This window comes from Sylvia atricapilla, chromosome 21 (genome assembly GCF_009819655.1).
Source record: "Sylvia atricapilla isolate bSylAtr1 chromosome 21, bSylAtr1.pri, whole genome shotgun sequence".
Lineage (NCBI taxonomy): Eukaryota > Metazoa > Chordata > Aves > Passeriformes > Sylviidae > Sylvia > Sylvia atricapilla.
Window position 1 is genome coordinate 8208774 of NC_089160.1, and position 143472 is coordinate 8352245.

The 143472-nt window shown below is 43.6% G+C and overlaps 2 protein-coding genes and 1 long non-coding RNA gene across 4 annotated transcripts; 1 reads left to right on the forward strand and 2 right to left on the reverse strand.

Annotated features, from left to right (window-relative positions):
* Positions 1–773: 773 nt before the first annotated feature.
* On the reverse strand, positions 774–61239 carry GAB3 (GRB2 associated binding protein 3). Of its 2 annotated transcripts, none has more exons than XM_066334121.1 (10): positions 61086–61239; positions 18974–19277; positions 12425–12638; positions 11076–11530; positions 8541–8593; positions 7226–7466; positions 6029–6110; positions 4359–4461; positions 3022–3135; positions 774–2024 (listed from the first exon to the last, which is right to left on the reverse strand). In XM_066334121.1, the coding sequence occupies exons 1-10, from the start codon at positions 61155–61157 to the stop codon at positions 1908–1910; spliced, it is 1755 nt and encodes a 584-aa protein (XP_066190218.1). In that variant the 5' UTR covers positions 61158–61239; the 3' UTR covers positions 774–1907. The 2 variants fall into 2 exon arrangements, with proteins under 2 accessions (XP_066190218.1, XP_066190216.1); XM_066334119.1 differs by having other exon boundaries at positions 8541–8596.
* LOC136370610 (uncharacterized) lies at positions 32443–42940 on the reverse strand. The gene is made up of 2 exons (XR_010745210.1): positions 41810–42940; positions 32443–32803 (listed from the first exon to the last, which is right to left on the reverse strand). It is a non-coding gene; the product is annotated as an uncharacterized lncRNA (long non-coding RNA).
* A 13082-nt stretch (positions 61240–74321) lies between the features above and the next one.
* LOC136370606 (probable global transcription activator SNF2L1) lies at positions 74322–102582 on the forward strand. Its single transcript, XM_066334116.1, has 24 exons — positions 74322–74429; positions 76886–76972; positions 78813–78979; positions 79695–79795; positions 79913–80013; positions 80293–80472; positions 80973–81128; positions 81373–81504; positions 82216–82284; positions 83033–83142; positions 83794–84020; positions 84562–84683; positions 85066–85218; positions 86568–86700; positions 87667–87815; positions 88438–88557; positions 88831–88941; positions 89099–89212; positions 89429–89551; positions 91059–91191; positions 91941–92059; positions 92248–92460; positions 97631–97741; positions 98413–102582. Exons 1-24 carry the CDS (start codon positions 74349–74351, stop codon positions 98482–98484), a joined length of 3084 nt encoding a protein of 1027 aa, XP_066190213.1. The 5' UTR covers positions 74322–74348; the 3' UTR covers positions 98485–102582.
* Positions 102583–143472: the final 40890 nt, after the last annotated feature.

Genomic DNA, 143472 nt, shown 5'->3' on the forward strand with positions numbered 1-143472 from the left:
GGCACCGCTGCTCACAGTTCTGCTGAATCAGTCAGAGGGTGAAACAGCTGGGGTTTAACAAACTAAATTTCACACCAGACAAAGTATGTATGGAAAAGGCAGAATTGTTTTTGAAATTATTATGGCCATGGACTTTCATTTGAGAGCTTTGAGGGAGGGAGAGGAGCAGAGTTGGAGGGAGCAGCAGGGCAGCAATTCCATGGCTAACCCTGGTCCGGGACACTTCATGCCCAGTTTGCCCCAGTGAGTGAAGGTCACTTCACTCCTTCTTGCAGGGTAACCTGGTGAGATCCTGGTCACCACAGATCCCCACGGGCTGGGCTAAAGGAGCAGTGAGACTTGCAAGCCCTTCAGCTCTCTTGAGGTAGGAGGAAAACTGTGTTTGTGAGAGCTCTGATGCCTCTGCCCCTCCCAGAGTGCCCGAGCGATGGGAGCACACGGGCTGTAGGGAGGAGGCTGAGCAGGAGCCTTGAAATGCCTAGAAATGGTTTCTGCAGTGACATTTCTATGGTCAGAAGTTTTAGGATGGGTTCCAGCAATGCAAGGTGGTAACAACAGGCACAGGAAGGGAGGCTAGTGGGTTGGCATTGTCAGAGGAGGAATCTTTCTGTCTGTCTGTCTGTCTGTCTTTGTCGACAGGATCAGACCTCTTATGGCTACTGGGACTCACCTACAGGAGCAAAGCCTGTGAGCCCCAAAGCAGAGGGGGTCACTCAGCATCACTGCCTGCTCCCACCAGTCTGGCTCTGTAAAATAAAGACGGCAGCCAAGCGTTTCAAGTGAAATCCTTTATAAACTGTACACACGTGTTATCCTGAGATAGCGCCGGTAACAAGTCCCAAGGTAGATGAGCTTCCTGAGCCCCGAGGTCCCCACGCTGTGGGAGCACATTGTTGTCCTGCTTTGGCAGGCTCAGAGCACGCTGCACTTCCTAATGCTTTTTTTCTTTTGGGGTGGGTCTGGGGAAACAATCGGATTGACGACTGCTACCAGCAATTCCAATGGCATTTCTCCTGCCCTGCAGATGAAAGCAGTCTTGATCCTTTGGCAGCTCTCTCGAGGCTTGCACAAACAGGCTCACAGCTTCCCTTTCTAGTTTTTTGACCAGCCAAGGGCTGTGTGGCTGCAGCCTCCTACCAGAAGAGCAGCTGTGCTGTGCCAAAGACACTTCCCAAGACAGGGGACAAAACATCAGTAGGAATGAGACAGAAAAATGACAAGTATGAGCCACAGTGGAGGGAAGAAGCTGAACACCACGACCTTCATCCAGAGGGTCAAAAACCATGCATTCCAGTTGCATGGGTACGTAGTCCTGTTTGGAGTTCTGACAGCATCAGCTCACAGCCAGAACGTTTAAACCTGGGGGGAAAATATTTCTCAAAATTCTCTTTGCTTAAGCACTATATATTCAAAAAGTTCTTTTTATTGTTTCAGTATTTTAGCCCTTAGTTGATTAGTCACCAAAACCTGTCAGGTGCCTGCTGCCATAAAAGCACTCTGAGCACCTGCAGCATTTGTAGGAATATCAAAAAATAGCTTTAGCAACTAGGAATTATGCAACAGAAGGAGAAGGCAGGACGAACTAGATTAATACAACTTGTAGTGGATTTGTTAACGTTAAGTGTATGACTCGTTGCAGAATCATGCCAGAAAATGGTACCATGTAGCATAACTGGTAAGGGCAGTAAAAAGGCTAATGCATTACTTTAGTCATCAGTGAACCACTCACTCACACAACATCCTTCTTCCAGCTGAAATCAGAGGTTTCCAGTAAAAAGGCCTCCACAGACTGTAAGCATCTTACAGCTCTCTCTGCCTTTGAGCTCTGTGATAGCTGCTTCATTAACATTGTGGTTCCAGTGCAAAAAAAAAAAAAACCCAAAAAACCTCCAGATCCCAGATCTTCTTTACACTTTTGATTGTCTTTCATCTGTCCATTCCTGCTTAGTGTTCTGTAAAGCTTGAGTCTTCTGTTCGTCCACCTGGACATAGTCCACTCTCTGTTCCTCAGACAGAAAAGGTTTCTATGGGATAGAGAGGAAAGAAACCAATGTTTTAATTTTCGGGTTGAAAAGGGGTGCTAGTGAAACTTCAGCTTGATTTTCTGTTCTCCCTTTCTCTTGTTCCTTGATTGCTTCACTTCACCTTGAAGCTCACAGTGACATCAGCTGACAAAAGCATTGCTTTACAGCCTGCTTTAGCTGTAATTATCCATCTGTCAGCCTGTCACTGAGCCCAGCACAGCAAGCCAGGGAAACGTGCTGTACTGGCCATTTCCATGCAGATAATCATTCTCTGCTCATCTCAGTGATCCTGATCTAAAATCTAAACTGATTTTAGATACAAGGAGGGCTTAAATACGAAAGCTTAAGAGCCTCGAGTCTTTGCATCTGGGAGTATTGGCTGAAGGGGAAAATGATACAGAGGACATAAAACGATCCAAAGTGACAACAGTTCATTGCTTTGCAGTGGGACCTACCGACCACCCAGGCAGGTTAGAAGTTCTTTGGAACAAGGAATGTCTTTTTTCAGCATTGCAAAGGAAATTGAGATGGTTTTGGTGATGCAAGAATAAAGATGCACGTTTTGCCAGATTATAAGAGATTGGTACAGTTTTACTGCCACGAATTTATCGTGGGCTGCAAACTCGTTACTGCAAAGAGATCTGGGGGAAAACTGGCAGGAAAGGCTTTGTGGAGACTGGATGAACATGAAAGGAGCATGCAGAGATCCTGCAAGCATCAACCCACCTGCCCAGCAGCCCTCACGGCTGCACTTCCCAGTGCAGTCTCACCCCCTGTGCTCGTGTTAGCAGCATCCCTGTACATCTCCCCAAGGACACCCTGTCAGCGCCCTCACCATGCTTTTATCACATCACTCTTGGGCCTGACACAAGCACAGTCAGCTGGAAGCACCACTGCCTTCCTCATGACACTTGGGGCACCCAGCAGAGTGGGCTCTGGATTTCCTCCCAGCAGACAAAAGGACAGGAGGCTGTGGGGGTTTTCAGATGGCTCGTACCTTCTGCACAGGGGATGGGGAAGCAGAGTTAAAATCCAGTGCTAAGTAATCAAGGTTAGATTTCCTTGTCCATGGGAAAGCACCACTGTATGGAGATGTGGCCTGTCTGTGTTCCTGTCAGGAAAGAAGAAAAACTTTTAATGCCCTACAAACATGATCCTAGAAGGAAACAGGATCACAAGGGTGAGTTGGGAGATTTGCCTGACAGAGTGGGAATGAGAACAGTCAGGGCCCACAAAATATTCTGTGCCAAGGGGGCATTTGGTTACTAACCAAATAACACTGATAATCGTGGGATGGCATAAAGAAACCGTGACTCTCTTTTTCTTCTGATAATTCTGGCAAAACAAATTAAACAGGCTGATTTACTTTCAATTTTATCAAGAAGGACTTCTTCAGCTTCTCAATCCAAGCCCTTGGAATGCTCAGGTTTTCAGGGGTGCCCACTTAAACATCCTCATTCAATGAATTTTAAGAAATTGTGAAGATTCAGTTCAAATCTAGAAACTGAAAATTATTCTCATAAAATCACAGATAACCACAAACATATGACAGGAATACTTGCAACTGGAACTGCCCTCCTGAGCAGATTTCAGTCTGGTAGAAATGTGGGTTAAAATTTGAAACTATGATTCAAAGACAGTGGTCAGTTTTGCAAAATGTTTTTATAGCTATTGGTGTTGGGCTTTGGCTGTGGAGCAGACCTGTAGACACTGGCTCAGATGAATGGATTTGAGATCCGTTTCCACCTAAAATTCAAAGTAAAACAAGATCCTGATCTTTTGCAAGACATGGCTAAAGAGTAAATGGAAAAAAGGAAGCCACAAAGCCAGATGTTCTTCTTTCATGGGATGGGAAGTGGGGTTAGTGCCACCAGCCAAAGCAGAAGCAATGAGACTTTAATGGGAGTTCTGTTTCTGCACAATATTTGGTGTGTTTCTTTAGGAAGTGCACGAACGGCTTGCTGTTATTTCCTAGGAGATTTTGCAAAGCCCACTTTTTAAAAGGTGAAAAGATTTAATTTTCCTTTGTCTTAGTGAGTTCTCATGTAAATATGGCTGATCCCTGTGATCTCTTGGAACTGCTCAGCAACATTCGTGGGCGAACAGCTGAGTTCTGCAGAGCAGGAAAAGGGCTTCCCTTATCTCTCTGTAAATTGGGCCCAGTGTCTTTGCTTTAAAACCATCTCACCATTTGAAAAAAGAAAAAACAAACCAGAAGGCAAAGGACAAACCTCCTCAACGTTTTTTTTTTCCTTAGAAAACAAACTTCTGCATTCTCCATCAATGTGACAGAGCAGGATAAAGCAAAGGATGGCTGTGTGAAAATGACATTACCATATGAATGTAACTTTCTTCCTCTTCCCCGGAAACTGAGTTGGCAAATATTCTTGCTGAATTAATACCGTCTCTTTCTGGTGAGATAAAGCTCATTCGATTGCTATGAAGGAAAACACAGGAGAGGTTAAAGAAGCATCTTACAGATGCACTGAAATGAAGCCAAGGCCTCAAACAGTCCATATGGTGAATAAACTCACACTAAGGCTGTGGCCTTCATGGAGAGGATGTCCAAAGCCACTCCTTAGCTCTAGAAACAGTGTGCTATATTGCTGACCGATTTTGTTGATTTTTTTTTCCCTCTGGGATTTAGGAAAGTTTTCTGTCTGATACGACAGAAAGTGTAAAGTGAAGCAATTCTCCATCAAGGGGCACAGAGCCATCATTCATTTGGGTAATAATGGGGGCAGGTATCCACATTTTGGAGACTGATGTGAATTAATCAGCTGCTGGAGGCACATGCAGAGGAGCTTGGTCTGGCTTTGCACAGTGTCAAGCCCTGCCACCCGTGCTGTGGAGATGGCTGTGACTCAGCCCCTGCACAAGGAAACCTCTCCCATCAACAAACCCTCAGAGGTGCCTGGTGGACAAATTACCACAGGCAAGCACAATGGGCTTGGTTCATAGGAAACTAGATGGCCTCTCTGTGCAGCATGAGCAGAACAATTCCTTTTGCTGTATTAGTGTCAGGCATAGCTTTTTTATTATTATTTTGGTTAGTGTAAAACGTGCAAACTCCCCCAAAGCTCGTTGTCCCTCAGGACTGTGCCCTGTGTCAGCACTGGTTACCCCAAGTGCTGTGAAGGGGTGCAGGGGAGGCAGGGGAGTGCCTTTCCCTAACAGGCAGCACCAAGGGCTTTACCAGCCTTGGAGTGATGTGAGAGAGGGCTCTGCAGCTGAGAAACTGCTCATCCTGTGTCTCTTTAGCCCTTCACCTACCAGCCTGGAAGGAATGCCCAGTCTGGCTCTCATGCCAGCAAAGCCCCACATTTTCTGGAGTGCCCAGGGTGTGCTGAGGAGAATTTCTGGCTTTTGCATGCACACTTCAGCACAGTTGACTCTTTTTTTTTTCTGTGCCAAGACCCCCCCAGCCAGCAGGCTGTAGTCCTCTGCTTCAGGTTCCCTGAAGATGAGTCTTCTGCTGCCCTGGGAGCCCAGCACTATCATCTGCTCATACACCTGGGCTTTGGGATCAAAAGCATTTGTTTGACCAACAAAACTGATTTCTAGCGACAAAAGGCCAGGCCAAAAGCTCAAGCCTGGATTGCTGTGTGGCAGTGCAGAATTCTCACCCAGTCTACACTTCAGGCAGATCTTTGTCTGATCTGGGTCTCCTTTGCTATATTAATTTTCAGGAGTGAAAATGGTTCTATCACAGTTTAGGCAAGGGAAGGTTTTAGCCCTCATAGCAGCCACACCAGAGTGCAGAGCAGCTCCAGGCTGTTTAAAAGGAACCTTCAAATCACAATGCTGAACTCTCTGGAGCTGCCCATCGTGAGATTCTCTGCTTTTTGGAGGCAGCAAAAGCCTGGGGGATACTGAAAGGAACCTTGGGGGACTTTTTGTTTGTGGACTTTGCCAGCAATCTTTTGGGATGGAATAAGTTACTTTTAACTTTGTTTCACACTGATGCTCAGAGAATTGGAGTGGCAGGTTTCTGGTTGACTTACTAAGGCACAGTCCACATCCTGGTCACAGCAGCATGCTCCCGGATTGTGGAGAGGTTCCTCAGGTCCAGAGGAGGTGGTCGTGCTGGAAGTAAACACAAAAGGAACTGTTCTCAATGAAAAGTGCAGGCTACTTAGAAAAATGCAGTTTTGTATTAACAGAAAGGAATGAACAGAGTGTTTCACAGAGCATAACCAAGACAGACATCAGCAACAAATCAGTAACAAATAACCTCTTAGGTCGGTGCTGGGAAGCAAAGTCCTCCAGTCACCCTAAAATAACAGAATAAATATAGTGGGCATAAAGAGACCAAATGCTGCACCAGATACATACACTTGCCTCAAATATGCTCTGGATATGCTGCCTTGGAGAGGTTGGTTCAGCTACAGGTTACAGCAGGTTTTGGATTCTGTTCTAAACAAAAATGTCCTATATGTGGGGATCAGGATCATTCCTGTCACCCCGACATGTGCTCACCATTCTCAAAACCCTTTAAGAAGGGATATGAGTTTGCTTTTCTTCATGGCAATGGTCCAAATGCCTGTCCCCATTTTACAGCAGCACTGCCTGAACCAATTTCTGAGTAACCCTGTGGCTCTGCAGCCCTTAGAGCTTTATCATAGGCTAAGTTCAGGCAATTTCTCCTCTTCAAAGCTAAGTTTTGTCTCCAGTATATTCTCTGGAAGTGCAACCCAGATTTTGAACATGCCATGAGAACCAGGAGTGGAAAACTGCCATCAACAAAATCATCTGCAGAAAATTCCTGATTGAACTAAGGTAGCTGTGCCTACCCAAGAGAGGTTCAACCACCAGCTAACACACTGAGTCTGAGTACTTGAGTGTTTGCATGTCCCATTCCTGGCAGGTCAGAGAGCTGCTGAGACAGGAGTACATGTACTTCAGGATTTAATCTGCTCTCTCCCAGGCTACTTTGGCTGTTTGCAGTCACAGGGACAAGCCAGGCACTGTGCTTGTGCAGCCACCTGGGCTTTGACTGCAAAAGCAGCCGTGGAAGCTCTTCCTCCACTCACAAACCACGCTGCAAGCACATCCTAGGCTCTAAGGCACTCACACAGCATTTCTACCACTCCTCTAGAGGGGGAATTGTTTTAAGACATGCCAAGGACCCTCCCAAAGGAGGTCACCCACGTCCCCACCACCAGAACCCCCCAGGCTTTGCACTTCAGCTCTGGGCTTACACTTCCTCCGAGGCTTGAGGTCCCGGTTCACTGGAGGGGGCTCCACGTCGGAGGGAAGCTCGGGCAGAGGGCTGGTGAGTTTCTCAGTGCTGACCACGGGGAAGGTGAAGGTGGCTGAGGCAGGGCTCATGGGGATGTACCCATCAGGGGAGCAGTCGGAGGGAGAGGTGCTGGGGCGCATGGGCACGTAGCTGTCCTCTGCGCCGTCCGCGGCCGCGCACAGCGGGGAGAACCGGCACGGCTGCAGGGCACAGGGACACAGAAACAGCTCCATCAGTGCACAGCCAGGAGCTGCTGGCAGCTGGGGACACACCTGAGCTGAGCCCAGGCCAGGGGTGTTCTGCTGGGCCTTTCAGAGAGGCACAAGATGCAGCGACAGGAGACAAATGTTCGGTTCAGTGAGCGCTCCGGCTCTGCAATCGCTGCTGGAAACCAGAACCACACTGAAACTCGTCACCAAACCTGGTGACTTCATTGGTTAAATCCTCCATCTTCAGAGAGGCTGCACTTGCCTCTCACAGCAGTAATTCCATAAAATGAGGGAGGATCCTGAATGCAAAAGGAAGTCTGAAAGGAGAACACCTGATGAACTGGACTTTGGCAAATGTGGAAACGGAGAGAGCAGACACAGACCTACAACTCACTGCTCATCACTGAGGATTAGCATTGGAAAATCACTTCATGCAGGTTGGTGCCAGCTGAGTGGTGAGAGGGATCGATTACAACCCTTGCAAGCTTTCAAAAAGAAGAACAATATAAGTTGCCCACCACCAGCAAAGGATCTCCCACAGAAGACAAGATCCAGCAGCAGGCAGGAGACTGGCAATGTGATGGGAGATGGTGCTGCTTGGAATTGTGTCTGTCAAAGGCCAAGGCAGGACTGACAGAGCCTTCAATCACAGGCACTTTGAGAGCAGACACTTTCCAATGTCCTAAAGTAGATATATCCCTCAGGACCATGAAGTGAAAGGCTTCTTTAGAGCCCTTTTTTCAAGGAATAAACCATTTGCTCTGGTGCTCTTGGGCAACAGTTTAATTTTTGAGGCTGCTGGTAACCTTTTTAATTGCAAACCCAGCTTCATCTGCTTTAAAAACAGGGTGCTCAGTACTGAGGCCTCTCCCTCCTTCTTCTCTCAAAAGCTGCCTGAGGCCACAAAGCAGCCAGCAAAGAAGTTGCCTAAAGCCAGGCCCTTTTTCCATTTTTTATATTCTTCTGCTGAACAGAGGAGTGAAATGACTGAATATCAGGATGTGAAATGATTCACTCTGAAGTTTATGTGCCAGTGTTTTAAATTTGTGCAAACAGAGTACTTACCAAATTCAAGCTAAGCCTCTTATCTCGACTTCTTAGGGAACTGCCTTCCATGTCTGCTGCAAGGAAAAAAGAAGTGATTAAAAATGGGATAAGGCAGTGCAACCTTACAGAGATAATTCTGGAGTAAAACATATGGCTCTAAAATAATTGGAGTTTTACAAAGATTCTGTAACTCCTAAATTAGGAAATACAATGACACTTAAGACCAGATCCAACTCAGCAGCGCTTCAAGAGTGATTTGATTACATCTATTTTAAGTGTGATGAAACCAAGGAACCTGCTCATGTATAATCCAGCTGTAACTTATGCTTCCTGTAACACAAGCAGTTGGGGAAAAAGGCTGGTGTGGGAGCAAGCAAGCAAAGAATTTTCATGCAGCTCCTGCTCTAATCTTTCTCTGTTTTCCCACCTGTCAAATTGGGGAAATCATATGAAAAGGGGCAATTACAGATAATATTATTTCTTGGATATTTATTTAGGAGCCTTTTAAGGTGCCAGGGAAGCAATTGTTATTGTACAGAAAGTGGTGCGTGGGGGAAATTTAATGGTAGGAGAAAAATTCTTTGCTTTGTCATCCCAAAGTGCTGATGTGGTGCAAGTGGCTCAGGGTGCTGGGGAATGAACAGCCAGAGAAAATCACCAGTCTCTCTCTCTCTCCTTGTGCACTTGGGCCTTTGCCTTGGCAGGAATCAATTTTATTTTCCAAGCAAAAGGCAAAAACCCCTAAAATTCAGCATTCAGCACATAGAAGATCAGCTGTGGGAGATGCTTACAACCACCATCCTTTTCTGAAAAGGGATTTTCTGTGCAGAAAATGGCTTTTCTATGGGAATGCCTTATATCCCTGCAACCATGTTAATCCATTCCCTGCTCTTATGGTGGAGATGTCAGTACTGCAGCTGGGGGGAGGCATTTTTGGTGATACCAGCAAAAAAAAAAACAAAAAACCCCAGGCTGAACAAGAACAATTCTGTTAGTGTAGATACATATTCAGATAGACACAGCCACTGTCCTGGGACAGCTACATTTATTTATCATGGCACAAAGGCACAAGGCTGTGGCAGATGCCAGGACTCAGGTGCCCTACAGCTCATCCTCCTCCATGGCACTGCCATCAGCTCATGCTGCTTTCACCGTGGGCTAATTACACCTCTGCACCTTCTGCAGGTTAGCAAGGGCAAAAAATTAACTTAATGACTTGAGTGCCCTCATTGGGGAAGCTGGTGAGGAACTGCTGCTTTCTCCCCGTTTATTTTTCTCATCTTTCTTGCTAAACACGTTTTAATTCAGAGTTTAACTCTTCGAGTGGTTTCAGCTACACTGAGGGTAAGAAAAAGTGGCAGCACTTATTAATTCATTGCTGCCCCCATCAGGCAGAGACAACCCTGCAGCACAGCAGCACAACAGGACATTTGGCCACTTGATCCTCTTAGAGACATTTTGGTGTAAACTGGGGTGGAGGATCGTGAACCAGCTGGTTGGAGCAGCACAGGTGCAGAAGCAGGAGCAGCACCTCTCAGGGAGCAACCAAATGTAGCTGATAATTAAGAACAGCAATTCCACTGATGGGTGTTTCTCCAGAAACCTTCCAAGAATTGTGTGTACACTGATAAACAGGCTGAGCAGAGATCTCCTGGCTTTCCCTTCTCAGCTGTAAGAGCAAGATCTAACAGCCCTACACATTGTCTGCTCATTCAAACTGCAGGAGTCTAAAGGATGCTTGCCCTTAAAAACCTTACACTTCTTTTCCTCATCAAAGATGAAGGTTTTCACATCACTGCAATATACTTGATGATTTCCAGCCAGGTATTCCAGCTGCCTCTCACAGTGCTCTGTGGTTCCATGTGACAAAGCTTTCTCAAACTGCATATGCTGGTTTTTGACACCATCATGTTCTGGGTTTTAACTGCTGCTCCTGTTTGTGGTGATGATGTTTCAGGAGCAAGTGGAAAAGCCAGCTCGGCTCAGAGCAGGGTTTGCTTTGCAGCCTTGCCTTGCTCTGCAGCAGCAGGTTTGCAGACTGCCCTGACAGAAGCGCAAGGACACAGTGGGATTTGTGCAAGGACACGCAGAGTCCTGGTTCAGCCAGGATTAGGTCCTGTCCCCAGTGTCTCCCTGACTTCCTGCTCTGTACTCTAAGCTGTGAAAAGACAGGCAGCTGGACAGAACACACGAGCTCCAGAGGCGTTTCCCACATGCCAGCCCACACTTGGACCTGTATAAACAGTTTGGCACTGCCCAGTTCAGCGGCTGACTTCTCATTTTGGTTTCTCTACTGCTTTCTCTTCTGAGGACAGAGGGGGAAAATTAGCAAGGCACAAGGCAGCCTGAAGGGATGAGATCCAGACTGCTGCCCATCTGTACACACACTGAGAGGCTTCCACAGAGCAGGATCCAAACTGAAGGGACAGGCCCTGTCCTGATTCATTGGAAAGCAGCATTTTGTGTTACACCAAGGGGAGGGGAGGACAGAGAGGCACGACAGAACCTCTCTGTGCTCGTGGGCAGCTCCATCCCTCCCATCGCCGCGCTCACCTTTCCAGTTCCTCACGTTGTCCAAGCTGGACAAGGAGATCCTCCTGGGCACCAGGGTGACCTGAGTCCTGCAGAGGGCCGCGTGCCCGTTCTGGAGGGCCCCAGTGCCCAGCTCGTCCCCTCTCCTGTCCGAGAAGTGCGTGGGCTTGGGCGGGCGCGGCGGCGGCGTGTTGGACAGCACGTCCAGCTGTGTGACGCCGTAGGGCAGCGCCTGCTGGCCCTGCTCCATCTGGAACGTGGGCGTCAGCGGCGTCCCCAGCAGTGGGGAGGACGAGGAGAAGTCACTGGGGGCCCCGCTGATGTCTGTGCTCCTGGACACAGCGCTGGGGTTGGCCCCTGGGGCTCCAGCCGGCTGCACGACGTACAGGGAGGGCTGCGACTGCAGGGAGTCCACAAAAACATCATCTGATGACGTTTGCTCCAGAGACCTGTCTGAGTTCGACCAGCTGTCACACCTGCGGGGAGACACGGGTCAGGAGCTTGCCTTTTCTCCTGGCTGTAAGAGCACAGCAAACAAAACTCCCGAGCCCGTGGTTTGGGACAAGGCCTGTCCCTTCCCTCTGAGCTGGGACACTTTGTGGAGCACCTCGGGCAACAGCAGGTGTCTGGAGATCCTCAGCCACCCACCTGGGAAAGGGACAGCACCAACACACGATGCTCAACCACAAATCTGCGCTAGGAAAAGCACCCCACAGACTGGATCAGGCTGGTGGCCGGTCCCCTGTTGTGTCTGGGAGCCAGCTCTGAGTGGCAGGGCTCCCTGGGGCTGTGTGCCCCAGTTCCAGGCACAGGCACAGGGGGCTCCAGCCTGACACAGCTGGCATGTCGTCACAGGTAAAAGAATGAGAAAAAGAAAGGCCTTGGAAAATCAGGCCTGTTCTGCTAAATTCCCAAATCTGGCCTGTCACTTCTTCTAAGTAATTTGCAAGTTCCCATGCAAAAACAATCTTGGTATGAGAACTTAACACAACAACTTATTCCTGGGTTGGAAAACAAATACACCTGCAATAACAAGGGATTTGTCCCAGGAGAATCAGTAAAGAAAACATGTCAACAACCCAGGAACAGATCTGATGGACAAGCAGAACACCTTTTACTAACCAACAGAGTAATTGGTGAGAAAGCCATTAACCAATTAAAGTCGTGGGTGAGGACTTTAAAATGAGTTGTGATGATAAGCTATAAAGAAATATATAACATAAACGATCTTATTTGAAAAATCAGTAGTTTTTATATAAAAACTACAAATGAATAAATGAAGACATCATAAAAGATTGTAATAAATAAATGGCTCTTCCTGCACGAAGATAAGGGAGTCTTGGCTGAATTATTACAGTCCCCAGCCTCACCTGTTGTGGCTGAGCTTGCCCGACTCACAGTTGGACAGGAAGAGGTAGTCAGGGAGGAGGAGGGACTCGGACTCGCTGGGGGTCTCCTCGGAGGCGGCAGCAGCAGCTGGGGGCTCCACGGAGAAGGAGGGGTCTGCGATGCGGGACGCGTGCGTGGAGGCGGCTGGCGAGGGCTGTGGGGACGAGGTGGTGTGAGACAGGCTCTCCACAGAACCTGCAATGGCAAGGGATGGCCTGGCTCAGGGATGGCTCTGCCCAGCCCTGGCCTCTCGCTGCCCTGCCTGTCGCCGCCCTGCTTTAGGCTGCAGCAGCGGTGAGTCAAGGTGAGCTCTGGTGCTGGGCACAGGACAGCCTGAATTTGCTCCTCCTGTATTTATCCTGGCTGCAAGAAGTGCAGATCCTTACTCTGAGGTCTCCCTCTCTGTAGGGCTCAGGCATCCCTCCTGCAGCCAGCAACGAAGAAAAGACTGCTGAAGAAAGAGCTGAGGCACAGCAGCCTGTTTAATCAAGTATTTCTTTAGTGTCTAATGCAAATAATTAATTATTCATCTCCAACACTTCAAATTAATGGTGACAAGGAAAGGGGTTGATTTCTTGCCACTTTCTGGATCTCAGTAGACGAAATTGAGCTTTCCAGCTGGTGGAGTAGCCAGACAAGCTCTGAACTTGTCTGCCAGCTTTTTACACCCCTCTCAGCTGGACACCAAGGCACAGGAGCATGCTGTGCCTGTCACTGCCCAGCTGGAGGCCTCTTGGCTCTGCTGAGAAAAGTGACACTCCGTTTCTGGAGGCCCCAAGGCACGGGGAGCCTGAACCCAGTGACATGACACTGCAGTGTCCCCAGCAGAGAGGGGTGGCACGGGACAGGAGGGGTCTGGGCTGCAGGCAGTGGGGCTGGCCCAGAGCTGGCTGCCTGCTCACACCACCAAGGCCACCCTTCAGTGAGACACTCAGAGTCAAGCTGAACAAAGCTGGGGCATTTCAATTCAAAAAACCAAGTGCAAGCCAGACCTCCCACACTGGGCAGCTGTGGGGTGGGAAGGGAGTGTTTTACAGAGCAGCCCCCCAAAAGCATCTGCTCCTGGCAGCAAGCTCAGACAGTGGCACCAAGAGCACAGGTCCTCAGTGAGGAAATACCATTTTTCCTAATGAAGTTTCAGGTGGCTGCGTGGCAGCTCCTTCACCAGAGCTGTGTGAGGATGGGGCAGTGCTCACAGAGGGACCCTGACACTTGGCAGTCCCTGACAAGACACTGCTGAGTCAAAGCTGCAGAACCCTTCTCCAAAATGAAAAACCAACACAAGAAACCAGCGACTGCTGATAAAACCACACCGAGGATGAACACGCCTTCAAAGTGCAGCAGGAGGGCAAAATTCTCTAATGCTGATATCCAGACCTTGGTGCAAATGCTGGGAAACCAGCCACTGACCAGCTGCATGCATCCTGTGCCCTAATCCCTGCACTGTGATGAGGTCCTGAGACCCTCCAGCAGATCCAATCTTGCCCCAACCTCAACAGAGCCACAAGCCCTGGCACTGTACCAGGCTGCTGTAGTCACTTCTCAACCCTGGGAGGTGCTGGGTGCAAGCAGACCAGGAGGGATGGAGAGGGCTGCCAAGATCTGAGTGGTTAGACTGCAACATCACCAAACACAGCCTAAACCCTCCCAGGAACATGGTGCAGTTCCTGGGGCCATCCTGCACAGGGCCAGGAGTTTGGCTGGGGGATCCTTGCAGGTCCCTTCAAAGTGAGGAGGGTTTGTGATTCTGGTGATGTAGGGTGCCACACCAGCCTCAGCAGGCTTCACTCCTCGCCTTTCTGATGATGGAGAATGAAACAGCTCGTCTTCCCTCCCTGCACTGTCCTAATCTCATCCCATCCATCCCGGGAGGGAGCTGCCTCTTCCCTTCCCCTCTCCCAGCACTGATTCCCTCCTGCTTCCTCCAACTAGCCTCAGAGGGCTGGGCAGTGGTGGGCCTCAGGTCAGCAAAGCAGGTTCAGAACATGCCGAAATTCAAGTGTCAGCAAAGGATTTGCTGTAATTTTGAGCAGGTGCTTATAGCAGCAGGGTTTCATCAGTGATCATCTGGAAGAAATAGCTTTTATGGAGCTGCACATTTGCAAAGCAGAGCTGAGGGCTGCAGCCTTCCCATCTGAGAAATAACTTTTGTTCATCGTGCTGGCTCAGACAGCAACTCTGCTTTTAAATCTTGGACTCTGAGAGCTGTCTTGCAAGCTGACAGTGATCAAATACACACTGGGCTAACTCCCTGGAGATCTCAGAAAAGCATGTTCACTTCACCATCTGACTACATTTAAAAAAAAAACCCAACAAACCAACGACTAAAACTGCCACAGTGCATAAGAAAGAAATTAATGACATTCTGGGTAATTAACACCGAGAACGAAGAGGCCTGAACTCCATCTGGTACTGGCAGGGTTTAGCCACGGATTATCCCATCAGGAAAGGCTGTGAGCTGCAGACCACATGGCAATGGTTGTGAGCAGGAGGTAAGGGTGGGGACAGCACAGACCTGCCCTTTTCTGACCCTCGGGGGCTCAGGGAGCTGCAGGCAGCTCCTCACAGGCTGTTCCTGTCCCTGCCAGCTCTGCTGGTGACCAAACCCTGTGCATTAAAACCACCACGACAGCAGCTGGGCAGAAGAAATAAATTATGCATGGCAACTTTGAACAGAGAGAAGGCAGAGAACAGGTTTGGTGCCTGCCATCCTCTTTGCCAGGGAGCCAGCAGGAGGCTTCAGCCAAAATAACTGCTTTGGTGGCTACTGACACAAAACCCTTCTGCCCTGCAGTTATGGAGAAACCCACAGCAGAGGCTGTACTTCCACGGGGACTTCTCCCATCAATGAAAAGCCATTGCCTGGAGAAACAGGGATTTTCCCCTCTGCTACAGACCCCAGCCCCCTCCCCTAGAATTGTTATTATGGTGCACCAGCAGTGCAGGGACAGGGTGGAAAAGGGGTTCTTCTCACATCATCTCACATGTGAGATGTTCTTCTCACATCAACCAGCCCCAAGGCTGCACTGACATACCAAGGGGGCAGAAATAATAACTGGAAAGTTTCCTAATGGAACTGGAGGAACAACCTTCCCACCAGTTCCTCCAGTGAAAAGCTGTTAGTTTGGATTGTGTCAATCAGTGGTGGCTGCACCTTGCACATGGGATAAACTGTGCCCCTGATGTCCCACAGCCACTTCACTTCATCCCCCTGATGCCTTCATTTTCAGTTTTCCTGTGTTCCAGGTTCTGTGGTGCCCAGGGTGCAGCTCTGAGCTCACAGTCAGTGTCACTCAGCTCTGCACACAGCAGGGACACAAAACAAACCCTTCTCCTGCTGCACACCAAGGACAACTTTCAGCCCCAAAGCACAAACAAGGGTGGGCTGGAGGGAGGGACAAGGATGGGACCTCACAGCCTGGAGCTGGAATGGGACAATTCAACCCCAATGTGCAAATGGACCAAAACTTATCAAAGTGTGAGACCTTGTGACCTGTGGTCCATTTGTGACCATTTTGTGACCATTTTGGGTCCATTTTGTGACCATTTTGGGTCCACCTTGGGTGTAGCCCTGGCCAGGCTCTTGTCCTGCCCAAGGTGTGCCCTAAAGGCCTTTCAATAAATATATTTCAATAAATATTTTATTCCTGTTCTTTGCAGTCTCTGTTCCAGCTCAGCCCTCCCAAGGCATCACTCCTGCCCCATCCTCTCAATGCTTTTCATGGATCCCACGGGGCTGGGGAATGATGGCTTTATTGGGACATTTCACCAAAGATGGAAGCAGGATTTTGCCTAGATGGGGTAGGAAAACCAGGACCAAGGCCTCTTCCTCTCTCCTCCAGCTGACTCCCCAAAGGTGCCAGCTCCCCTGTCATTTCCAGCACGGCCAGTGACACTTTCTTGTGGCAGCAGCCTGTGAGTGCTGCTGGCCGGTCCTTCCTGACAGCCCTCCCAGGTGCTTCCTGACATCTGCCTGGAGCTGCCAGCCCATCTCTGCCTCTCAGCTTCCCTCCTCTTGTGGACAGCAGAGCTGTGCTCACAGGAGCTTTCACTGCTCTGCATCTGGCTGCCAGCACCTCTGGCGTGGGGACCTGCCCGTCCATCCAGCTTCTTTGCTGCTGGAAGGGACAAACTGGGAACAACAGGACAGGGCTTAAAGCTGAGTCACTGCACAAACCTGTGGCTACACTGTGGGCACTAAGCAGAGAAAGCAGCAGATTGTGTTCTGGCCTCAGTCACAGCGAGTTTTCAGCCATGCACAGATTAGGAGAGATATGACTCACTCAGCAGGGACTAGTATGGTTTTAAAACAGCAGCGTTCAAGTTAAAGAAGCGTGTGGCATTTAACAGGGCTTTTCTCTTCTAATGGTAATTTTTAAGGGTAATTTGTTTAAACCTACAGGCTCTCGGAGAATTTAGGAGATCCTGAAAAGCTGAAGCAATTAGCAACTGCTTGAAATGTGATGGTCAGCTTGTGGAGATTTAAATCAGAGGATCTGGATGTGCTTGGCAGCCTGACCTGGATACACCCCAGACCTGAGCTCACTGGCAGGATAAATAGAAGCTCTTAGGAGCTATTTGGCATTAGAGGCACAGTGAGATGTCTGGAGGTTTAGCTCACACCATCCTTGATGAGGGCTGCGAGTTCAGGTGCCAGACTTTGTACTGAACCAAGGCAAATGCTCAGCACTGCTGAACTTCTGGGGGGGAGGTTTGTTAATATCTGCCTTGGAAAGCAGTGTCAGCTTTCCCCGCTGACATTTTCCAAGAGCTGTCATTTCTCAGCCATCAGTGCCCACACTGGCAATCTTTGCTGGGAGAGAAACACCCATGTGTGATAAATACTCTGAGTATTGTCCGTGTGCAAGGCTTACAGGCAATAGAGCACTGCACCAGCATTTCCCAGTATAAATCATCTGCCTGGGACAGCCGCTGCCTTAGCTCCTCTGCCACAGACCACATCTCCCGTGAAAATCCTCACACGGTGCCAGGAGAAGGCTGCCTACACAACTGACAGACAAAAATTATTTTTCTCTTTTCTCTTTTGCATAGAAGAGTTTACCTTCGTTTCAGAGTAATTGGTAAAACTGTATCTAAAATAATCCTGCAGCAGAAATAACGATCCAAGAGCAATAACTCAGCACCAACAAGAACAGAAGAGTAGGAAGGTGGTTACTGAATATCCCTAATTCCATCCAAGCTCCAATCCCTTCTTTGAAATTTGTATTCATGGGCAGCTTGTAGTGACACATAATCTGTCAGCGAGTTTTCATGGTGGTTTCTGGAGTGAATGGGAAAAGAACAGACATCACATTTGTAACAGGACCACTGCAGTCCTTGCCACTCCCATTTCCCTCTGAAGACACTACTCAAAAGGCAGCTAAGCAATGCCAGGAACCATGAGAGATTAAAATAAAACCTTTCTGATATCACAGCCTTTTGTTTCCTATCAAGTTACTGGGTGATGGTGTGGCCACTCAGCCCTTGCAGACACCAGCAGCACTCTGAGTGCAGCAGCACAAGGACCATGGAAGGACAGAGTGCCAGGGCACCCTGCCATAACCCCAAACACATTACTGCCCCAGGGCTCGTGTCCCTCTGTGCCCCCCCATGCCCCCCTTGTCTCCTGCTGCACATTGAAAGGCTTCCTTCTGACTCACTTCCTTTGAAACTCTCAAATTGCTGCTGTATCTGCCCCTTGGAATTGTCAGGGGAAAGACAGATTGCTGTTATCTGAGCCCGATTATCTCATTTAAAAAAGGTAAGTTAATGATGGTACAGGTCCCCACTTTAATTACTGCCTACATCCATCTCGGAGTGGTTAATTCTTGGCAGCTTTTCAAGAAATTCACTCTGCTGAGAATATACAGGTGTAGGGCCTGGCAGAAGAGCTGCCTTTATGCTTCACTGGCAGGACCATCTCTCAAGTCTATACACACATTTCTAACACTCCTGTCCTCTGCCTTTTCTTTATTTTCTCTTATTAACAGACTAAGGCAGCTTAGCATTTCTGTCACTGATTTATGTACACGCATATACACCCAAGTCTGTGCACATTCCACATCCAGCAAAGCCTGAGAAAATGGGAGTTTTGCAGGATGCTTTCCTGGAACAGGTGTCTTCCATTCAGCCAAACTAAATAAATACAGGACATGGAATGAAATAAATGGCCCCAGAAGATAACACACAGTCAGCTTTTCACATAAACAGCACCTTTTCTTATTAAGGACCTGCTGTTTGCTCTAGGCAGGAATTGCTTCATCAAAGGGAGACCAGGCAGTTAGTGAGTATTTCCACCAAAGTGAGAAACCAGCAGCAGCTCCATCAAAGTGAGACCAAGCAATCAGTATTTCCACCAAAGGCAGACCTCTGAGCACTTTGAGGTCAGGGTTTAGCAGTATCTCAGCACTGTATGGAGCTACAGGAACCACAACTCTCTCCCACCAGCCCAGCCCGGCCTGGCAGCGAGGTCCACACCTCCTGCCACCCCCGGGCCATCCCCCCAACCTCCCAGATGAGCCTGATCCTACCTGTGCCATCTTCCAGATGTCCAAAGTTACAGATCTGGCTGATGTTGTGCACCCAGGCTTGCATCTCCTCCTCGGTCTTGGCCACCAGGTAGAAGGTGCGGTAGGTGGTCCTCACGATGAAGACGAAGTTGTTCTGGAATTCCTTCCTGATGAAGTTGGGCCCCGAGTGCCTGAGCACCTCGCACTCGTTGAGGTCGATGGTGCGGATGGGTTTTTTGGCGTGGCTGTTCCTGTAGTACTCCAGCACGTCGGGGTTCCCGCTCATGCGGCCGCGCCGCAGCACGAACCAGCGCTTCCGCCACGCCTGCAGGGGTTAATTAACACACGGGGTTAATGCCGGCCCCACCGCAGCAAACAGCCCCACGGCATCATCAGCGAGCTTGGAAAACACCCCTCAGCTCATTGAATCCCGTCAGCACCCAGCACTGCCAGGCCCAGGGCACATAACTGTGATAAACAGATGTCCCACAGCCACTTCACTTCATCCCCCTGATGGCTTCATTTTCAGTTTTCCTGTATTTCAGGTTCTGTGGTGCCCAGGGGGGCAGCTCTGAGCTCACAGTCAGTGTCACTCAGCTCTGCACACAGCAGGGACACAAAACAAATCCTTGTCCTGCTGCACACCAAGGACAACTTTCAGCCCCAAAGCACAAACAAGGGTGGGCTGGAGGGAGGGACAAGGATGGGACCTCACAGCCTGGAGCTGGAATGGGACAATTCAACCCCAATGTGCAAATGGACCAAAACTTATCAAAGTGTGAGACCTCGTGACCTGTGGTCCATTTGTGACCATTTTGTGTCCATTTTGCGACCATTTTGGGTCCACCTTGGGTGTAGCCCTGGCCAGGCTCTTGTCCTGCCCAAGGTGTGCCCTAAAGGCCTTTCAATAAATATCTACTTTATTCTCTGGCTCTGCCCAGTCTCTGTTCCAGCTCAGTCCTCCCAAGGCATCAACTACACCATGACCCTAAACACACATCTGCAGGTTCCTCCAAGAGCTCCAGGGGTGGTGACTCCAAAAGCAGTCACCTCCAGGACGTGTTGGTCCCCAGGCTCTGGTACTTAAGGAAGAGTTTAAGAGCTCCAATTGATGTGGAATTCCAGAGATGATGTCTGGAATTCCTGCAATCCCTGGAATGGATGTGCTGGTCCCCAGGCTCTGGCACTCAAAGAAGAGTTTGAGAGCTCACTGATGGGCGTGGCTGCAAAGCCCTTGGAGTCATCATCCCTGGAATTCTTGAAGGAACATGCAGACGAGGTGTTTAGTGATTTACCAATTCCCTGGGCAGCCAATGCTTAACCAGCCTTTCAGTCAAGAGTGACTTTTCCCTAATTTTTCCTAATGTCCAAGCTAAACCTCCCCTGAAACAACCTGAGGCTGTTTCCTCTTGTCCTGTTGCTCATTGCCAGGGAGAAGAGCCTGAGCCCCACCTGGCCACCACCTTCCTTCAGGCAGTTCTAGAGGAATAAAGGTCCTCCCTCAGCCTCTCTCCTGCAGGCTGAACAACCTGAGTTCCTTTAGCTGCTCCTCATGGGACTTGTGCTCCGTGCTTATTTTCTCTCAGGTTTTACAGTTGTTTTGATAAACTGGCCAAATTGTGATTTTTATTTGATGCATTGGAGGTTGGAAAACAGGCAGAGGGTTGGTTGTCCCTGGGAGGTCAAGATGAACGTTCTCCCTTCCCCTCACCCTGCCAACATGATGCAATCAGAATGGTCCAACGCATCACCACCTCATCCACAGAAGAGAGAACACGTTTTTCTTTGTAAAACCAAAATACCGAGAACTGCAATTACCTGGAAACAAGTGTCTGGGCAAAGGCCAGGGCTCCAGATACCCCGTGCAGCTTTCCTCCTACGGTTTTCAGGGCTATTATAAAGCTGTTAATGAGCTGCCAATTACTTCTGAAAGCCCAGAACTCCCTTAAGGGAGTCACAGCGCTAAAAATTAAACAGAAAACTTCAGCATCTTACAAAAGGGCAATTATTTACACAGGCACTGTCAACCTAAAGCAAACCTGGCAAGCACCGATGTTTTCTGACCCTTGTGGCTGAAGGTATGGGTCCCATACAGGCTTAAATGAATTCCTGGCAGCATCAGATGCAGCATTGCTCTATGAAGCTACATGCCTGTTTCTAGGCACAAAAGAATATACTTTCTCCTTTTTTCCCCCCAGCAGCTGTTTTTGTTCATCAGTGTAAGCACCTCTGTGTTGATTGTAGCTGTCACCAACACCTACTCTGAGGGCCAGAAGAAATCAATCCCCATCTCTGTCCCACAGAGAAAAGCCAAAATCAGACATTAGGACCTTTGCCCTTGCCAAACTCGATAAAAACTGTTGGATATGTCATGCCCAAAGCAGCCAGGCCAAGGAGCAGCCAAAGGTAAGTGATGGAAACCTGGGAAAGGTGCAGGGGCTCACCCACTGCCCAGGCACCTCCAACAGCTGCACAGACACTGGCTGCTTTATTGCCTTCATTTGAACTAAAAGTCAGTTCATCTGAATGACCACTACCACAACCTGAATCTTACCCAAGAACTCTCTGCCAAAGGACTTGGTCACATCGATGTAAATCTGGGTGGTAGCTTGTGTTTGAGTTAAAAATCCCACTCCTTTTGCACCCAGGCTATTACATCCAAACTGTTCCATTTATTTTGGGGCCTCAAGAAATAGGAGTGATAGGAGTGATCAGAAGTTTGACATGTCCCCCAAGGCTTTGTGGGCAGTAGAGAGAAGGCTGTGTCAGAGAAACACAACCACCATCAGACAGGAGCCAGCATCAATCTAGAACAATTCCCATCTGCCCCTGGTAAGTGAAACAGTTTGATGCCAAAAGAAAGAAAGCAAGAATTTGCAGCAGCACTGGTTGGCCGCCAGCACATTCCTTTGTGTAACACAAACTATCAGTGTTTTGGTCTTGCTCCGGAATTTTTTGACTTCGGGAATTCCAGAGTGGCGTTTGAAAGAAAGAGGAAGAGCTCTGTTTCCATTTCAGTCGGGTTTCTAAGAAAGAGATTGCTCCTTCCACAATCTGACGTCTCTGCTTCTGCTGAGTGAGGGGTGTGAGGTTTAGAGGGCTGCTCCCACATGTGAGAGTTTGATCTCTGTCAGACAAAACAGCCACGAGCAAACCCAGTCTGAGCTGGAGACCAGCTGGCTGGTGAACAAGGCAGAGTGAAAGCTGAAAGGGTTTTGCCAAGGACCTTCATCACTTACCTTCTGCCTCATGTTCCCATTTGTTTCTACAACAGATCCAGCTTTTGAGATCTAAATAATTTATCAGAGGACATACAAAGCTCAGTGAGGTAAATTGGCCTGAAATGTAATTTGCCCTGTGGGTTTTGATTTTTATTTTTTTTTCTGGTTTTAACAACAAAGCACAGAACAACCAACAAACCAGCTAATGTGAAATTCTTGACCAGCTATATTAATGCTTACGACTCCCCCATGAGGATAATCTTCATTTTACAGATGAAGCCAAGGGGAAGGCTGGCAGCGTGCTGGGTGCTGCCTGGTGGCCTTGCAGCCCTGCACAGGACCTGTGCTGCTCCCCAGGCTTCAGCACTCAAAGAACACTTTGAGAGCTCTGCAAAACACCTGACTATTTGGGATTGCTCTCATCCCACAAAATCCCTTTTGGGGAGAGGGGAAAGCAGCAAATCCCACCGGGCTCCTCTCACAGCTGCTGGAGGGTTTGGAGTGCCCAGTGCTCCTCCTGCCACTACTCACTGTGTGCCCACAGCTTCAGTCAGCCCCTTGGGGCAGGAGAACAAACCCAGCTGCAGGATCACAGTCCCAGGGGAGTGCCAGCACTTGGGACAAGTTTTCACAGCTTGTCATTTTTTAAAGAACACTTTTTAAACATATTCCTGTGGAAAAAAAAGTTAAGCGGAACTTCATAGCATTTCCTATAAAAAGCCCCAAAAGGGGAAGTTAAAATTCATATGTAGTCAGGTTTGAGAGCAGCTGATTGTGAGCCCACTAAGGCCATGTATGTTCACAGAGGCTCCTGCACAGAGCAGGAGGTGTCAGGGCTGCAGAGCACAGTCCCTGCAGCAGCAATCTCTGCAGGAGTCAGGAGCAGCTCCCAGCAAACACCCTCGTGTCCCAAGAGGACATTTTTGGGAGCTCTCTGTGCCTCTCTCTCCAGAGCAAAGGCCAGCAGCAGCAGCACCCACTCCTCAGACTGGGAGACCCTCCCAGAGGAGCTCACACCCTGGCAGCCTGCAGCCTGGGCTCTAACACCTCATTTACCCACTGGCAGAAATCAGATAAAAAAGACCTCTTCAAGCACCCAGCCTGTCCCTGGAGTTATGGTTTGCTGCTTCAGCTGTGGCTGTGGTCTGCAGCACCCACCAGCTCTGCATAATTCATCTCCCCTGATGGCTGCCTGCTCATCCCTTCCACTTTGTGCCTCTGGAGCACTCTGGAGCAGATGAGCTCACTGCCCATCACTCTCTGCTTTAATGCTTCCCTTGGATTTGGTCTCCCTTATTTTCCACTCAGCTCTCACAAGCGTCTTCAGCAGCAAGAGGCTGAAACTCGTGGTTTTATGACTGGGAAAAAAAAATCAATCAATAAATGCTCAGTTTCAGAGAGGGATACTCCTGCCTTAGGCCCTTCCTCTGCCCCCACAGACATGTAATTCTATTTAACCTACAGAACAGAGGAAGATCTTTTTGGCAGGAATTTCTCTCCCTTTGCCTGGGTGCCTGGCAGTTGAGGGGCATTCTCCATTGTGCTGGAAAGGAACTGTCTCTGCCTCTCCCTGCCTCTTCATGCCCACTGCACCTCTGCTTCCTCAGCCCCAGGGCTCATCTCTGCTGGGGAAAAACCTCTGAGCTAAGCAGTGTTTCCATAGAGGGCAACTTTCCACAGAGCCTGGCACAAATTGTCTGCGCTCATCCTCTGCAAAGGGCAGCCACCCAAGGAGCTGAGAGCAGCCCAGCCTTGGATTTCCATGGGGCACCTTCTGCTGCTTTCACAATGGCTCTAAATGAAGCTCGTGTGGAGAAAGTCACTGTGAGCCCTGGGAGGAGATGTGATGGCTGTGGAGGGGAAACACCTTCTTCCTGCCAAGGTGAGACAGCAGCCTTAAGTGACTGAAAACGCCAGCCAGAAAATTTCCTGCACTTTAAGTGCAACGAGGGCTTTGTAATAAAGCACCTCGGAGGACATCCTGTAGAGGCAGAGAGGTGTCCTTGGTTTCTGTTTCTTTGCATGCAGGAATCTGTGGTTTGTGAAGAAAAGATGACACACTTTTTAAAGAGGTAGAAAAAAAAAATCCCCCAGTCATACGTTGCCTGCTAACCTACACACATTCCCATTGCCTGCTCTACACCCTAATCCACAATACTTATGGGGCTTTACAGAAACATCTGCCTCTGAATGAGCTACTCCTGTTTAACAAACATGAAGTTTCTTTGTTGCTCTAATGGGTTTGTTCCGGCGTGGAGGGTCGATGCAAACCCAAAAACGTGGGGATTTTAAGTTCTTAACTTACTTGCAGAAAATAAGAAAGCAAGTTCTGAAGGTAAAATCAATAATAAAACCACTTCATTTTGGGGAGGGCAAAAGGAGCCAGAGATTTGGATGAAGAAATATCATTTCAGCCATGTGCCCTGTCCCTCAGCACGAGCAGCAAGGAACTGTGCTCGTCACAGTCATTTTGGTGAGGGGCTTCCCCTGAGGACACTGGGAAGGTGCCACAGCATCATCCCTGTGCTCCCCATGGGTCAGAAAACCCTTCTTCTGACTTAGAGACAGGGACACTGAGAGGGCTCTTAAAAGATTCTGTTCCATTTTCAGTCTCATGAGAAGGGTGAGACAGTACAGATGTTACAGTTCACGCCATCACAATCAGAACCCAAACTGTTTCCTAATTCCAATCCATTATAAGCGTTTTTTTTGCCTATCAGCTTTTGCCAGACAATGCTGCTGATGCTTCTAAGCCAATCATTTATTAAAATACCCCACGTGGGTCCTGCTACAATGCATCTTTCACACTTCTATTTCTCCAAAATATCTAATCATCATCTGAAACCTGTTTCTAGTTCCATTTCTCTCTCAGCCATGTCTGTCCCATCCCATGGCCTTTCTAAGCCAGCACACCTTATCTCAGAGTTTGTACAAGACCATGTGAGCTTTCAGTGTGGCTTTGGGAATCCTCCCAAATCCATTGCCCACTCTGGTGCAGGTAGGAATTGCCCAGAGGGCAGCAGTGCTGTGCCCCCCTCGCTCTGCCCACGGCTCCTGGGTGCCAAGGGGCTCTCCCAGAGAGAGGAATGTGGCTGCTGTGGTCATGCTGCCCACTTGTGGGTCCCTGCAGTTTGCAGGGGAAGATGCTGATGGAGTATCTCATCTCACAAGGATCTTATTGTGGGATAAGATACTCCTGGGTGAGCTCACTGAGTGATGCCAGCTCCAACAAACGCTGCCACAACAGAAAACCACCTCAGCTCCTTGCCTGGAGGCTGCAATGCGTCAGGTGGCTCCACAGGGTCCTGTCCTGGGGGCTGTAGGGCAGCTAGGACATCACTGCAGCCCCAATATTTGACAGATCTCACTGTCCTGAGGATACTGGGTTGATAAAACCTTGCCTGTGACACAACAACAGCAAAACACCGCAGAGGTGGTGGCAGGATGGCAATCCATTTAAAATGTCTTTGTGTAACAGTGACATCCTGCAACAGGCCACCAGCTGCCCTCCCCACTCCAGCCCAGGGCATCACACCTCTGTTCCTCCTCCTGTTGTGTCAGCAGGGGTGCTGACAGCTCCGAGCTTTCCTTGTGAACAGCTGCCCTGCAAATGCAGGCAGCTCTGAGCTCATTTACAGAAAGTACAAGGATCAATCAATATGAAATTAGTGCTGAGTGCCACCCCAGGGCAGGAGCCCCAGGGGCTTCACCTCCCAGGAGAGGCTTGTGGCCACGGGGGGTTTGTCAGGAGCACCAAGGGACCATCCAACAAATCTGACAGCACCTGTGGGGAGCCAGGAGAAGACGCTGAATTAAATAAATACATGGTATTAGTAAAGAAATTAAATAACTCCTCCCCAGCTGCACTTGGCTCTGGTTCACAGGGACTAACAAGATGGTAAAGATCTCACCCCCTTCCAGAAACAACTGGAATTTCTGTGACTCAGCATCACTGCAAAGCTGTGCCCAAAGCCATCTGCAGAAGGGATGTACAGTCAGGCCAGGGAAAAGACAGGCAGCTGTGCTGTGATACCTGTGATACCTCCCATCTGGGCTGCCACACGTCTAGTGGGCCACCAGCTCTCATCAGGTGATGGGTGGGTGATCCAAAGGCTGGAGGGAAGCTGATTTTGGCCGGCTGACCTGTCCTGGGCAGGCAGCTGGGCTCTGTGCCACCTGTCCCCTGCCTGCTGCAGCCTGTGACTGCAGCCAGGGGCTACCAAAGCACTGGGGCACCAGGGCTGGGCTTGGCTCACACCATGAGCACCCTCAGGAGCATCCTCACGCCCTCTGTTTCGTTTGGCCTTCCTTTTTCACTTCCAGTGGGGCTGTGCAATAGGTCACAGCCCAGAGCAGAGCTCCCTGCAGTGGTTACTGCCCTTCAAGGACCTGCTCCCACCCAGAGCCCTCTGCTCCTCCAGGACAATTTTCCTTCCCAAACGCAAAAGGTGGAACAGCAATTCCTTTAAGCTGCCCCTCAAACCACACCTTCTGCCTGCTGCTAGAGCTCTGCAGGCACTGAAGCTCCCTGACAGTGAAGGCTTACAGGCAGGACTCTTTACATGAGGATGTTTACAGCCTCCCTCGCTAGCCAAGAGTTTTAGTTCCATATTTCCTCACAGCACGTTTACATGTAGCATTTAAAATGACATTGTTATCATCCTGAATGCAGTTTAACTTTCTGGAGGGCTTTTTTCTTTTCACCTTTGAATGCTGAAGCACTCGATAACTGGTACATGATGGTTACAGCCTCCATCTGCTGGGATCTGTTCACCTGTCCCAGGACACACCTGCCTGGGAAGTTACACTGTGTTCCTGATAATCCTGCTTCTCCACACACCCACGGGGATGCACTCCCATCTGTGTGCTTGGCTTCAGCCAATCTGCAGTGACACTTCTGCATCTGAAACCCTTTTTTAGCTGCATAAGGTGGGAGAGATTGGCAGACTCAGGTCTGGCCTGGTCAGTTAAAAAACAATATTTGGATTCCTCAGGATGCAGGATTGGGCATTTTACAGACACAAGTTAAAAACAGAGAGAAAGGAGAAACTTAATACACTGACACATGTCTTCCTGGATTTAACCATTAACTTTGTTTTCTCTAAGTGGAAAAAATGCTGCTGAAGCTTTAAGTTGCCAGACAGGAATTCCTATTTTTACATGAAAAGTACATGTGTAAAATGGTCTGGAAACTCTTAAGATCCCCCTGACTCGTTCACAATAAATCCTTTAATAGTAAATTCAGAAATAAGGCATGATCTTCAACAGAGGTAAATTTTGATTTCTTAGAATGGCTTTAGCCCAAAAGTCTTGCAGAGTCTTAAAGGATTTTTGGAAGACTCTGCATGGATCTTTGAGATCTTAATGAAAAGTAGGTTGCTCCCAGGCTGTTTGAGAAACAAGAGTTCTGACATACAAACGCCGGATATAAACATCTGCTGAATAACTGAGTCTAGCTAAGTCACAGGAGTCTTCAGTCATTTTTGGAAACAAGTACAGGAAAATGTATATACCAAAGGGACTGAAGTTTGGACAAATTTTCAGCGAATTTGCTGAACTAATAGCTTTTATGGAAGGGCTCCAAACCTGCTTTGCTAAGGAAAGGAGCAGGGGCTAATCCCCTTTCTTGTCACTTGCAAGCACAATGTGAATACAGATGTGCAAAGCAGTTAAAGACCAGAAAAAACTGCCTGGAGATTGCGCCCTGCCCCAGGCTATCTGGAGTCCCTCTCCCTCTGTTTTACTTGGAACTGGCCGTTTTCTCAGTATTCTTTACACAAACAGAGCGAATTCTGCTGTTTCACCTTGTTAACTGAACATGTGGTGTGAGGTCAGCAACAGTCGCCAGCCTATCTACAACTGTCTGTGCTCACATGATGCTGCAGCTCCAGCATAAACAGGAAATTGGGCAAAGTGACTCTTTTACTAGGGGACCACAACACTACTTTTTCTTTTTTTTTTTTTTTTTTTTTAAAAAAACAAAACCCTGTTTGCCAACACGCTGTCAGACCTGCCGAAGAAAAGCAGAGTAGCCAGCAGCAGCAGAATAAAAGCTGCCAGAAGTTTAGGCTGTAGCAGTTTTTTCCTGATCCTAACAGTGAGGCTGAGGAAATGCCCCCACGGTCAGTGTCCTGCTCAGCTGAGCTGGGTGCACAAGGGATGAGGAGCCTCCACATCCCCTCCAGAAAATCTGGGCTGTTCTTTTTGACGTCCTTATTGACTTCACGCCGCAAAGGCTTTGACCTCTGCCCTTCATTTCACTCCTAAAACTGCCTGGAGAAAGGAAGTGTGAGGGAGGCAGGCAGAAAAAACAGGGAGGAGGAGCACATGTGTGGGAGGGCTTGCTGTGGAGAGCAGGTCACTTCTGCTGAAAACAAGAATCAACCTTTCTGCACATATGGGCAAAGAGAGAAAGGAAAACAGGAACAGGTCCAATCTCACAAGAGCAGCTACACGTGTTCCTATGAGCTCTGTGTCCAGATGAGCTGTTTTTAGGCATGTGGAGGGGGGCACTGATTTAATTGCCTGCTCCAAGGTACGCAGGCTCAGAGATCTCCTGTGGGATCTGTGTTGGCTGGAAATCAGCCCCGTGGGAAGCACCCGGCCTTTGCGGTGACATTTCACTCCACTGATGCAAATGGCAAAGCTCCCGTCTGCTCCAAGGGGGCCAGGTCCTCCCTCTTGACAGGAAGCTTTGAGAAACCCAGATATTCCCAAAAATGGAAACACGACACGAAGAAATTATCTGAATAAAGGAAATCTGCCTCTGGACTTAGGAGGAGCAGTTCTCCCAACCACACCACGAAGATGAACTCTCCCTCCATGGGTGCACCCTGGGTTTTGTGGCTTGCCCTCAACTGATTTTTCTGCAGCCAAAGGGCAAATATCTGCTGGTGGGGGATGTCAGGCATGGTAAAAGGTCCTGTTGAGGGGAAGGCAGATAGCTCTCACCCTGGCCACACCATCACTGTGCAGCACAAACACCAGCTTAACACGGGCAGTGGCCAGCTGGGGATCACAGTGGGCTGCCAGAGCTCCTGCAGCAGCACAGAGCGTCTGCTGCCCTGGGACAGGAATTCACCCAGAAAACAGACCAATGAGGGTGAGATAAAGTGAGGTTTGGAAAGGTCTGTGTTTGCCCCAGAAGTGGAGCTCAGGTCTCTGCAGCCTCCCACTGGAAGCAGCGCTGTGTGACTCAGATGCTCAGCCAAAGGCAGTCATCGCTGGCCAGATTCCCCGGGCCAATATTTACAGACAACAAACCAGATTATAAACGAAGAGTTATTTGTCAGACCTATTTAGTAAATATTGTAATTGCGTTTAAGAACACACCAAGTGTGTGGGCAGGGCACAAACCAAAACAGACAGTGGAATGTGCTGGATGAAGTCTCTCCACGGCATATACACAAGGACTGAGGTTTTTTAAAGGGGGTGTATTTAGGTGGCCAGTGCTTCCTTTAAAGCTGGTTGAGCTGAACTTCAACAACCTCAGCTGAAGGTCCTCAAATGGTTTTACACCCATCTGCTCATTTCAAAGCACGTTATTAGAAAACCAGCTACGCTATGGAATTTATAATTCTATTTTGATTGCAGTTCTGCAGTTTTCACCTGTCTTCTCATGAACTACATCATGATGCTTAACCTTTAATTATTCCCTAGGCGGTGTTACATCTCCACACCTGGGTTTACTTCTTTAAAAGCTGTCTAAAATTAAACTTTAAACTTGACAGGAGGCAGAGCTAGTTTTTAAATATTTTTAGACTTATTGTTTTGTTCTCCTTGGTTTGTGTAAAAGTGGTCATCACTCACACGGCTCATAATACACAGCACCCACTGGCTGTCATTTTTTACTTTAAAACACATAGATGTTAGGAAACATATAAACAATGCTCCTTGTGCCAGGTTTTCTTTTTTCTGTTTAAAAATTCCCTCTGAGCTGTCAGTACTTTCTGTGTTGCTGTTGGGGCCGGTGTGTCATCCAAGGAAAGAGGGTTCCAGGATGAAAGGTTTGAGGGAGCAGCACCCTGGAATCTCCTCTTTCCTTTATGTTTGAGGTGTGTTTCACAAAGTCAGCTGGGTAAAGTCAGCTCCAGTATCCAAACACTGCTTGTGTAAACTTCCCATGCTCTGGGAGGTAACTGTGCTCTGGGAAGGCAGTGCTGCTGGGAAATCCTGGAGAAAAAATGGCTTTTCTCCTCAGTGCTCTGCCTGAGCAGAGTGCTCCAGGGGAGCTGGGGATGAGCAGCAGGGCACAAAGAGCCTCACAGGATCACAAACACCCTGCACCCACCAGGACCATCGGGTCCAGCTCCTGGCCCTGCACAGCACCATCCCCAGGAGTCACACCCTGTGCCTCAGAGCATCACCCAAACATCTCCTGCACTCTGCCAGCCTTGGTGCTGTCACCAGGGAGCCTGTCACAGTGCCCAGCCACCCTCGGGGTGAAGAAGTTTTTCCTGATATCCAACCTAAACCCACCCTGACACAGCTTTATGTTGTTTTTTGGTCCTCTTACTAGTCACCAGGCAGGGGACCAGTGTCTGCATCTCCTTGTCCCCTCAAGAAGAAGCATCTTCATCATCAGCCCTTTCTCTTCTCCCCTGCTGAGACCAGTCCTTCCCACTGCAAACCAAATGTATGTAAAGCTTTTCCAGCCCCCTGTTACTGCTGCAGCTTTTGCCTGGATGTGGAGATGTGAATGTGGCCAGGGCTGGCACAGACTGTATGAACACTGCTGTTGAAAAAACCCAGCATGGCAAATAAGGTCCTAAGAGCATATGTGAAGTTTATCTTCATTTCCATGGCTTCTCAAACTTCCCTTGCTGAACCAAATGATGAAATCACAACATGTTCAGAAATATTAAATCATTTCCTCCACATCTGAATATAACGGGCTGCAGAAGGAAAACAATTACTCCTGGCACGCTGCACACTTTTAACACTCTGAATTCTGGTATCCCCAGCTTATTTACAGGCTTACCACCTCTCAGGGTGGGTACCTGTTGGTTTTCTTATCTTCTTTTCTTCGTGTTAAAGCCAAGATTAATACATGGGAGTCACAGCTTCATGTTCAGACTCAGTGTTTATTAATCCTTATCTATTTACTGCCTCACGAGTCCTGAGCTCTAACTAGCAAGACAGAAAATGGAGATAAAAAGGATGGATGCAACTCTTTCCAAGGTTATTTAAGTGCTAATTGCCCAATAACCAGGTGACACCCGTTTTATTTATATTTCTGACCCAATAATGAGCACCCAAGGCCCACAGTGTGGAACTTTTTCACCCAATTAGAAAAAAACCACCCAAAACCATGAAGAAGAAGGTGAAGAAGGACTCAGACAACACCCCAAATCCTCCATATTGCCCTATATATATACTATATACTAAACCCTTAAATATACGTTTTTCACCCTGTGACATTACACACTTCTATTTAAACTGTACACCCACAACCCCGGTGCTGTCACTCAATTTTGGGAGCCTGTTCCACGGCCTCAAGTCAAATGCAGTGTTTTCCTGGGGGTCAGTGTCCTTTAGCACAGAAAGCCTGAAATTTTCATCCCCCAGAGCTCCAGCAGGTACCATCCAACAGCTCCTCACCCCTTGGCCTTGGTCCTCCCTGTGCCATGGAAGCCCAGCTCCCACAGGGGAAATCCTGCCAGGGCTGCTGATGCCAGGGGAGAGCAACAGAGACTCCCCAAACAGAAAGGAGAAAAAGAATGAAAAATAAAACTGCCCATTTCTGCAGAACCCCACGGGTTTGACACCCAGAAGCTGCTGATGAAGATGCAGCTTGCAAGAGGCCAGCTCTCCTGAGCAGGTGCCTTCCCTTTGGGGTTATGTTCAGCCAGTTTGACAGGGATTTGTAATGCAGATGATCCTTGTGAGTAAAATTCACTGCCAAACTCCACAAATAGTGGAACAGTTTGGGAGTAAAGACAGATTTCAGAAATGAAAGTTCAGCTTGATGTATTGGGAACAACGTGTAATTAATGTGCTCAGCAATGTCTTCAATATGAGCAATGTGGGAGAAGGGTAATAGCTCCCTTTCTATCATTTTTCAGCTTGTCAGCACACTAATCTCTGAAACCCCAGAATCCAGATTCTCAGCAGTGTAAACTGGTAAACGTGGTTGAAGGCAGTGATATCGTGCAGCCTATCTGGATCTGTGTCTTTTTTAAACAATAAAGCCATCAGAGGAGTGTGTGCCTGTGGGATGGTGAAATAGGATCAATGTTACTGTTACAAAAGTGAGCACAATGAGCCAGCTGGGTTTTTCCGCAGGCATTTTCAAAACGGCAGCTTTTATTTCTGCTTTTCTGCAACTTCTTCTCTATCTCTTCTCCTCCCTTCCCCATCCCTTTTTTTTTTTTTTTTTTTTCCTGTGGTTTATACACTCTCAGCTACACCCAGAAAAGGAGGTCACCAGGGAGCAGTAAGGATGTGGATGCAGACTGTGACTGCATCATTTGCTCTGTGCAGGCTGCTGGCTGCCTCCTCTCTCCAGGGCTCCCTGGAGCAGCCAGAGAAAGGATCAGGAAGGAGGAGAAGAGGAGAAGGAATGGATTCTGGACTGCTTCTGTGTGGTGATGTGCCACTGCCTCTGCTGCTGGTGCTCTTTGAAGAGGCACTGTGTAAAAACAAGATGGGATGTACTTCAGGGAGAAGGTGCCTTCTCGTGCCCTCCTGGGCTCTGCAGGTGAAGGATGAGGGATCCTTCACACCCAGGCTGCTGTGTCCCATGAACACGTGGCTGGAGGGGTCTGTTGTGCCAGAAAATGAGGAATAAGAAGAGCTGCACAAGCTCCTTGGGATCCCCTTTCCTGCCCATTCCCCTGCCGCACCTTGGTGTGACCTGTGGCAGGTCAGTGACACCCCCTTTGTGCGGTCCCCTACTGCCACTTTGGGCCAGCACCTTCTGCCCTGAAGGGAAAGAAATGTCTGTACACTTGCTTCCCCTGCATCCTGGTGTCTGGGGAGCACCTGGAGCACATCTGGGGCACCCAAAGCACATCTGGGGCACCCAGAACACATCTGGGGCACCCAAAGCACATCTGGGGCACCCAAATGACATCTGGCTCTAGCCCTAGTGAGGCTGCAGTGAGGGCAGCCCAAGATCCAAACCATGGTGCTCTGTTGAAAGGCCCCCCCACATGACCTTGGTGAATGACCAAGGTGTGTTCTGCTTCCCTCTGACGGCTGGAGTTGGTCAGTTGGCTTTAAAACCCCACCTCAGCCTGCCCAAATGCTAGAAACCTTCCAAGCCAAATGTGTACAGTCATCTGCACAGTCTGCAGTGCTTGCACACGCCTCTGAAGGAAGCAAATGGAAGTATGGCTGATGCTAATACTTGAACTGCTTGAATTCTGTCAACTTGAATTGCAAAACAGGAGCTGAAGTGAAATTCCAGCTGCCTTGGAGTTCCTCTGCTGACTTTCAAAGTAATTTTCAGTTTTGAAGTGGGTTTTATTGCTTGTAATCCTATAGGAAAGATTACTGAAGACGGAGGAACCAGCAGCAGAAATGCCAAGGCAGCGTTACACGCTAAGATCTGCTCCAGCCAAACTGCAGACACATGAAAACTCAAAAGTCTCCCCAGATATGGCCATTTCCTGGTCAGCTGAGGGTGCAAGCAGAATTCACCCAAGGGCTCTCCTGTGCTGAGGACACTGCACTCCCTTCCCAGTCACTGCTGAGTTCTCCTCTTCCCCTCACCGCTGATGCCCCAGGCACAGAATGGTTAAATTACTGAAGGTAACAATAAATAACTGAAGTGCTTTCAGCTTGTTTCAAAGAGTGCAGATGGTGGACAGCCAGTGCCTTCAGCAGCCCCGCTCAGGGCATTTATCTCCGGGAGGGTTTGGAGACATTCACACCAAAGAAACCCTGTGCCACTGAAGCTGCAGGGCTCAGCCCACTACAGAAAAACAAAGCCCACTTTCCCCGTGGCTGCCTTGAAATGAGGTGCTGGGGAGCCATGAAGATTATTCTTTTTATAACAGGTCTCAAATCCACTTCTGTTCTGGTGTTTTGCTCCCTGGCTCTGCCATTTGGGCTCCTGCCTGACGTTATTTTAGGAGGGACAGAGGTGGGTCTCCGTTGGTGCCGTAGGTGGGATGGGAGGAGGGATGCAGCCTTTGTTCAGAGAGGTCCTTCCGAGGGTGTTTATGCTCCAGGAGCAAAGAGACACTGCAGAATAATAAGGGATTTCAAAGGCAGGGTTCAAGTGAGAGCTAAAAAGGGAGAGTAGGGGAGTCCCAAATGGGCAAGGAGATTGGAAAGGCAGGAATGGGAGGAGCAGGAAAGCTGAAAGAAGGAGGACAAATAATAAAAAAAAGAACTGTGGGGACCAGCAGAGACAGGACTGGGCTGTGTGGGGACCATGAAGAGACAGCTCTGGGCTCTCTGAGGAGCAGCCCCATCCCCAGCAGCTCACACACATCACGGCAGGATGAGAGCAAAGCTCTGCTCCCAGCACGAGGAAGGCACAGCTCCTCCAGCAAGGGCTTCCCAAGAGCAGCCCGAGTTTTCAGCGGGGTGGAGCAGCCCCATCCCTCTCTGAATCATCGGGCCGGCCGCTGTACACATTGCTGTGAGGCGGCTCCTGGGCTGAAGCCGAGCAGAAAAGGCAGCCGAGAGCCAGGAGGGGAGAGGCCATCACTGAAATGCTGGGAGATCAGTGAGGGGTGATGGCAGCCAGTGCTCACATCCCTGCTCCCACCGCAGGGCCCAGATGTGCTGTGATGCTGGGCACAGCTGGGCACAGCTCGCACGGCTGCCGCCTCTGCCTGCTCCTGAGGAGCCGCACAGAGCCCTGCAAACCGCCTGTTTTGCTCGCAGGCTGCACGCAGAGGGCAAGAGCTAATCAGGACTCGTGCTAATTGAGCTGCCTGCTGCGGGGAGAGGATGGGGATGTGGCCGGGCGCCAATGTGACAGGGCAGGCGGGACCACCGGCTCCCGGGGCAGGTCTGCTTTGGGAACTGCTCCTTCGGCCTTTTTTCCTTCCCTCTCTTCGGGTGCCCTGTGCAGTGAGGCAGCTGTGGAGCCCTCGGGTGCTGCAGGGGGACAGAGCTGTGGTGGGACACTCGTGTCCCCTGCGCTCAGCCCTGCCGTGCGCTGTGACTGCTGGGGCCGCCGCTGCTGGCACAGCCACAGCCTCGTGTTTTTTGACCTTTTACTCTTCCAGAGATAGAAATGGGATTTGTCTGAGGCTTGGAATAACTTCCTGCGATTGTGCTGGAGAGGGCTAGTCTGGCCTGCTGGATAGCTGTGTCTGTCGGGCTGGCGCAGGGACGGAGAGCGCCAAGCCTCTGCTCCGAGCCTGGGCTGGAGACAGATTTAAAGGAGCCCAAAGACAGCTGTGCCTTAGAGAAAAATAACCTGAGAGCACTCTACATTGTCCCCAGCAGGACGAGTGGTTCTGGGTTTGGACACTAGCCATTCCTGGGGAGCTCAAACAACCCCACAGCAAACGGTGTCTGTGTTTTGAGAGCGATTCCTCGGATGGAAAAACTTCTAAATCCTCCCTGCATCAGTGACGTGTGTATGTGTGTGTGTGTGTGTGTGTGTGTGTGTGTGTAACGGGCTGGACATTGATCCTGGCCCTGGGCAGGCTGCTCTGCTTCTCCTGCATCTTTTGATCCCTTCTGCATCTCTTTGGTTCCATCTTAACCCGGCCTCTGGCAGCCTTTACAGGTGACATCAACAGGTGAGATGTTTTCAGCAGATCTGTTGGGGTCTCCCAGAGATTTAAGGAAGTGCACTTCAAACAAAGCTTTTTCTAAGCAAGCTTTTTGTAATTTCTTGTATTTTACTCATCAGTGCTCAAAACTACAAGATGTGTTCCAGTGTATGACTCGCTCACAGCCTGGCTGCCTCTGACTCTCCTTTCTTGAAGTTTGGAGTAGGAATGGCCCTTCACTGATATTCCTTGGCAGGAACTGAACACAGAGCACCTGCTGGGCAGGAGCCTTGACTGAAAATGGGAATTTTGTACTCCCCTGGCCAGCAGCAGTGCCAGCTGGAGATCCCCTGGTGTGCACCAAGGAATACTCAGGCTGTATCCAGCCCAACCCAGCTAAATGCCCCCTCTCCTCTGGGATGGGGTTGGGGGTATCAGCCCACCCTCCTTAGCACTGGTTGGACAGAACAGGTTAAAAAATAACCTCTCCACCTCTGCAGAGGTTGGATCTGTGCTGTTCCTGAGCCTGAGTGTGTTTCACAGTGGGTAAGAAATAAAAATTTGAATCTTCCTGGCCAGCAAAAGCAGAGCTTGTCCCAAAGCCCAGTCACCTTTTCTGCTGCCAACAAGTCCCAGCACAGGAGTTCAACCCACTCAACACTTCTGTGCAAAGACACCACTCACAGCTTTTCAGCCTCAGGGGAATTCAGGGTGATATGTATCAGATGTGATTTATAAAGTATAATACAGTAATGGGGTAACACTTGAGCCTTTGAGCCTCAGCAGGTCTCAGGCAGCAGAAGGAAGCTGTATTGGGCTGCACTGTTTATCCATTTGCATCAAGTTCTGGCTCCAGCATATATTTCACTTACTGCTTTCTAAATAGGAAGTGCCAAACAAACTGGAATTCTAAATAAAGTTTTATAAAAAATAATCTGCAACCCCCCAAAAATTAATGAAGAAATTAAAATTAAATTAAAATTTAAAAAAACTAACAAAGAAAACCTGCCTAGTTTATTTGCAGATAATTTCATTCATTAATTTTAAATCCTTTTAAAAAGTGTTTAAATGCTTTTTGTATATTTTCCCGATTCTATTCAAATGCAACTCGTTTCAAGTCACATAAAATAATCTTTGCTGGGGGAAAGCAAGCTTTTCACAGTGTCACCTCTTTAACATAAAAATTGTAACACAAAGAACATGAGTAATTTTATATTAAGCTGCACCAATGCCTTCATATTTATGGATGGAGATAAAACATGCCTATTAGCAGAAATAAGCACTACATTTATCCTAAAAACTCCACTTAGTGGTAAATCATTGCACATCAACTAATGAAACTGTATTTCAAGGAAATAAATGGGAAAGTACCTGTGGCAAAAAATGACACTAAGAAATTACAATTTAATTCAAAGATTTATACCTTGTCATTTAAGTTAATACAAGAATCTGTGTTAACACTACTGTGTGAATTAATCTGTGTGAATTAATGCTCTTTACAGGGAAACTTCCTCAGGGTGACTGCACCAGATTGGGGAAGTATCATGAGAGGGATCTGTTGAAATTAAAAATAAAAATCACCAGTGCTCCCAGGCTGAACAAGACTTGCAGCCTGTGATCAACGGTGCTGATGCAAAGCCCTTTTCCTACCCTCAGTCCTGTGTGTCCAAAAGGCAGTGAGGGACTGTCACGACACAGGGCATTGGACTGTCACAACACAGGGCATTGGACTGTCACGACACAGGGCATCTGTTAACCCGCAGATTAAAAGGTGTCTGTGGGCTAAGGAATTAATCTTTCTCACCACTGCCTATTTCCAGCAACTGGACTCGGGTATTTCACTTGTGCTACAGCAGGTTCTCACAAGGACTCTGAGAACAATGCACATTAACAGAGTTTTTGGGAGCCTCTCCTGCACAGGGGTTTTCCCCGGGCTCTCAGTGCTCACAGGCTCCGGGCTGGTGGCTGCAGGCACAGCTCAGACACAGCTGGAGTTTCCTCTCAGAGCAAACAGCAGATAAGCCTGATAGCAGTTCACCATGAAAAAGCCCAAGTCATGGTTCACATGCAGCAGTGTCACACTTTGATGAGCTCGTGTGAAGTGGCTCAGCACTGGGGGTGTCCTCTAGGCACAACCTGATGGAGTGTGCAGGTGTGAGAGCAGTCTCACCACATAGAAAGAAGCAACAACAAAAATCCCCCAAACAAACCCCACAAAAAGATTGAAAACCCTGCAGCTCAGCTCCCTGTAAGCTTAGGCTTTTCTCTACTACACCTGGAAAGCAAAACCCAGAGGAGAATTCCTGTTACTCAGACTACATACAGATCTTTTTCCTGGCAGTTTCCCAACCCATCACTAAGCATCCCAGAGTTTTTGCATCCACTGCTCTTGGGCCACTGGCAGCAATCCTGACACACCCTGTGCACTGCAACACAAACCCAGGGAGGCATCGCTCACCATGGCCCTGCATTTTACACACGTGGCTCTTCTGCACTGAGAGGCTCTCTCACAGTTACACACAAACTTCACACCAGCAAATGCTGGAATTCTGGAAACTTGAGAATTTCAGGCTTTCTGTGCTAAAAGGCACTGACCCTCAAGCAAGGACTACATTTGATTTGAAGCAGTGGAACAGGCTCCCAAAATTGAGTGACGGCACTGGGGTTGTGGGTGTGGAGTTTGAATAGAATTGTGTGATCTCACAGGGTGGGAAACTTAGAATTTAAGGTTTTAGTATATAGTAATAGATATGGGGCAATATGGAGGATCTAGGGCATAGTCTAAGTCATTCTTCTTCGCTTTCTTCTTCTTGGTTTTGGGTGGTTCTTTCTTATTGGGTGGAGGGGTCTGCACTGCAGACCTTGGGTGGTCATTATTGGGCTAAAAATCGAAATAATAGAGGCGTCACCTCGTTATTGGGTAATTGGCACTTAAAAGACCTTGGAAAGAGTTTGAGGTGCTCCGTTTTCTACTTTGTTAGTTAGAGGTCACAACTAGTGAGGCTGTAATGCAGATAAGAATTAATAAACGTCTGAGTCCAAACACAAAACCAGTGTCCCGTGCATTAATCCCATGCATTAACAGGAAGAAAAGAAGAAACCCACAAGCAAAGATGTGACATCACCCTGAATGTCCGCCTGGATTCTCATGAAGATTTTTGGAATTCTTTGCACAAAGGAGGTTGGCTCCAGAGCTGAGAACCTCCTGCCCCGTTCTGGAAGGTGTCAGCCTTCACCAAGCCCTGGGTGTCACTGTCTGACCCAGCTGCAGGAGCTGCGCTGCTCTATCACCACCTGGCAGCCACACTCCACAGGATCTGCCCTGCCTGCAGACAGGGATGGTGGCAGCAGCTGGAAGCAGAAGTGTGAAGTTCACACTGGCTGCTTTTGCTAACTGAATCCCATAAAAAGTGATGTGAGATAAAGGTTTGTTCCAGCACAGAGCAAACAAACAGTCTGTGTAGCTCCTGGGGCTCCAGCGAGCTCAGCGCGGTTTGAAAAGTCTCTATCTCTCACATCCAAAAGAAAACTGGTGAAATTCAGCCTGACAGAACCTCTTCTGTCAAAGGCTGTTTCCTGAGGGTACCAAATGAATGGCCAAGCATTTATGATGAAATAATTTGCCCTTCAAGTTTAGGTCCCAATTCCAGAAAGCACTTAAAAGCTCATGCTTCACAGCAAGCTCAGGAATGGTCTTTGACCTCATTTAAACTAAAATTTAAGGAATAGAAAAATGCTTGTTTTTTGCCATTGTCCAAGTTTCCCCAGCCATTTTCATTGCCCAAAGTGTGAGCAACACCTGGCAAGATTAAAGGAGAATCTTGACTCCACCTAAGTTAAGTGCTCCTATTTAACCACATTCTCCCTTCAGAGGGAAGATTTCCTTTCAGAGAAGTGCTCTTTCACAGTGTATATTTAACACACACACACTTTATATGGTACAAAACTGAAGGGACACTTCCTCTCCTAAAGCAAAAGCCACGCAGCAGGAGTCAAGCAAGCACCATGCATGAACATGTGCATGAGAGGGAAATCTTCTCGGGTATTCCATGTCTGACATCTGAAAATTTTGATTTGCAAGTGGGCCACACAAACCCAGCAGCACAGTTAACCTGTCCCTGTGTGGGAGCTGCGTGGGAAGAAGTGTCCCCGTGGTTCAGCAGGAGAGTGAGGCAGGGTTTGCTTCTGCAAGCCTTGCAATGGTCCCTGAAGTATTTGGAAGTGGAGGTATTTGAAATTAGTGTAGATGTGATGCTTGGAGATAGGGTGTAGTGACTTGACAGTGCTGGGTTCATTGGTTGGACTCCACGATTTTGAAGGTTTTTATCCAACCTAAATGATTCTGTGGTAAGGGCTCTTGGCCTGTGGGAGCTGGGTAAATGACAGAGCTGTTTGTGCTCTGAGCAAGGAAGTTTAAATCCGACCTGCAGTGAGTGTGCAAGGCTGCAGAGAGGAAGGGCTTTCTCCACGGCTGCACTCAGAGCAATCTCTCTTTTGTCTAAAGGCCACTGTGGCTGTGACTCACACGCAGCCATCAGACTATTAACACTTTTATTCCAGCTAGTTATTTCTGGCTTTCGGCAGTCATAATACCTAAGTGCCTAAAGGGCTTCCAGGGTAACTATAGTAATTACAAAAACAAACAACAGCAGCTCGACCCGTGGGTCAGCTGAAGCCAAACTCTGAATCACACAGGTTTTTGGGTTTGTTTGTTTTAACCTATAGTTATGAAAAGGAATTTGGGCTGGACAACAGGGCAGTTCGTTTACTAACACCTCAGGGATGCTCAGCACAGATGCTGTGGCTGCTCACCCCTCTGTGAGCAGCCTCAGTGGTCAGTTCACTCTCAGTTGTGTCAGTAATTAGCAACTTCATGTTGGGAGGGGTAGGGCCTCCTAGAAGCCATAATGTAGTCAGATTAATTAGCTTGCATCTCAAAAATGTCACGTTTTATTTTTAACCAAAATACATTTGCTTATGCAAGGCTGCACTGTGGTGCTGCTTCACCACAATGGGTTCTTCAACTCCTCTCTAAAACAAGTCAAAATCTATTATCTATTTTAATTATTTAGGGTATTTTAAAGACAGATGCCTCAGCAACCAAACACTTCTCAAGCACATGACCCAAAATCTGAAGTGCATGTGAGAAATCAGATCAATCACAAATAATGAGCAAATATATTAGAGCAGATAATACATCTCTTAAAGATAGACAATGGTCATTGATCCTTCAGTTGTGCTTCTATTTATTTCCTATAAAATCAATTTTGCTAAACTAGAGGGCCATGAGGTGTGTATTATCAGTACATAAAAAAAATCAGAATACAATGGAGCAAGACCTTTATGATTCACTAGTAAACCACGACAAGGAAACCACCAGTCTGGAAGCATCAAACCTTCCAGCAGAACAAGATGCAATCAAATGTGTAACAGGAGGAGCCAAGCTAACTTGCAGACAGCTCCCAGTTCTCTAAAGCTGTGTGTCTCATCTTAACTGAACAAGATCTAAATTAAATTCAATCCAGAATGTCAAGGTTAAAAAAAACAAAAAACAACATAATACACTGAAGAGAAAAAGGGAAAATATAATGAAGTTTTTGTTTCTTCTTCTGGCTTTCATTAGAACACACCAGTGCAAAATACTGTCCACAGACATGAAGCCAGAGTTGCACAGAGGAGAGAAATTCTGTGCTGTGTGGGCTGGGACAATTCTTGTACACGATACCCAAAAAGGGTGGCCCTGAATGAGAAAAGAGATTTTCTTTTAAGGTGTTTCCCTTGTTGCCTGGGTGCTGTTCACAGCAACAGTGCAGGGAACAGCACACAGAAAGGACATTGTAAACCCATGTAAAACCATGTAAAACCATGTAAAAGCATCGTAAAACCAAGGGCGCTGCCAGGAGCTTTCAGGGATGGGCACCGTGGAACCTTTACAGCTTTCTACTGTGGATTACCTGATGTTTTGAATAACAAATCCTTTGAATTTTATAGGGAAAGACAAGGTTTGCCCTTGTGCCATTCCCCATGTCCTTGCTGGTTTCCAGGGGAGGAATACTGCAGGAGTTCCCTTCAAGGAGAAAAACCAAGCCAGTAAAATCCCTTCCCCTGATCCCTCCTACCCCAACAATGCAGAATATTGTGGAGTAAAAATGGAGTCACACTCACAGGCAGCAGATATAAAAGAGACTTCTGAAAGCAGTGGTTGTACACAGAAAGCAGCAACTGCTTTTCTTATTTTAGACTTCATGCTTATTTGTTTAAACCACTAAGAGACATTTGCATGTTACCCTTTTCTGGTCAGACATGGAAAAAAAATAATGCAGGAATAAATGCAAGAGCAAGTAACACCTCCTGCCAACCTTCAGGTTCATGAGACACTTCGGTGAAGATCCCTCACTTGATTTTATGTTTTCAAAGAAGCAAGGATTATGATCAAAAACGGCTCTACCAAGAGGTGGAAAGAAACAACAAGAACCCCAACTATTATCTTTCCTTATTTTAAACCTCATCCCACACTTGGCACAAATTTAGAACTGAATGCGGAATTACTCCTACTCTTCTCCTTCACTTATGACTCTTTTCTTACCATGTTTTCTCAGCCAAGGGGACTGTAAATGTTCCCTGCTGAGGAGGGTCCAGTGCAGCAAGCAGCAGGCACTGTGTGTGCTGCAGCAGGTTGGTGTTGCTGATGTGGTGACTGACAGTTCACACTAATTGCTGGATTTAAATGATATAAATGGATTTAAAGGAAGCCTGCTGGAAGGTAAAACACCCCCTGGTCAGGAAAAAGATCTGTGTTGCACCAGCAGGGATGCTAAACCAGCCAGGAGTGAGTGGATTCTAAGCCCTGACACTACGGAGGCTTTTCAGGCACTGAGTTTGGGGTGGCTGTAGCACAGATTCAGAGGGCTCTGGCTCAGAGCTGGTGCGTTTAGGAGGCTTTAAAAAGCAGGCTGAGAGAGATGGCAAAGAGACAAGCAGAAATGTGAGCTTGTGAGCCTTTAATCCTAGTCCTTCTGCAGATAGGAAAGCCTTTTCTCAGCAGAGAATACATTTTTTTATTGCTTTACAATGCCGAAGGAGAATCCCATGCTGATGCTGTCTTGATGCTTGCGTTAGGAGTCAATGCAGAGTCCCAGGGAGCTGTTTTCCAGGGATAGACCATGGGAAGTGCCTCTTCCATGGGTAAAGCCTCTGATTTAGAGGGAAGAGCATAGAGAGAGAAATAGTATCACATGGGAAAATTAAGAGTGGCCTCCTGGCCTTGGAGAAACAAAGAGAAAAATTTTCTTTTCTGACTCCAGCAGGTCAACAAGAACAATCAGACACAGACACAAAGCCACGTGTCCTGTGCATGGTAAAGATAAGCAATACAATGTGATGCCTCAAGGCAGGGAAGTTTGTTGAAAAGCAATCTAACCCCAGAGAGCTGATGGGGCTGACTGTAAGATACAGAAGAATACTGAAAAAGCTTCCAAAGAAGGCAAGGAAGATTCTGATGACACTACTCTTTGCCCAGCAAACCGAATTTTCTCGGGGAAATTTCCAGGATTGCAACAGACAGAGGAATTTCAGACAGTGGCCACTTTCTGATCTCACACTCCATGGGTAAAATTGATGGGTATGGTCTGTGCAAAGCACAACCCAAAGAATTTTGCTCTGACTTTGGGCCTCCGTGTGGTGCTGCCATCGCTGTTTTTGTGTGCAGTCAGAGCAGGAGTTGGACAGAGGAAGACCTGAGGAGAAGCACAAAGCATTACTTTTTGCCAGGCAGCTCCAAAGTCACAGTATTTGCTCAGCTGGGTTCCAGGGGATTTTCAGGAAAAAAATCAACTGTTCTGGCTTTTCTGGAATTCCAATGAGCTGCCTGTTTCAGAAGAAACACTGCTAGGGCCATTATTTAATGTTCCTATCAATGAAAGGCTGCGTGATGCTGATTTTCTTTCACCTTCTCAGCATGGACATTCAGACTATCTTTGATACTCCTACTACCATTTTATTGTGATCAAACCACCACCAAAGAACCCACATAGGAAACAAAATAAATTTAGATGCTTAAATAACTTAAAGTGGGATGTTTGTATCTTTATTACTCAAAAGGACATTTCTAAACCAATAATGCAGCAGGGTCATGATGCTGCACTATTTTACACACTTCACCCTGCTTTGAAAAAGTAAGAATTTGCATTATCCTTTTCACTTCTGGGAAAAAAAAATTTTTTTTGAACTGTCTTGCAATAATTTATTCATGCAGTGTAATTAAGCACAGAATCTGACCCAGCTTGGCAGAGGCAGGATTTCCAGCTCTGTGGTTTTTCACCTCTGAGACTATTTACTGTTTGCTTGCCAGTAATTACCACAACCATCTCCTGCTTTGAATTCTGGTACAGAAGAGGGTTTCCAATTAGTTTCCTCAAACGTAAAGGGAACTTTATTTTAAAGCTCAGCTCGCAAAAAAGCATTTGCAAGTTTTTCTTCTTGCTTGTTCACCAGCTTGGGTGTTACTGCTTTCTGTCTAAAATGCCCTGGCCAGCATTTCCTTTCAGCCCCTGAAGTATTTTTTGATGTTGTTTTTTAATACACCCCATGCCTAAAGGGACAAATGCTTGGAAGTGTTTACATTTTTCACTTGTTTCTTGGAAATCAGGGCCCACAGATAAAAAGAATACTTCTGCAACAATAATTTGGCACTTAAAGAGCTCCTAGTCTTACTGATTGTTTGAATTAATTTTTTTAACCCATCACAGATGTCCATATTTTATTCTGTGACTTCCTCATTACTTACAATAAATTGAGAATGATGGTGTGTACTAATATTATTGCATTGCTACTGTCATGAGATTATAATAGACATAATTTAAACAATGATTTATTGTAAAAGAAGCAAATGGAATTTTAAGCCTATCTAGGAATTTGGGGTATTTGAGTAGTCATCTTTCAATAAATCCAGAATAAATATCTTAAATATGCCATAGGACATTTCTGTCTAACTCTTTGAATGCTGATACTGATCCTGTAACCTCAGTCTCATCTCCACAATGGTTTATTCCAATTTTCACTAAAATTACATGGAATAACCCAATGCCTTGACTCCAGCTGGATTGGGACTTTGTGTTTTTTTAATCCAAGGCTCCTTCTCCATGGCTGATTTTGTGTTTGTTCCTATTTGACCATCAAAAGGAAAACTAAAGCTTTTTTTGGGTGCAAAGTAACGTGCAAAGCCAGACCCATAATGTACAACGAAACTGAAGATGAATGAAGCACTAAAATCATCCCCTGCCCCCTTCCCTGAATCACTTCTTGCATCCAGTTTGAAAAATTGGTATTTTTGCAGGCTGGAGCACTCTTTATTGTTTTTAAGGATATTTTCACTTCCATTCTTTTTGCTGCAAAGAATCGATGTGTCTGTGCAGACAGACCTGCATGCTTTCTAATCCACATTTAAATCAGGACCCAGGACATAAACCCATGATTAATTTCACACTTTGCTTCAGCTCTGAGGTAGAAACTCTGTTTTCTCACAGCACTGTGTGACAGATGTCACGTGTGCTCTGTGACATACACACATACACAAAAAAACCCCTTCTGAGAAAGAAAACCTTCTGAGAGAGACAGCTCAGCTCTTCCAGACTCTTTTGAGCGTCCTACAAAGAATTTGCTTGTATTTACAAGCAAAGCAATTGAAATAAAATGTCAAGCCCAGGTGGAGATCCTTCCCAGGACAGTTTTCAGGAGAAAAAGAGAGTTATTTGCATTTCTGGGAAGTGGTTTGAAGCCTCAGAATATTTTCTTATTTGCTGTGCTCCTCTATAACGATTGCTACTTTGCTTTGGCAACGGAATTTTCAATTTAACAGGCAAACAAAGGTGATTTTTGGAAGCTCCAATTCAGTAATGCCACATCCTTAGCTGTTTAATGAACCAGCATTTCTTTTTTTTTTTTTTTTTTGCATTCCCACACCACAAAGGTGCAGCCTCTGTCCTGGGCAGCTCCAGAGCTGCCTGTGTCAGCCACAGCTGAGCAGGGATTGTGCCTGAGCACAGATTTGGTGGCAGAAAGTCCCAGCTCTGCACTTACAGCCAAGGCAGGGTGTCACTGGAAGGGAAGCCCCCAACTGCAGCCAGGTATTGTTTCCACAGAGATTTATTGCTAAAATAAATCCCTGACTTCTGATGCCTGACAATCTCCTCCAGAGTTCTCTGCTTCTGCCTTGGTCCTTGATCAATTAAGGGGAACAATGTGAAACTAAGAATTTTTTCCCAACAGCATTACATACAGGAAAGAGCAATTAACAGGCTCAGGATTGAAATTACTACACACACACACACACACACTGCTGGACTCATTCCACTGAACGAAATTCCTAATTAATGGTGTTTTCACCAAAAAGAAGAGCCAATACAGTAATAACAGTAAGTCAAATGTGTAACATTGTGGGTTTCTAAAGAACAGGGACCAAATTTGCCAAGGCCTCCTGTGTTTGGAGAACTACCTCAGCTCCCCTTTCACTCAGCTGAGATGTGCCTAGCACTTACCACAGAGACACCCTGACTTAGATACTGAGGGTTATTATCATCATGTCAGAGCTCCCTTCTGACAGAGCAGCTGTGTGGTTAGAACATTGATTTTAAACAAGACCAAGAGCCACTGGAGTCCCATTTCCCTGTGTCCCTGGTGTGGAATTCCCTGCATCCCCTGTCCCTGCAGCTCTGCTGTTTGCTGACTAACAGGAGTGTCTGTGTCCTGTTCCCAGAGGCCAGGCACAGCTCTGAGTTTGACTGGGAGCAGCAGAGGCAACCCCCTGCAGCAGCACAGTGACAGATAACTGCTGCTTTTAGACAATATTCTCAAGGAAATTGCTACAGGCAGAACGGGGACATGCACCAGCAGTGCCACAAACAGTTTGTGCTTCTTACAAGATCTTTCCACAAAAGAAAATGATTTTTTTTTTCCCCAGCACTTTGGGCATTTCCCTTTGCTGCTCTGGAGGTTCCTCCAAGGCCTTTAGCAGAAAGATGCCAGGCCTGCTTCCATCATTCCTGTCAGGCAGCTCTGGACCAGATCTGAGAGAATATCAGGAACACAATTTTCCAGACAGCCACTGATGTTCAAGCATGGAAGAACCATTATTGCATTCTTACTACTTCATTGCACAAGCACATTATGAACAAAAAAGTCATGCAAAACTCATCGTGGATTTCACTTTTCCTTATTTAACTCCTTTATTGTAAGCATGTACAATGCCCTCAAAAGTAATTTTTGCTGGAAAAAAAATGAGCCAGCATAGCACAGTTTTTAACATCCTTCTGCTTCTTTCCAATAAGACAGATGATCATGATGTTGCAGTTTTCCCTTTACTAGTTGAAACTTTCCACTTTATCTCATATTATGCTGAGAGATACTTCAGAGAGTTAGACTGTACAAGCAGTGAATAGAGACCTGGATTTTTTGTTGTTGGTTGGCTTTTGTATATACAGAATTTAATTATGGAAAACCAGAACATTCCCCTTTGTTAACACTCTCTGCAAGGTCCTGTAGTGAAATATCCCCAACCATGCAACCCAGTTCACCACCTGGTGCAAAGAATCTTCACCAAATTACTGTCCCAATGATGGGCCAGCAGCACCCTTGGACGAGGTTAATAAATTGGGAAGTCTTGGTGCAGGCTCCAAGGGACCTTAGTAAAGCCAGGAGGGAATAAAGAATCTCATTGTTCGCAATTGGAGTGAGTACACCAAGGGCAAAGGAGACACAAAACCTGAACTTTGCTCTTAAGACTTGGAGATAACAAAGGGAATATTTTATAATTTATCAGGATAGTGATAATTATTAATTAATTAATTTAATTATTATATTATAATAATTATATTTGCCAATATTATTTATCAGGGTAGTGTGTAGGAAGGCAAGGATCACCACTGCTTGTGCTGCTGCTTGATGAATCCCAGGGCTGTCTGTATTTTTACTGGCACAGCTGAGCTCCAGGTATCTGCTGCCATGAGCATGCCATGGGAATGCTCTGATACTGATAAAAACAACATTGTTCCCAGTTTAGTTTACATTTCTCCAGAAACAGTTAAAGGAAAAAAGATGCCTCTCACCCCAAGAAAATCCGAGATGTTTATCAGCCTAATGAGGGTGATTTGAATTCATGCATCACATCTATGTGGGTTTCCTGCAGATTACTTTGGAAATGGAGCTTCTTGGAACAAGGCAGTGGCAAGCATTTTATCGGTGAGTGTTGCACACAAGCTGGTGACTGAAGCAGGTTTTTGCTGTATCACTAAAGATGGATTATTGGAATTTCCCACAGGAATATATTGCTCTGAATTAACAGCCTGGAAGAAAAAAAAAAAAGCAAAGCAGCTTCTAACACTGGTGTGCTGAGTGGCATCACAATGTGACTGTGAGGTGTCAGTGGCCACTCTAAGCCATTAGGGGTGAAGATGCTTTTTCCTGGATGTAGCCATAAGTGCTTAGGTGATTTGCAAATGGAGCCCTCAGGACTCACAAACAGCACACAGCAAAACAGAGTCTCTGGAAAAAACCAGCTGCAAACCATCCACTTCCTAAACAAAGAGATTTAGAGATTTTTTTCAAAGATTTTCAGAGGTTTTATTTCCTAAAACTCCCAAAGACTTGAGATTGTTAGGGAAGGGGCAAGTCACACAGGATGGACATGAAATAAGGATGGACATGAAGTATCTCAGGCTGCTAGACTCACTGCTGGGAGGACTGGAATTGTAGGAAATAACCCCAAAACCTGCCAGCAGGGCTGTTCTGTGGCCCCAAAACACGAGGTTTTCCTCCCCAAGAGATGCCAGCTCAGCCAGAGAGCTGCTGCCTCAGGCAGGAGAGGTCAGGGAGGTGACTTTGGTGTCACTGTGACCGGCAAGGACTGCTGGAGATGGGCTCTGCTCTGCTTGGAGAGGGAAGAAAAGCAAGCCGGAGGAGATGGCTGCAGCGCAGAAGAGCAGAAATGAGCAGTGCAGTGGGAGGCTCGGTGTGCAAGGCAGGAAAGCCCCAGGTGGGGATGGAGGGCACAGCTGGCACCTGCACCAGCACAAGGCAGGGCTCTGTGCCTGCTGCGGCCTCAGCACCGCTCTCAGTAGGAATTAGGATCAGATGTTAGGAAGAAGTTCTGCACTCTGAGGATGGTGAAGTTTGCCCTGAGAGCTGTGGCTGCCTCTTGGCTGCAAGCGTTCAAGGCTGGATGGGCCCTGAGCAGCCTGATGTGGTGGGTGGCATCCTGGCAGGGGTGAGGATGGAGTGAGCTGATCTTGGAGGTGCCTCCCAAGCCAAGGCATCCTGTGGTTCTGTGTTCTCACCCAGCCCTGGTGCATAGCAGCTCGTCTGCTGGGCCATCTGCTGAGCTGCCTGCTACCAGAATTAGGACTGCAGCTCCTCATTCCTGCCTGCAGCCTTCCAAATCTTCACCCCTCCTCACTGCAAACCTTCTCCTCCCGCTTCATCCATTACATCACCCATCCTCATCGGCTGGCTGCTGGGACAGGAGGGGTTTGGCAGCCCTCAGATCAACACCCTCACCTGGGGACAAGCATTTCATGCACCCTGTGGCCCATCAAACAGGGTCATCACTGCAGAGGTGGTGCAGGAATCCCCCAGCCAGCAGCCAAAATGCTTTTGCATTCTGTATTTCCAGGTCCCCAGCACGCTGTTGGCCATGAGTCATGCAAATCTTGCAAAGCAAAAAATGGCTGCAGTATGCATAGATTTCATCTCTCAAATAGAAAGTGAGAGGTTTCAGTGACAGTTTACTCTTTTTAAGAAGTTACCAGTTTCTCTGCAACTCTGCTTTTATTTCTCACCACAATTTTATCCGGCTGAAGTATCTTTTTGTGGAAAATTTTGTGAGTGAGATGTTGACAAAGAATGAACTGAAACTGTGCATTTGAACATATTCATACCCATTCATTGCCTCCAGTTTCCAATCACGAGCTGGCTGATGCTGCAGTTCCCGTACCACACACCATCTCTCCCCGTGTCACTGGAGCTCTGATAACAATGTCACCAGGAGCTCTGACAATAATGGCACATCTGGGAGGTTCCACTGGGATGCAAAATCCTCCTACCTGCTTTTCTCTTCCCACTCCCTTGTTGCTGAGGACCGTGGCTCTGTGCTTGATCTGCATTCAGCCAATTCACAGAAAAGCTAAAGAGAAAAGCCTTGAGCTCAACTTGACATTCAAGTTCAGTGTTTACAGGCAATGAGACATCGCCAGTCACAAGGTACTGTTGTTACTGGTAAGGAATATGTAGGAAAACAGATCATTTAAATGTTCCCCATAAATATGATCATAATGGCTTAGAATTTGAGAGTACATTTTTCAGCTTCTGGTTTCTCTCTGAGCTCCTGTTTTCCTAAAGAACATGAAGTGCCATTTCTATTTCAAGGTTGTTGGTTGTTTTTTTTTTTTTTTTTTTTTCTGATGAGTCTAAGTAATGAAACGTTTTCAGAGAGGACAAAGAGATATTCCAAGCAGATCTGTGCAAACTCATAAAGGCAAATGAAAGCTTCAGGTCTAACCCTCCAGACTAACTGTGCACCTGCCTGGTTCCAGCAGCTTCTTAGAGCCAGTGTTTCCTTGGCCTTTCTGTTCTTTAGGGGTGCACTTGACTCTGGAAGGAGGAGTTTTGTGCTGGATGGAATAGACTCAGTTGTGCTATAAACACATTTTGTTGCTGCTGTTGCTGTGCAGGCTCATGTGCCTTTTCTTGTTCTCCCAGCAAGGAGCCATGGAGATTGTGCACCATGAACTGAGTCTGGAGTGATTCTGCACAACCATGATTCCACTCAAAACAACACTCTGACTGCAGCAGCCCGAGCTGGGAGTCAGGAGTGAGCAGCTGCCCTACAACAAGCTGATCCTAGGCTTTATGCCCATTAATAGTGTCAGGTCTCACATCTGAGAGCTTTCCTCTCCTCCTTATCTCTTATTCCTATGCATGAATTAAATAATGACTAAAATCTACAACAACATGCTCATACAGAGATCCCAGCTCCATTTCCAGATCCAGTAAACCTGAGGAAGGAGTCAAACTGAAACCTGTCTGGGGGTGCACAGGGTGTTCTGAGCACTCAGAACTGGAGCCAGCATTGCTGATGCCTTCACAGAGCTGAGGCTGCTGAACTGGAGGTAAAAGGTTCCTCAGAGCTGTCAGTGGGGTGAGTGTCTGTGACCCTTCTCCAGCTCTGTGTTCTGGAAAGGACTGCTCAGCTGCAGCTTCACACACCTTGACTCTCCACCTCCCAAACCCGTGCTGCCTGTTCTCTGAGGCGAGTTCCACTGAAGCTCCCCTGACCCCAGCACAAGGTAAGTGCCACACGAGGGGATTTGGAGTGACTGGGACCAGGAACGTAAATGTGCTTCATCTCCATCCAGCTAACCCCGGCTCACTGAGAGCTGGCCATGCCTGCCCGGGCACAAACCCACCCAGTTCAACAACCAAACTGTCTGTCTCAACGAAGAGCAGGGCAAAGCTCCCTGCAGCCCATCGGGGCTGCTCTAAAGGGTAAACTGCTTTCATCTACAAAGCAAAACAAGTTTACTTGTAAGGTTTAGTAGATCATTTCAAGGACCTGGAAATACAATGAAAGGCAACTAGGTCCCAGAGGAGGACAACGGACCAGAACTGCAGAGGGCATCATTCATCCTTCACCCCACTGGGCAAAGCTGCTGCTGCTGGTTAGAACTGGGCAGTTTGCTGAGCACAGCCCTGCAAAGGACGAGGCTGTAGGCTGCTCTTCTCCCAGCTGCAGACTTCTGTGCACAAAATGCCTGGTAAAATCTTATTTGCTCCAAAGAGAGATAAATCATAGTAATTGCACTTTGGGGTTTGAGATAAATGCAGTCTCTGGCAAGGGTAAAGGATTTGACAGAGTCCAAATGAGGGTTTGAACTCCCCAGGGGACCAGAAAGCCTCTAACACCCTCTCCCTCAGTGTGAGCCCGAGCTCTGGCTGGGGTAGAAAACAACCAACTGCGGCAGCAAAGTTGTGATGAAAGCAAATAAACAACCCTGATGGATCCTAAAGGACTTGTTTGTTTTCGGACACAGAAAGTCGGACACACCCCGAGTCTGCGGCATTAGGGGTTGGCTTGGGGCTGAAAATTAGGAAAGTTATCTTATTAAACCAGCTATTCATATCCATTGCGTTAGGAAATGCTCCTAGTCATTCAAGTTCCATTCAAGGAGCATTAACAAAGGGAATTTTAAACCTTGTGCAAGTCAGGATCAAGTCTTGTCGCATCTTTGGTTCTCTTTGTACCTCTAAATTAATCCTCCTCTAGAAATTTTATGCTAAAATGTGGGACTTTTCTGGAATGCTTCAAATCCAAAGGTCTCTTGCGTGGGGGGAACTCGTTTGTTTGCAGAAAAAGAGATGGATTTGTAGAACTACAAAAATAACAGCGAGAAATAATCCCTGACAGGAGATTGCATGCACTGGGTTAAGGCTGCTGCTGTGGGGCTTCTTCCCTAACACACAAAGAAATGAGAGGCCTCCTATTATGTCATGTGAATAATTTGTTTATAAGTAAATATATATATAATATATATATATATAATATAATACTATATATATAAAATATATATTATATATGATATAAACATATAATATATAATATACAATATAAATAATATATATTATATATTTATAAAATACAATATATAGAAATATATTTATTATCTATATCATATTATATATATATAATCTCTATATTTATATATTTGTTCATAAGTAAATACATATATTTAAAGAGGAGATCTTCCAGATTAATTACAAATCTGCTAAACTAACCCAGGGCTGTCCCATGTCCCACCTCCTGCCAGGGGAAGGTCTGGGAGCTCCCGGCTGTACCTGAATGAAAGGACCCTGTCCTTGTGCAGGCTCACAGAGCTGTTCAGGCAGGTACCTGGGGCTGCTCACAGACAGCCTGAGCACATTTTTGTGTATCTGGTCTTTGGGAACCTGCCAGACTACCCCAAAAAGGACAATGGACTCAAATTTCCTGTTTTTTATCCCTCAAAGCTCGCTCCCTCTGACAGATTTTCCCTTTGCAGGGGGAATTTTTGTGTCCTTTGACACCTCCAAGTCCCTGCTCAGTTCACAGCAGTGTGAGGTGCCACTGTTTCACTCTGCAAATTTCATCTTGCAAAGGACAAAGCCAAAAGATTTAGAACTCCCAAGGTGTCATTTTTTATACTCCGACATGCTCAGAAATTCTGTTGTAATTTCCTTCTAAGTAGTCGAGGGTTAATGAGACTGAAGAGAATAATAGGAAGGAAATAAATAATTATAGATTCTCTTTTTTTTTTCTTTTTTTTTTTTTTTTTTTTTTTTTTTTTTTTTTTTCAGCATGTCCCAAATGTCACCTTTGACCTGACTTTCTATTTCTGGCATGGACTAAACTCCCTCTATTTATTTAGCAGCCTACACACCATTACAGTAACATAGCAACAGCACTTTCAGTTGTGAATTTGAAAAAAAAAGCAAAGCAAAAAAATAGAACATATGAACATACTAAAACTGTTAAAGCATTGCAGTCTAGTAGCACTTCAATAAATGCTTCTGTTTTTTTATTTTCCCTTTAAATACCAGAATTAATAAGTTTCCAGTCTGCAAACCCAAAGGAGAGGGATGCACAGGGGAACCAAAGCAGTGTCACCACCAAGCCAGTTCTTCCTGTGCCGATGTGATTGTCCCCTAACCTTTCTGTTTGTCTTACTGATGTCTCAGCTTGACTTTATCAGGCTCAGAGCAGATGAAAGCAGGAGTTTGGGGAGGATTCTGAAATAATGATGGGGTTTAGCTGGTGGTTTTCCATCACTTTTCAAAAATAGTTCACCATTATTTTATAATCTGCAGCTCAAGGCTGATGTGACACTCAGTTATCTGTCAAAAAAAGGAATATTTGAAAAAGAATAAAGTGTAACAGTAACAGGAGTAATGGGAGTAACAGTCCTATTTTCAGCTGACAGTCCACATCTCACTGTTTTACTGGGAAAATTCATCAGTGAAGACCTGCAAAAGCAGCCCTGGAGTCAAGGGAGGACTCTGTTTCAAGCCTTTTTTCAGTGGGAGCAAAGCACTTGAAAATCTCAAAAAACCCTAATTTCCTGAGCTACTGGAGCACTTCTTACTTTTAAACCTAAGGCCTCAATGAGAATGCAACTATTTTCTTAGGACGGGCTCAAAAATGTTGAACTTATTAAAAATAAAACTCCTTAAGCTTGCAAAGCTCCCACTGTAAATATTAGTAAACACTGCAGATGATGGAGCTGTATCACTTCTCCTGAAACTGGTTCTTCACTGCTCCTGTAAACTCAGCTGGCATCTCTTCAGATGTTTCTTCTCCTCCCTGAGTGATCTGGTCAGCACAAAACCAGCTTCCCCAGCGGCCCAAACTTCAGGCAAGTTCATGGTTTTGCTGCTCAGTTTGTAAAGTCTGTAAAGTTAAAACACAGCTCGTGCTTGTTCTGAGCTATTGGCTTCTCCTTGGCACGGCCAGTTCGTGTCAGCTTGAGAAAAAAAAGGCTTCACAACTGTAAAATCCTTGAACTCCCACAAACAGTTTGCAAGTCTGGTATGTAAAAAGCAGATTGTTCACAAACTCTGTGCTCTGCTGACTTTACAGCACTTGCAAAGTTCGAGAAGGGTCCCCTTATGGCCATTATTCTGTCCAACAGAAAATATGAATACATAACCCACAGTCTCAAGACTTGGGAGTCACAGGATGAATATTTATCACTAGCAGGCCTCACAGAAAGTATTGTCTTTTTTTTTTAAAAAAAAACAAAGCAGTGTCAAAAACGAGCCAAAAACTTTCATATGACAATCCAAGTTCAGTTTAAATTAACACTCTCATTTAAGCAATTTCAAATCCATACTAGTAACAACATTTCCCTGCCTTTCTGTAAAATGCTCCATGAAAAAGGATCCTGGAAAACCGAAATGTGCTGTTCAGGGCTTTTGTGGAAAGTTACAATGCAGTTTTGACTGCAGGGGTCAGGTGGGGTTTTTGGCATCAGGAGGGAAAGGGAATAACAAAATCTCCAAGAACAGTTGTCTCATTCTAACAATTACAAAGCTATGAATGAATTAGCCTCAGAAAGGGAGTGTTTTCCTGGCACAAAGACCAGGCTTTAATTTTGGTTTATTTTGAGCAAATACTAAGCTGCAGCAGATTTTAAAACTGAGTTTTGCATGGCTATGTGTTTGTTGGCTTGTTTGTTTGTTTTCCTGATGCAACACCACTTGAAACAAGTCAAGGATATTATCCTAAAGCAGGAAAAAATGTAAAGGCTAAAGTACTGCATTTTGTTTAACAATTAAATAAGAGAGCAGAAAGTGTATTTTATCTGGCTGGATGTAATGTTTTGACATGCAAATTTTATTTGCAAACGGGCATTTTTTCCTTGTCTTATCATATTACTAATTCATTTCCAAATCAAATGAAAAGGACAAAAAAAGGCAAATAAAATGACTGTTTTTCTAATGAGCAACATTTTAGGAATAAACTTGTCCCTTTCCCTAAAAACCTGTCAGATTTTCATAACAAATATTACAGCATTTTAATGCACCATTGCTAGAAGTGTTTATCCATATTTCCACAGATTTAATGCTGAAACAAAGACTTCACGAAAGCACAACTTGCATTTTCCTCTGAGCTGTGTTTGACTCGTTTAATTACCACTCCAGTTAACATTTCCTTCTCTATTTCACACCAGCATGGTTTGGTTTTTTTTATTTTTTTAAGGCTCTATTTTTGAATGTGAAGACTTGATAACTTGTGGGTTTCTGTTTTGAATAGAAAGCAGTAGCTGGACATTCCTGTGCCCTGAAAACATGCAGCCAAAGATTAAACTGGGGCTTCAGGACTATTATGGCTCCACCCAAATAAATAGTCCAAGGGAAATTATTCTGATACACAGGTTGCCAAGAACAGCAGTGTTTTTTAGAAATTATTTCTTTCTTAGAAGTCAGCCTATCTCATTGAACGTTGCATTTAAACTAGCAAAACATCGTTAAAATGGAAGAAAATGGTCTAGAGCAAACATTGCATTTAACCTACCAAAACAAGGTCTGATTTGCACACAGCTAATTACAAATGTTTCATTCCGGAGATGAAAACTCTTCCCTCACATAAATATTCGGCTGTTGTTTTACCAGTGAGATCAATTTGTACAGGATTTCACAGAGAAGGGTAGAGTGCCACACAGGAGCTTCTGTTTGAAAGTCTTTTTTTCCTCAAAATTCAGTTCTTTTTTAATATACAAACCAGAAAATGGGCTGGATTTTAAAATGAAGTTACAACAGAAAATAACCCAACAACATAAGCACGAAAACTTACAACTGGAATGAGCTAAAGGGCTCTGACAACTTTCTGAACCTCACAGGACTCCCACTTCCACCCAGCCTGTGAACCACAGCTCCAAAACCTGCACAAACCCGTCAAATAACCTCAGGGAGCTCGGGGTATTTATTCCAATGAAGTAGGAAAGGTGGTCAGACTTCTCTTTTCCAAAAGGGACAGATGGCTCCAGAGGTGACGCTTTGTAAGAAGCATTTGGAAACAAAAGGACTTCAGGATAAAAATTAAATTTGAGTTTCTTCTTGGTAGTATTTTTCAGAAACTTCCCCCGAACACCAAACCAGCAGAAGTAGCTGAGCTCCCGAAGCACTCGGGGATTTCTCTCAGGGGAGGGTGGCAGTGTCCTGTGAGGTGACAGCAGCCCCAGGCTGGAGCAGGGAGCGGATCTCTCCATCCCACCCACCCTCCACAGGGCCCTGCCACTCCAGCAAACGCTTCCATAATTCCACTTTACTTTTTCTTCTCAGTTAACTTCCTGTTTGTTGTCCCGATAAATACCAGAAGTTCAGCTCAGAATGGAGAAGTTGCCTCCACTGTCTTATCTCCCGGGAGCCGCGGCCCCGGCGCTGCGGTCGGCTCCCGGCGGATCCCCAACGGCCAGCGGTGCTGGGCCGGGCCCTGCTGGGTGCAGTCACTGCTCCCCACACACAGAGCACCCAAAACACCCCAGAAACATGGGGTACACTAACTCACACCTCTGTTTGTCCCCCCAAGCCAGTCACCGCCAGGAGAAGTGCGGTAGGAAGCACAAGGCGACATTTTCTAACGTGGCGTGTCCATTTGGGACTCTTGTTCTGGAGATGCTGACAGGGAGTTTTGATTTTCAACAACGTCTGAAGAAATGAGTCACTCAAGTAAAGTGGGAAACTTGCCCTTTTTTTTTTTTTTTTTTTTTTTTTGAGCGAGTGGTCTTCCCTCATCAATTTGTATAGTACTGAAGATTAAAAATAGCTCTTCAGCTGGGCTACAGCTGCACGGCGTTGGCTTCAATGGAGCTGCAGTGACTCACAACAAGCCAGCATCTGTATCTGGCCCTTTACTACTGCAAACCACGTAACTTAACTCTGACAGCAAGTAAACACTGGCAGGGCATTCAGAGGAGCCACCGCTGCTGCTGTTCCACACCGGGGTGACGAACAAGGGGACAGCGATTTGAGGAGAGGCTGCAACTAGCGGTGTGTTAAACCCCCTCTTGTCAGCACATGAGCAATGTGTCTTCTCAACAGGTCCTCTTATTTCATCAGACATCCTCTGGGCCGCCTTCTGTGGTGTTTCTCCTTTCATCGTGGCTTTTTTGCTCTGGCTGTGCTAAGTCCTTTGTTTTCGAGGCCATGAAAGCGTTCCTTCCTTCCACCTCCCCCAGTAAATACACAACAAATAACAACAGTCAGGAATCAGACGTAGTTCCACACGAAACCTACCCAGGAGCCGGCTATTCAAGGCTGACATGGCAGAACTGGGATGGATGTCCTCAGCACCAACACAAGGAACACTGAGACCCATCAGATTTGCAGAGATCCCCCCCATCACATCGAATTTCCTACAGAGGCTGGCATCCACTGACCCACTAACACCAACAGCAAAAATCTTCAGTGGGTTTTCCTCCTGCGGGGCTGAATGTCAAGCTATGGCTGATTCTGAACATTTTTGGTCCAGAGCAGGGTGGACTTCACCTCCATCACCACCACTTCTTCGTTTTTGTTCGCAGTTTGTTCCTGCCCCATCCCCAGCTTCCCCCAAGTTCCCTGGCAGCCCTTGGGCCCTCCTCCTGGGTGAGAAAAGCTGGAACCGAGTGGGGAAATGAAAGCAGCACAGCTCTGGGGTCACACTTGGAGGACAAAGGACTGCAGCAAACACCAAGTCCTCTCCTGGGAGACTCCTTGCACAACTGCCTCCGTAGACAGGCTGACGTGGTGCTTCCATGGTTCAAGTATCAGGCAGAGAGAAGAGCACTGTCCGTGCTGTTAAATCACTATTAGACTATTTGCCTGCTGTAGCAAAGCTCCCTGCGCTTTCTAATGAATTCTTTGTGTTTAGCACTCAGCTCTCTGTTTTTACAGAAAGTTACACTTGGGTAATTAATCTCATGTTCGTTTCCTGCACATGTGAGAGTGCAGCCTTTGTTAGAGAATGATAAGACACTTCTAAGAATAGTGCTGCTGAGAGCATCGGCTTTGGAAGACATTACAGGAAAACTATAGACTCCTAACACCTGCTTTTCACTTTCAAAGTTTTGAAAATAATGTTCTGCTTACCCTAGAGGCAAATTCTGACTTGTTTATGCATAGAAAACCTCATTGCTTTCATCAAGGAACAAACATAAATGAAGGTATACTTTGGCCTATAGGCTCTAGTCTTGGAAAGATTAATTTGTTTAATTTTATAAATACTGCAAATATTCCCAGTGGCTTCATCAGTACTGCAATTCCTAATCTCACAACCTGAATTCATTGCTTTGTCCAATCTTTTAACCACATATTCAACTAAAATTAAATGGGTTTTCTTACCGATAGAACGCAATAGGTGAAGGATTAAGAATTCATCTGTGTGTAAAACACGGGACCCTCAGGTCAGACCTTACAAAGGCCGGAAGCTGAACTCAGGGAAATGTAAACTGGGAGACAACCCCATTAAAACAGATGAGGCAGTGCAGGAGAGGTCCCATGAGCAGCAGGCCGGGCTGGCACCTGAAACTCCTTGGAAGCTCAGACCATGAGTTTTTCCAGCTGAACACAAAGGGTGGTGTGGAACCCGGGGATTTATGTCTGTTGTCAGTTCAGAACCAGAGCCAACACCATTCTCCTGTAAGCGGCTGACACTTGACACCTACTGAAGTCAGTTTAAACAGGCATTGTTTTAAAGCCCTGTTGTTTTTAAGCAGTCACTGTGGTTCAGAGCTATCTGCCGTCCCGGTGCAAGATGCAGGAGCTGCCATGCTGGTGAAACTCAAGGAAAAATAGGGGAAAAGTAGTTTACAGCAGGTGAGAGACAATTTCCATTTGGTTTGTAGCATCCACGGTGTCACCAGCCATGTGAGAAAGGACATTAAGCTTTGCTGTACTCGCAGCAGATTCCTTCCTGCTTTATTATGGACAAAGGACTACCTTATCCTCCTAACCAGAAAACAAAGCTTAATCTGCAGAGATCTGGCTAATCTAGTGGTCGGTGTTTGGAGAAAAACACAGACCAAAATTCCCTCGGTTTTGTAGCGCAAAACCGGAGCGGAGCAGACTGCAAGTAGCCTTGTGAGCCCATCAGAGCCCCTGTTGTGACTATTATCTTGACTGTATAATGGGGGCTTTCAAATCCCAGCTTTATCACATTCTGTTTTCTCTACTTTGCCCTTTCATGAATATTGAGTCATCAAAAATAGCTTCACTGACAGAGCTCCTAATGATACCAGCTGGGTGAATCAGTGGCTCTTACACTGTGCCTGCCACACAGGGCCATTAGCACACTCGTTACAAAATAGAGCAAAAATGAGATGCCCAGAATTTGTTTGCAGCTCCCGTGAGACGCATCACAGTGGTTATTTTAGAACTGGAAAATGCTAACTGAACAAAGCAAATATTCAGCCACTTCGATGCTATACTGTGGTCTACAAGAAGAAACTCTGGCTTAGAATAAGGTAAAAAAAATATTCCAGCATCAGTAAATTATTCTTTTTGCTAGTTTTTAGCCGAAGAAAAAACACACAGCCAGACGATACCCACCATATTCCCCCACCGGACAGTTATGCCTCATATTACAGGGAAAAGCTAACATCAGCACTCGAGAGAAAATGCTGATAAACACAAGTGAACACGACAAATGATGTAAGCTGTGCACAGAGCTCCGAGCGCCAGAGAACACGGCCAGGGGCATCCTTCGAGTACGGTGCAGAGCTCTAGGGGAAGTCAGGTTACAAGGGCATGACTCAAACGGGTATTACCGATCCCCAAAGTGTCACAGCACAACGTAACAGCAACCCTGATGAAGAACCATCACAAATGAGTATGCGAAATGGCCCATGAGGGGGCTTCACATTTTTAATGCCGTCCCCAGCAAAATTTTTAAGGGTCATTTATTGCTACTTTCCTCTCGGCCTTGCAATGAGACAGTTTCCTATGTTTGCAACACACATCCCTTTTTTCTAATTATTCAGACAAACAGGCAAGCCGACAGAGAATGAAACAAGGGGCCCATAGTGCAGTTGCAGATCTCCATGCAGGGCTCGCTTCTTCTCTCCAGCCCCTTTCACCTTTCAGCTACCGGGAACTTTACAGCGCAGCATCTTCCAGCATCTCCTTAGCACAGAGCAAAAACCTTCCCGAAGCCTGCTGCTAACAACGGTATCTGGCGTTGGTAAATAAAACTACTGCATATGTTGCCTTTAGCAAGTGTCACAGAAATTACAGGACGTCTTAACACAGCCAAGCCTCGGGATTTAAATTATTAGAATTTTGGCAGTTTGGGTTTGGGGTTTTTCTCCCCCCTTTCTTTTTAGGATGTTCTTGTTCGTCCCTGGAAAAGTGACATCTGCAGTTCTGTTACAACAATCCTGTTAGTTACGGCAACGTTAACTGAAACCGAAATGTGGTTTTTAACCTAAAATACGTTGCATAACAGCTGAAGTGCTATAATCTCACGAGCCGGGAAAGGTTGATTCCAGAGGGCAGGAGAATGCCGGTGGAAACTAAAACACTCCCTAAGCGCACGGACCTGGAAGTCTTTTTGTTTTGGTCCGAGGCGAAGCCGAAACGGACGAGCGATTTCAGCGCGAGTAATACAGCGAGCACATGCCGAAACCGCTTTAGCGAGGGCAAAAAAAGAATCAGCAAAGCCTCTGCACTTACGTATCTCTTGAGTTTCTTCTCGGGGGGTGATTTGATGAGCCATCCAGTGCAAACCACGTCCCCCGAGCTCATCTTCCCCCCGGGCGCGGAGCGGCGGAGCGGGAGCCAGGGTGCGGGCTGCCTGTGCGTGTGTGCGGGTGTGTGCGGGTGTGTGCGGGTGTGTATCCGTGTGTGCGTGTGTGCTGCGATCCGTGAGTGTGTGTGCCGCTGGGGTCTGTCTGAGTGTGCTGGGGTATGAGTGTGTGCGCGTTTGTGCTGGGATGTGAGTGTGAGTGTGCGCTGGGGTCTGTGGCAGTGTGTGCAGGGCTGTGTGTGTGCGCCTCCGTCCGTGCGTGTGTGTGCGCTTGTGTGTGCTGGGACGCGTGTGCCTGGATGTGAGTGTGTCCCTGGCTGTGTGTGTGTGTGTTTCCCTGGATGTGAGTGTGTGCCTGGATGTGCCTGTGTCCCTGGGTGTGTGTGTGTTTCCCTGGATGTGTGTGTTTCCCTGGATGTGTGTGTGTCCCTGGGTGTGCGTGTGCGCGCCGTGCCCGCCCGTGTGCGCGCCGGTGTGTGCGGGCGTGTGTCCGCCCGTGCGGGTGCCTGTGTGTGTGTGTGTGTGTGTGTGTATTGTTCCCGGCCGCTTGGCACCCGCAGCAATCAGCTTCCTTCAGCTGCGCTCCGCTGCGGCTCCAGCCCGCGGAAGGAGTCATGACATTGATCACTGACACGGCCAGCCCTCCCCTCCGCCGCCACAAGGCAACACACCGAGCACGTGATGGGCGGACGGGCTCCCGCCGCCTGCGACACCCGGCACCGGGCTCATCGCCCCGGCCAGCGCGGCCCTGCAACCGGGGATGACGGGTGTCCCTGCCCGGAGCCCCGGGGATGCTGGCTGTCCCCGCCCGGAGCCCCGGGGATGCTGGCTGTCCCCGCCCGGAGCCCCGGGGATGCTGGGTGTCCCCGCCCGGAGCCCCGGGGATGCTGGCTGTCCCTGCCCTGTACCCCGGGGATGCTGGCTGTCCCCTCCCGGAGCCCCGGGGATGATGGGTGTCCCTGCCCGGAGCCCCGGGGATGCTGGCTGTCCCTGCCCGGAGCCCCGGGGATGCTGGGTGTCCCCGCCCGGAGCCCCGGGGATGCTGGCTGTCCCTGCCCGGAGCCCTGGGGATGCTGGCTGTCCCTGCCCGGAGCCCCGGGGATGCTGGCTGTCCCTGCCCGGAGCCCCGGGGATGCTGGCAGCCCCCGGAGCCCCGCGGTGAGCCGCGGTGAGTGCGGAGGTGCCCGTGAAGTACCGGGGAGACCTGGCATGAGAAGGGCTCTGTCTGGAGCCGGAGGCGAAACCAGCGCTGGTGGGGTCAGTCCCCACTGAAACCTCCAGTACAGCTTCCAACATCTAACAAAGCTGGTTAGTCTATGGATTTAGCAGTTTTCCCAGCAGCGTTTAGCTCCCTGTATGAATTCAATAGAAATAAACTCCACATTGTCACAGATATTTTAGAACCATACTTTTTCAGAAAGTGACTTCAAAGGTGTCTGCCACTCCACTGTCACAAGTAAAAAAATACGCCCACAGAGTGCGTAACATTGCTGATATCCTTCTAGTTTGTGCCTCTTTCCAGGGTGGGAAGCTCTTGCCTTTTCAAGGACAGGGCAATCTGTTCATTTTCTGTAGACTTTTAAACTCTGCCTTATTTAAATTGGACACAGTGGTTCTTCACTGAGTTCAGGAATCTGTTACTTTAGAGGAGTTTGACTTGCAGTGCAGCCTGGCTCTGCAAGGTGTGATCAGCACCAGCAGGCCCATGGGAGAGTTTCAGGTTTTCACACAATTTTTCAGGGCCCTTTGGCAGGGCAGGCTGACAACAGCTCACAGTGTCACTTCTGGAGTCTCACAAACTGGAAATGTGATTGTGTTTTTCAAGTGTTTAAGCAAAAAGATGATTGCAATATGTATTTATTATATTTAATATAATATGTACTATAAATGGCATAACTTTATAAATATAGACCCTATGTAAATGCACTCAAAAATATAAATAAATCTGTACAAACTCACATATTGAGTGCTAGTGCTTTACATTATCACTGGTCTCAAAAGAATCCTACAATAAATGAAAACTGTCATGAATAAACTATAAACATATTTCAAATGTGCTCTGACTTTTTTAGATATGTTTTTGTTTGAGAGTGACTTTCAAGCAGTCTTATTTAATCCCCAACCTTCTAATCTACTACCACCTTCAGTCAGCTCCATTTATCCCTTATCCACAGTGATTTTTAACAACTTCACACGTTTAATAGCAGGTTTGTGAACAAGGCTTTGCAGCACTTCTTCTTGGAGAGATACATCGAGCCATGGGACTTATTTAGGGAAGGAGAGTCACACTCCTCTTCCATATGTGACTTGCCTGTGTCACCCTGACAGATACAGTAGCCTTAAACGAAAGGCTTTAAAACGTCCAAATGTCAAAATAAAATTAGTTGGGATACACTTCATGTGTTATCCCTGCACTATCCTCACAATATCCATTTTTTTACTGGCTCATCCTTCAGACAGATGGTTTCCCTTGTGCAGCTGCAGAAAGGCAGCAGAGGGGATGGGGAGGGGGAAAAGGGGAAAAAAGAGCCTGGGCTACCAGATGAATTTAAATATTGAATAGGAGAGCTCTGGCTCTGTCTTTGCTGTGGTCAGTGATAACACTGCTCAAATCACCAGCAGTCCCCATCCTTGTCCCTGCACTCCTGCCATCACCTCCACGGCACAGACAGGGTGTGTTGGTGTGTCTGCATGAGGAACTGAGTCACAAACCTGGCTCTTTGGAAAAGAATGAGTCAAAAAAAAAAAAAAAAAAACAGGAGAGAGATTATTTTCCAGCTGTATCAGGACTAGTTTCCTGATTTGATAAATGCTGTGGCCTGCAATAGCATGGACCTTATCAAGGGAGGGGGTGATGCAGGGGCAAGAAGAAATCAGCAGTTGCTTAAATTGGCACTTCTGCCCAAACCCCTCCTGCTGAGTGGTGTAGCCATGGTGACAGGGAGGGGTGCAGTGATTCTGTTCCCTGCTCCATGGATGTGTCACTCCTCTGTCAGACAGCCCCTGTCCTCTGGAACTGCTGGAACAGCTCAGCTGCCTGAGAAGCACCTGCCTGGCCACTTGCACTCAGCAGGTTCAGAATAAATAAAATCTGTGCCAGCTCACTTATGGTGCCAGTAGCTTGAAGAGAAGCACAGGAAGCCGTAATTAAGCAGAGCATGTGGGGGTTAACATGTTATGAAAGCTGCTGTGCCTTTCTTGGTATTTGTGCTCTAAACATTAAAAGAGCAAGTAAAGTTATTTTCTTACACTGACAACTTTCATTGTGCTGCTAATGTATCACTCACGCCTGTGTTTGACAATAACAGGCTTCAAAATTAATGGTATCTCATCCTGATGGAAGAAGTGGGAATTCACTTTTGTCCTGATCCATGCACATATTTTTCAGCCACATTTAAACCATAAAATTATTTTCGTAGATCTGTCACCTGTGGGGTCTTTGTTTTAAAAATCTTACAGTTGAAGATATGTAGGGGGTGAACTGATGTTGGGAACAGAATGGAAAGTTCTTTATCCTCTCTTCTACTGCTGAACAGGGTTTTTTTCTCCTTCCTATGTACCTTATCCCAGAGGTGCTGCCACTGTCATGGATCAGCTTCACCTTGGCCAGTGGCACGTCCCTCTTGGAGCCGGGCTGCCCTTGTTTCTGTTGGATGTGGGGGAAGCATCTGGCAGCTTCTCAGAGCCCCTCTGCTGCCCAAACCTTTCCACACAAACCCACACCACCCAGACTAACCTCATATGTGCCACTGGCAAAGATCAGAGCAGCCGTGGGCAGTGTGACCCTGGGTGTGTGAGCAATTCACATCAGCAACTCACATCGGCCACATCCCTAAGAGAGCTCTCTGCTTGTCACGGGAGTGCTGGTGTACTCCTTTCATTTCCTACCTCAGGCTGCTGATGTCCCAAAGGAAAACAACACCTGACTGCTCATAAAGCAGAAGAGAACAAACAGGCTCCTTGCATTGATGGGCAACTCCTTCATGACTTGACAGACCACTAGCAGAAGTTAAGTCTGCTATTTAGGCTTGTCCATTTCAATGTTGCACACCAACTGGTGGTGTTATTATTAATACTGAGTGTAGTGAGAGTTCTTATCTCTTTGTGCACAAATGGATAATGAGGATGGAGAGGATGGAAAAATTCAGAAGGATTTATTTCATTCACAAATTTATAGGTATAAAAGGAGAAAAAGATGCCAGAGTTATCTCAACTGTTATTTCCACAAGCAGATAGTTTCCCGAGAATCTAGGCTCACTTTTAATTTACAACACCCTGCATGCATTGTGAAGGTTGAGGTGCAGGCAAGAGACCACCACAGCTCTGGGAGAACAGTCTTTTTCTCTCATCTAGCAACTGATCCCTGTTTACATATGGAACTCTCAGCACCCTTACTCAGCAGAATGCTAACGTGCCTCTGCAGCATTCTCCCAGCAAGCAGAAAAGCCCAGTGCCACAAAAAGACATGACACAGTGTATGTGTTCCAGCTGTTCCTGACAGTTACCACTCTGCTCCCCCCTGCAGACAAGTATTTCACTCCCTCTCTCTCTCCATTCACAAGGACAAATTTAGCAAAGTCACGGGACAATTCAGCCCCTGCTCTTCCTTTCAACAGCCTGTCCTCACCATACAAATCAGGTCTAATGGAGGGAATGCACTCAGATCCTCAGGAAAACACGATTTGTGGCTGCTGTTTAAACAATTATCTGCCAAAACTGGAGGCAGAGCACAGGCTCAGGGTGATGCTGACCTGTGTGCACTGTGCTGTTTGATTGATGAATATCATCAAATCAAACGAATCAAAGAATATTGATGATGTTCTGCCTGGTTGGTGCTCTGTCACCCCCAGGCCCTTGGTGGCAGTGACACCCCTTGGGCACACACCTGATTTCGGAGCAGGGGCCATTGTGAAAATAATAATAATAATACTAAAACAGAGGAACGTTGCTGCGGTTTTGCTCCAGGAAGCACATGAACTCTGCAAGCTGCGTGTGGCTACGGCCTTTATTGTTGTGGACAGGGCAGAATCTAATTTTACCAAAAGCTCTCATGACACACAGGGAGAACTCTGTCAGTCCCTCTCAGAAAACAGACCAACGCCCTCTGGCACTGACCTCCCCTGTGAAACAGCAGCAGACATCCAGCATCTCATAGCAAAGTCTCCTCTTTAGGAAAGTAACTGCTGGAACACTGCGGTTCTGCTGAATTGTGCATTTATCTGCAAATGTAAAACTCTCTTTTTCTGAAGTGAGAGAGGCAATAAACAGGCCCACTTTGGTTCAAACCTCTGCCCTGGCTCTTTTGCCAGATGAGAGGTTTCTCTCTTCTCTGTCATCCACAAAACACACACTAAAAAATGTGGAATTGCTAATTTTCAGCTTCTGTTTGCAGATCAATAAACAATTTTATGATGTCTGTACAGCTGATTCAGTAAGTCATGGCTGTTCCTTTCTACACGTGAATCAGGAGCAAAGATTTTTTGAGGATTTCTTCATGACATAATTATATTACTAGCCCTTCAGCAAATAATCCTTGCAGTTGAACAAGGAGACACAAAGGCTTTTTTAAAAATCCAAATATTCTATTCTAATTGTCTTAATTACTTTTGAGTTTTTTTTTCCATTCACAACAATGATCAGTACTCAGCTCATACGTGAGATCTACTTTATATGGCAATTTGAAGGAGTTTACCTTCTTTGCTTTATTAAAGGAATCCAAAAGAATCTATTTGACATCAAGATTATGGTATGCCTCTTCCAGATCAGAAATAACAAATCATTATTTGAATTTTAATATCCTGAAAGTGAGGATTTGCTGGGACCAGTTTACTCCAGACTATTTGGAGCAGCCTGAAGTTTGGGTGTGAAGCTTCAAGAAGGGTCTCAGGTAGGCCTGAAGAAACAGGTGGAAAAAGAAGCCTGTAGTTTTATGTTAGGTGGAAAAAAAAATCTATCTAGCTATTTTCAGACTCATAAATGTGGAAGACTCACCATGAAGTGCAGGATGGGTCTCAGCTTCCCCCAAATATGAGACCAGAGAACACTCTGGAGTAATGAGAGAATGAACCCAGGAGTATTAACAGAGGACTCTGCCTGCCTCTGTTCTCTAGATTGCCCCAAAATATCTGAGAACAAATAGGAACCCCACCTGTGACACTTGGGAGTAAGTGTAATCATCATTTTCATGCTGATGGCAGAACTGTGGGTGAGAAACCTTCCCCCTCTAGGTAATTAACCATGTTTAATTATGATTGAATAGAGAAAAATATATCAAATAGAGCATAAATACACCAAAATACAGCAAACAGATTTCTGAACACTGTGTGTAAAAGGTTGCTCTGGGTGAAGAATGGAAAAGCAGGAAAGGAGGGATTGTTTTGATGGCAATTGTGTGTTCGAGACTGTTAGAAAAAAGGAAGAATCAGTACAGGATGAGGAAGAAAGAAGACCCAGGCAGTCAGGGAAGCAAAATAGCAGCAAAAAGAAATAATAATAAAAAAAGGCACAGCAAGGGGAAAAAGCAGACACATATCCTATGTGGACTAGGATAAACTACTTTTGTCAAACAGACCCCTCAGCAGAAATGGATAGTACTCCGGAAAAATAGCTTCAGTCCAGTTTTTCACATTGTGTAGATATTTACAGGTAAAAATAGACATAAAGGACAAGATTAAAAGTATTTTCACAGGGTAAAGCCTGTGGTAGCTGAAGTGATGGCTCTTGGTTTATGGAATGCATCTGCCATGTTTGCAGGGCTAAGGCAGCAGAACTTTGCAGCATCCTTTTGTACATTTCCTGTATCTAAAGGAAATCCTGGTGCATGCTAAAACCTTTAAACAAGAACTGTCATGTTTACAAATAATCTGTGATCGGTGTGAAATCAAACCCACAGGCTTTTGGTTAAGAGAGAGATAATTTGTTCAAGGCAAAGAAGGAAGAGAATTCTTTGTGAAGAAAGAAACTCAGCCATTATTTAGGTACTGCACCAGCCTGCTCACTGGATTCTCACAGATATTCCAAATTTTATAATACTCTGCCTTTGTTAAGAGCAATTTGTTTATAGATTTTCAGTGTTGCAAAGGTTAGGGGAGAAAAAGATGCCACTACGGGGTGTAGCAAAATATGCTTCAGCTTTATTTCAGTTGGAGGAAACTTTTGACAGCTTGAGCTTTGATCTAAAATCTCCTTTAAAGTGCTTTTCTGGTCGGGGACTGTCTTCTTGAGACAACGCTCAGATTTTGGCAAAGCAGTAGCTTATTACAGCGGGAAATATTTTATGACCTCCAAAGGCATCATCAATCATTGTTAAATCTGGATGACATCATTGTTTGTAGGTGGGCAAAATCTGGCGCTGGGGACAGAACACAGAGTTGTAAAACTGTTCCTGAAAGCCCGGGTATGGCAGCTTAAACTGATACAAATGATCCCACCCTTCATCTTGCTGGAGCTCTGTTTTGCTGCTGTGTTGGCACTGGCCCCCGGGTGCGTGGGCAGTTGAGCTGTTTTGCTGTGCTGATCTGAGGGAAAAAATAGTAACTCCCTTTGTTAGGATCAATTTTTGTTTTTTTCGAATCGCGAACGAACCCATTGCTCACCTGCAGAAACACCAGGAACGGTGCAAGGGGTCATGAACACAAACTGTGAGAGTTCCTGGCTCTCCCAGAGCGAAGATGGACATGCAGCCAAAAAAAAAAAAAAGAAAAAAAAAAAAAAAAAGAGGAAAAATTAGCAAAAACACTGCATAGTTGGGAAATACAGGGATATTAGAAGACTTCCCAGTGCCACAATAAAGCTCTGGCTACTGAAGCCTGGATTAAAAATGCAATATTGGGATAAAGTTGTAAAAACAAGGAGTATTTGTACAGCTATGGACTCTTTGAACCAGACACAAAGGACACATTAGCTATTTTGTTACAGTTCCCAGTGCTGAATGTGGTCTTGCATTTGCAAACCCTATTGGCAACACCAGAGACTCTGTTGGGTGGAATGAAAACTCCCTACAGAAGATTGATGTGTTGATATGAAGGCTGCGCCACAAAACCCCCCCAAAACCAAAAAAAAACCCAAAACAACCCCCCCCCAAACAACAACAAAACCCCCCAAAACCCACAAACCCCCCCCAACAAACAAGAGAAAAAAAAATCATCACAAGCAAAAAACCCCCCCAACCCCCCCCTCACAAAACACCCAAGCAACAACAAAACCTGTATTCTCTAAGAACAAGCAATGCCAAGTCTCTTAGGGCACACTGTTGTGTGATTCTGCTGCAGAATCATTTGTTTGTAGCTGCTCTCATGTGCCCAGCTGCTGCAAAGCCCCGCGGCCACGGACTCATCCTCAGAAATGGCACCTTCAGCAAAACCTGCCTCACAACTGAGTGGCACAGAAACCAAGAGCACGTTTGAGAAGTGCTTTATTGTGAGGTCTAGATGAGGAGTCCTGGGCTTCTTTCTAATCCTCTAATTCTTTCTAATTCCCTAATTAATCCTAAGGGAATAACCTGGAACCCTCGAATCAGTACATTTGGAAGGGAACTTGTGAAATAAGGAGCTGAATGAAACAGGGCTGCACAGGAGAGTGTGAGAACGCAGAGAACTGTGCTACTGGACATAGCCAAGATAACTCATAGAGAAATAACCTGTTACCTAACAGCAATATTAAGATGGCAACACTTGATACCAGCATTTTAAGCAAGATGCTAACACTGCTGCACTCAAGGCAACGTGTGGTTACCGTGGTTGATCGCACTTGGAGCGTGATGTAGGCACGGAGATAAAGGTGGCAACCACTCAAGTCAACTTGCAAATACCCCAGAGATAGCGGTGTTATTTCCAGATCCTGCTGGTTTCTGAATTAGAAAGCTGTTTGTTGCTTACAGTTCACATGTACTGCACAGTTGTGGTTTAAGTTCATTGCCAGCATGATTAAGCTAGAAATGTGCAGTGTCCTAAAAGTGGATTTTGGCATTCAGTAGAGACCCTCCTGAATGTGGGAGTGAACAGATCCCACAGTAACAGGACACAACCTTCCCACAGCCCTTCTTAACAAAACCCTTTTGCCATTCTAAGGGAAGTTGCTGTATGGAAGTGATACAGTTATAGAGAAAATTAAAAGATATCGAGTAAAAGATGGTTTATAAGGTATTTTTTATTATTTTTTCCCTAATCCTGATGGAATTAGCTTCAAGACTGAGCAGCATTCTCATCAAATAGTCCTCAGGCTGCCGGACCCTTGGTCGGGACCCGCAGCCGAGCGCAGGTCGGTGTTGCCATCTGCTGGCACCTGACAGCGGCACTGCCACATGGAAATGGGATTTTCCGTCAGGAAAACCACACATCACTACCGGGGTCTAAGCCACATTTTACCATTTGAGCTGCTGTTTTCTACAGAATCAAGGTTCTACTGCTCACAGCAGATCACCATCCCCACGGCGCATCCAAGGACTGAGGTTTTGGATGGGGTGACAGTGGGGAGCCAAGCCCGTCTGCTTCACTAAGGGGCTCAGAAGGATTCGAAGGCTCCTCTTTTTTCAGCAGGTGCCTACACAACCCTCTCACTTCATTTCTCGTCAGCAGCCGTAGCCACTACTGCTCTTCAGCCGTGCTCTGAGTGACAAACCTGTTGCTACCAGTTTCTTTGCATGGATTTGGCAGATTTTTGGTGTACCGAGTTCATTTGTTCTGGTGAATCCAGCACCTTGCTGGCTTACAAAGGGAGCTTGTATGGCAACTTGTAGAAAGTCATTCTGCACAATACTAAGATTTATTTAAGAAGCGACCCAAACCCAGTTGTATCTCTGCTAGGGAAATGAAGACTGCTACAATTAGTCCCCTGTTTGGAAAAGGTTGAATAATCACTGCCCCAATCACCCAAAATTTTAAAATCTTATGGAATTACCTGGGTAGCACATAAAAATGTCACTGGATCTGTAACTTACCAGCTTTTTAAATATTTCAGCAGTGTTTAAACCAAACAAGAGGGTAAGAATGGAGCCTGCAATTTCTCTTTTTAAATCTGACAATAAAATAGAAATTCTCATCATACAGCATGGTAAGTGACATTTTCCTGAGGTGGGCAGAGGATGCTTGCTAAATTGGTGTGTAGGAGACCACACATTCAGCCCTGGTGATTATATCTGGCAGACTCTAAAATATGGACTAATAAAACTGGGAAAACAAGGAGCTAATAGCTAATCTAAAATGTTAACAGGACAACCAACCCCTTGCCTCCCAACACATAACAAAGGCAAACCAAACCACAATTGGATATAGTCAACAGAATTTTTCAAATATGACTACAAAATTTATGATATAAAGTAAGTACAAAAAAGCACCTCCAACCTCTAAAAAATAATTAATCACATTATCACATGATAATACTGTTGTGTGACTAAGTGATTTTTTCAGCCCCTGCTGTAGATTCACAAGGGGTACACAGCACAGTCTTAGAGAAGCAGCTAAGAACATCTCTGCAAAGTGTCAAATGCAAATGTGAAGCACACAAGCAAAAAATAGCCAAAGGAGATCTTTCATGAAAGTAGCAGCTTGATTGTTTTGTACAGCATGCAATGTTCCCGTGAATTTCAAGGGAAAAACAAGCTGTGACAAACACTTGAGAGTGTTTTGCCTAAACAGAAGCTTCAAGCATTTGAGAGTGGAGAAGGGAAAGTCTGATATCAAAAGTATTTAGTGTGCTATTTGCTCTAAAGGTGAAGAACAACCACATCATGGACTGGAATTTTCCCACTTAGAGACTTTCTCAGAGCTAACAGTAAGCTTCATTTTCTACAGAGCTCTGCTTGGAAAAGCTATTTGGAGTGCTCTTTCAAAACCAGTCACATCACTCTTCTCAATTGCTCTGTGAAAAAAAATGGACTTCCCAAAGCTTTTAAACATCAGTCATGTGGAAGGGGTACTGCAGACGCTGTGGGCTTTGCTTTTTTGTGGACAGAATACACAGAAGGTGCTAAATAATTTGGAACAGCGCTGTGACTGCTCTGCAGCTGTTTCACAACATGGAAAAAGGGAGTTTCAGCTTAAATCTTCTCTGATGGGCCATAATCTGAATTTCAGAGTAATGGAAACAATTCAGACATATGTTACTGGCACTTCACTGAAGCCAGTGTATCGATGGAAAAGAGGTCTCAGAAGTTTTTCTAAATGCAGTGTATGAGATCTGCAATAACCCATTTGCTCAGTTTAGTTGTTGAGTTGTGCAAAAAGATTTTGATAATAGCTTCTTAGGCTTTTTACTGGGCTGAAGTGGTGTTTTTTGCTCATTCTGCTCCCTGGGCTAAGGTCTTATTGCTGCCAGTGGGCAAAATGATACTGCCTTTGTAAGTAATCTGTAACACAGCTGATTTGGAGCTATGTTTTTTAAGTCTACCAGCTCAAGGACTGTTTTGGGATTCTTTAGCAGTATGAGCAAAGTTACAGCTCAGCAGCTGAAAACCTGAATGTCTTTGATGGACAGTCTGAAATATGTGCATTGCCAGTAACTGAACTAAGCAGCTTCATTATTGCAATTTTCAGAAGAAATACGCAAACCCTGCCGAATTTAAAATCTCCCGGGGAAAAAAAAAATAACCCTGTAAGCTATTTTTGCTTGGTGAGCTCCACTGGTACCTCTTAGTCCTGCAGATGTCAACAGATCATTTTCTCTCTGGTACCACCTGGGGCAGTTTTAGGAAAACACAACATTTGCACCAAGGTTTGGAACTGCTGGGCTGAATCCAGAGATGGGCTGGATCCAGGCTGGGATCCTGCCCCTCTGCCCTGCTCTGGGGAGATCCCCACCCAGCCCTGGGGTCCCCAGCACGACAAGGACATGTCAGAGTGCCAACATTTGTGTTTATACCAATGATCATAAACATCAATGTCTCTACCTCCCCCTTGCAGAATTTTTTTTTCATAAAGCTTTTACTTGATATTTACATTTTATTCGGTTGCCAAGTTATTTACAGAAATGGTCCAGTAATAATGCAAGGGAGGGAAAAGTGGTAATTTCTTTTTTTTTTTTTTTTTTTTTTTTCCCCAGGAGATCTCAGCAGAAACGTTTCTTTGCTGGTAAATGCGTGGTGTTAAAGGAACCAGAGTTATTCCAGAGGAGGTTTGGAGGCTGTGGGGAAAGGCTGACATGGGGCTGCTCAGCCTGGGGAGATCTTACAACTTTCCAGTTCTCGAAGGGGGGCTCACGAAGGAGGGAGAGCCACTTTTTACATGGGCAGATAGGGAAAGGTTTTAAACTAAGAGGAGAGATTTGCATTAATTATTAATAAGGAATTCTTTAATGGGAGGGTGGTGAAGCACTGGCACAATTTTCCCAGAGAAGCTGTGGCTGCCCCTGGATCCCGGGAAGCGTCCAAGGCCAGGCTGGATGGAGCTTGGAGCACCCTGGTGTGGGAAGACAGATAGATAGATAGAGAGATAGACAGACAGACACAGATAAAATGCTAAAGGCAATCCTCGGATACATGGTAGCTGTGTTAACTATCAGAGCGGGCACAGCCTTGCCCTCGCAGCTATGGGTGTGATAAAAGGGCGAGTTAGCTGGGAGGGGGCTCAGTCGCAGACAGCTCAGGAGGGGACAGGAGGTTGGGTAAGGGACAGGTAAGGCACGGCGCTGCACGGACAGACAGGGTTAGAAGGAAGGAAGAGGTTAGACTCTATAGAGAAAAAGCCGGTGCTGTGCGGAGCTGCCCGTCAGACAGCAAGAGAAAAGGTATGAGACTCCTGGGTAACGAGAAGCTGATGCTTGGAGCCACCTGAAGTTTTCCAAGGAGCACTCTGAGTGCAGTGTCCGTCTGGACTTCCACAACCCGCGATAGTGTAAAGAGTCCCTGCCCATGGCCGGGGGTGGAACAAGATAATCTTCAAAGTCCATTCTATGGACCCAACACGGGCTGCGGCGTTACGCAGCGGCCCTGGCTGGGCTCTCACAGCTGTGGGGTCTCTCTCAGAGCCGTGGGCTCCCTCTCAGAGCCGTGGGCTCCCTCTCTCAGAGCCGTGGGCTCTCTCAGAGCTGTCGCCTCCCTCGGCAGCACGGCGCCCCCAGCACCACACGGGTCCGAGCGGGCGGCGCCCCCGGCCCGCGGAGCTCTCGCGAGAGGCGCGCGGCGCGGGCCGGCCGGAGGGGCGGGGCCGTGAGGGGCTGTGGGGCCGCCCCCGCCCCCGGCCCCCGCCGAGCTCAACATGGAGCCGGGCCCCGGCGAGGAGCCCCGCGCCTCCACATCCTCCGCCACGGCCGCCGCGCAGGAGCCCGGCGCCGAGGAGGTACCGCTCCGCTCCGGGGAGGGGAGGACCCCTGCGGGTGGTGGAGCTTGGGCCGGTCGCCCCCTCCTGCGGCCGCTGCTGGGCCCTGAGGCCGCCCGGGCCCCTCGGCGGGGGCTCAGCGGGGCGGCCGCTCCGCCGCTCCCGTGCCTGCCCTCGGGCATCGGGCCGGCACATCGGGCCGGCACATCGGGCCGGCACATCGGGCCGGCACATCGGGCCGGCACATCGGCCGGCACATCGGCCGGCACATCGGGCCGGCACATCGGGCCGGCACATCGGGCCGGCACATCGGGCCGGCACATCGGGCCGGCACATCGGGCCGGCACATCGGGCCGGCACATCGGGCCGGCACATCGGCCCGGCACGTCGGCCGGCACATCGGCCCGGCACATCGGGCCGGCACATCGCCCGGCACATCGCCCGGCACATCGGGCCGCGGTGCCGCCGGCGCTGCCCTGCGGCCGGGCACGGGGCTGGCAGCGCTGAGGCCGTGCGGAGCCTGTGCCCGCCCCGCGGCCTGAGCGCTCCTGCGGGCCCGGCCAGCGCAGCCCTGGCCCCGCTGTTCCCGGCCCGGGCAGAGCTCCCGGGGCTGGGCTGGCGGTCAGGGCCTCCCCCTGCCCACCCTGCGCACTGTACGCCCCCGGAGAGGATGGCCGCCAGCCGCCTCTCCGCAGCCTTTTGGAAGAAAGGCACAAGGCATGTAGCGAGTGACGTATTGAGGTATCCTTGGAAACAGATCAAGATTGAACCCGAAGGATAAATCTTAGGAAAAACTTAGTAGGAACGAGGACCGTACCTTTTATATTTATTATGCTAGAGAAAATTATGGAACAGTGCTCTCAGATTTTTAATCCTAGTTACTGACAGTCCATTTTGCCTCTAAAGAATGTTTGAAGCTTTATGTTATTATGTATACAAACATTATGGGACACAGTGCAGTGTAATTCTGAACTCGGTTGCTCAAGGAAAAATGTTTAAGGGCTCTTTATTATATGCAACTTGCTCTGCTAAGTTTTCTGCATGTCAGCTGTGCAATCAGAGTGTCTGCATAACAGTGGCAGTCATGCAACCTGTTGTGCTCTGCTCCCCTCTGTGTTTTACTTTATAAACAGTCTTTGTTGTACTACCAAAACTGTCTTACTGGCTGTTTGGAAGTGTATTTGCACCTTGTATATGTGAGCTAAACACAGAAGGAATCCTGGTTATTCTTAGTGCATCTGTTCAGAGTTTTCAGCGGCACAAGTTACAAGAGTAAAGTCAAGTAAAGCAGCAGCAGTTCTTGATCCCAGTTTTTTCATTAGATGTTTATGGGGCCTCCTTACTTTGGGACTGTTAAACTTTCTGGATAGAAATATCTCAGCCTGAATTTAGGCTCTCTGGAGTAGTTATTGGAGATTTGAAGATATAAGATTCCAAGGATTTTCTCTTCAGAATAGTCAGGATCTTTTGAAAGTGCTGCATGGGTGCTGTAAGGTGTTTAAATGACACCAGCTCTCAGGGGACTGTTTAATCTATAATGGAAATAATTTCTACAGTAGAGATGAATTGTTAGTGGCGAGTTTCCTGAGTTATAAATGGCAGTATTTTTGTGGTGCTGAATTGCACTGAGACTTCTGCTGTCCTGGACTAGCCAGCCCTCTAAGTGATGAAGATACTTAGGAAGGAACAAACTCTTTCAGGCTTCATTAAATATTTTATGTTTCTGTGTTGTACATGGTCCAGTTAGGGGGAAGTATTCTTATTCATATCAAAATCTCGTCGTTCTCAAGGTGTAGATTTTTGTGATTGAGAGCATTCATTTTTGTAATTCAGTGTGCTTTCTCCTGGAGGGTAAGGTGTGTGCTGTGATTTTATTGTGCTGTGGCTGCAGTAATATGTCAGCTCGTTTTTAACTCAGAGTGTGTTGTTTAGAAATACTTATTTCAGAATAAATTTGATTTGTGTGCCACCGTAAGGTTTATCCTTCTGGGATAATCTGAGTAACAAGAGAACTGGCATTGCAGCTGTCTGCCTTGGGGCAGATATTCCATTCATCTAGAAGTGGAAACAGACAAAACCCAACCAAAATGCTAGTGCCAGGAACTTACAGTTAGGAATCTCACATTTAGAAACCAAACACTTTTAATTCTTAAAAATATCTTGAAAATATATTATTGCAATCTTATTATGCATTTACAGTGAGATCTCTGAAAGATTAAACTTTGTCCTCTTTCAGTAATTTCTTTCGATTTGTATCCTGCTTGCAGAGATAAATATGAGGATCTTCAGTTTCGTTGTGGACATGAGGCTCTGCTTTGGTGAAATGATGTGACTAATGCACTCATTTCATTTTGAATTAATTATTTTTAAAAAGTAGCATGGTTGTCTTGTAGTTTGTAAGTTTGTTCAGTTTGATACATTTTCCTAAAAAAGTAAAGAAGCTGGTATTTATAAAATGTTCAACTTTTGAATTGCAGAAAAATGATCCCCCGTTTCAGCTCAAACTTCCTCCAAAGGCAGCTAGACCTGAAAAAGAAGTTGACCCAGAATATGAAGAGAAGATGGTGAGTGATTTCATGGCAAAACATTCTGCAGCTTTTTATGGCACTGTGGGACAGGATCAGCGCAGTTACAAGGAGTTACTGCAGCCTGGATGTGTCAGAAGGGAAAAACAGATCCAGGTTCATTTAGATGTCTGGGCTCATGTCGTGTTTCTCAGTGACTAACAGGCCAGGCAGTGGTAGTTCTGTTAAATACTGTCCCATTCTTCCAAGTATTTTTGTCTGCATGATTTTTGGAGTTGTAGCCTGTGGTTTTTGGCTGCTCAGGAGTTGTCAGGATTTTTTGTTTTGTGGTTTCTTTTTTAGTTATCCACACCCATCTGTGGTAATGGCATTTTATATTTAGAACTCTTCCCATTTTGTTTTGCATGTGTCTCTGCCAGTTTTATTTGATGACTCCTTGGGTCGTGTCAGAGGCATCCTTAAGCTACTTCTTACTTAACTGAAATACTGAAGCTGCCAGTTTCTCTCATATGAAAACATTAAGGCTTTAAATATTTAAATGCCCTGTAATATGTGTGCTATAACAGTGCCAAAGAGGATGTGTCCATGACACCAGTGCTGGAGAGGAGATGTAACAGGGTCACTTCTGTGTTACAAAGAGGTAAAAACCTGGAGGACATTTTGAGACTCTTTGACTGATATTTGTAGTCAGTTCTTGGTTTAAGCTTTACCTCTGTCTTGTATTATTTTTGACAGCTTTAATGCTAAATGGATGCCTAGTAATTACAGTATAAACTGAAAGGGCTGGATGTCACAGAAGTCAGGGAAGAATATAACTGTTAGACGTGGAAAATTGATACCTACATGTATGAATACCTAATTTCTAGCCAGAGGAAGAGCCACAGCAAATCTGATCTTCAAGAATGAGTTGAGCTAAACTTTTTTCACAGCAATATATGGTAACTTTCCAGCTTTCCTAAATTACAGTGTTAGTTCAGTTGTCTGAAGAGGCAAAGGATTAGATACAAAAAAATTTACCTTTTCAGTTGTGCAGTTGGGAGCTAGACCTTTAGTGTTTTATCAAAACATACTGCTTATACGAAGCCAATAATATTGCAGGCAGAAAATCATGTTGTGTCATTCAATATAGGTCCTTACCAACAATGATTATTTTCCCAAAACAATCGTGTATTATTTGTCAACAATGAATCCTCTAAATGGATTTGTGCCTTTACTGATGGTCATAAACATCAATGTCTCTACTTCCCCCTTCTAGAATTTCTTTTTCATAAAGCTTTTACTTGATATTCACACTTTATTCGGTTGTCAGGTTATTTACAGAGATAGTCCAGTAGCAGTGCAAGGTGGGGGGAGAGCAGTAATTTGTTTTTTGCCAGGAGATCTCTGTAGGGATGTTGTGTGTGCTGTGAAAGGAACGCAGTGCCCTGCTGTGGTGGGATCCTGCACTGCACACCAGCATCACTCTTCCTGCTCTTTGCTGGGTGATGCTGCTCCTGGGGGAGATTTGTAAGGGACCTGCAGAAAGGCTTTCTGTGGGTCAGGTATTTTCTGTTACGATGCTCAACTAAAGTTTCACTTGTATATCATGATCTGAGATCACAAGGAAATTGCCTGACATGGTACAGTGTTACATGATGCTTAGGTTTCTCGTAGAGAAACTGAACACAATTGCATTCTCTCAGATAGAATTTGCATTTTATCATATTTTTCTTAAAAATGACGTAGCCCTCTGAGTTGTCTAGCAGATGATCTTGTCAGTCTTTGCTATATAAATTGCTCTCATGAGTGAATTCTGTTCCTTAATAAAAATAGGCTTTTATGAAGAAAAGTTATCTATTTATTTTTTTTTTTTAATTCTCTTCTTCACTTTGGAAACTAGAAAGCAGATCGAGCGAAAAGGTTTGAATTCCTCCTGAAGCAGACAGAACTTTTTGCACATTTTATTCAACCTGCAGCACAAAAATCACCAACATCTCCACTGAAGGTCAAGCTGGGACGGCCACGGATGAAGAAAGATGAAAAACAGAGTTTGATTTCAGCTGGGGAGTATGTTTTATTTTTATTTCTGACTTCTCACAGGTTGAAACAAACATGTTAGACTTTTGAACATAATCTGTTTTACATAGAAATTGCACTTTCAGTAAATCCAGACAATTTCCTATTAGTGGTGTCTTAATTTCCTTACAAGCTGGGTGGTTTGAAAGCATCATCTGCTCCATCAACATAAGTGTGACCTTGGATCAGAAATGCACTTTTAAAGCAAGCTGCCTGATTCTTGCCATGTAAAGTGCTTTGCTCTGTGTTGTGGCAGAGCCTGCCCGTAGTGCCTCTGAGAGGTCTTGAAATAAACAGCTGGGGTTTTTTGAATGTTTGCAAAATGGCATTCTGTTTTAGAAATTTTAATTTTTTAATTTAGAAATTTTAATTTTTTTTAAAAAAATTGAATATGTGATTTTTCTGAACTTTGTAACTATCAAGTAATTCAGTCTAAGATGTGTCTTGTGTTAAAAAATGCCTCAGAGAACTCATGATATTGTCTGATTATAGTTGTGGCTCTGAAAGAGAGGGCTTCATATCAACCTTTCTAATTAAAGCTGGAATGACTCCTGAGGAATAACATATTTACAGGATGTGAGTTTGGTCAGGACACCAGAACATTGACACTGTGGGTCAGTGATTGCTTCTGTGGCTTGTCTGTGGAGTCTGTAGGAGTGTTGTGAAGTGGTTTTGTTCACACATCTGTGGTGGGCTCTGCCCTCAGGTACCGCCACCGGCGCACGGAGCAGGAGGAGGACGAGGAGCTCCTGTCTGAGAGCAGGAAAACATCCAACGTGTGCATCCGGTTTGAGGAGTCTCCTTCCTGTGAGTGTGGGGTCAAGAGTCCTGTGGTTTGATGTAATTCACCTCTGAGCAGATTGCAGTTAAAATTTTCTACCTAGAGTTAGTATTTTTCTACTTAGAGGAATCTTACATTTGCAGATGTGAAAGGAGGAACACTAAGAGATTATCAGGTTAGAGGTTTGAACTGGATGATCTCATTGTATGAAAATGGAGTTAATGGCATTCTGGCAGATGAAATGGTAAGCAGTAATCTTTTGGATTTTTTGTGGCAATTATTGAACAAAATACAGCATTGAAGTGCTTACAGTATTTCATGCATGTGCAGTAGCATGCTTCATTCTACAGCAGGCAGATTTTTTCAAATCAGAAATTGTAATGAAAGAAATTCTATTGCCAACGTTTCTCGTGTAGTTTGCTTTAAACAAATGGCAGAATTATATAGTAAGAAAATTGTTAGAAAGTATTTTTAATGGTGTTTCACTTCAGCAAGTTTCTTTTCCCCCTCTTTGTCAATGCAGGGGCTTGGGAAGACTCTGCAGACAATAGCTTTGTTGGGCTATCTGAAGCATTACAGAAACATTCCTGGGCCACACATGGTCCTGGTTCCAAAATCAACTTTGCACAACTGGATGAATGAATTCAAGCGCTGGGTTCCATCCCTCCGTGCTGTTTGCCTTATTGGAGATAAAGATGCCAGAGTAAGTGGGTTACATTTCAGGAGTGTATGCGTTATTGGGCAAAAAAATGCATTAAAGGATTTATATGCCTTGAAAAACAGAGGTGGGACAGAGGAGGGGAGGTATTTGGGGAAGAGAGAAGACAGTTGGGAGTGGACTATGTAAGTTGTTTTGATACACTTTAGTGGATTGTATTGTTGGACAAGTTAATTTAGAAGTTTTTTTCCCATTTTGGTTGTATGAACTGTATTTGAATTACAGAGAAATGATGCTGAAGAGCAAATAGTTAATTTTGAGTAGGAACAAATTTGTATTTTGCTTAACTCCAGCTCTCTCTGTGGCTAAAGTACCAAGGACTGTAGGCTTTTTTTACAGTAATTTTCAGTTACTGAGAAGATGTTTCAGGCTCTTTGTGTGCTGGTTGAGTACATCAGTGATCATGGTGTAGACAACTTTCCCTGAATGCCATAAAAACTATTCATATTTTATAAATATTTATTAATCCAGTTCTTCTGCTTTAGGCTGCATTTATCCGTGATGTTATGATGCCTGGTGAATGGGATGTTTGTGTTACATCATATGAAATGGTAATTAAAGAGAAATCAGTCTTCAAGAAATTCAACTGGAGGTACCTGGTAATTGATGAAGCCCACAGAATAAAGAATGAGAAGTCAAAGGTAAATTTGAGATTGTTTGGTACTTTGAAGTTAGCTCGATACAGAAGGATTGCATCTGATTGGAGCAGATTTGAAGTGTTAGGTGTGGTGGTTTTTTAAATAGCAGCAACAAGCTCTTGGGTGGTAAATATGAATTTCATAGTAGCTCACTGTCTCTAAGTTTAACTGCCACTGTTTTAGGTTTCAAAAGCTGATTCAGTGTGCTTTAGTGTAGATGATGCTGATAACTCTGTTGTGTTTTCAGCTGTCAGAGATTGTGCGCGAGTTCAAGACAACAAATCGATTGCTGCTTACAGGAACTCCTTTACAGAACAACCTCCACGAGCTCTGGGCATTACTCAATTTCCTTTTACCTGATGTCTTCAACTCTGCAGATGTAAGTTGATGTTTGGAATTACAGTGTTTAGATTGATTCCCAGGCTGCTGTCAGCAGAAGAGAAGAATGGCCAGCCTGGTAGGAGATGGACATTGTGCTCAACCTCAGGTTCAGGAAGAGCTCTGTGCCTTATTGTATACTAGTTATTTTACTGCACCTAGTTAAAACAGTGCATTCTGCTGGTGTGGATGAGGCTTCAGACCGTTAATTGCAAATGTAATACTTTGCATAATTCTTGAACTATTTAAAATTTGATAAAGCAATGAAATATCAAAAATATGAAGCATTCAAATAGGCGTAAGCCTTTTTTTTTAATTTAGAACTTGAGTAATCTTCTTTTACTGTTAACGTTTCTTTGTGCTTGTATTGCTTATGTTATTTTTGCTGTGCTGTCCATCTAATTTTCTTAAGGATTAAATTGGATTTTTTACTTCTTGCCTGACATAAGCACTTGGATGCTGCAGTGGTGAGCATGGAAGGTTGTTGTGTATTAATGGTGTAATGGTATTTTGTCTGCAGAATGATGCTCTTGACTCAAATGTAACAACATACCAGGGAGGTAGCACAGAATTGCAGGCTGATTTTTCTTTCACAGAAGTCATTTATCTCAAGGTTTATGTCACTCTCAGCTGGAATGAAAGAGTCAATATGTGTCTGTTAAAAGTACTGGTGATAAACTGTTCATATCAATTGTGCTGTTTCTCACCACAGGATTTTGACTCATGGTTTGACACTAAAAATTGTCTCGGTGATCAGAAACTTGTAGAAAGACTTCATGCTGTAAGTAATTAAAGCTATCATCACATGTCATCATTAGCATGCACGCTGTAAAAAAGAAAACCAGATTATTTTCCCCTTCATCTCAAAGTTGAAAAGATGAACATGAAGGTATTTAGTTACAGGAATGCCTAGCAGAATTTTCATGAGTTAAGCATTGGAGCTTCCCTTCACAGGTGCTATTTTTTGTGTTACTGTTTGAAGCAGACAAAATCTGAAAAGAAAACACGAAAATCAAGAATTTTAGATGTTTTTGAAACCATTTATTACTGTGTGTGAATAGCAGTCTAATACACATCATGCTAGTCTGAATAAAGGCATGCCTTTACCTTTCTTTTACTCTGCATGAGAAGACTTTTTTTTTTTTTTTTGCAGTAGCAAAAGAAGTCAGAGAAACTGCAACATGCATTGCTTATACTTGAAATGTTGGTGTGTTCTGTCCCTGCTAGTGGAAATGAAACAGAGCTTATGTTAAAAAGGAGTAGATTTTATAAACTTACAGGTTTGCCCTCTTCTTAAGGTAACAACTGGGATGATTATGGCAATCCTTATATAGGGATACACATACTTAAGTGTCAGTTTAGTCATTGCTAGACAATTTTGTTTTGCAGAATTTTTCTCATGGAGTCACCATGACAGCAGTAGATACTGATTAGTTCTGAATAAATTTCAGATAATTGAATCTGTTAATTTTGTATTTTGGCAGTCAATTTTATACGCTTATCTATGTAAAACATCTTAATTTGTGCAGGTTTTGAAGCCATTTCTCTTACGTCGCATAAAAGGTGAAGTAGAAAAAAGTTTGCCTCCAAAGAAGGAAGTAAAAATTTATCTTGGACTCAGCAAAATGCAGAGAGAATGGTGAGTTATTTACATGGAAGTAAGATCATTTTCTGGTAAACACTATAGCTCTCCATACTGATACTTTTTTCCATATAGTTGCATTGTTGAGACAGTCAGAGAAACTTAATTTATAGCTGTTTTAGGACTTTTGTAAAAGATGCACAAGTTTCAGAGAGCTCTGGAAGGGTAATGAAAAGAGCTGGGAGGAAAAAGGCAGAAACTTTTTTCCTTCCTTAAGTTTGTTTGAAAGAACAAATGCCTCCTAAGCTTCCTGCTTTGATGCAGCAAAAAGTCTTACCTGAAATTAAAATAAAACCTTGAGAAGCTGCATACCCAGAACAGATGAGAGACAAGGAGCTGGTCAGTGTAGCAGTTTCTGTCAAATTAGTGATATTTTTATTCCACTTTTTACTACTAAAATGAAATAAAATAATCCAGTGAATGACAGATCATTGTCATTTGCAAAGAGATTCCCTTTCATATTTAGGTATGAATTTAGAAATTCTTATTATCAGTCAGATGTTTTTGCCAAGTTTCATTATAATACAGCTCATTGTTATATAAACAAAGCCAACTCCCACTTCCAGAAATAAGAACTGGGATATTGCAGGGATTCATTCATTCAAATAAAACCCAGGACCTTGTTCAAAACTGTTGTTAAAACCTCAGGTATACCAGGATCCTTATGAAGGATATTGACATCCTGAATTCAGCTGGCAAAATGGACAAGATGCGTCTGCTGAACATCCTGATGCAGCTGAGGAAGTGCTGTAACCATCCTTACCTGTTTGATGGTGCTGAGCCTGGCCCTCCTTACACCACTGACACTCACCTCATCACCAACAGTGGGAAGATGTTAGTCCTGGATAAACTGCTGGCAAAACTCAGAGAGCAGGGTGAGTGGTGTTCGTGGGCAGCAGGGATCTGAATGCTCCTCGTGAGTTAAATTCTGTGATTTCAAAAATAGCACAGGTTTAGTCTTTTCTTGCAGCCAATATATTCATCACTTCCTGTGAGGTTTTTGTTGGAAGTTAATTTCTGTGGATCTTAACACAGGAAGGGAAAGAAGTCTTACAGGAAAGTCTTAGAAAACTAAAAATACGGAGATGCAGAAAAGAAAAGTAGAACCTCCCATCTCCTTTCTGTAAGAATTTCTCATGATAAGATTATTTCATCTATGCACATCCACTGGCACCAAATTTCCTTACAATGGCTTGAAGTATTTCATTTCTTTGGTTGTATATTTCTCCTGTATACATTATCAAATAATCTTCTTGAGTGATTAAATCACTACCAGAAAAGTAACTTCAGAAGAAAGACTTAACTAGACATAATATAGAATATTTAATGTATTCTCAGTCATGCTCTGTAGCAGCTCAGTGATAAGATGAACCTGAAAACATAAAATAAATGTCAAAACCTGCTGTGTTGTGTCAGGCTCCAGAGTTCTGCTCTTCAGTCAGATGACTCGCCTGCTGGATATTTTGGAGGACTATTGCATGTGGCGTGGTTATGAGTACTGCAGACTTGATGGGCAGACACCACACGAGGAAAGAGAGGTGGGAAAGTTGTATGCCAACAAGAAAAGCCTTTGGTTTAGGTTAATGAGTGATTATTTACATATATGTGTGTAGCCACTTCATTATTTAAAGTAGAAATACTACTGTTTTTAGAAGGTTGCTAAGGGTGTGTTTTTCCTAACAGTGAAGATCACAGTATGTTTCATTTGATCCTCAGCTGAATGAAAAAAACAATATATTGTGGAATCGGTACAGATTTTCTTATCTGTCCAGACATAGTTTTGTTCTTCACTAAAATTCTTTTTTTTATATATGTAAATTTAAAAGAGATTTAATTGGAAAGCCACCAACATAGTGGAAACTTGTTGGAAAGATCTGATACTTTAGTGACACTTTTTTTTTTTTTTTTAACTTCTTTCAGGAAGCAATTGACACATTTAATGCTCCCAACAGCAGTAAATTCATTTTCATGCTGAGTACCAGAGCTGGAGGTCTTGGAATTAATTTGGCAACTGCTGATGTGGTTATTCTCTATGATTCAGATTGGAACCCTCAAGTAGATCTGCAAGCCATGGTGAGTTAACTCTCTAATACACATTGTTTAAGTTGTCAATGTCCTATTTTGTGTAACTGTTTTCAGAACTTGAGTTTTTGCCATTTTCTTTACTTTTTGTATACACAAGAGAAAAAGTAAAGAAAATGCTTTAAGAAACAAAGGAATTGAATGAAAGGGCACGAACGGAATTTGTGGAGGAAATAGTAGATTTTTGAGTGTAAATATTTTCATAATGAGAGATTATTTTTATCATGTATAATATTGTTAATAGAAGTAGAGAATTATCCTGAATTCTGTCTTTTCAGAAGAGAACAGTAAATGAATAATACAGGACTGTTTCCAAAATAATAACAGATAATTAAAAGCATGCAGCCTTATATTCCTCTCATTTGGGGAGTTTATGCTTTTACTTTTTGCTTCTGCATAAGCATAAAGGCATTTGGTGGTGATGCTGGGAGGGGAAACTTTTGGGTTAAACCTACTAAAATCTTCTCTTTCTGACTGCTGAATGTAAAAAAACTAGTCTTTAATTTGTTTAATGTACAATAAAACTCATGTGATCCTTCTTGCATGATTAGGAGGGTGGGTATTTGTTCAGTGGTTTGCAATTCTTAATTTTCTTTTAATGCATTTCAACACATGAAATATTTAATATGAGTAGCTCATCCTTTAGATATGCATGTTGACTGCCAATAGTTGACCAACTTCCTGGAGCCTGTAAGTGTGATTTGTGAACTCCAGTAGGATTTTCAGGAAGAAATGAATACTATGCAGGAGAGTAAAAGATTTAGCAACTTGTGTTTAAAGACAGTCAGAAAATCCTGGTACCCACAGCTTGAAGGACAGCTGTTTAACTGGTTTTTTTGTTTAAAAGAACATGTTTTCAGAGAGGATAAACGCTAGTTTTGCTGCAAATGAGTACAGTGTGTCAGTCATAAACCTCCTTTGCTGGCTTGGGACAAGCGCAGTGTTGGAGCTGTGGCTGCAGGAACTCTGCACATGGAATTAAAGTGTTCAAGCCAGGGATGCAGAATATCAATACCTGTGTCAAGTGGGAATCCATTAGAAAGCAATACAAATATATGCATGTGTGTGCTGCTGTATGTGCACTTCCCAGCTGCAGCCTGGACAGCCACTCAGCTCATTTACAATGAGGGAAATACATTTATTGCTCTGCAACGACTCCAAAGTGTAATAGCCAGGGTATAACTAAACCTTAGAATACTGGTTTGACAGTGATCTGTGCCCTTGACTAGGCAAAGAACCAACAAGTACAATGCTAGTTTGAGGCTGCTGTTTCTGCAAGCTAACTTGTCTATTGCTTGTGAGTTCTTGTTGCTGAACACTCATTGATTTATGTTTGTTAGGACCGTGCCCATCGTATTGGTCAAAAGAAACCAGTACGGGTGTTTCGACTTATCACTGATAATACTGTTGAAGAGAGGATTGTAGAAAGAGCTGAAATAAAACTGAGGCTGGACTCTATAGTTATACAACAAGGTATCAACTGCTATCTATGTTTGTCTGCAACAGAATTGTTCAGTCCCTTAAAGTATGGTTAAATAGCTGTACAAATGTACAGTGGTAGAGAAAGCAGGCCTTGTGTATAATAGCAGTGTGCTAACTCAACCTGATTTGCAAGGTATTCATTTGTTCAGCTGAATTATCTTTAAATTGTTTGCCTAATTAATGTAGACATAGACTTAGAGTGAGTCTAAAAGAGGAGAGTAAACTACAGCTGGAGAGATGTTGCTTAGTTTTGTGATACGTTAAAAAGAAAATAAATAAAATCAGGGATGTTCCATGGCAGTTGAAATAATGATATACATGTTTCTTACCACGTAAAAATTAACTGAACAATAAAACACCCTTTATTTACTTTTGTTTAGAAGCACTTAGGGGAATAGTTTTTCAAAACTGAGGTACTCAAGCTGGGTTTTAAGGGTTGTTTGTATTGACTAAAGGGTGGGCTGCTGAAAGGATGATGGCCAAAATTTTGATAGCATAAGAAGAGATAGCGTAAGTGAAATTTTGGGACAGAAATTCAAAATTTGGGAAAAATAATCAGAAAATGGGGTTGAAATCAGTGATGTGAATGTAGAAAATGTCAAGCACTTCTTAGTGGTTATTATCGAATACTTTGTAATTTTTCATTTTGAGATAAGATTGCAATCCTAAAAGTTCAGCTGACTTTGTAAGAATTTGATCTTAAATGTAAAATTCAGATTATCTGATTGTGAAACGTTTTCTGTTATGGCTTTAGTCAAAATTGTTTTATTTATGGAAGTTCCTGACTTCCATTTATTCTCATCCTGAGTGAAATGTATTTTTTTTTTCCTGTATGGTTGTTCTGTTTTCCCTTTCTTGTTTTGTCAGTGAAGTAAAAAAAAAAAAAAAATCCACTGCTTGCCTGGTCCTGCTAAATCTCTCATATTTTAACTTTGAACACATTCCTTGTGATTTTAGGGAGGCTCATAGACCAACAGTCCAACAAACTGGCAAAAGATGAGATGCTGCAGATGATCCGGCATGGGGCCACGCACGTGTTTGCTTCGAAAGACAGCGAGCTGACAGAAGAAGATATAACCACTATTCTGGAAAGAGGTGAAAAGAAGGTTAGAGAACTGTTTAATATGGATTTCAAAAGACAATGCACTAAATGGAATGCGATCTGATGAAGTAAATCTATTATTACTTCACTATGTCTGCTATTTTAAATGACTTCAAAATATTTTGAAGAAGTAGAATTAGTGATTGTAATTATTTTTAAGGTTCATTCTGATCAGATTTTAATATGATAATAGATATTAATATGATAACAGATCTTAATATGATAATATCATAATATCATATACTTTGTGGTCTTTTTAGAAGAACATAAATTTAATGCCAACAATTCTTATAGACATAGTTTTTATGGAACTTCATTAGGTAATAGAGAGCTCTGTGAAAAAATGAGCTGCCATTTCAGCTCCAAGGAGGTGAACATAAGTTTAATTTAAATTTTACAGTTGTAGGACTACATCCTGGCATAATAAATTTAGTTTCATGGAGAGTCTTGAAGCCAAATTGCTCTAAATTGAAAAGGACGGTGGGTATTTCTCTTTGGAAGAAAATGTAAGTAGAAGTCAAAATCAGAAAAAGATGTTGAGAATGTTGTAGTAATGATGAAAGCTGTTTCTTCAGATAAGATACTTTTAGGCTCACTCCAGCTATTTTATCTTCCTCTGTTTTTAGACAGCTGAAATGAACGAACGATTGCAGAAAATGGGAGAGAGCTCCCTACGAAATTTCACTATGGACACAGAGATGAGCTTGTACAACTTTGAAGGTGAAGATTACAGAGAAAAACAAAAGGTAATGTTTTTGTAGCGTTTAAGAGTTCAATTTAGAGATGCAAGCATAAAAGCCACAAGTTAATTTTAAGTGCTTAAATACTTGTCATAATCAGCTATAATTTCTAGTTTATTTTTGAGCTCTGTTGTAGCATCCAAATTATTGAGCCCTATCACTAGATTTGCTGTGCAAAATCACATTCCTGTTTTGCAGTGCCACATTAGTCATTATTCTTGTGACTTTAGGGAAGCAAACAGTTACTTAAAGTATCTTTTTCTTCTGTTCTGTGTGAAGCTGAGCATGATGGAATGGATTGAGCCTCCAAAAAGAGAACGCAAAGCCAATTACGCAGTGGATGCTTATTTCAGAGAAGCCCTCCGTGTCAGTGAGCCAAAAGTCCCAAAGGTGAGAAGCTGACAAGTTATGGAAGAGTTTTATGTTGTTCTTTTCCCCTCCTGTCCCATGCTGCAGCCCCTGCTCTACCCCTGTATATTTACAAAGTCATAGATTGCCACTGCAGAAGAGTTAAGCTTCTATCATGTTGATGTATCTGTTTTTCAAGGCTCCACGACCTCCAAAACAACCAAATATTCAGGATTTTCAATTCTTCCCACCACGGTTATTTGAACTTCTGGAAAAAGAGATTCTGTATTATCGTAAAACTATTGGATATAAGGTAATGGATTTTTTTTTTTCTTTTCAAATCAATGAAATGCATGATGAACTCAACTTAAATCCAGTCCTGTTCTTGGGAGGAGCAATAAGATCTGAATCTAGGTGGAACACGTTTGGTAACTTGTACACATTAGTACTTTTAGAATGCAATCCCTGAAATAACATTGCTTTTTGATACTTTTTGATAACTACTGCTTTTTGATACCCCTGATTTTAGGTCCCCAGGAATCCTGACCTTCCAAATGCAGCTCAGGTACAAAAGGAGGAACAGAAGAAGATAGATGAGTCTATGCCTCTGAATACTGAGGAAAGTGAGGAGAAAGAAAAGCTTTTAACACAGGTAAAATAAAATCAGCTGAAGTATTTAATTAAGTTTTTGCTAGTATGGAATATAAATAATGGTAAATACACACAGAAAAGCTATGCTGATATTGTTGAAAGAAGAACACACACATGATGTAATGATTTTGATTTGTTTTGCTTTGAGGGACCTTTCCTGTCCTTGAACAAGTTTATCTACTGTTTATTTCCTTGAAAGTCCTTGAACATTTGAGGCAGCAGCTTGTATAGTGGATGTGCTACCCAGCAATGCATGCAGTAATCCAATCAGTGGACTACTTCTTCATGCTTAAAGCTTGCGGTTTTTTATTTTTTAATCAAAAAGGGTTTGAATCAGGACAAGCCTGTGTCAACACACATGGTGTTTTTGCAGGTGTCTAAGGCATGTCACATCCATTAATTTTGTCCTAGTTGAGTTGTTAGGCGTGTTGTTTTTATTCTGGGACTGAACTTCTGTCACTGACTAGTTTCTTGACCTTTTAGCTGATTATCCTGCTGAGTGGGCTTATTAAAAGCTGATTGTTAAGGAGAAAGGTGTTGTCTCAAAGTCACAGGATTCTTTGATTCAGAAAATTTTCTGTAAAAGAATTGAGGATAGTGTACGTTGGAAGAAAATGGCAAGGTCACAGTTTCACTATTAATTTCACCTATCTATAGCAGAAGAAATATTTAAGCTGGTGCTGATGTGCATATCAGTACTACTGTTAATGATTAAAAAGAAATAGTTGTATTGTGTATGTTAGACTGACTCTGAACATGCTGATTGTGGAGTGAGCTTATTCAGCTGAGGAACTGACACAATTCTTGTAAATGCGTTTCTGTGATGAAGGAAGCTCAGTGCACTACAGATTATTGCCCAGGCATGTGATTGTTTTGTTTGTTCTTGGCAGTTTCTGCTTTCCCTGTCTTTAAATTGTGATGTCTCTTTCTTAGGTGATGTTTTTTGTGCATTGCACCTCGCTTGTTCAGTTTGGGATTGATTTCTTTGGTACATAACAAATTCTGTTTGACAGCGCTTTAGAGTTTCCATTTGATTGCATCTTTTTAGACTTTAGAGATCTTTTTTTGACATCCTTGTGCTTTCATCCAGCTGTTTGTCTGCTTCCAGGTTTGTTAAATGTCTGAAGTAGGAGCTCTTGCTTTAGATACTTGTGCTGACACTTGCAATGCTGCACCTTGTACTTCTCTGAAGTGTGCAGCTTGTATCTGCAGAAGGGTGGCTGTCACAGCTTGTTTCTTTGGAGAAATAGCACAAAGACCTTAAAAAGAAAAGGATAAAAAGCTCTTACTAATGCATGTGGAGTCATGCCCAAAAATAACTCTTTAGACTTTTAATGATTCAGTAATAAGCCCTGGATAACTCAAGTTTATGGAAATCCTGAAAGACCATTAGCCATTCTAGTTATGGGTTGGTGCAGAGGAGCAAATGGTACATAAATAAATCAAAATTTTGGAAAATGCTTCCCTTCCTGCCTGATACCACCTTCCTGATTTCTTTTTGCTTACAGGGTTTTACAAACTGGAATAAAAGAGATTTTAACCAGTTCATTAAAGCTAATGAGAAATACGGTCGTGATGATATAGACAATATTGCCCGTGAGGTGGAAGGGAAGTCACCTGAGGAGGTTATTGAGTACTCAGGTTTGTGATATTTTGAAATATATTTATTTTTTATTTTTGCTATGTGCTCTTTCAGAATTACAAGATAGAGAATTTGGATGCCTTTATGAATTTTTTTTTTTTTTGTTAAAGCATGCCATTTTTTTTTCAGAAGACTAAATTCTATTAAAAAGATTGATTTTTGCAGCATATAACTGAGACCTCCAGCTGCCTTTAGCCCTTCTTGGTCAAGATTTAGAATTTGACATAATTAATTTTCACTGACAACATGGAGTTGTGAAATCATGAGTTTCCTTTATAGTGCCAATGTGATTCTTCATGCTGTGTCTCAATTTTACCTACTACACTGTATCTTTGTCTTTTGTATTTATACAGTGCTTTTGAGATTTCTTCCTCTGTCAGCCTTGGATATAATTTTACTAAACACCTTCATAAAATCAACTTCGCAATGTTCTTCCTGTAGTTAAAAAGAAAGAGCTCCACAAGAGTTCCTTTCAAAGTGCTGAATGTATTTTACAATTCATTATGTTGCATGTAAATTTTGTTAGGATTTTTACTAAGCCTTTGCTTACAGTTAACTTTTAAAGATACTGAATAAAGAGGCAGTGCAAGCATCATTTTTGGATGGCATAGTAAACTGGAGAGCATTAGCTCACTGTTTAAGATTTAATGGAAAGACAAGCTAAATTTTTTTTTTCCTGAGTATCTTGACAGTAAAGCCATAAGAGCAGAGGAAAAGATTATATTCAACAATTTTGTTTTGTTTTTAGCTGTTTTCTGGGAACGTTGCAATGAACTACAGGACATTGAGAGGATTATGGCTCAAATTGAACGAGGAGAGGCAAGAATTCAACGGAGGATCAGTATCAAGAAAGCCCTTGACGCCAAAGTAATTATTCCAGGGTTTTTGTTTTCTGTAGCTGACTTATTTCAAAAAATTCTTCAGAAAAGGAATAATTGGGGATGAGAGCTCTGTCTTTTTATGTAGTATACAATCTAGCAGTGATCCCCAGTATCATGTAACAATTCCTTGATGTACCATTGTACGTTTATTACCCCTTATTTTTTTGTGCTCAGATTGCAAGGTACAAAGCACCTTTTCATCAGCTGCGTATTCAGTACGGAACAAACAAAGGGAAAAACTACACGGAGGAGGAGGACAGGTTTCTGATCTGCATGCTGCACAAGATGGGCTTTGACAAGGAGAACTTGTACGAGGAGCTGAGGCAGTGCGTGCGCAACGCGCCTCAGTTCAGGTTCGACTGGTTCATCAAATCCAGGACTGCCATGGTGGGTACCCCTCACGGGGTCTGGGGGCTGTCGTCTTCTTTTTTGTTAGCTCCACCTCTTAAAATTGGTTTAGGAGCCAAATGCTGAAAGAGTAACTCTGGGGTTTATTTTAATTTCTATTTCTTTTAAAGTAACCTTTTTTCTTAGTACAGAAAAAACACAATACAACTGGTTCATCAAATCCAGGACTGCCGTGGTGTGTACCCCTCACAGGGACTAGGGCATCGCATCTCCATGTGATGTATTAACCTGTTCTCCTTTATTAGCACCACCATGTAAAATCTGTTGAGGGAACAAATGCTGAAAGAGTAATGTTACAGTTCTGCTTGCTTTATCTTGGCTGAGGTTAGGGTTAGGGTTAAATTGGCTGAAATATTAAGTCTCCAGGGTTCCAACAGAGTAACTTTGCGTTTTATTTTAATTTCTATTTTTTAAAGTAACCTTTTGTCTTAGTACAGAAAAACCACAATACAGCTGGTTCATCAAATCCAGAACTGCCATGGTGGGTACCACTCATAGGGTACCACTCAAGGTGTAACATGAGGAGTATCTTGTTCTTTTTTGTTAGCACCACCTCATAAAATTTGTTTAGGAGACAAATGCTGAAGGAATAACTTTGGGTTTTATTTTTATTTCTGTTTTTTTAAGTAACTTTTTGCCTTAATACAGAGGAAACACAATACAAGTGAAACAGATTAGAAAACCTGCCAAACTGAAGTCCCAAGTTACCTGAAGGGATTAATGCAGAGGTAGACTCGACTTACAAATATCCTTGTTACTTTTATTTCAAACCTAGTGTTTTACCAAACAGTGTCTCTTAAAATATCGCCTTTTTAGAGTTGTTGGATAATATTAAAGACTGAAAGCATCTGAAGAATATACTTGGAGAAGGAAGCAGCTTTTCCAATATGGTATTTAATTTCTAACAGCATGAGAAAAGTTAGTGATTCACATAGGAATTAATCATAGGTTTAAAATGTGCTTTGTAGTTGTGAATGTGTGGATTATCCCATGCAAGTGCTTAAATTTCTTTAAGTATACTTTACTGGAAACTTTGTTTGTGTTTAGAGAATATAATACAAGGTCAATAGCAAGTAGACTAGTACTCAGAATTTTAGAGCAGAGCCATTCATTTTTAATTTAGTCATTAAGCAGGAGTTGATAACACTAATAGAAGCCTTAGTGGTTGCAAATATTAATGTTTGTAGGTATCAACATTAGAAAATGGGAGTCTTTCAATGATAAAAGGCTGTTGGATCTGCCCTGACGTTTTTGCTCAGTTCTTTCGACCTGTTTGTCTTTATCTCCTGACCTCAGGATTTGTTTGTCTGAGAGAATGTTCTTTCAGAGCTCTGGGTACTGTACTAAGAATGAATAAAACGTAAGATAAAATATTCAAGATGTGTATTTGAACAGGTGGGTATATTTGCTTTTCCCAGTACTACTTGGAATTATGCAATACACTTTTTACTTGATATTTCAGCATTTGAAGTGTTTCTGGCTAGGGCAGGAGTTAGCCCTTAATTAAAAAGAATTACAAGTATTTCTTACTAAAATGTCTGTTTGAAGAAATACTGGAGTTTAAAATTATGTCCATAAAGAGAGAAGCCTGCAATATTTAGTACATTAAGAAGCTTCTTTTAAGTTATCTAATGCAGGAATCTATTTAAATAAATCATAGAAATGGGTACTAGAAATTAAAAATGTAGCTCAGTGTTTAATATTAGTTGATATGTAGTTGTCAGGGGTAGAGTTAAATATTCAATTTAAGTCTTGCAGATCCTTATGTTCAGTATCTATTTTTTTAAAGGGGATAGAAATATGTTCTGTGGTGTCTTAATGCTGAAATTGAGACACAGGTAATATAGTGAATTGTTTGGCTTAGGTTTTCTTTTAAAATTCTATCCATTAATAATTTTAGTTTTTCTGCTACTACATAGTTGAGAAAGAATAATATGGAAATACGAACTTAAAACAATCTTTCAAATCTTTCACTTTCAATGTGAATTTAATTTTCTGGAATGTTCTAAATTATCATGTTCTGTATAGTTTAGTAAAATAGCTGATACATTCTAATGTCCTGACATTTGTGGAGGTATTAATTTCTAGGGATCCATTTTGTACTAGTTTGGTGAATTTTTTTTTTTTTTTTGGGGTAAAGAAATGTGCTGGAAAGTCACATGATAATTATAATGAATGAAGTATAAATACAAATATTTATAGAGGAGTAAATCAGTTCAGCAAATGTGGAGAAGACTTCCTAAAATGCTGAAATTCAGATGTGATCATTTAAAACAATCATAAGAAGCAAGATAAAAAGGGCAGCATAATTCTGAGAAGGGCTTAGCAGGCTCTTTGAGAGAGCTTTGTGTTCTGACCACTAGATGTCTCTTGAATTCCATGTAAATAGCTAATTTATCTTCCATCTTATTATTTCTGTTTCTTCTCCTGAAGATTTCTCTTCAAAAACCAAATCCTGCTTCATTTAATTCTTTCAAAATCAAATGGTTTATCAAAAATGTAAGTCCACGAGTGCCCAAGATTGTAATTTTTTTTTTTTTCTTTTTAAATTGAGCACAGGTGTTTTGTGGTGGTGGGTTTTTTTAATTTCTGTCCATGCAGGAGGAATGTAAAATACCATGACAGTAGTGAAACACATGTATCCATTCTCTGAAGTCATAAATTATGCATATTCTCTTTTAGCTTTCTGCAAACACTCCCCAGCATAAGACAAATGACTCCTTAGTAAATACAGGAATAGCCAAGCCTGTGGACAGAGCTGAGGCTGCCTTTGCTCCCAAGTCAGCATCTCTGCCTCCAGCCATGCAGAAGGCAATGCTTCAGTGCTCCCATCTTATTTATTGCAATCCAGGTCTTTATAGCTCTGAGGGGCTGAGCAAAGTACATCTTCTCTCTTTCCATCCAAAAGAGAAAAATACCGGGCCACACAAAGTAAAAGACTCATCTCTGAAAGTGCAAGATGTTTTAAATAAGTATTTTTGCAGCACTAAAATGGAATGCAGCAGTCTATATTGAATTTTCAGTAGCTTAGTGCAGGATTTATTGCTCAGATTCTTTTTCATGGTAGATGTACAAGAAACCTGTGGGCATGTCACATCTCACTGTCAGCAGATCCTGTGATTCTCCCGAGAAAATTGTTCTTGAGTCCATCCACTGTCCACAACAGATGCTTCGGAGCTGTAGTCCATCTGGAAAGTCTAACCATGAACCTGAACACTTTATAAATGTGTGTATTTATGCAAGCATTTGTCCTCAGGAAAGAGGAGGATCTTCCTGAGTGCCTTAGACAAGTGGATCAAGGTTATTTCTTAGTCCTTTCTGATAAGTTGCTTGTTTTGAGTTTAACACAATCCCATTTCTCATACGCTACAAAAAAAAATCCAGATGATGATGATGAAGCAGCTTGTCATCACTCTTTACCTCTGCTCCTAAGTCTGAGTGCAATACACACAAATTTAAATGATGTAAATGCTTCTGGCATATTGACAGTCATCATTTTATATTGGTCTTTTTTCATCTCTGTTTGTCTGTAGAGTGTAGGTTTTTGGGACAGAGGCTCTCTTGTTGTGTATTTGGGGTTTTGATATATATTGGGATGGCTTGAACTCAAGTTGACTCAGAGTTGTTGCTTTTTTATCTAAAAGTTGCCATTTGGGTGGACTTTGAGGGACTTTGATTGAAATTGAGAGTGTTTTAGCTGCAGAAGGGCTGTTACAGACCAGGGCACAAGCATGGCACCCTAATTTGTGGTTTAACCTTCACTGGAGCATGTGGGGTATTGCTACAGGGATGTGATAAAAGTGACTTATTGCACTACTCTGTTTGCTGAAGCTACAAGCATGACACTGAAACATTCCTGCAAGGGAGCTGTAAAGAAAAATGTCCTGAGGATTTTTTTGTGTGGTACAAAAGAATTCAAGTGGTGGTAGGATTCTCTGTCCATTCTGAACTACACAGTTTTTGCCCAAGGCCATGGAACATCCTTTGTAGAGGAATCTGTGGAAACTGTAGAACTTAAAGAATGTCGTTAAGCTTCAGGGTTTGAGTGTCTCAAAGATGAGTCACATGCCTCCCTGTTTGAGAAGGTTCAGGGTCAGGAGAGCACAGAGGTGACCGAGTGTCTGTCACCATGCTGGACCATGATGGCTGAGGCAATACCCAGCTTACAGATGCTGAGAAAATAGAGATTAATTTCTGGGCAAAAAGGTCACCTGTTCACTGCATTGCAAATGGGCCCATTGTAGGGTTAAGGTACATGCTGCTAGATAATTCTGGGATAGCCTGTGTTACAAAAATGGCTTCTCTGAGTTTAGCAGAGATGAGACGTATATTTTTGTGCCCCTCTTTTCCTCAAAAGAGAGTTTCCTGCCTTGAGTTGGAAAGAAAAGCCCATGGAGTCATGTTCTCAATAATACACAGAATAAACTGAATAATTATAATAAAAATAGACACTGTTTAGTGAGAGATTTTCTCTTTCAAATGGGGTACAAGAGACTGTCCAGTTCAAGTGAGTTCTATTAAGCAAGCCAACCATTAGTAACTGCAATGCAGATATTTGAGTTATATTGGAAATACTTCTTAATGTGTAAACAGCCTTATGACATTTAGTCCTGATGGCTTTCAGATGGCTTGCAAGTCTTGATGCTAAAACCACTTAGGGCCTACTGTCTCTTGGGTCCTGTTTGAATAAAAACACAACAATGAGTTCACAATAGAATAGATTTTTTGGCACGTTTGCAGCTCTGCTATGTCTTTTCACCAAAATAAACCACCCTAATCTGTTCGCCACAAAAAGTATTGTTTGATATAGCTTTGCTTCCTTTTCTCTCTGCTTTAAAGATATATTTGAAGACCTCTTTCCTAGAATCTGGCAGGCTTTAATTTGCTTCATTAACCAAGATGAAAGATCACATAAGTCTTTAGGATATCAGGTTGGAAGACAAAATCCTGAACACTCCTTGTTGGGAGGACAGTAAATCCTTTTCTGTTTCTAAAGGTTACACTGAGGTAAAGACACTTAATAGTAACTAAGCCAGTGATATTTTAGGAAAATGGAAGTGCTTTGAAGTGAAAGGATTTTGAACATACTTATTTAAACAAGAGAAGTTGTACAATTTACTTAAAATTTTGATGTGTTCTCTTTCTTTAGGAGTTCCAGAGACGCTGCAACACTCTCATATCATTAATAGAAAAAGAAAACATGGAAATTGAGGAGAAAGAAAGAGCTGAAAAGAAGAAAAGAGGAGCAAAAGTTACAGCAGTATGTTTAGCAGCACTTACTTTACTTCCAGTGGGGTAGAATTCAATTATACATTGTTTTAGAAAATGTAGAGGGTAACGGTAGGCACTGATTGCATTGGCACAGACCATGAGGTGAGAGGTTAAACTCTGAAATTTGTCTATTCACAGCTCTTCTAGATTTGCTTAGGTAGGTATTCCCAATGCCTAGTGTTTGGGGGCTTTCTGTTTTTTTGAGGAGTCTTTTGTTTAAGTAGCAGAGGAAGACTCTTTTTAGAAAGTTGCTCTGCCTACTTATGTACATTCCATGTTGCCTCAATTTCTTCTCAGAGGTTGTTTCCTCCCCTGCATAGTAGTTTCTGGAAGAAGAAATGAAAGTGCTTCTTCTATTTTGAAGGGTTGTCATTTTTAGAACAGAACTGTGTGTGAGTCAAAGTGCAGTTCATGATATGTGTGGTGCCTGCACTGAGACAATGTAATGATTTTAAGGATATAAAAAGGGTAGGAGAATTAAGTGTCTACATCAGGGATTAATGTTTGCCTTTCCATTATATCCTACAAAGGTGAACTGAAATCTAGGATGCATTGGGGTCATACATTCCCTTTTGAACAGTCAGTTATGTATTTAAATATTTTTATTTTTATAATGCCACTATCCTGTTAAGTTTATACTTTTTTTTTTTTTCTCTTTAGTCTCAGAAGAGAAAAGCAGATTTGGCTGCTGAGAACTCTGGAAAAAAAGATGCTAAGAAAGTGAAGTCGTGAACCTGAAAACTGAATGCTAAATATTAAACTGCCACTTTCTTCACTCCATCCATGTGTATTAATTGCCAACTTCTTTGTATTCATGGTACTCTTCCCCAAGTCCCATGCTTTAATTTTGCAAATTTTATATCCTTTACAATGCCTTTCTTTACCTAAAATGTGTAGCTTTATATCTTATGCATTCCAGTATTTTTGTGTACTGTATTTTGTGAGTTTCATGTCTTTGGCAAAAGTCACTCAGTCCTTGGTTTTTTGAAGCTTGTGCTGAGGTTTTAGCTTTTATATGTTTTATATGCTGCTGCTTTGAAAGAAAACCTAGATTCTAAAGCTGTATTATTGTTGTTTCATATTTCAGATTTATATAGCTGTTGGAAAATAAACTGACTTAATTATTTGAAGAGAAATATACTTCACTTTTGTTTTCCCTACCCTCTCTCCTTTTTTTTTTTTTTTGCATATCCGCATTTAGCGAGAATGTTAAGGTTTGTATAATTGTGCCTTCATCATCAATCAGATTTTTTTCAGAGGAGTACTTAGACAGGATCAGGAGCATGACAGAACAAAATCTAATTAGACTGACATCCTTGTTTGCTCTCTGAATTAAATGGACATTTTCTCTGAAATGTTCAGAAGGAAACCCGGCAAATGCACATTGTGTTTTTCTTTGAGTGGTTTCTGCTGGGATACATCCTTAAACACAGAGTGATGTGTTTCTCAGAATGGCCTCTAGATGAAAACTTTCCTTTGCCTCATGAAAGGAAGAAGTCAGCTCACAGCTTCTGGTTGTTGAAGTAGCAAACAAAATAATTCACTTTCTGGTTGGTAGGCTCCTCAGCTCTGCTGCCTTGTGCTGAAAGATCTTCGTTGCTCTAATTATCTCTGCTGAAGTTCTTCTTTTCCCTTTTATTCAACATGTCAGTCAGAAGCAATGGGGATATGTTATGGAGTGCTCCTTTTTAGTATTTCTATTTTAATGAAGGGATGAAAGTGTTGGATGTATGATTTTTTTGACTTTGCAAGAATGGCCTTTATTAAGCAGGTTCACAGTTCCTGCTCACTTCGGAGTCTCTGCCTTTCCCGGATCAGTGGAACAGTGACTGTGACATCTGATGTTTTACTTTCATGTTCTGTCTCTGATCTGGTGTTTAGTACAGTGAGACATGCCCTCATAATGTCAGGTCTAGATTAATGCAGTGTGCTTTACATGGTACTTCTCTTGAAGACTACTTGTAAACTTCTTCTAGTGCAGTTTGCTTCCTTCAGTGGTTTGAGGTGTTTTGAGATAAAGAAACCTCTTTACTCTTTGTATTTTGTGCTTTGCATTTGCTACCTTCTTCTGTGTTTGTAAAATATAGGGCTTTATAAAATAAAGTTCTTGAGCTCTGCCCATATTCTTCTATGTCATTTAAAATATACTGGTATGTCTTTGAAGTTTTCTGGGATTAGTATCTCTAAGTTTGATAAGGAATTTCCAGCTTTTTTTGTAGTGTCTGTTAAAGGTTTGGGGCAAAATGGGTGTGATGATTGGTTGAGCATTTCAAAAGATAATTCAAAAAGTTAGATTCTGTATTTTGGAATGTAGCTTTTGTCCAGGGACCACGTTAATTGTTTTGCTGGGTTTATATTTGTAAGACTTGTTATTTGTCAGTTAACTTCATCTGATGAGTTGAAAGGTACATCTGATAATGATGGGGCTCCTTACAGGCAGGAGATTGGTCATGGTCAGAGCATGTTTTTAATGGAATGTGCAGCCCAGGTGGGACGGGAGTGCTCAGGAAAGAAACTCTCAGGTCTCCTCAGAATGTGGTTCTGGTACTGGAGCAGTTAATATCCTGCTTTATTCCTGGGAGGAGGGCATCCCATGTAATTATGGAAAAAGGCTGTGCAGCTACATGCATATATAACCACAAATCCCTGGAGTATTCCTGTTAATAGAGAGAGGAAGATGCCTTATTTACATTTGCTTTTTGGCTCATGTGCCACTCACTAACTTTATGGCCTGAAATGATAAAAACAAGTTAAAAGAGATGGGAAATAAAGGCTGAAAGAGCCAATTGAAATGTTTATGGAATTACCTGGCTAGGTCTAGAGCTTATTCTGTTGCTCTTATTTAGCATTGGATGAGTATTTTAATGTTTTAAGCCTTGAAATGAGTGTGTTCTGGTTTTGTTTATTGTAGATTAGCTTTGTTTGACTTGCATGTTTTTGTGTATGCAGTTTCTCTGTGTTGCAAAGTGTATGGAAGTCTTAAAATGGTATTATCTCAACATGTTTTATGCAGATTTCTTGGTTTGAGTTAATGTTCATTTGTGTCAATGACCTGATACACAAACTGTATAGAAAATATCATGCAATTGTTCTTTCAGATCTTATCCCTTGATCAGACAGCTCCTCTGAAGAATGATAGATTCTCCCAGGAGCTGTTACCTCTTGCAAGTCTGTAGTCCCTAGTTAAAGTGAATGTGCTGTTGAACAACAGTCCTTGAGAGCACTTGGACGTTATAAACCAGCTCCTAGCAGATTGAGCCTTCTCATCCATCATGTCCTACAGTGATAACTAAAGAAAATTGCTAACAGCTGCTGGTCAGGATTAAAGGAAAATGGATCTTTCTCTTCCCTTTTTCATTCTTCCAGTTGCAGATACCAACACACAAGTGTGTGCCTAGCAGTATCAAATTACATGCTGCTGTGACTCAAAATTAGGTGACAGAAATGAAAGAATCCTCCTACTTTTAACTGTTATTTTCTTAGGCGAGGAATACTGTTTGTACGAAATTAGTAAGCACTGAGTGTTGTGTGATAGAAAACTTCTGAAAAGTTTGGGCCTTTAGGCAATTTTAGAGTTGCCAAAAATGCTGCAAGATAAAACATTTTGAAAATTAATTTATTTCCTTTTCAGTGGACAAGTAAAATTTGATTGTATAAACATGAGGCTTGAAGAAAGTCACCTAGCACCTTTGACTCACCAGGCAGTGCATGTAACATCCTGGGAGAGGTCACAGCAATTGTGCTGGTTTCCTTTCCACATTTTCATCATTTCCTACTTACTAGTCCTTTTATTTTTGAGTTACTTTTTTGGTGTCATCACTAGCATATTGCTGCTAACCTCCTTCATTGTGTTTAATTTCAGTTCGCTACAATGACACAGAAGAAATTAATTTCTTGTTGGTGTTAGACCATATTCAGATGCTGGTTTGCACAAATGGTGTTACTATACTACAATATTAAGTGAGGATTTTTTTTCTTGTAGATTAGCATTGCTTGTTTGATTTAGTGCTAATGCTGGTAAGGGTTTAAGAAAAAAGCAGCTATCACTCTTTGAGATGATGAGCAACGAGTACATTATATAGAAATTAATCACAATCTCTCTAAGTCCCTGATGGTGATGCCAAACTGACTTTTGCTTTTATATATTCTTTTATATATTTGTAGCTTTGTAGCTATGTGAAGTCTCTATAAAAGCAAAAATTAGTTTGGCATGAGTGGAAGTAACTTTGTTGTGCAGTGCCTGCAGTTCCTGCTGTGTGCTGCTGTGTTACAGGCACTCTGTGCATGCCTCCTGCCCACGTTCAGTAGAGAGATTAAGTACTTTCAGTGATGAGAAAGAAATGCCAAAGCATTACAGGTTGAAAAAAGGTGGAATTTTGCAGTCAATACCCATTTATGTGAATGCAAAATGATGAGGTTCGTGCACCCATTAGCAGTTGTGATGCTGGAAGGGATTGATGACCAACTGTAGTTCTGATCTGACTAAAGAGAGATTGGCAGTTGTTACATTTTACTGAATTTTATCTGGTCCACACACTTACCTTCAAGCATGTCTGTAAATGTGTTTGTGGCTCATTGTTCTGATGTTTGATATGTTCTTTTTTGAGAGACTTAAAGTTGAACTTAGTTTGCATATTTTGAAATGTAATGTACTCTTTAATTGCATTTGCATGGTATCCATCCTTTCATGAGAGCCTTAATAGGAGTAATATTTGCTGCCTCAAAGGTATGTCAGTGTTGTGTTGCTCAAGATAATTTCTGAACTTTTTCAATCTGGGATTTGTTTCTTAAGTTGTACATACACGAAAATAAAAGTTAATATGAACCTGATGTCTTCTGGTCATTCTAGTACACGGATCTGTGACTTGGTTGTTATTATAACTGGCTTTAAATCCTGGCTGGTGTTGGGATGGAAGGGTGCTGGATTCAGGAGCAGGAAGATGCACAGGTGTGTGATGTGCTCTTAGCTGGGACTAAGCCTTTGCTTCTAGGCCTTATTTCAAATCCTGCTGGGTCAGTTGACATCATGGGTATTTTCATGTGGAGGCTCCTTGGAAAGCTGTCCAAATTAACAGATGAGGTGTCTTGGCACAGTGCCCAGGCCCTTTGCAAGCCCTGCTCTCACAGCAGGCTCCCTGTTCAGTATTTGAAATGGGGAGAGAAAAGGCTGAATCCTGGGAAAAACTGCCTCTGAGAGCTGGACTGGGAAAATCTGCATGTAATTAACTGGAGATGGATGTCTGGATCTATCTATTTTTATTGCTAGCAAATGGAAATTGAGAGTAAAGCCACTGTAAGTTGCTGCTGAGTGAGTGGAGTTAGGAAGGCACTGGAGCTGTCTGTGTGCCCCGTGTGGAGCACAGCTTGTGAAGGCGCTGTTGGCTCCTGTGGCTTTTCCTCCCTGCACTGCTCCTGTGTAGTTACTCCTTCAGACCCCAGGTGGTGGTGTTGGATCTGAAAGGAGCAAACGTGGAGCTGGAGAAGCTCCATTCCCCGTGAACAGGCCGGTGGTGAGGTGCTCTATGCAATTGCTTCATTTCTGTGTTGACAGAAATCTGTAGGAGAAGGGAATACAGGTGAGAATGTCCCTGAGAGGTAAGAGCTGTGATAAATCCCCAATACAGCCTGGCCTCTGATGAGTTACAGCTCTAGCCAATAAAGGTAAGTGATAACAGGGAGGGGCTGAGCTGGTGAGGGCAGGATCAGAGGGAGGAAGAGCCTTGAGGAAGAGGGAACTGGAGGAGGATGATGAAGGATGCTGAGGAGAGAGAATCACTGCTGTGAGGTCAGTGTGGGGCTGCAGTTAGAGCCTGTTGTTAGAACCTGCAGTCACAGTCTAGCTGGGTAAAAGCCTGCAGTCACAGTCTAGCTGGGTAAAAGCCTGCAGTCACAGTCTAGCTGGGTAAAAGCCTGCAGTCAGAGGCTGCTCACCAATCCCTCTCAGATTCAGTAGGAATATAACCAACAGTCAGAGGCTGCAGTGGAAACCCACAGCAGGAGCTCACTGCAGCCACAGTCAGTGACTGGTTGGAGTCAGGATGGCTGAGCTGTGAAGAGGAATAAGCCAGGACCCTTCTCATGCTGTGATAAACAAGAAGCCTGTGTGGCAGCTCATTTCTACCCTCTAACACGAGGGCTGCTGCAGCAGTAGTCCAGCTGTCTCCTCAGAGTTGCCATTCCTTTCCAAACATTCACACAAACTGCCTGCCTGGCTGGTTAGTTGCCGTGTGAGAGGTGATCTGAGGAGGTCTTCCCATCCAGAAGTTGCATTATGTTCAACTTAAGAGGCCTCTATCAAAGTTTAAACTGGACTAATGTGTCACTCAGAGCCAGCCTGCAAGCTCTGGGTTGGTTTTGTATTAGAGCACATTCAGTGACTGCCTGAAGGCAGACATGTCTGCCCACAAAAAGCAGGACTTCTCTTCAGGGACTTACTATTAAAATAATGTTGCTGTAGTTAAAAAAACAAACCAAAAATCCCTACCCTTTCAAAACATGTCAGCAATAATTCATGGCTTCTATACATACGTATCTCTGAAATAATTTTACTTATTTATGTTACAAAGGGTTGATTAATGTTACGTGACTGAACACGCGGAAGAAGTACAAGAAGTTTCTTTTTCTTAAGTGTCAGCCCTGGAGACTCAGCATTTTCTTTCAGTATTCAAAAAGAAATTTAATTTTAACTTTTTGCGTGCTACTCACTGGTAATTAACTGCTCTGTGTACTGCAGCTGATTATGCTATGGACCTGAAGATTTTCTGCTGGAAACGAAAATCGATTTCAACAAATTCTGTTGTTGCCATCTTATTAGGTTATGGTACTCAATGTAAATTAAAGTTTTGAATTTGTCATCGATCAATAGATGCAATTATTGATTTGGGATGTATGAGGTAAAAAGTGAATAAATAAGTTTTTGTCTTTGCTTTTACAACATAAAAACATGTCAAAGTTTATCGAGCTGCAAGTTACTTTGTAGTGAACCTGAGGCAGAATCAGAAATGCAGGAGTAGTGTTGGTCTATTTATTTCTTGGGTGCTGCAGGATTTTGTTAAAATGCTGCCTGTCAGGCATCCTGGTTCAGAAGTCTGTGTAGAAGCCTGGGGTGCAAGGATTGGTTGTCTGTGTGATCCCCTCCATGAATATTGTACACAGGCAAACCCATCACCCTTCAGAAATCAGAAGGCTCCCTGCAGTGCTCAGTCTGTCTGGGGCTGGGCAGAAATTCTTCCTCACTGGAGGAAACTAAAAGTATAAGGAGTTAATTGATGCGACCCATGCAAGTCAGCACTGTCTTCTGGGTTAGAGTGAAACCACTGATGGCACTGGCACTTGTTCCAGGGTTTGGAGTGGTGTGCTATTCCTTGCTCAGAGCTGGATGTTCTGGTGTGGGCCAGATGAAGAAATGTGGGCAGGCTGTCACTCTGAGCCTGCCTCTGTGTGGGGGAGAGCTGAGAGGAGGCTCCTCTCAGTAATTAGTGTAATTAGTGCAGCAGGATGGGTGAGTTCAAGGCAGCCTTGCTGGGTTTTCTGAGTTGCTCTTGGTTAAACAAAGGTGCCTACAACTTGAGATCAGCAGCGTTGCCAGTTTGTCTGTGTTAATAAATTATTTTTAATTTAGAGGGCTTTAAGAGCTTTGTTCAAGTGTTGCTATAAGTTGTTTTTCCCATTGGGAATTGGCTATGGTAATAAAAGTTAAGAAAAGGCAATATTTTTTACAGCTTTTGTGGTCTTGGGGCATTGCTTTTAAAAATAGGGAGGGAAAAAAAACCATCAAGAAGAGTTGACTGAGGACATAGTTCACTTGATCCAAAGGATGCAAACCTCAGCTGGCAGGACACTGATTAAAATGAAAAACAAACCAGATAGATTTGTGCCAGGCAGTGCAGGGGAGCAGCAGCCTGGGGCTCTGAGCTGGGACACTGCCACGCTGCTCCAGGACTGCAGCGAGCTCCTTTCTCTGCAGCTTCTCTGTTGTTTCCTCTGCTAAGGTTTATGCTGTGTGTTTCCTTTAGGATATTTATCTCTGGGTTATGGTAGCACTAAGTGATGTGGGCTGTGATCTTGGGTAGGGGCTCGAGGTGCTGCTGTGATATTAACAAGAGCCTTGTAATGAGATTCGGTGTCTACACTTCTTTCCAATTCATGGCTGCTCTCAGTAGTTCTCAGTATCAGGGCCTTGGCTATATATAAAAATAAGTATTTGATTTGCTTTCTGTTGAATAAATGACATGCTGGTGGGATGATTAATGAATAAGAAATCACGAGTGTCACTGGCACACAAATGGAAATCATCATTCCCTTAACAAATTTTTTTTCTAGTTGGGTTTAAGTTTCCGTTGGGAATTGCAGTTTCACTAATTTAACAAAACCACCTGATAAATAACTCATCATTTTTTATAGATGTCCATTAAATAAATCTATATTGAAGTACCAAGAAATGACACTTATAGAAGAAACATTGCTGCAAATAATGAGAAAATTGCAGATGTATTTTATACCTCTTCTGAAAATCAAAAGGTCTCATAAATACAGTCTGTAAAAATGTCTGTGGAAGAGTTAACATAACTGTACAAGCAATAAGCCTGACCTTTCAGTGTAATTTATTTTAGATTTGCTCAATCCTTTTTTATTAAAACTAGCACATCTGAAGCAGAATTAAATCCTATTATACCAGCTCTGTGATTGTATCAATTTTTCTCTGCCATGGCACACTTTATTAAAAATTACTTTGTTTCATATTGGTTAACGCAATCAGGGAAGTAAATGAAGTTTTGTGGTCTTTGGTAAAGAAAGAAGCTGTGTGGTTTCTATCCTTGAGAGCAGAGTGAATTGCTGTGAGGATCAGCTGAGTCCCAGCCCTGCAAAAACCAGTTCAGGTTTTTCCTCTGTGGTGGTAAAACCCAGGTCCCCATCCCAGTGTCTGCAACTGGTGCAGGGACCAGCTTACACAGGACCAGCTGCATTTGATGCTTTTGTCTTAGCAAAAATATTCCCCTAAACTAGACAAACATCTTCTTTCTACCTCCTCCACAGCTCTGTGCTCTGGTGCAAAATCAGCAGTTACCCCCAGTGCAGGCTGTTCTTGCTTCTTCTCCTGGGATGGCAGAGCTGCACCTTTGGTCTGAGCAAGGCTGTGTGTTTGTGGGCACCCCCTGCCTGTGTCTCATCCCTCTCCTCCAGAGGAGTGTTTGTCCTGCTGCTGTTGGTGTTTGCTCCACCAGCTATGAAATTTCCTGTATTTCCTGGCCTTGAGTGGATTTTACCTGCTGTCTTGTTTCCCCCCCTCAATTTCTTGCAGTGCAGCATTGGGTTAGATTGCAAGAAGGGGATTTAGATGGACCCAAGTAATTTTTTTTTAAATTTTTATTTTTTTTTTATTTTGTGGCTTTAAGTCTATCTGGTGCTTTTTAACTGACCAGGATCTACGGCACTTTGGAGTATTTACTGCTCCTATTTAATGGGCTGTTTACAATTTCAGGCCCAGCCTCTGCAGCCTTGCAGAGCATATTTCCATGCTGCTGACACATTTACAGTGAATAATAAGAACTGACACGTTCTGTGTGTGCAGGTTAATGCCCCCAAATCAGCTGCTGTAAATTGTTGTGGGTGGTTAGAACCTGCTGCAAGAACCTGCTTTTCTTTCCAAGGAAACACCATTGGTTCATTTGGTGCTTCCTCTACTCACTGCAGGAAATGTATTGCCTTTTTTCTTCCCCTCTCATGTGCACAGACTGGGGGAAGAGAGATGGCTGGAGCCATCCTGAAAGGACTTTTTGGGAAAAGGTGACCAGAACAGCCTCAGAGCAGGTCTTGGTGCTTTGGGGATCACATTGGTGGGTTCTGGAGGCCCTGGGAGGATTCAGCAGCTTCTCTGCATCCCCTCTCCAGTGTCTCCCCTCCCTGCAGAGCGCTGTGCTCAGCCCAGCTGCTCTCAGAGCCTTTATTGCTGTGCTTTTACTGCTGCTGTGGCTGTGCTGAGGCAGAGCATCCTGCCAGCAGCCTTCTCCTCCTTCCCTGGAACAAAGTGTCTCCGGTTCTGGCCTTTTAAAACAGCCACTTTCAGTTTGGGAGATCTCAAGTAGCCTTTTGCTTTTAAACTACATTCAGTGTGTTATGTCACAGGAGCAAAAGGGGCTCAATGTGCCCATCAGGTAGGGAATGAGGCCTCTGGGCAGGGTTATTGGTGCTGTGGGATTACAGAAAGGGAAAATGCCTTATTGCTCATTTCCATCTGCCCGCAGCAGACCTTTCCAGGTGCAGTGTGCTTCATCTGGTGCTTCTGGAACTGTTCCAAAGCTGCAGTCTCCTAGGCTTTGGGACTGGATGTTTCTTTTAGAGAAAGCCACATACATGCAAATAGGGAGGAAAGGAGAAACTTCTAGAGGAGCAGCCTGTTCATCTCTGAATCAGATGTGAGTTTTAGCTGGTTGTTTTGGGTTATAAATGCTGCCTTCAGCATCTGCTTGGAAAAAATTTTAATTCTGGTGACAAGCAATGAACCAATAATCCCCAATGTCAAGAAATCCTTTGTTTTGTTACCAAACAACTGCATTACAGCCAGCTCAAGAACAGAATTTCCTTTATGGATTGGAAACTCAGGATGCAGGAGGGTTTGCTGCTCACTGCACTTGCCCAGTCCTTGGCCTCACCACTGACAGTCACTGGTGTTAACTCGAAGTGAAGGCACAGCAACAAAACTCATTTCACACAGACCATTGAACATCAGACATTAAAAAAACCCTTCTGTCCCTACCCCCAGGTGCAACCTGAACCAGTGACCTGGAGGTGAAATGCTCTCCTGCGATCCCCTGGAGCCTGCAGTGTTTGTGTTCATCCCACAGAGCACTTTTTCTGCATCAAAAAGCAAATTAATCTGTCACTGAGACTAATCCTACTTGTCTCAGAAGTAAACGCAATTTTCAGATGTGGAGGGGGTAATTGGAGATGATTTTTACATTCTGAGTCAGAATGTCAGAAAAAAATGTTTGCATCTATTTGGCTGTGGGTTTTTTTCTGTGAAAGTCAAGTGACTACTTTTGACCTAGGTGGTTTTTATATGAGGAAAAAAGGTGGACAATATAAAAACGTAAATAATAATGTAGAAATCTTTCGCTTCCTACAGGCAACTTTTTTTTTTTTTTTTCTGATTTGTAAGTGGGCTCAACAGAAAACATGATTTTATGCCATCTGTCATCCCAATCACTGTGGGCTTTGCTTCTCTTTCAGAACTGAGAAATCCTTTCCAGGCCAGGGAAGACTTGGAGCAGCGGGCAACAAGAGAGACAACTGCAAAAGTATGTAAGTCTTTATTTTACAAAAAAACCCCAAAAAACCCCAAAAAAACCAACCAACAAACCAACCAATCTTTAAAAAAAAAAAAAAAAAAAAAAAAAGAAAAAAAAAAGAAAACAACAACAAAAAAGAAAACCCAAAAACTAAACAACTCCCCCAAAAATCCCCAGAAACCAAAAGCAAAACCAAAACAAACAAAAAAACCCCAAACCCTCAAAACCACCCCCCCAAAACCAAACAAAAAAAAACCCCAACAGTTTTCAGCTTTTTTGAACTCCTGACTCTCCAGTACTTTAAATGAAGAGACGTGTCTAATCCATCAGTTAATCTGGTCTTGTACTGATAAAATTCCACAAATGACCTGCTGGGACACCTTGTCTGGTACAGGGGCTTTGACTGGGGAGGATTTTTGTGAACAAAGCTCAGTTTCTGAGCAGACTGTCAGACAGTCCCTCACTGCTGAGGGAGCCCATCCTCTGATGTCTCTGGACAACACATGAAGGGGAAGCTGTTGATGTTCCTGTCGTTTATATCACATGCCAGTGATGTGCGTAAAAATAATTAGTGAAATAAATACTCAGGTGTCGATGCTCTGGCAGGAGGTAGCCAAGGGAATTATCTGTGTGCAAAAGGATGATTTAAGTTGAGAGCAGCTTCAGGGATAATTGATGCCAATTCTACCATTACCATTGATTTGGGCATAATTAGTTTGGATGAAAACAAAATACTGCCATCAAAAATAATAAATTTAAGCGGAGCAGGTAATTCAAGAGTCAGAAGCCTTTATCAGAGATGCTTGAGGAGGGTGTTTTGATGCTTCTAACTCTCATTATGTGACTTGATGCTGGTTTGCACCGTGGTTGGGCACAGACTCTCTACTAGAAGGAAATGATCCTGACTCACTCACATTAGCAAACTTGTTTGTTGTGTTGTATTTGGAGAGCTCTACAATGTAAGGACCTTTCTGACCTGTTACTGTGTTGAGGATTTAATGTGTCTCCCTTACAACTCACTCTAAGATTGGCTTTTATTTTTGGATCTGCTACCAGTTTTTTAAAGGCTCACGTAGCCACTCCTTGTTCTGAGCTTTTGTAACTGGCTCTGAACTAACCTCAATTTCCTGGTATTGCCCTTTTATTGGGATGCATTTTGAATCTCCTTCCCTTCACCCAAAGGAGCAGGCTTTTCTTTGACTGTTCCCTGCTTGCCCTGCAGGGTTTTTGTCTTCTATAAAGGGAAGCCCAGTGCAGTTGTGTGGTCCCCCAATCCCCTGAAGAACCTGCTGTTCACAGAGGGTCTGTGTTAGACTCAGTGACGCTGTTTTACACCACAGTGACACAGACTCTGAGATTCAGAAGGCTGAAAATGACTCCTTTATTTCTGGGCTGTGTCTCCCTTTTATACTCTTTCACAGAGACCAATTCCATCGGTGACACAAAGACAAACCTCTTCACTCCCATTGGTCAGAGCAGAGGGACATCAAGAAAAGTACCTCGTAGGGAGAGGAATGAAAAACAAAGTTACAGTTTTCAAAAACATTTCTCCTGTTCACAGAAAATTCCCTGGGAAAAGAATTTCAGAAAACCAGAACACCTCAGCCACAAAACCAGGGCTACAACTCAGCTACAGTGAAATCACAGACTTTATTCCTTCTTGTGGATTTAGTAACAAATCTCCAGCTCGCAGCTCCTGCCTCAGCCACCCTGCTGGTTACCCCACAGATGTTTTGAGCATCCTGTGAGGGTACCCCCGGCTCTGTAGGATGCAAAGCAACCTTCCAGATGCTAAATTAATACCTGCTCTTTTATTATGCAGGCTGGAGGGGGAATAAAATGACCCTGATTAAAGTGCAGGAGAGTTGACAGTGCACTGATGTGGTGAGGAGGGTGCAGACAGCCTCCCCAGCTCACTGCAGAAGTGGTTGAGGTGAATTAATGGCATCCTCACCCATCTCCTGACACTGGGGCAGCCTGAGCAGTCCAGGGGAGCCATGGGAAGGAGCTGCACCTGTATGGAACTTGCGTGCAAGATGCTTGTTCACAGGGGAGTAAGAAACTAACAATAGCTGGAAAACAGAGTGGGACAAAAAAAGAATTTGAGAATTGGAAGAAGCAACTGAAAACAAATCTGCTGCAAGGTAAGTGTGATGTTTGCTCTAACCACCCTCACTCTGCTTGAGGCTGTGTTTTCACCTCTGTTTACCAGCATTTTCAGTGTTTTTCCACAATGAGTTCTGACCTTTCGCTTAATAGTAAATGGCCCAGAGCCTTGTGCTGAGCTGTGCCAGCTTGTCCCAGCCCAAGAGCTGCCCCTGTGCTGGGGACGGGCTGGATGCCAGCTGCCTGGGTTGAGGGGTTCAAGAGCCCTGTTCTAGGGGCAGATCCAGCATTTCAGCAGCAACCTGGGAATGAGATGCACTGTGTGGGTGATGCTCACTGTCACCATCAGCATAGAAACGTCAGGTGAGTAACAGGGTGTTGCAAAAGTGTCCTTGAATGCACTGGCAGGATGAGTTTTTGCTGGAGTCCTCCAGGAACAGGCTGAAAACACCACAGGCACTGTGGAAAATGGTAAATGGGGAGGGAAGGTGGCCAAAGGAGTGAGAGCACCATCCTACCGGGCAGCCTCAGCTCTCCAAACAATCCAGCTCTGTGCATGGATGGAAGCAAGTGGTTTCCACCCCTTCTGCTGAGATTTTTTCTCATATTAGGTCACCAATTATTTCTGACTGATCAGCAGGGTTTCTTCTGGGCTGCAGGAATTTAATATGGGTTTTTTTGTTCTGTTGTGTGGCTGCTTCTTCCAAGGGGCATCTCTTTATTGCTGGAGTGGATCATGGAGACAGCACTGCTCCAAGGAAAGAGGAGGAGGACTTGCACAGATTATCTGCCTGGGGTTTAGATAGCAAGAGGCCAGAAGAGATTGTTTATAGTCTAGCCTAGTAAATGAATTTAATCTGTATAAACTCTTGATAAGGAGCTGGCTCCTCAGACACTAAGTGTCAGAGTAATTCGCTGGTACCAAGTTCAATTTATGCTGATAGAGGAGCTGGCTCATATATATTTCCTTTTTAATTTACATTTGGCTCTTTTCTGTTTCTGGGAAATGAATTAAGCAGGACTGAGGCCACTTAGGGGAAGTGTCTGTGTGAGGCTGAAGGAAAATCTAGCTGGACAAATCTGCTAGTTCAAATTCGTAGCTGTACTGAATTTGAATTAGGCCTTTCAAATATCTTGGTCTAAAGAGGCTGAACAGGTAGGCTGGAGGAGCAGGATGGGGGAAAGCAGCTTTGTCCTCCCTGCTGACATCCCCTTTTGTACTGTGTGTGTGTGGTCAGGCACAGGATGACAGCTCTGGATTTACTGGGAAATCATGGATCCTGAGAGAAAAGGAAATCAGGGGTTAATGCTGGCCTCACTCACATGTGGGTCAAGGATTTTTAGATCAGTATTAAAAAAATGGTGGCTGCAAAGAGAAGAGACAACATACGAGTGTGAATTTGCTTCCCAAGGCGTTTTTCTTCCTGAGCTTTGAGGAGGGCTGTGCACAGCACTGCAGCCCACGGTCCCACAGAGCCTTTGCTTCAGAGGGGCACTGGGAGGAAAAGATTTAAAAGGAAAAGATTCTCTGAAATGCAAACAACATTGTTTATAATAAGGAAGTATAAATTAACTAAGGAGAAGAGAATAGGGTCTGTTGAAAACAGATTAGTGAGGAGTGTGCCTGTGGATGCCTGGGTAGCTTTACCAAGCAGTCAATTAGAGTCAATTATCATCCTCAGACTCCTCACCCCGTGTTTTGTATGCTTGCAGTGTGTCCAATTTAGCTTGTGCTGTTTCACAGGTTCACAATTTTCTCTCTGTGTCTGAAATGATCTAGCTGGGGACACCAGGAAAGTGCCAAGCTTTAAGTATGTGACCATTGTAATTCTTTTGACTGAAACCTGATTTGATTCAGTTGAAAATGACTTTAGTGTATTGGATTTACGGTTCATTTAACAAGTGCTGTAGATGTCAATACATTAGTGTAAACCTGATGCAGGTAGTAATTTGGTTTCTAATGAGGTTCCCCAGCAGTATCCAACTATGAAAAATGGGACATTCTTCATTGGAGCACAAAGTGCACCTGCCTGATGGCAGATGTTGTCTGAGGCCCTGCTACTTCACTTCCTGGGAAGAGCGTGGTGTTATATCTCGCTGTGGGCTTTAAAAGCACCTTAAACTGATAAGATGTTAAAAGAACAGATTGGAAAGAATAAAAGATTGCTTTTTAGAAGTTCTGTTTTAATTATAGGTTTAAATTACAGCTTTATCTCTTGCAGTCTTAATTGTGCAGTTTGTTGCAGATGCAAAACTTCAGCCAGGTTTAATGGAACTTAAAAGAGAAACCTTTTATTTTTATGGGGCTGTGTGCTCAGGTGTTCTCCTTACCTCCCCACTGCCTTCAAACCATTTCACTGAATGATCCTCCTGGTGTATTATGGAAATAGGTGTAGGACAGAGATGCCAGAGGTGTCTCCCTGTCCCTTGACCCTCCTCTTCCCCCTTTGGACATGAGATAAGTTCCAGAAAAGCAGCTGTAAAAAATATATTTTCCCCTTTCAAGGCAAAGTGTGTGGTCAAAACTGTGTCAGGGGTCACAGTATCTCTAAGTACCTTTTCCCTCTGGGAGAGACCCTTCTGTGCTGGGCAGCCCCACAGGCACACCCTCCTTTAGCACCTGTGCTCAAAAAACTCTTTTAATTTTTTGATGTGCTGCCAGGTAAGCTTTTGTTTCAGCATGAAGCTGATTTCCACAGGTCGAGACATTGCTGATCAATATGAGGGTATTTGGGAGCCTGAGCCCAGCAGACTATGTTGGTGTGACTAAGGGCACAGAAGATATCAAATTTGAGGGCTCTGGGGTGATTTAACCTCAAATTTGGGGATTTGGGGGTGATGTGAGGGCACTTTGACCTTAAAATTTAGGGTGTGTGTGGGTGCTTTAGTCCTACCCAAAGCAGCCTTTCATCATCTCCCAATTCTCTCCACATCTCAGCTGGAAATCCAACTCCTTTTGCTCCTCTATACTTCTTAATTTTCTTCCTTTGCTGTTTAGTTGCTAAGTGCTGTGTGCTGCAGTGGATAATGGAAGAGGCTGCTCAGAATGAAATGGCGTGGCATTTTCTGCCCTTTTGTAAACTCCATAAAATAAATATGAACTTTTCTGCCCGTTCCAGCCGAGGCACAGCTTCTTGTAGGGTGTTGGCTCTTTAGTTTTCTATTTTTAGGAGCACTGTTCACATCTTCTGTGTAATGACCAATGTCTGAGGGACTGCTTGCCCATGGCCACAATTAAAAGTGTCTTTTTTGGGGTGTGTCATCTCCAGAAAAAGGAAAAACAGTGAACAGAATTCACCAGCTGCAGAGAGGTGGCTCTGGGGTGATGATGTGAGTGCTCGGTGCTGCAGTGTTTGTGAAGTGTCTGAAAAGACACTGCAGTCTGCAAATGCTGCCCTGAGTGGGAAATGATTCCAAAGTACCTTCTAAATCAAATGGTCAAATTCTCAGTAGACTTGTTACTTCCGAATTTAAGTGACAAAAAAAAAAATCATGATAAGCCTTTTTTTTTCCCCCTGGGAATTAATAAGCCTCACTCAAATAGGACACTTGTTAATTCTGAGTGAGAGTGTCCATACAAAGACTTTAATGCAGTTTAACTGAACCTTTCAATCTGTTCTGTTTAGATCTGCTTGGTTTCTTTAACAGTGCACTGGTCTGTGCACAAATCTCAAGTTTTGTGTTCCTCTGCTTCAGAGAGAATTTCTCCTCTGAGGTACTGACTTGGAGGGGGGCAAACAGCTGCCAAACAGAAGTTGTGTGTGTTAGTTTTATTGTCTCATTTTGTATGTTCATGCTTAATGAATCCAGATATAACTAATGGTATGGGTATACCCAACTGCTGGTCTAAAATCAGAAAAACTGAACTTACCTGTTGGAGTTCTCAAGAGGTGGAGTTCACACCTCAGCAGCTGTCTGAGCTCATCTCTCCTGTCTGGGATGAAGGCGAGCACGCTGCCTGCCTGGATCATGTTTCCTGCATGATTTGCATCTTTCTGCCACCTCTGTGAGATATTTGTGTGGCCACCAGAGAGCAGTGACACCTGCACAGTGTTTTGCAGCAGCCAGGACCTCAGCCTTTGGTGATTTTGGGCCCTCATGCCATGTCCCTAAGTCTAATCTTGTAGCGCTGTGAAGATATGAGAGGGCAGAAGTAGCAGCACTGTCATCTCCTAATGGTCTAAAATCAAGGTCAAAACAGTCACAGAATTATAGTACATAAATTCACGTCAAGTTATTTTTCTTGTCTTCCTCTTTGTGCTTTCATATTTCCTGTTCTCTAGGCTTTTAGGAAGCCACAAACGAGTTAGTGGGTTTTCAGTTGGGCTTCTTTAATATGATGTGAGTCTGACAAAACCTCATGTTTCCAAGCTCTGGAAATTTAGAATAAAGAGCCTTGTTGTTCATGTCTGAGATCTGGCAATACTGCTTATTTCCTTCTAGTCCCTTTTATCATGCAGCTTGACAGAAATATTTTGTTTGTTACTTAAAAAAAAATGTTTGTTAAAAGTTAATTTTTTTTTCTTGTAAAGTCTCATCCATCTTGGTATTACATTAGCAATTCTACTTTGTTCTTCTGTGAAGCAAGTCTCAGTTTACAGGTACATCTGCTTTCCATTCCACAGTTAAAGAAAGTCGTCAAAAAAATGTTAAAACCTACTTAATGAAGCCTTTTAAATGCTCATCCTGCACTTTTGAGTGAAGAGCAATTTATATTTCATAAAAGTAGAAGCTGAGCTGCAAGCTGTAAGTAATTATCATATAATTAAACGTCTACTATGAAAGAAATGAAAACTTAGGCTTCTTGGGAGGCTTCCGTGACTGGTTTATGCAATCGCAAATTAAATTACATTTCTTTACCTTATGAATGTTCTGAAGATACATTAATCTAGTTTGGAGGTGCACCTTGGAGACTGCTAAGCTGTGTTAAAAGGGTGGGGGAGTTTATCAAACAGGTAAATTCCATGGGCTGAGAAGAAGAACTCATAAATATCTGTGATGGGTTCTGCAAATGTGATTGTGCTTTTCTTGTCTGGAAATGTTTGCAGCTAATAATGAAGAAAACCCCCATGTGAATAGCAGTTTAAGTGAACTGCTGTGGTGCTAGTTTACTGAGTTCCAGTGGACATGGAACTCTGCAGGACAGAAAAATATTGTCCATTTTTTAAGAGTGAGGTGGGGGGTGTTGGATATCAAGAAATTTGGACAGAATTAACTCTGCATGTGTTTAAACTTCCTGTGTGCTTGGCTAAGAATCCCCTTCCAGCACCCAAAGGGCAGTGGACTTGTGGGTGGCACTGCTGGACTGTTGAAGGAAGGAGCCTCAGTGGCAAGAAAAGCGATGAAGCAGTAGCACATCAACAGGAGCACCCTGTATTCCTGTATGTTGTTGGCATTTTAGGTGGTACATGGTTCTCTTTCACATGAATGTGGGAAAAGCTGAATTATTTAAAGACAGGAAACCATGAGTTGGAGCTGTTCTAATTCAAGGAGCTGCTGCCAAAATAGTCTTTATGCAAAAGTGAGGGAAGTATTTTCCTGAACTGCTGGAACTAAATAGCAGTTTCTGTTGGCTTAAAGAATTGGAAGAGTGAATGTTGCATCATATTTTTGCAATGGATTTGTCTTGCATGAACCTTGACAACAAACAGGACTGTTCTAGTCATGGCTCTCTGAGAAGCTCTGGTACAATGCTGCTAAAGGGGGCTTCTTTTAGATCAAGTGTCTCTGGACCACAAAAATATAATTTTTATCTCTTCAAATGAAGATAAATTTCATGGTGCCTTCAGTGTACAGTACAGTGATGGTTAATAACCTCAATTCACAGCTGTATGCAGTGGGGTGATGACAATGTAATGGTATTCTTTATGGTGTGTCAAGGGGACATATAATTGGTGTTGGCTTTTCTTCTCCCTCTTTTTCCTAAGGTTAACTGCTTTAACCTTGATTTCAGGCTGTATTTTTTTTCTCACTGCATTTCTCCATTATACATTATTTGGTTTGGTTACAGTCACTAGACTTTAACTGCTCTGACATATTAATTTTTAAGGGCACAAATGACTTCATTAAAATAATGTCCTTCAGATAAGTGCACTTGGCATTGTGATTGGAAGTGGACTGAAGGAAATATGAAGCATCAACCCCTCTACATTAAGAATTTATTATGGGAACCAAACCCAGTGGAATATGTGTTTCAAATGCTTCTTAACTTTTAGAAGCTCAGTAGCCTACATCCATGAATTGGTTAGGAGTTTCCTTTCTAATATGCATTTAGTCAAAGATTTGGTTTATGTTTACAGTCTCAATTATATGGAACACTGCTTTCTTAATATCACAGAACCATGGAATGGTTTGGGTTGGAAGAGACATTGAAGATCCCCTCATCCCACCCCCTACCATGGGCAGGGACACCTTGCCTATCCCAGGCTGCTCAGAGCCCTGTCCAGCCTGGCCTTGGACACTTCCAGGGATCCAGGGGCAGCCACAGCTTCTCTGGGCACCCTGTGCCAGGCCCTCAGTGTCAGAGAAGGGAATACAGGTGACCTTGTCCCTGATAGGTAACAACTGTGATACTCAATACAGCCTGGCCCCTCGTGAGTCACAGCTATATCCAAAAATGTGATAAAAGGGAGGGGATGAGCTGGTGAGGATCATGAAAGAGGATATCATAAAGAAGGATCCTGAGGAGAGAGAATCACTGCTGTGAGGTCAGTCTGGGGCTGCAGTCAGAGCCTGTTGTTGGAACCTGCAGTCACAGTCTAGCTGGGTAAAAGCCTGCAGTCACAGTCTGTACACTGATCCCTGCAGTCACAGTCACACCAATCCCTGCAGTCACAGTCTGCACACCAATCCCTGCAGTCAGAGGCTGCACACCAATCCCTGCAGTCACAGGCTGCACACCAATCCCTGCAGTCACAGTCTGTACACCAATCCCTGCAGTCACAGGCTGCACACCAATCCCTGCAGTCACAGGCTGCACACCAATCCCCGCAGTCACAGTCTGCACACCAGTCCCTGCAGTCAGAGTTCAGCAGGCAATAACCAGCAGTCAGAGGCTGCAAGGGAAACCCACAGCAGGAGCTCACTGCAGCCAGAGTCAGTGACTGGTTGGAGTCAGGATGGCTGAGCTGTGAAGAGGAATAAACCAGGACCCTTCTCATGCTGTGATAAACAAGAAGTGTCTTGGCTCATTTCTGTTTTCTAACAAGAGGGCTGCTGTGACAGTCTCACCACCCTCACAGTCCAGAATATCTAATTTAAATCCACTCTCTTTCTGGTTTCCCTTCTGCCAAATGCTTCTCTCTGTGCTGTCTGAGAGTGCTCCCAGAGCCCTGGTGTCACCTGTGGCTGGAGGGAGATCATGCAAAGCTGTCTCAGGGACTGCAGGCTCACCTGGGCTCCTGTGGCATCCTGGCAGCTCATTTTGAGGTGCCCAGAATTGAACAAGTTATCCCAGATGTGTACTAATGCAATTGAAAGCTTTTAGCTGAGTGATAATTTCTGCTTACTCTTCTTCAGGGGTGTCCTTAGCTCTTGTAAAGGCTTTTAGATTTTTTTTTTTTTAATTTTTTTTTTGGTTGATCAGCAAGTTTGTAGATGTGAAATGCTTTGAGATAGTGATGGTCCAATGGGCCCATGAGCACATCCAGCATCACCCAGCAGTGATTTTACCTCGTGCTGGAGGTCAGGGAGGGCCTGAGCCTGAATCACAGCCTATTTTCCTGTCTCCCCCAGAGCCTCATAGCACATTTGATGAACACAGTGCACTACTTTGGGGTGATGAGGCCCCGGCCATTTCCTTCATTTCTTCCAGAGCAGCACTGTAAAATGAGGTATATAAATGCTAGAGCTGCTGCAGATTAAAAAACATTTCTTAAAAAATAAAGTTAAAATTGAAGCTGACCCAAGTTAAAAAGCAATTTTCTCTGAGAATGCAGAGGCATAAAGGAAAGTGCCTTAGCATGATTTTAAGTGGGGCTCTGGATATGGGAGATAGAGAGCAGGAATAAAAGGACACACGCCTTGGTGGGGTGCTGCAGATGGAGAGAGTCCTGGAGCAACATGCTAGGAGCAAATTTCAATTAAATGAGCACACTCTTCTTGCAACTATTAAATTCTGCCTAGATAAATGGATTTTAGAAGAATATATGTATTTTTTTTGAAACCGTGAAGTCTCTTGATAAAGTAGTAATAAATCTGTCAGAATTTCTGCTTTGACCAAAGCTTAGCTGTAATACAGGATTCATTTCAATACCTAAAGCCATTTTAGGGTGGGAAGAGACTTTCCCAGCTTTGGAATTAGATTTCTCTGCAATGGGTATTATGTTCTTGACCCCACAGCGTTGCCTTTGAGGAGCAGCAGTGTTTAAAATCCTCTGTAATGCAATAAGCTGAGCAGCTCCGTGTGTTGTAAGGCAGCGCTGGTGATGGCCCTCGTTAAGGCACTGAATGTGTGTGAGGTAAACATGGGGCTTTCTCCGGGATAATTAATAATTTAATCTCTCTGAGGAAGAGGTTTCTCTTCATTTATCCCAACTACCCTTTGATTTTTCTCTTCAGGCCATTTCAGCTGGCATTTCTCCCCTCCTCACCCACGCAGGTTGCCTTCTATAATAAGCTCTTTCAGCAAAGACCAGCTTTTATTTCTTTCAGATTGCTGTAAGCTTTTATTTCTTGTAAAAAATAACTGCAACTCACTGTAAAAGACATTCTCTGATTGAACAGACCACCTTTTAGGAAAATTGCATGGTGAGAGGCTGCCTGTGGCTGGTATGAAGTGGCAGTTGCGTGGCCAGGCTCTGGAGTCCTGGACCAACGTGTCTGTCCTGCTGTGAGTGTGCAAAGCTGCAGGAAATCCTGTGACAGAAATCCAGCACAACCTGGGGACTCAGGGCAGGCAGATATTTCCTTACTTTGTGTTTATCCTGTAACATTCTTTAACAGTTCTAGCAGGTGCTGATTGCAAAGTGACTAACAAATATTTTGAATATACTGAAGATCTATTTTCAAAGCATCTCCCTTGACAAATCCAAACTGAGCTAACAATTCTTTTAGCACACCAAACTAAATTAGCTATGGCACTGCTAGTTGGCTTCAAGTATTGCCTTTACCCCTCCTGGTAGCTGGAACAGTTGTGCTTTTGTTTTACAATTAATATTTCAATGAAAACTTGTAAGGTACTGTGGGCATAAATATTTAATATCTCCCCTCCGTGTTTCTTTATTGCTGAGCTCGATGATAAGTTAGTAATTCAGTCTGAAATGCAGATAAAACAGTAATGTGAACAGTTTAAATCTGCATTTTTCCAAAGCTCCTGTGGTCAAGATGACTGCATTCTAGCAAGAATATTGCTATTTAAAATTGTTTACCTCTACATTTCAGCTGAGTGCTGCTGTATATGATAAATGAGGTAAATAAAGGTGCCTTTCGGGCCACAATAACTGCACAAGAAACTTAATCATTCTCACTAACATAAAAATAATTTAACAAATAGAAGAGTGGCATAGCAGCCTAGAAGAAATTTCTGAATATGGCAGCACATATGGCCAAGGTCTCTTCAGGCATAATTCAGACTTTTTTTAAAACTTCTCTGTTTTTAGTAGGTTTGTTTAATATTTAATGCAGAATAAAACTTTGTGTTTTCAGGGTTTGCTGTTGCTTTTCCAGAGTTTACCTAATTTTTGTTCTGGACATGAAGCATTATGATTTAATTTTCTCCTATTATAACTGATACCACTTCACCTTGTGGCTAAAAGATGTTGAAATTCACGGTGTTGTTCCTCAGGAAAAGGCAGACAGGTTTTCATCTCTTTAGAAACAGCAATGTCACTTTTACCACCCTTCCTATCACAGCCAGCCTGTGAGTGTCCTAACAAACACGCCTGTTAACGAGACATCACTTCCTCATGGCTGCTTTTGTTGCTGTGCGATTTTTTCTGTCCTTCTACACAGAGTCTTGACTTAAAGGTGTTGGTTTTACATGTGGATTTTTTTTTTTTTTTGCTGTTTGTCGGTGCATTGACATCGTGCCTTCTGTGTGCTCCTTTCCCCTACAAGTCCCACACAACAGCCCGTGGTGGGATTTCCCCCAGACTGAGAACAGTTTCTTTTGCTCCTGTTTGGTTTGTTTGGAAAGTTGGAAAGCTGGAGCAATAAGCATTGGTGTCAAACTATTATGAATTATTAAAAGGAGCACAGCAACGGGAGCTACAGATAATTCCTCACTCTGGAAATGAGCACGTCCTATGTTATTGCTGCAGTAATTGCCTAAAAATACTTAATACTTAATTACTTCCAAGGTGTCAATCTTCATAACAGTTTATTAAAAGATTCTAATGGGTGCAGCAGCTGCTTCCACAAGCAAATCTATTTGTGGCTGAACCTGACATTCTGCTCTAAATATTATTCCACCTTGATCAACACTATTTCTCCACGTCTATCTTGTTACAGCTGGAACAGATTGGGAAGGGAGGGTTTATCCAACTGCAGGGAATTGCTCTGCTCCCTCATGACTTCCAACATCACAGTGCTGGAGCCAGTAGAAATGTTTGCAAACAATTCATCACACACAAAAAAACCCAAAAAAGGGCTTGGTATGGTTGTTTATGACCCTGGTATTGACTTATTTCAATAAGCCATGGAAAGGGCTGGCTGATTATACAAATGTTCCTCTTTTGGGGGTTGTCAGCTGCATGAGAGGGTTGGTGTGAGGGGAGGATGTTCACCTGTGTTGATGCAGGGCTGTGGACAAGGGTCTGGTTTGGGATGCAGGGCTGTTCCCTGGGGCTCCCAGGGCAGCAGGATGCAAGTTAGAAGCACATAATGTTTATTAGGTACCAAGAATTAATTCCTGCTTGTGCATTTCCATGGGTCTTCATTGCCAAAAAGCCTACTTGGCATTTTGAGCAGACAGCTTCACTCTGAAGCTCTGTGGAAATAGTGAACCAGGACAGAGCATAGTTCAGAAATCTAAAATCTATTTCTCTCTTTTTCTGTATAAAAAAATGTATAAAAAACCCCAAATTAATAAATACATGAACAGAAGCAACTTGAAGACAATAGTCTCTAATAAAAAATAACTACCTTAACTTCATTAATATTGAAATCTATCATTCTGTGCCTTCAAACCCTGTTGTGCTCCTCCTTTGCTCTTTTCTTTGCTTTTCTGTCTTTTTGAAAATTTTTTTAGTCAGGAATTACTGAGAACTGTAGGATTGTCCCTTCTCCATTTCAGCAGCAGGAGTTTGATGCCTCACAGGGGTGTGGGAGTTCCACCCTCCTCCTGCTGCAATGGTTTTAGGGAGCAGAGCTGAACGACAATTTACTTATTTAGACCTTGCACTGTCCTTAGTGTCCCATCAGTGACTGAGACCCTTTCTGTCCTTTATTGCCTTTGGAGCTGTCCTTCAAACATCCCGTGAGCAGGAGAAGACTGGTTCCAGGTTTTGCTCCTGCTTGACTTTCTCCACTGAGAATTTGGGACATTTGGCCCAAACCAGAGAGATCTAGTTGGCAAAATAGAGTAATGAATTGTGAACAGCCTAATGAGAACACCTTTTCTGATTTCTGGGAGTTTTCCATTCATCCCCTAAGCAAGTAACAGGTGTCTTGAGACATGAAGTCTGTATTTTGAAAGCCCGTGTTCTTCATTTGTGGCTTTGGATGCTTCTCTGTGCAGCCTCACTAAACCTTCAGGGCTGCCACACTGCATTATGCATGTGTGCCACTGTGGTTTGCAGGTACTAATTTAACCAAATGTTCTCCTAAAAAATACACTGTAAATCTTGTTAGGGGAAGCTCCTGCCACGAGCAGCACCTGAGTGGTGTCAGCAGCCTGAGCTGACCTTGCACAGGTTTTCTGTGTGTTAGTTGCCCTTGTCCTTGCAGGGTGTGACTGACACAGCACAGGAGAGGAGCTGGGTTTTTTAAATCCCTCAGTGAAAGGATCCCGTGGAAAAAAACATCCCAGAGCTCCCCTTGCTCTTCCCAGCCCATTTTTTTTTTTTAATTCTTCAGTGAAGGGACCCCTTGGAAAACCATCCCAAAGCCCCCCTTGTTAATTATGGGTGTTGAGTTCAAACTGGGTCACCTGAGGAGAGAAGCTGATATCAGTGAGTAGGCAGTGAGCATTGATTCAGCAGCAGTGGGTGAAAATTCAGAGTTTTGCTGATTTCTATGAGATGATTTGTACCAGTCACATGTGCAAATACTCAGGCTATGGATGGATGTGTAAGGAAAATGAGACTAGTCATCAGCATTGATGTCTATGAAACTGGTAACTGGTGGGCTGGGCTAAAGTTCTCTTTACCTATTGACCACTAAGGGTTTTTTTGGTATTTTTTTCTCCATTGAATGACTTTGGCTGAACTAGGCTGAATTAAAACTATGAACTAGGCTGAATTAAAACTGGTGTGAAAATTACATTTTTAACCTTCTTGTGGATTTTTCAGCTCCTCAGATGTTACATAGACTGTGGCTGCTCTTCAGAGCAGTCCAGGCAGGAGGGAAAAATCTCTCATTTGAAAACGCTACCTCTTAGACTGTAAAACAAATTAAAAATGGACATATGACTTTTTAAATGCGTTCCTGTTCTCAGGGATAAATCTGCTGCTGAGTTACTTCCTGGCATCCTCATCTGCGTGAAAAAGGGTTTGACTTTGGTGGGATTTTTTTTTTTAATTTAGAAAATAAGGCAGAAAATGAATTCAAAGCCAAGGAATAGAAACAGAGAAGCTTACAGCTTAGTTACAGCTTCCTAAAAGTTAAATAAAGAAAATGTCTTGTGATGGTTCACTGGCTTGTATCTTATCATGCAAAGGGTAGCTCCCATGAGCAGGGGAGTATATTCTGCACAAGATCCAGTTTATTCTCTCTGTTACCCTGAATAATGAATGTTCTTCAGAAGAGAATGCAAATGGTAGTGGTTTTTATTTTTTTCTTATTCCTGTCTCTAAAATTGGGCCAGAGAGTTTGTTTAAAAGCTAACAAAAAGATTAAAATGGGATGGAAAGCCTGCAATTATCTGTGATAAACAATACATTGTGTTTTGGGTTGTGGGCTGTGAGGCTGTCACTGAAATGTTCCTCATCTCATGTAATATTTTGTGCTACTGCATTGCTTTTCAATTACGCAGCTCAAAAGAAAGTTTCCACTGACAAAAGCACTGAAAGCACATTGCTTTTAGTATTGGGGTTTGGGTTTTTTTCCCTTTTTTTATAGGTCTCAAGTGTCTCTTCAAATATAAGTCCAAATGACAGGAGTCCAGGAGTTTGAAAGTTATTAGAGAGATATGGATATATGCAACTAATGAAATATGCTTGCTTACAATATATCAAGACATGCAGAACGTGGAGGAAAACTCAGTGATCTCAATATTTAATATAAGCTGGAGCTAAAGTGTATTTTTTTTCCTGCAAATGCAGCATATGTTAATCTATTGCTGAGCATTCGTCTAGCAGATTCAATTTCCACTCATAATTTTTCATTTATTAGTTTCTCTTTCACATAAACACAGCTGTGTATTCTGTACTCTCTGCTGCTGAGGGCTGATGTGCTGCAGCACGTGGGGAGCCCAAGTGATTTAATGTGGAGAGCTGGGGAGTAGCTGGAATGGACTGAGGAACAATCTTGGAATAAATATTGCTTCTGACTTGAATTCAGTGTTGCCGAGTTTTTACCCCAAATTTTTCACCACTGTTGATACTGGAGGTGGACTAATAAATAGAGGAATGGTTAATGTGCAGAGGGATGGTTTTGAGCCACCTTACAGCTCAGGAATAATGAGCAGTTTTCTTGTATTTGGCCCCAAATATCTCTGGTATGCAAATTTATTTGTAGTCTGCTGCTACAGTTAACCACTGCTGTTAATTGTGAAGGAACTCGCAATGATTAATTCCAATTACTATTCATTATTCCTCCAGCGTGTCAAATGCACTAGAAACAAAATCTGGTAGGTGCTGAGCATTAAGATCTGGCTACAGTGGGAGAGAATTCCTGATTTTTGTCAGTTCTCTGCTGCCCTGGGCACTTGGCCTGTGTGTGCTGGGAGGTTTCTGCCTGTGCAAACCTTGCTGGGGGCAGAGGTTGGGTCCCCAGCTGCTTGTAAAAATCACTGTATTTTCTGACTAGTGGAGTTTTGCTGGTTCAATATCAGTTTTAAATGTGACCCTCAGGGTTTTGGGTGGCTGCTCACAGCACTGTTATTTCCAGGCTTGATGACAAGTTAGCTGTGTTCTGTGGCAGCAGGTGAGGTTGGGGTCTCAGAGAGGTGGTTGGTACTCGGCAGAAGTTTTCCTCTCTAGCTCAGGACAGACCCTTCATTCCTTTTCAATTCTCCTGCAGTGATTTGCTGGGGAAACACAGGTGTCAGCCTTAAAATGGGAATTCTACATTGAGATGCTTGGAAAAATTTACCTTTTACAAGAGGTGTGTGGCTAAAAGCACAGCCCCTTCATCCCTTTTCAGTTCTCCTGCAGTGATTTGCTGGGGAAACACAGGTGCCAGCCTCAAAATGGGAGTTCTACATGGAGATACTTGGGAAATGTTACCTTTTACAGGAACCCTTCAGCTGGTTTTTACAGCCAAGAGAGCTGGAAGGATGAGATGTGGGGTTTTGGACAAGCCCTGGCAGGGACAGCAGGGCTGTATCAGCTGCTCACAGTAAACGTGGGGTAAATTACTGCTCCATTGCTTGGAATTACTTGCAGTTTACTCCAGGATTAGCATATGCGCGGCAGCTCCTGCAGAGAAGCTGATGTGCTGGAAGCATTTTTTGTTTTTTTGCAGTACTGAACACTTGTGTTACTTCATTCTTGATTGTTTTCTTTTGTGCAGATAACTTTTAATGAGTCTCTGACGGCCCGTGTAGGGGGTCCTGAGCTGCTCCCAAGGTGTGCAGGAGCTGCAGAGTGAATTTTCCTGGGGCATCACAGGCGATTTCTGGGGCAGCACCTGCATTTAGCCACAGGCTGAGGGGGGGTGGTTGCAGCAGAATAAACAGCAAAGCAGTTGATTAGGCAGAAACAACTTTCAGGCAGCTTATTTCAGCTGATAATTTTAAGACCTTTAACAGGCAATCCACAAGCAAAATTTTAGTCCTCACGGAGATGTTTTATTTCTCTTTTTTGCTTCCTCTGGCAATCTTGTCTGAATTAATATATAGCTGAATAGCTACTGACTGTGACCACACAGACATTGCTTACAATATAATACTTGGCCTTTGGTTAGGCCTGCAGCAGTTTTTAAACATTAATTTGGTGATGAGGTAGTGATACACACAGCTACAACTCCTCACTTACAGGAAACATCTGATCTAAGCAGAATTAAAAGGGTGGATGGGGTAAGGAATGTTTTCCAATCCAGTCTTGCTGAACAGACAATTAGCAAGATCATTAAACTGCCTCATTATAACCATGATAATTACAGGATTAACACACTTCACTTCAATATCTCTAATTTGTTTTGTAATATAAGCAAGATGGGGAGATGATTCCTCTACATGTGAGACCTCGGACAGGCAGTTTGAGGAATTAGGGATTCTTGGTAGGTAAAGAACAAGCTGAGGGTGAGACAGCTGGAGGAGGTGTGGGAGGCAGCAAGGGCTGCCAGCCCCCAAAGTTTCATTAAGTCACTCCAGGATGTGCATTTCCTCAGCTTGGTCACCGGAGCCATCAAAACCTGCTGCACAGATACAATTATTTCTGGAAAACTGGGAGGTGGTCAAAGGGAATTTTTAATGTTTGGACCCCCGTTTTTTCCCCCCTTTTATTTCAAACTGAAAATGCAAGTGAGCTGCAGTGGCATCACACCCAACCAGCATTTTGTGCTGTAGTCGAGGGGCTCTGCCTAATTTCACATTTAATGTTTGAGCAGCAGATGGAGCAAAGCACCAGACAAATACTTTCTGGATCAGTGTGCTCAGAGGGGGACAGGACAGGAGGGAGAGGAGCAGAGCTGCTGCAGCGTGGTCCCTTGGAGCCAAGGGGATGATGATATGATGATGATGATGATGGTGGCTATGGGGGGCTCAGGGCACCCAGAGGAACTTCCCAGCAAAGCCCAGATGAATGCTGTGCAAAAGGCAACATTTCTGGAAGGTTAAAGGACAATAGACTATTATTCTCTCCACTCTGGCTGCAAGAAATTCAATAACACTCCTCAACCCCCATGTCCCTCATGACAAGAAGGATATTTTGGGGCTGGAGAGTGTCCAGAGAAGGGAGCAGAGCTGGGGAAGGGGCTGCATGGAGCACCAGGCTCATAGGGAGAGCTGGGGGTGTTTAGTCTGGAGAAAAGGAGGCTCAGGAGGGACCTTGTCACTCTCCACACCTGCCTGACAGGAGGCTGCAGCCAGCTGGGGGTTGGTCTCTTCCCCCAAATAGCAAGGCAAGGTCTCAGGGGAGGTTCAGATTGGATATTACAACAAATTATTTCTTTGCTGCAAGGGTTATCAAGTGTTGAGCAGGCTGTGCAGGGCAGTGGTGGGGGCTCCAGCCCTGCAGGGGTTTAAATGAGGTGTGGATGCAGCACTTGGGGACATTTGGTGACAGCCTTGGCAGTGCTGATAGAAAAGTCCCGGAGGTCTTTTCCAGCCTAGACAAGTCTGTGGTTCTCTGACAGTGACTTCATCTTTTTTTAATGTGGCCAATTTGCTTGTTCAGTGTCCTCAAGTGCTACCATCCCAATTAATGACATTCTGTGACCTTAGCCCTTTTGATTTCCGTTGGTTACAGACCCTTTAAACATTATTTATCAGTGTATCAGGTTATTTGCAGAAACCTGTTTAAGACTGTGAGTTGATGAAGAAAGAATTTCCTTAGGCTTTTAATAACACTGCTAGGAGGCCACTAGACTGCTCTGATTGCAAGATCTTCAGTTCCATTTCATTTAATGGCTCAGGATATTTCTGTTGAGTAGCTGAAATGTGTTAAAACTAGGTAATTTAAGAAGTAGGCATTTAAATTAGATGCTAAGGTGTTAAGAGATATTGAAACATCTTGGATTCGCTGCTTTTTGGCAGAGTGGCTGTGAATCATTTAACATCGAGGTCCTTTATTTGATGTGTTTTTCTGATGGATCACGCAAGGCTTTTAAACAAGGGCATAGCAATGCTAGGAACAAACTAATTTTCCTTGGTCCCTTGTTGGAGTTTCTCAGAGGTGCTGAAAGGTGCTGTATTTACACTGGACCAAATAGACATCAGCAGGGAGAGGAGAATGAAAAGGATTTCCTGTGTGGTAGTTTATCAAAGGTCAAATATATGAAACAAATTCCTTTTCATTTCAAGGAGACAGAAATAATCCAGGTAGTAGGCTGGACTTTCTTGTACCAAAAGACAAGAAAGACTTTTTCTTCATGTAAAAGAAATAAAAATGTCAGTTGCAGGCAGGAGGAGAATTTTTTTTTTCTGAAAAAACCCCCCAAACCCTATAAAAATCAGCCTGTTATCTAAATAATTTGCTTGTTAACTGTGTAGAAATTTTCTTTAGCATAATCTTATCTACTTCTCTCTTGTTCTGTAGGCCAAGTAAAGAATAAATTGTGCTACTCCCGTGTTACTGCTCCACTGGAATGTTTCATTGACACAGAGCTGTGTCACCACATTTCCATTCCCTCCTGAAAATAAAGGGCAGGAGTGAGCTGGAATTAAAACCCTTTGGAATTAAAAACCAAATATGAACATTAAAGGTAGGAAGAGCCACTGGCTAATGGTAAAGCCAATCTCCCAGGCTGAAAATCTTTTTATATCCTTATGGTAATCTTATGTTAGTACCAATGTTAGTTGTGTTGATAGCAGTGCTCAACCTGTGAGGATTCAAATTTAATGTTCTGAAGATAAAACTAGTCAGATAAAAACAGTGAGATCATTGCGAGCAAAGTGTAGCCGTGTGTCATTGTATTTGTACATTTGGATATAGACAAAGGCAATAGAACTTCAAATTCTCCTAAAAGCCCACCCAAAATGCATGATGGTGATGAAAGGTTTCCTTGGCATTTATTCATCTACCCAGTAATGATGTGCACAGTCCCTGGGTGGGTTCCCCTGTACACTCAGGTGGAAAATTGTGTTTATTGCCCATGCTTGGCTGTGGGAGTGAGTTGCTGCAGGAAGCTGAGGGCTGCATCCACCAGCCCTGCCACTCTCACTGTGCATGAAGATCACTCAGATGGACACTCACACTCGTTTTTTTTTCCTTCAGCCCTTGAGACTGTGCAGATAAATAAAAAATATTAACAGCACAAAACCATCCAAACTCTCAGCCTGACATTCCCTTGCTCTAGTAGGAGCCAGCTTGGGATTTATGGATTTGTCAAAGCTCCCATGGCCAAAAGTCTCTATTAACCATCTTGGATGCAAGAGGCCTCCTTCCCATCAGAGATTGTTGCTTCGTTTAAGGCTCAGTGTTTTTTAAAAAAATTTCTTTCACTTCCACCTACTTTGCTGGTGCAGACTTATTTTCCTGTTAGATGTCTGATGTTCATGATGCCAGCAGAGTGCCAACCTCCAGGGACAGAATTTAGGCAAGGAACTTAACTCCTGGGGATTGGTATTTCATTTTTCACAGGTAACAGTGTGAGGGGAAGAAGTGCAGGCTGGTTGTTGAAGGCAGCCTGGCTTTCTGGTCCCTGATGGTTTTTCTTTTTGCAGTACACGTGTTGGAGCTGCTTAGGGTCAGCACTCTCAGTGTGACTCCCTTCAGTCCCTGAGCCCAGAAATCAATGACTCCTCTCATTTTGTTTGGGATGTGGCTGCTGCAGTCAGTTCAGACTCATTTGAAGGTCCAGACTTCAGCTGGAATCTCCAGGGAATTAGCAGCAGGATGGCATTTTGTGCCTGGGAGTTGAGCCGAGGTGTCCTGATGAGTTTCTGCATGGGGCCAGAGGGTTTTTAGCCCCAAGAAAGTGCATCACCTTCTGAGGGTTGCCAGCAACCTCCCAAAAATGGCTTATGAGAAATTTAGTGGGATGGCTGATTGGAAGTGTTTGGAAAAAGCAAAAGATTTTTTTTTTTAATTATAAAGCAAAAGATTTTAATTAATGAAAGATTGGATTAAGGAAGATAACAAACTACACAAAATAAAAGAGTAAAAGCCATGCAAGGAGGTTCCTTACACCTGCTAAGACACCCCCAAAATGCCAAGAATCTCAGTGCTCTTGTTTAAATATTCAATGATCTAGGAGGGGTTTTTGGCATGTTCTCCAAGAGAAAACAGCTCCACTCCTTGAGGAACAGCTCCAGGGTCCAACAAGTGCCTTTGTGCTGGCACTGGGCAAATTATGGTGAAAAGAGCATCAAAGGTTCTGGTTCTTTTTCCTTAAAAAATCAGAGGGAAAACTGACACTTTTCCTGATCTGGAAGCCGTGTTAAGGCAGAGGGTGAATTGCCCCAGTCCCACCTGGGCTGTGTGCTCTGAAATGCAGGTGGTGAGGCAGCTGCTGCCAGGGACACGGGAGAGTGAACATTGTCACAGACACAGATTTCAAATGACTTCTGGCAAGGTGTAGTGCTTTAGCCTGGATTTGTAATTATTTTTTCTTATAATATTTTTTTTACTGTAACAAATATCTCCATAAAACTCTAAAAAACCTCTCAAAATATGACAAAAATGTCTATTTATTTATATATATATTTATTTTACTTATTTTTATTTTTCTTATAGCAATAGTTTTGTAACTATTGTTTAAATAATTTTTTTCTTATAATAAATAGCTCCATGAAACTCTAAAAAAACTCCTCTCTCAAAATGAGACAAAATTATATTTATTTATTTATATTTTTATATATTTGTATTTATTTATATTTTTTCTATTTTGCTTATTTACTTATATTTTTCTTATAGCAAATTTTTTGTAACTGTTTTTTCTTGCAACAAATTTTTTCTTCTAACAGATATCTCCATAGAACTCTAAAAAACTCTCCCAAAAATCAGACAAATTTATATTTATTTATACATATTTTATATATTTTTAAATTTTTATATATTTATTATATATTATTTATATTTTTCCTCTAACAAATTTTTGTAACTATTTTTTCTTACAACAAATATCTCCATAAAACTCTTAAAAAAACTTTCTCTTCCAAAATAATACAAAATTATGCTTAAATAATTAACTAAGAATTATAGTTTTCTTTCTATATAGTATAAAAGTAAGCAGTTTATAGCAAAAAAAATTTAAAATTTCATTTTCTTTTCTTCCTTTTTTTTAAAAAAAAATTAATAAATCTATTTATTCAACTTAAATTAAGCCTATTTTACCTTTCCTTCCCAATCCTATCTCCTCCCTCCCCAAAAAATATATATAAATACTCAAACCACTACACTAAATTTAACAGATATAAAACCACTACAGAAGGGGAAAAGAGTGTTTTGCAGCTCGGTGTTAGCTACAAGAAATGGGGGTGAGTGGCTCTCCTCGCATGAAGCTTTAATGCTGACTTGATCCACGGCAGGGGAAAATGCGAAAACCCAGCAGGGGTGGATTGGCAGCTATTTATTTTAGGAGCTGGAACATGAATCTTGAATGTTTGTCAGATGTTTTGCCCCGTTCTTGGTGAAGAGATACTGTTTAATCAATAAAAATGAATAATTTAAATTCAATATCTTCCTGTCGCTATCAATAATACTTTGGTGAGTGATGTATTACTGTTGTAATTGGATTTGTCAGACACCACCAGTTCTACATGACAGTTTGCTCAAATTTTAAACTTAATTTACTATAGGCAGTTGACTCGGGCTGTTGGAATTACATTGATGCTTTATCTCAAAAACATTGATTTTTCCAAAAGTCTCTTTTTCTGCCTTTGTGTTTGTTGCATTATTAACCAGGGAGAGGAGAAGCAGGGAAGGCATGGCCAGAGCTGGGCGTTCATCCCCCACCATCCAAGCTGCTTTTGTCAAAACCAGGAGAGTTTTGTGAGTTACTTTCCACTGAGATGTGTGGATCTGTGACTTTTCACCATTTCCTCTCTCCCTATTTACAGTATTTTATTTCTTTTTTCTGGTGGCTTTCGGCTGCTGCTCTTGTCTACCCTACACCTCTGTGTTCATCTCTTGCTGGATTTGAGGAGACCACACTTGCCCTGAAAATTGGGTTCATCATGTTCATCTCTCCTGTTTTGCAAAGGTGCTTGGGTGAATACAGCCCAGCACGTGTTTAAAAAATAAAATCAGTGATCATCAGGAGATGCCAGAGCTCTCAGCTCATGTTCAGGCACTTGGGGAGAACAGATTCTCTTTTAAGGTGATGCCTTAAGCTTTAGCTTTCATATTTTCAGGTTCTGTGGTGCCCAGGGTGCAGCTCTGAGCTCACAGTCAGTGTCACTCAGCTCTGCACACAGCAGGGACACAAAACAAATCCTTGTCCTGCTGCACACCAAGGACAACTTTCAGCCCCAAAGCACAAACAAGGGTGGGCTGGAGGGAGGGACAAGGATGGGACCTCACAGCCTGGAGCTGGAATGGGACAATTCAACCCCAATGTGCAAATGGACCAAAACTTATCAAAGTGTGAGACCTCATGACCCTTTGTCCATTTTGTGTTCATTTTGTGTCTGTTTTGGGTCCATTTTGTGCCCATTTTGGGTCCACCTTGGGTGTAGCCCTGGCCAGGCTCTTGTCCTGCCCAAGGTGTGCCCTAAAGGCCTTTCAATAAATATCTCCTTTATTCTCTGGCTCTGTGCAGACTCTGTTCCAGCTCAGCCCTCCCAAGGCATCAAAGGCGTTATGAGTAATAAGTATTTCATGCAGATAGCCACCTTTTGAAAGTGAACTTTAGCTTCCTAAAACATTTGGTTTAAGTCATTGATGTTTTTTTCCCGCTGCATAGAAAGGAATAATCAAATGATTACAGTAATCCTGACAAGAAGTCGAGAGGGACAGAAAACACAGCAGCCAGCAGCTGACTCTTCCTAGGAGAGGAAAAGGCACAGTGTGACTGATCCTTTTCAGGATTTACAGCATGTGGGAGCTCTTGGTGACTCCTTTCCCCCTCCTCATTTCCTTCTGGAGCCATAATGTAATCTGAGGAATTCCATCCTGGGAAAAGGAAAGGGGAGAGGAGCAATTTGGTGGCTGCAGTGATGCTCTGGGGCATGTTTTGTGTGTTTTATGTGGGAATGGACGTGCTGGGGGAAACCCAGGTCCTGTGGAGGGCCAGCACAAGGTCTCTGCACCACTCTCATTGCTCTGGAAAATTCACATTTTCCCCACGTGTAGGTGGTTCTTGCTCCCTCTCTGCTGGGGTGAATTTCCTCGCAGAAATATTCTCCCTGGGAGGTTGAATGTTCCTGCTCTAAACTAGAAACGTTTTTGTCTATTAGTTTTACACCAGGAAAAGTGACTGGATGGAGTCCAAGAGATCTTTTTTCACCATAAACATAATTTCACTGTTTGGTTAGACCTTTAGGGATTAAAGGCCAGCAAAACCAGCGGGAAATGGGTGAAATCAGCATGTGCCTGTGCTTTCCAATTTATTATTATTATTCATTGGGTAAATTTCCAATTATTATTATCCTGGCTTATTATGTATGAGCACTGGTTTTTTTTTGTGCCAGAGCAAACTGGAGCATTATCCGTGGCTAATGGGATTGTGTCCAGCAGAATCCCAGTGGTCACAGTGATGGGCTTTGCCCGAGAGAAGACACAGGCTGGAGCATGACCCAGCTGATGGATGCAGCTTGGGGAGCACAGGCTGACATCAGCCAGGAAAAGGGACTTGCTTGGGGTGAGGGTCTTTGTTGCCACTGAGGAATTAAAAAAAAAATGGGCTGGGAAGAGCAAGAAGAGCTCTGGGATGGTTTTTCCAGTGGGTTCCTTCACTGAGGATTTAAAAAATAGACTGGCAAGACCAAGGGGGAGTTCTGGGATGGTTTTTCCAGTGGGTCTCTTCATAGAGGAATTAAAAAAATGGGCTGAGTAGAGCAAGGGAGGCTCTGGGATGGATTTTCCAGTGGGTTCCTTCACTGAGGATTTTAAAAATGGACTGGGAAGAGCAAGGGAGGGCTCTGGGATGGTGACAGAGAGGAAAGGGGTGAGAGTTGAGTGTCAGTAACCTCTGGTGAGTCAGAGAAATGCTGCTGCTGCAGTCTGCTGAGTGGATTTGAGCAAAGGTGCAAAAGAAAAGGTGTTTCAGGGGCTGTCACACACCTGTGGTGGTTCCTGCTCTTGGAGGACTTTAGAGGAACATCTCCAGAGCTTTTGGTGGTCTGTGCTGCCCCTGGGGGTGGAGCAGAAGGGAAGGGGCAGAGGTTCTCCGGCTCCAGGCTGTATGGAGATGGAATTCTGTGCTGCAGGAATTCCAGCTCCACGTGCAGCTGTGAGGGGCTGACAGTCAGAGAAACGCTACTGAAGCTGGTAAAATCTGAATTTTGGCACCTGCCCATCTGATTTCTGTGCTGAGGGCAACATTAGCCCCCAGCCTTCCTCCGGAGAACTCATCAGCAGCTACATTTTGGTGGGTTTTTTTTTTTTTTTTGCTAATGTCACAGTAATTTTCACAGCGTTCCTCTGTAGCTACATGAAGAGGGGATTACGAGTTCAAGTGCAGGGAGGAAAAAAAACCAGCAGCAGGAACAACTTTTTGAAAAAGAGAGGTGCTATTTTTCATGCAAATGTTCTTAGTAATGAAGAGCGAAGGAAAGGAAAAACAGAACATACATCACACAGAGGGAAAATTGTTTCAAAACAGGACATTTTTCATGGGTTGCCAGGAGGTGTTGGCTGCTGTTTAGTGTGGCTTGGTGACGTACTGGGAGTCAGTGCACAGAGTACAAGCCCAGCAATGAGCAATATCAGTGTCTAGCACGAGATCTGTGATTGCCACATCCTCAGGAGGACATGTAATACTGCCAGGTGACCAAAACCAACAAAAAAAAAAGGGATAATAAAATCCCTTAAAAAGTTATTTATTTTTAAAATTTAAATTTATTTTATTAAAACGTATTTTAAAATTAAAATTTTATTAAAATTACGTTGCAAAACTAGAATTTATTTAATTAAAATTTGTTTTTTAAAATGCAAATTAAAAAAGGAAAAAAAAAATCTAAATTTATTTTATTAAAAAATAAAATGGGTACTGGAAGCTTGGGTTTAATTCCAGAGTGTGATCTGCAGTAGAAGCTTTATTCTGAGAAAGGATGGCAGCTGTTTGCTATCTGCAGCAGTATATTTAAGACCAGGATGACTAAGGGCTTGACTTGCCCTGTAAGTCAGGGATAATAACGAGTATTTCACTATTGTCAGATTTTATATGAGTGAATTCAATTTTTTTTCATTTTTTTGGCTTCTTGTTTCAGCACTATTGAAAGATTCTGGCCTTGGGGGGTTTTGGGGGTTGAGATTCTCTGTTTGCAAGGCACAGTGGAAATAAGAGGTCAGGCCCTTCAACAACACTTGTACCGAAGCACCAAGGGCTGCACGTGTGGTTCATTTGGTTTTTGGGGGTTTTTTGTGTTTGTTGAACCGACCCAGGGTGGAGGTGGAACCAGGACATGAAAACTCCAGCTGTCATTAAGCAGTTTAAATAGTACTTGTCAGTGTTCTACAAAACCTTAATTCGCTGAAGTTGCCCATTTTGCTCTGTTCTTGCAGAATTTAGAGTAAAATTATTTCAGTGGTATTAGGGATCTAACCAGGAACCTAACCAAGAAATGAGTTTTTATGAAGCCTTAGGAAGAGTCTGTGACACATTTTCGTATCTAAAAACCTTTGTATGTCTGACCTCGCTGGAAAAAGCAGGGCTTCGTGTTAGGAATGGTTGAAGAAACACCACAGAGGTTGCTTTGGATGCACTTGTAATCAGGATTTTTTCTGATGGTATTAGTGAAGTTCTAATGTAAATATCATAGCAGTTTTAATTACTTTGCAATTTGATACAGGTAGGATTTATTGCTGTGTTTTGTGACCTGTGATTTATTTGGTTTGCTGCAGCATGCCTAATAGATCTCGTGGGGTAGTGCAAGAAAAGAGCACATGTTGCTCCAGTAATTATATGCCCGAATCCCTAAATCTCCCTGCCTTATTCATTAACTTCTAAGGTTCCTGCTGCAGGTCTTGCTGGTGCATACACCAAAGACACCGAGTCAAATTCATTGCAGAATTAAAGCTGTTGAAGCCCCAAGGCATCATCTTCTCTGCAGAGTCCTGATGGAGTGCCAGCAGTCTGTCTGAGAGATTTCTTGCTGGGGGCTCAAAGCAGTGTTTGGAACCCGCCTCTCCAGCACCTCTTTGGATCAACAAACCTCCCTGGCAAATGTTGTGTCTCAAAAGAGTCTCAACAGCACTTGAGCTTTTGCCCAAGGAGAACAGGATTTGTTCTTTCCCCCACACTGGGTGTTAATGCCCAAAGCTGAGCTCTGTGAAACAGGAGTGTGGCTTTTCTGTGCCCCACGTGGAGTTCTGCAGCGGAGGATGCTGCAGCTTACAGCAGCAAAGGAGGGTGGTGCCCGTGGGGTGAACCCTTCCAGTGCTCTTGGGGAGTCCAGACACTGCCTGGCCACTCTGGGCTGTTGGGAAAGTGAAAATACTCCCAAAGAACCCAATTTCATCGTTTGATCTAACACCAAACCAAGGACCTGGATTCAGTGATGGTGGTTTTAAAAAAATTTTAATTTTTAATTTTTTTTGTTAAGGTCAGGATTAATAATAATTAATAATTATAAATAATAATAATAATAATTAAGGATTAAAGTCAGGCACAGGAGTCATAGTTCTGTGTGTTTGGACTTAGTGTTTATTATTTCTTATCTATATCACAGTCCCATGAGCTGTGAGCTCTGACTAGCAAGTCAAAGAACAGAGGGGAAATGGAGCACCTCTCTATCTTTACAAGGTCTTTTCAAGGACAATCCATCTAACTTTGAAATGCCACCTAAATTATTTTTACTTTAAACCCTTTTAAGTTTAACAAATTTATTTTTACTTTTACTTTAAAACTGAATTATTTTTACTTGAGGTCAGCAATGTGGACTCTATCAACCAGAGAAAGAGAAAACCACTCAGAGATACAGAAACCACTCAAACTTATGAAGAAAAAGGTGAAGAAGATGAACCCAGACAACACCCCAAATCCTCTACCTTGCACCATATATCACTAGATACTAAAATCTCAAAATCCAAGTTTCTGGAATTCCAACAGTGTTCTACTTCTTCTCTCATTGTGCATAGGATGTGTAGCAGAGAGTCCTTCCCCATTAGGAGGGTTTTTTGTGCTGAAAGAAATGCTTTTCAAGGGCATCACCTTTTCTTTAGAAACCACAGATTAAGGATAAATATACTGATGTACCCATGTCCCCAGCTTCAGCAGGTGTGTGAGCAGTGCTTTGCAGAGGAGATAAAGCAGAAAGCCTTTAAGAGCCACATAAACCCAAACCTCTGCTTTATTGTGCTCCTTCTGCTTTTATGGGGCCAATTCTAAAAAAATTTCCAACCTTTTTGTCCGAAGTGATGCAGTTAAAGCTCGTGTTTTGGGGAGTCCAAATGGAAGTTTATTTGTCAAGGCTGCAAAGGCCGAAGAGAATTAGGGATTTAATGCACCATCATTTTTTTTCCTCCTCATTGGAACGTTTGCAGGATGTAAAAGGTGCATTCAGTGATGTGAGGGAAAGATTTCCCTGACAACTTTCTTTAACTCCCATAGTGCCCCTCTTTTATTTGGGAGGAACAATGCCAGCTGATAATGAACTACTTTCTATTCAAGGCTTCAAGTCAAATATTCGTTCCTCATTAATAATTCAACGTGACAAATTTATTACCTTGAAGGTGCTGTGAGGCAATTAGACAATGGGAAATTGTGTCTTCCTTTCAGCCCACTTAATTGGCTTTCAAGTGTGACATTCATCAAAACCTTGACTTTCCATGTAAACTTTCTGTAATGCAAGGCATGGCTCTAACACTGCAACCGCCAGCTTTTGGAAAAATTCACCTGGGGGTAATTCACAGGTTGTTTTTAGGAGCTAAAAGAGTGGGAAGGACAGTGTGTGAGAGAGTCCAAGAAGCTTCATTTAAAACCAGCAGATAAATTATTATCAGTAATTTTCACCTGATAAAATGGCCTGTAGTTGCAGTGTAATTTTAGGAGTTAAAGCTGTTTGCTCTCTCTCTCTCTCTCGCTCAAGTAGTGTTTCAAAATTGCCAGTAAAATTAACATCTCCATAATTTCTTTCCCATTTTTACGTGTTGTTCGGGATGTAATAGAATGAATTGGTTTTAAATATAATCTTTTGCACTCCAGGTATTTTAAAACACTTCACTTGGTAATGATATGTTGTTAAACAGTGATAGAAAAGAGATTACCTTTCTAATAAGGACCCTGGGCAAAGAAATCATTTGAACACTGGATTTCATATTCTTCAACTTCATTTCTAATGTGACTGCCTTCAGTGTTGACCTTTAAAAGACTGCCATATGAGCTCTTGAGTCTAAGGAGCACCTTTGACTACAGTAATTTATTTTGCAGCAGTTGCATGTATGTTTTCCATTCCTGACATTCAACCTGAGTTTTTGTTATTTACAGGGCTTTTTTCTTTTTCTTTTTTTCTATTTTTTTATTTTTTTTTTTAATCTTGTAACTCGTATATGGCTGCAGTCTTTCAAGGACGCCCTTAAAAACGAAATTGTTAGTTTCAAGGGTCTGGTTTGTCCTTGTAAACTTACACACACAGTTGGAAATAGAACAAGTTGTTTTGAGGATGTGCAAAATTAATCAGTTTTTTGATTATTTCACTTGACGATAATGAATTTGGTTTATTGAAAACGCCACGAGCATCTTCTTCCATCTACGGCGTGCTTTTAAAAAATGAAATGTGCTTTGAAAAAGCCAATAAACAGCCCCTTACATTTGTCACTTTGTAGATTTCTCTGTTAGCTCATCCTTTCATGTTCTGTACCTCCTCTCCTTGAAGCACTGAGGGACTACAATGGATTTTTCCAGCTGTGAGTTGAGTGCTGCTCATGCACGGAGGGATCGTGGGTCCATGGTCACCCTTCAGGAGGGGAGCTGGATGGAGCAGGACAGAGAGCAGCAGTCTCAAGCAGAGGCTTTGTGCTGGAGCCCTGGGCACTGAGGATTTTAGGGTTTTTGTGCTGACAAGCACTGACCCCCCAGCAAACACTGCATTGACCTGAGGCCATGGAAAAGGATTCCAAAATTGAGTGACAGCACTGGGATTGTGGGTGTGGAGTTTGAATAGAGGTGTGTGATATCACAGGGTGGAAAACTTAGAGTTTAAGGGTTTAGAATATAGTTTTATATATATATATATATATATATATATATATATATAAAACAAGATGAAGGTTTTAGGTGAGGCTGTGTCCTTCTTTTTCACCTCCTTCTCCATGGCTCTGGGTGGTGTTTTGTAACTGAGTAGAAAAATCCGCATTGTGGGCCACGAGTAGTTGTTTTTTTGGGTTAAAAATAAAAATAATTGAGGTGTCATTTCATAATTGGACAGTTTGTGCTTAAAGGCCTTGTAGAGAGATAGATATGGCTCCATTTTTACTTTGTTAGCTACAAGTGCTGTAGAATTCACAGTTTCTGAGACTGTAATGGAGATAAGAATTAATAAATGTCTGAGTCCCAACAAGAAATACCAACTCTGGCAAAAAGAAGATAAACGTAACAGCTGTGCCTTGCTGCTACTGCACTGGCCTTTGCCCTGCTGAAGCTGCTCATCCTTCTCACCCTCCACATTCCCACCAACAAATGTTTGGGGTGGTTTTTTTTTTTTAAATATTGTTTCTTGCAGAGTTAATGCAGAGAAAGCAGTTGTGTCTGTGTTGGAGTGCTCCCAGCTGGCTCACTGTCCTGCTGGGGTGAAGAACTGGTGAGATGAAGGTGCATTTTTATCCCAGGACACTGGTGAACTCTGCCTTTCAGACAAAACAGAGAGGGAAAGGAACTGCAAACATTTGTGATTTTTGATCCAGCACCCAATGGCATAAATGAGATTCTACTCCAGCTAAAGAGGCAGGCAAAAGAAAGAGACACAGTCAGTTGTAAAGATGATATTTTTATATTCTCTGGAGAAATGAAGTCCACTGGGATATTCTGTTTCCAACTATTTGCTATGAATAGAGCAACTATCTTTGCTATGATAATAACTATCAATAAAATGAGGTGTATTACTTTCTCTAGACATACAGTTCACATTTTCCAGGCTGTTTTTCTGCATGTAAACTGTCCGAATTCAGTATAACCTGTTATTTAACCTTCTTGACCTTTGCAGAGACCTCACCTACTCATATAAGTTTTTTGTGAGGATCAAACTTCATGGAGATAAGCAGAATATATTTGTGCTTACCACCTACACATCTTATTCATACAGGGAAAATGATTACTCCCAGTAACATCTGGATAGAATGGAGCTAATAGGAATTAATGATTGAAAGGCATAAGGCTTACTCATTTTTAGGGCTTTTTTTCTTTTTTTTTTTATTATTATAAGTTGTTAATTACTAGAAGAGAGATTGTATTATGTTAAAATTATGATTTCATTTAAAAAATGCAAAGTCTGGAAAAAAAAGTGGTCCGTAAGGATAGTGTTGACTTCAGGGAGAGCTTAACATTCAAGGCATATGTTATTCTATTTGGAAATTTAATTTAGGCTCCAGTCCAGAGCAGTTAGGCATGTCTTCAGCTTTTACTGCTTCTGTGGTGATATTTGCTATCAGAATACTCATACTGATGGATCAGGACTTCACTGAGATAATGGCCTAATTTAATTTGTATTCTAAGACAAGATCATTATACTCTTTAGCACATGGAGCTCGTACACCTGCATGTCTGACAGGTGTAACAATGCATTACCAGACCCCTGAGTACTCATCCTGTATCCTATTGGAGTGAAAATGAGGTAGTACATTTGCAGGAGAAAACCTAAATATTTATTACTGTCACATAATATTTTATTTATATGGATCCAGGTTTGTTTCTTAGTGAAAATCTGAGGCCAGTGAAAAATCTGGAGGGTTTTAATGAACTACATGGTCTTTAATGAACTACATGGTCTTTAATGAAGGCAGTGCATATCCAGAGACATTAAACAATCACCAGAACAGAAAAAATGGTGGAAATATTGCGAGGCTCACTGGTGAGTGCCCAGCCCAGCATGGCTGGTGGGTTCCTGTGCAGCATTTTGCTGTTGGAAGGTGGATGGGGTCAGAACTGATGACATTAATATCTTGAGAGCAACTTTCTGCCTTGGCAAAACTGGAGTTGTTGAAATTGCTCTTTCAAGGGAAACTGAAGGGAAACTTCTAAAATATTCAGGTACTTTGGGAAGTAGATTGAGGAGAGCAGGTGCTTGAAGGGCCTGTTGATGGGTTTTGCAGGAGCGTTGTGGGTTTTAGTGACTCAGCTATCCACGTCTCCTTGTGAACCTTGACAATCCACCTCGTGCCTCTGACAGCTGAAGTAGGTACAATGTTCCACCTAAATACCTGTTTGCTCAATGCCTGGCTGCATCTAAACCTATAGATGATTTTTTTTAAACCATCTATTTGTGTTCTATACTCTAGGCAGTGCTGCCAAGTTTGTAAAATTTTCTCAGAACAATTCCTTGTGTTTCCATGAAGAGATCTCAAAACATTCCTTGGTTAAGCAGATGTCATTTAAGATGTCATTTACCTTGCCTCTTGTAACCCTCAGCCTCAGAGGGGCAGGGACAGCATCCATTATTGACTAGATACATTCTGAATTTGCTCTTTAGTCAATATGTACAGCCTGGATGTCTTGTTTTCTTTTGGAAGCAGGCTCAAGGCATCCCTGAATTGGATTGGGTTTGAGCTGCTGCTTTGCCTTGGCTCTGTTTCCTTGGGAGCCCAAATCATTTGCCCACAATGATATAAAAAAACTCTCTACAAGAAAATAGGATTTTTGTCTCCTAGTCTGTGCCAGACCATCCTTTCCTACCTTTGCCAGAGCTTTTTTGCTTGTTTTTATGGCTTAGCAAAACTATTATGGAGCAGATGAAGAGGGATTGAGGCCATCAGATTTGTTAATAAAAAATAAATACAACTCAGTTTTTAAATAGGAGCATGAAATTTAGCTTGATAGAGAATGAAAATGACAAGGAAAATATTTATAATAATACTCACACTTACAACAGCTTATTTTTCTTTTGTTGAAAACATCCAACTCAACACTCATTTTCTAAAGCTTTAGTCGAATTAAACCATGATTAACATGTCAAAATCAATCTTCTTCCTTTCTTTCCTTTCAAGTCAATCAAAAATGTTCTATTGTTGACAAGAAAAGGGGCAAAAATGAAGGTCAACATTGCATCAGTCTTTTCAAAAAGCTCCGCGTTGTAAATTATTTAGGGGCTCAAATCAATCCATTTTTACCTTTCAGTGCTTGGACAATAAAAGCAAGATTTACTGCAGCAAGTGAATAATAAAAAAAGAATTAACAGAAAACAAACAAAAAGCCGTTCACTTGGCAACCTTCTGCGTTAATCAAAACCTGAAGACTAAATTGAAAGATCAATATTTGGTTCAAGATGAAACATAGCAAAGCTTTCATTAAAAAAAAAATTGGAATAAAAAAGAAACATAGGCTGTGTTAATCGAAAAGAGGAAAACACAAAAATCCATATAGTCTTTTGGTTATCTGTGATAAAATGGCCCCATTGGAGCTTGACAAATTACAGTATTTTTATGCACATATCAAAGTTCAACTTGATTGTCTCATATGGGGGAAAACACCATCTGTCTGTATTCTAGAAATAATCTGCATAATTGACTTCCAAACAAGCCTCAAAGAAACAGGCATTTATCACCTTAATTGTGACAGGCAGAATGTGTGTCCCTGCTATTTTATCAAGATAATAGTAATAGCACTGTGGATACCAGGTATCTCCTCTTGCCCTAATTTCTCTTTCTTTTTTCATTTTTTTTTTTTTCAATTTGTGTGTGTGGGAACTGGATCCTTTGACTTACAACTACTCTGAACAAATTTCAGAGGAGTCAGAATCACCTGGGACTAAAATAGTCGAGTGAGACACCACCAAAGGTGGGGCTTGGTGTGCAGGACTTAAGGGTTTCCTGGAATTTGGAGAGGGGAGCAAAGACTATTAAAGAAAATTTGTGGGAGGAACATCCACACTGTGCATATAAAAGCCAGTTATGAGGGATCTATTTGGATTTTAAACCCCAACCCAAATTCAGTGCTGTGACATGGCCTCCAAGATGAAACACTCTGGAGTCTCACTCTGCTCTCTCTGTGGCTGCAGAATTTTACTCATTGAACCAGCAGCAGAAGCAACTCTCAAATTTGAAACCACTGAGTTCAGAGTGATGGTAAATATTTAAAAATTGACCAGTAG

Coding starts and splice junctions, on each gene's coding strand:
- GAB3 (XM_066334119.1), bottom strand. CDS start 61,157: ATGAGCTCGGGGGACGTGGTTTGCACTGGATGGCTCATCAAATCACCC. Junction 12,639..18,973: donor ACATCTGGAAGATGGCACAG/GTAGGATCAGGC, acceptor TTGCCATTGCAG/GTTCTGTGGAGAGCCTGTCT. Junction 3,136..4,358: donor AAGAAAGTTACATTCATATG/GTAATGTCATTT, acceptor CTTTCCTGACAG/GAACACAGACAGGCCACATC.
- LOC136370606 (XM_066334116.1), top strand. CDS start 74,349: ATGGAGCCGGGCCCCGGCGAGGAGCCCCGCGCCTCCACATCCTCCGCC. Junction 81,129..81,372: donor TAAAGAATGAGAAGTCAAAG/GTAAATTTGAGA, acceptor TTGTGTTTTCAG/CTGTCAGAGATTGTGCGCGA. Junction 84,684..85,065: donor CACCACACGAGGAAAGAGAG/GTGGGAAAGTTG, acceptor AACTTCTTTCAG/GAAGCAATTGACACATTTAA.